Source organism: Neofelis nebulosa, chromosome 12 (genome assembly GCF_028018385.1).
Source record: "Neofelis nebulosa isolate mNeoNeb1 chromosome 12, mNeoNeb1.pri, whole genome shotgun sequence".
Lineage (NCBI taxonomy): Eukaryota > Metazoa > Chordata > Mammalia > Carnivora > Felidae > Neofelis > Neofelis nebulosa.
Genome location: NC_080793.1, coordinates 88,511,232 through 88,646,566, shown reverse-complemented (window position 1 = coordinate 88,646,566; position 135,335 = coordinate 88,511,232). Strand labels below are relative to the sequence as shown.

At 43.7% G+C, this 135,335-nt stretch overlaps 4 protein-coding genes, 1 long non-coding RNA gene and 1 other non-coding gene across 15 annotated transcripts; 3 read left to right on the top strand and 3 right to left on the bottom strand.

Annotated features, from left to right (window-relative positions):
- The first annotated feature begins 30,379 nt into the window (after positions 1-30,379).
- On the top strand, positions 30,380-45,440 carry AK3 (adenylate kinase 3). The gene is made up of 5 exons (XM_058695840.1): positions 30,380-30,631; positions 36,857-36,976; positions 37,980-38,152; positions 38,698-38,816; positions 42,741-45,440. The coding sequence occupies exons 1-5, from the start codon at positions 30,481-30,483 to the stop codon at positions 42,859-42,861; spliced, it is 684 nt and encodes a 227-aa protein (XP_058551823.1). The 5' UTR covers positions 30,380-30,480; the 3' UTR covers positions 42,862-45,440.
- Positions 45,441-48,770: 3,330 nt separating this feature from the next.
- On the bottom strand, positions 48,771-71,674 carry CDC37L1 (cell division cycle 37 like 1, HSP90 cochaperone). The gene is made up of 7 exons (XM_058695839.1): positions 71,378-71,674; positions 67,213-67,494; positions 64,239-64,332; positions 57,485-57,600; positions 57,003-57,125; positions 53,334-53,498; positions 48,771-49,369 (listed from the first exon to the last, which is right to left on the bottom strand). Exons 1-7 carry the CDS (start codon positions 71,507-71,509, stop codon positions 49,268-49,270), a joined length of 1,014 nt encoding a protein of 337 aa, XP_058551822.1. The 5' UTR covers positions 71,510-71,674; the 3' UTR covers positions 48,771-49,267.
- Positions 71,675-72,609: 935 nt separating this feature from the next.
- On the top strand, positions 72,610-76,565 carry LOC131492141 (uncharacterized). The gene is made up of 2 exons (XR_009251890.1): positions 72,610-75,882; positions 76,142-76,565. It is a non-coding gene; the product is annotated as an uncharacterized LOC131492141 (long non-coding RNA).
- Positions 76,566-83,552: 6,987 nt separating this feature from the next.
- Positions 83,553-132,360, top strand: SPATA6L (spermatogenesis associated 6 like). Of its 8 annotated transcripts, XM_058695825.1 has the most exons (14): positions 83,553-83,570; positions 83,763-83,807; positions 88,245-88,382; positions 91,273-91,321; positions 94,688-94,729; positions 106,215-106,339; positions 112,009-112,086; positions 115,145-115,372; positions 118,372-118,474; positions 121,688-121,722; positions 122,476-122,672; positions 126,248-126,341; positions 127,644-127,746; positions 132,099-132,360. In XM_058695825.1, the coding sequence occupies exons 2-13, from the start codon at positions 83,769-83,771 to the stop codon at positions 127,731-127,733; spliced, it is 1,218 nt and encodes a 405-aa protein (XP_058551808.1). In that variant the 5' UTR covers positions 83,553-83,570; positions 83,763-83,768; the 3' UTR covers positions 127,734-127,746; positions 132,099-132,360. The 8 variants fall into 8 exon arrangements, with proteins under 8 accessions (XP_058551808.1, XP_058551810.1, XP_058551806.1 ...); XM_058695823.1 differs by lacking the exon at positions 83,553-83,570 and having other exon boundaries at positions 127,627-127,746; XM_058695827.1 differs by lacking the exons at positions 83,553-83,570; positions 88,245-88,382 and having other exon boundaries at positions 83,598-83,807.
- Positions 84,288-88,001, bottom strand: PLPP6 (phospholipid phosphatase 6). 3 transcript variants are annotated; one of them, XM_058695830.1, is made up of 2 exons: positions 86,104-88,001; positions 84,288-84,798 (listed from the first exon to the last, which is right to left on the bottom strand). In XM_058695830.1, exon 1 carries the CDS (start codon positions 87,920-87,922, stop codon positions 87,029-87,031), a length of 894 nt encoding a protein of 297 aa, XP_058551813.1. In that variant the 5' UTR covers positions 87,923-88,001; the 3' UTR covers positions 84,288-84,798; positions 86,104-87,028. The 3 variants fall into 3 exon arrangements, with proteins under 3 accessions (XP_058551813.1, XP_058551814.1, XP_058551815.1); XM_058695831.1 differs by having other exon boundaries at positions 84,288-86,283; positions 86,688-88,001; XM_058695832.1 differs by having other exon boundaries at positions 84,288-86,283; positions 86,726-88,001.
- Positions 98,710-98,794, bottom strand: TRNAC-GCA (transfer RNA cysteine (anticodon GCA)). The gene has a single exon. It is a non-coding gene; the product is annotated as a tRNA-Cys (tRNA).
- Positions 132,361-135,335: the final 2,975 nt, after the last annotated feature.

Sequence of the window (135,335 nt, the reverse complement as noted above, 5' to 3'; positions counted from 1 at the left end):
CATTGTCAGCACAGAGCCTAATGAGGGGCTCGAACTCACAAAAACTGTGAGATCGTGACCTAAGCTGAAACCAAGAGTCAGACATTTAACCAACTGGGCCACCCAGGCACCCTTTAACTGAAAATCTTTATCCTTCTTTGTTTCTTTCAAATTGTTTCAATATATCATTTCACCTTTAAAAATAATTTAATGTTAGATGAGGCACCTGGATGGCTCAGTTGGTTAGGCGTCTGACTTGGGCCCAGGTCATGATCCCGTGCTTTGTGGGTTCAAGCCCCACATCAGGCTCTGTGCTGACAGCTCAGAGCCTGGAGCCTGCTTCAGATTCTGTGTCTCCCCCTCTCTCTCTGCCTCTCCCCTCTCATTCTCTCTCTCTCTCACACAAAAATAAATAAAACATTAAAAAAATTTAATAATATTTGATGTTATATACTATTAGGGTTCCATTTAGATCGACCCTTTTTTTTTTTTTAATTTTTTTTTTTTAACGTTTATTTTTGAGACAGAGAGAGACAGAGCATGAACGGGGGAGGGGCAGACAGAGAGGGAGACACAGAACCGGAAGCAGGCTCCAGACTCTGAGCCATCAGTCCAGAGCCCGACGCGGGGCTCGAACTCACGGTCTGAGATCGTGACCTGAGCTGAAGTCAGACACTTAACCGACTGAGCCACCCAGGCGCCCCTAGATCGACCCTTTTAATAACAAGTAATGAGGTATCTTAACCTCGTAAAATGTAGGTGTAATCCCTCAATATATTACAGTTGATATATCTTTTTTATATTAGCATAGGTTTTTTAGAGACTAGTGTTTCTGTCACTTTAGGATCTTATAGACCATTGAGAGAGAGAGAGAGAGAGGTAAATTGTGGTGGTTTAGAATGTGTCCACCAATTTTTCATAACTGCCTTCGATGGGTGGATCCGAGTTTCCCTTCCCTTGAGTATGGGTTGGGCTTACTGACTCACTTCTAATGAATAAAATATGGCAGAAGTGACAGTGTGACTTCTAAGACTAGGTCACAAGAGGCACTGCAGCCTCTTGCTTATTCTTTTTCTTGGATTGCTTGCTGTGAGAGAATCTAGCTGCCATGTCATTAGGACACTCCACAGCACTACAGAGAGTCCATGTAACAGGGCACTGAGGCCATCACATAACAGCCATGTGAGGGAGCCATCTTGAAAGGGGACCATCCAGGTGACTGCAGCCCCAGCCACTCTCTTGATTGTAAAAGATGCTGAGACAGAACCATCTGGCTAAGAGGCTCTCAGGTTCCTGTTAACTCAGAAACCGATGAGATAATACTGTTTGAACCTGCTAAGTTTTGGAACAATTTGTTATGCAGCAATAGATAACTAATACACTGATTAAAAAAAGATGCTACTCTTGGGGCTCTTGGCTGGCTCAGTCAGAAGAACATGAGACTCTTGATCTCAGGGTTGTGAGTTTGAGCTCTACATTAGATATAGAGATTACTTAAATAAATAAAACATTTAAAAAAATGATGCTACCTTTAATTTTAAAGTAAATAACACTTTTTTAAAAACTACCATTTGTTATCACCATCATTTTATATAATAAATTATTAAAATCTTTTAACTTTTTATTGTGCACAATCCTAATATGCCAGAGAGTGACCCTCATATACTTACCTATCCAGTTCAACAACTACTAACTTATGGCCAATCTTATTTTATCTAGACCCACATCCATTTTCCCATATCCACTGAAAATTATTTTGAAGGAAATCCCAGACATCATAATGTTTCATCTGTAAATATCTCCATATGTATCTCTGAAAGATAAATACCCTTTTATTTGCTAAAGAAACTATAATAAAACCTTGGCTTGCGAGCATAATTCATTCCAGAAACATGCTTGTAATCCAAAGCACTTGTATATCAAGGCGAATTTCAAGAACCATTGGCTCAGTTGTGATCATGTGACATTGGGCATCACGTATGACTCATATTGCAAGACATCATTCATTGATCAAGTTAAAGTTCATTAGAAATGTTTGCTAGTCAAGGGGCGCCTGGGTGGCTCATTCAGTTAAGTGTCTGACTTCAGCTGAGGTCGTGATCTCGCGGTTTCATGGATTCGAGCCCTGCCTTGGGCTCTGTGCTGACAGCTCAGAGCCTGAAGCCTGTTTCAGATTCTGTGTCTCCTCCTCTCTCTACCCCTCCCCTCCTCAAAAATAAATAAACATTAAAATTTTTTTTAAAAAAAGAAGAAATGTTTGCTGGTCTTGTGGAACACTCACAGAACAAGTTACTCGCAATCCGAGGTTTTATGGTACTGTGATTGTCTTATAGAGTTTCCCTATCTGATTTTGTTGATTGCATCCCTAAGACGTCACTTAACATGCTCTTCTGTCACTGTATATATATTAATTGATTATTTGATCTAAAGCAGATTTCTCAAGCCGGGCACTATTGACATTTTGGGCCAAATGATTCTTCATTGGTGGCAGGGGGGCGGTGACTGTCCCATACAGAAGGTTAAGCAGCACCCCTAGCCTCTAACCATCAGATGTCAGTAGCACACTCTCTCCCAATTGTGACAATCAAAAATATCTCCAGACAATGCCAAATGTTTCCTAGAAGGCAGCATTGAGAGTCCCTGACCTAGAGAATTCCCAAGATTCAGTTTCCGTTTCTCGTTTGTTTTGCAGGAGGTATACTTCATAGGTAGGATGTGCACTTCTGTCATGAGGCATAAATGTCTAGAAGTCTGTTTCTTGCATGCTGGCCGCTACTGATAATCATTGCCTACTGCCATTCATGCATTAGGGGCAGCAAAACAATCCTGTTCTTATTCGCTGATTTCTTCTTCATTAACTGGAAAACTTCCATAAAGAGAAGCTTTCTGTCATCGACTATTTGGTTACCCAAGGTGCAGTTCATAGAGGAAAGAGAAGATCTCTGTTCCTTTTCCTTTATCTGCCAGTTTTCAGAATAACAAGTTCTGCAAAAGTGTCCATTGGGGATTTGCAAGGATATGAGCTCATGAATTCAAGCACATTCCATGTGTTTCAATCCACCTCACTTTGTATTCTTAAAACTGTTCAAGGTATCCCCTCTCTCCAGGAAGAGACTATTCAACTTGGTCGCTGAGCCTTTTTGCATGGCTCAAGTATTCCCTTGATAAATTTCTTGCTTGGGGCGCCTGGGTGGCGCAGTGGGTTAAGCGTCCGACTTCAGCCAGGTCACGATCTCGCGGTCCGTGAGTTCGAGCCCCGCGTCAGGCTCTGGGCTGATGGCTCGGAGCCTGGAGCCTGTTTCCGATTCTGTGTCTCCCTCTCTCTCTGCCCTCCCCCGTTCATGCTCTGTCTCTCTCTGTCCCAAAAATAGATAAATTTCTTGCTTTCGGGGCACCTGAGTGGCTAGTCGGTTAAGCGTCCGACTTCGGCTCAGGTCATGGTCTCACAGTTCGTGGGTTCGTGCCCTGCGTTGGGCTCTGTGCTGACAGCTCGGAGCCTGGAGCCTGCTTCGGATTCTGTGTCTCCCTCTCTGTCTGCCCCTCCCTCGCTCATGCTCTGTCTCTCAAAAATAAATAAATGTTAAAAAAAATTTTTAATTAAAAAAAAATAAATTTCTTGCTTTTTGGATGACACGATGTTCTCGGCTCAACCCGTATATTTCCTGTGCCTCATCTGGAATCAGCCATTTTTCCAAGAAGCTTGATTTCTTTTAGAGGGAAGTGGTTATTAGAGGCCATAACCTGGGCACTCTTACCTATTCTGTTTTTATTTCTAGGCTTTCTCAGTAGACAGAGCTAGAAAATATTTTTTTTCTTTTTTAAGATAAGATATACTGAGTTCATACTGGTACTTCCAATTCAAAATCACGATTCAAGTGAAATTAAGTTAACTGCATTGTTCTTACATTTGTATCTTTCTGATCCCGTGGCAAAAAAAAACCTTGCTTTCCCACATCTCCAACATAATTAATTGCTTTTTCTCACAAAACATGAAAAAGAGTCTAAGAGCAATAATCCTAACAATACCATTGCACAGCTCTGCATTGGAAAACTAACCCTGTCCCTTATACATGAATTCCTGTTAGTTTCTGCTTCAGAAGTTTGCCTTTTCCTAGACATAACCACTGAGAGGGTCCTAACTGAAATAACGGTGAAACTATTTAAGAACACAAAGAACAAGCTGTTGTCAAGCCCAAGGAAAGTTTTCAAAAATCCTATTCACATCTGAGTTTTTAAAACCTGTAAGCTATATGCCATTTACTTATAAACCGTTTCTGTTTGCCGACTATAAGGCACGTGCATTTCACTGCCCACCTGATTTTAGGCGTGACCATGCATTTTGCTCTGGCCAGTGAAATGTGAGTAGAAATTATTACAGGTGTCACTTTCGAACTTAAGCTCCTCTTTCCCTTTTCCACGGCGACTGGCATTTTTCCAGTTAGTAGATGCTCCATTAGCCTGGGTTTTAGAGTGAGGCCAAATAGGAATTCAATAGTCAATCCACCACCGACATGCAGCCTGAGTGAGAAATAAAGTCCAATGCTCTGTCCAACACACAGCCTTCCTGTACCATTCCCGGAGGACGGTCTTCCAGAATCTTCTTGGAAATTTCCATGGGCATACAGCTTATGTCACATGAAGCAGTGTGCTCCATTTCTTGACAACTTTAATTACTTAAAAGTTCCTTAAATATCGGTTGATGTCATTCTTCCTCTTACTGTGATGCATTACTTCTATTACATTTAATCCCTCTTGCTACAAAGTCCCAATGTACTACCTTCTTCTCGTAGTGAAATATTCCCAGGTTTTTGCATTAATCCTCAGTGTCATTATTTCCAGACGACTCTTTCCCAGTCACCTACCTCTGGGCCATTCTTCAGTCTAACAACCAAGAGGACTATGAATTCGGCATGGAATATTCTCCACTCCTCTCTCCCTACCCTTCCCGCCCCACCCACCTCTGCTAGTTCCCCCACGCTGCTTGCGGCTCAAATGGAAGCTTACCACAGTAAAACAAAACCCTGAAAGACACTTTTGATGTGAAAATCCTCCAAGAGATCAAAACCACATCGAGAAGAATAGCTAATAGTTAGGTCTGGGACTCTAATAGCCAAAAGGGGACAAATCCCTGAATTTTGCCGTCAGGGAGAATTATTGGAACAATAGGGTTACTGTATAATTCCAGCCCAGTGATTTTTGAGACTAAGCAGTCTGAAACCAGAGAAGGGAAACCAGCTGCAGAGAATTCCAAGAAACATCAACATGTGTGTACTTCTTGGAGGGAAATTTCCAGTGATTTCTGGGAACATTTAGTAACTTCTGTGCTTACATATGTTTGGTGTGTAAAGGCAAGTGCTTACCCCAAAGCTATTCATTCAGAAATTGACACAGTGAGTCTTTCTATTTTTGTTTAAAAGAGTATCCCATTTTTTCCTGATTTATAAAAATAGAAGCTAAAAAAAAAATACCACATGCTGTCATAAAAAATTTGAAAAACACGGAAAAATATACATGAGTTGCAATTAATTAGTTATGACAGGTACTCATACAATAAAATCATTGCATATTCAATAGATAACGGCATGGCTATTAATGGTCATGGTTTGATGCAACAAAATTGTAGTTCCAAGCGATTTGGGTGTATCCTTAACATGTAACCGGGTTTAGAATTTTGAGGCTTTCACTCTCTTTTTTTTTGGAGTAATAAGGCTTATGACTATTTCATGGACGACCAAATTGTCAAAGAAGTTTAGCTGTTCTCAGTGGCCCCCCGGGAAATATTTAGTCATTTCAAACTCAACATGGCTAAAAACTGAGCTCATTTTCCACTCAAATCTGAGGTTTTCCCAAGTGATGCTATTATTTTTTTCAAAGAAATGAAGTAACACTACTTTTCTGGCTCACGAGACCTACAACATCAATGCCTCTCTCCTTCCCAACTTACTCGGGAAGATACTAATTGCTCCTTTAAACTCTCTCTAGGATTCCATCCCTTCCTCTTGTATTTTGTGACATTACCGTAGGCCCCATCAACTGGGAAGCTGTGAGTAAGGAGGATGCATTAATGTCCATCCAGCTGCCTCCATCATTCCCTCTGAAGCACTAACACGTATTTACATTTCATCAGCCCTTTTTCTAAAATGTGTGAAACTCCTCCTTGCAGATCTAAATTCTTTGGCCTCATGACATCCATCTAACAGCTATTATCTACTCTGTGCAAAGCACTGTGTTGGCAGGAAGGAGACAATGACGCACTGAACAGACAAGCTTCCCTGCCCCATGGTGCCACAGTCTAGTCGAGGGGACAGACGACAAAATGAACAACAAAATAATTGTGTAACTTGTGCCAAGTGCCTGAAGGAAACGACCAGGGTGCTGGGCCCGAGAACCACGGGGGGTGAGCGGTCACCGGTGGCTAGGCGATGGGTAGATTGGCAGGGGGTGGGTGGTGAGAGAGGAAGTGGGGAGATCAGTAAAGATGCCGCTGCCATTGGGCAGCTAATGATGACGGTTTGGATTAAGGTGGTGGCAGTGAAGGGAGATGACACAAAGGGGTAGGGGAAGGGCTGAGTCAAAGATCACGTCCAGCTTTCTGGCTTATTTGTTTTTAATATTTTTAAAATATGTTTAAGTATTAATATTAATTTATAGTAATATGTTAATTCAATATTAATATAATATTAATTGTTTTAATATTAATAATGTGTTTTTAATATTTATTTTGAGAGAAAGAGCAGGGCAGAGCGAGAGAGAGGTAGAGAGAATCCCAAGCTGGCTCCACACTGTCAGTGCAGAGCCTGACACAGGGCTCGATCCCACAAACCGTGAGGTCATGACCCCAGCCAAAATCCAGAGTCAGATACTCGGTCAACTGAGCCACCCAGATGCCCCCAGTTTTCTGGTTTAAACAATTGGGTGCGTGGTAGTGACAGTTCTGAGATGAGGAATATGAGACAACAGTAGATCTGGGAATTGAAAGCAACAGTTCCATACTGGATCTAAACCAATCATCTAAGAAGGAAGAGAAACCAGCCCCAGAAGCGCTACAGAAACATGCACGAGGGAGCAGGCTCCCAAGACCCTCCCTTCAAACCCAGTTCTCCCAGGGAGAACCCAATCCTTTGGACAACCAGTGGCTGAACAATCCTCATCCTAGCTGGGGATCCAGACCAGAATGGCTTTGACTTTGGTCTGTTGACTTATCTTCTATGGCCTGCAGGGGAGAAAGAACCTGGCCACACTTCTTCCCCAGCAGTGCCTGCTTCTCATCCATCCCTGCTGTAAGCAGGAGGAGCAGAGAGAAGGGGTTTTCTTCTGAAACCCCCCCATCTGGCAGTGGCACCCTCTTTCTTTTTAAATTATTTTTATTTATTTTGGGGGGGAAGGGAGAGAGAGAGAGAAGAGAGAGAGAGAGAGAGAAGGAGAGAGAGAATCCCAAGCAGGCTCCACACTGTCAGTGCAGAGCCCGATGCAGGACTCACACTCACAAAATGTGAGATCATGACCTGAGCCAAAATCAAGAGTCAGACGCTCAACTGACTGGGCCACCCAGGCGCCCTGTACCCTCTTTCTTTTTAAGAGAGTGGGAGAGAACACATGCATGTGGGGGAGGGGCAGAGAGAGAGATTGAAAGAGAAAATCCCAAAAGGCCCTGTGCTCAGCGCAGGGCCCAATGTGGGGCTCGACCTCACCACCATGAGATCAAGAGTTGGATGCTAAACCGACAGCCACCCAGGCACCCCCTTATGGCACCTTCTTTAGACTCTCTGCAGAATAGAAAGAAGGGGAACTCCTCCCTCCCATCCTTCCAAGACTGGGATCGCTTCTAAGAGGAAGTATTACCCGCCCCCAAGTTCCTGTCAATCAGCAGAACCTTGATCTGCTTCTCTCTGATCTGGAGGGTACACTCTACCTGCTACAAGCAGAGAGAGGCAGAGTCGGCCTTCCACTGGTCACGGCCATCCTGACACTGAGTCCTGGCATCCTTCTAGTCCAGCACTGTGAGGCAGGGCCTGTCCCCTGGGTGTAGGGCCTCTGGCTGACGGCTCCCTGCCCCTTCCAAGCAGCCCTCCCTGGACAAGCTGAACCAGATCTGTCTCCCGGGCAGTAACATGTACTGTGTGGCCTGTGGAACCTGCTCCTAGCTGGCTACTCTGACCTCAGCCACCAGGGTGAGGCCCTTAACTTCCTGGAGAGAGATATGCCTGCTAGGGCTTCCGGCCTTATCATTTCAGCTTCCCAGAACGTGCACACTGTGTTCTCCGAGGCCCAGTGCTCGGTCTACCTGGAGACCACAGGTGCTGCCTGCAGGTGGGGCAGACTTCTGTTTTCAGGGCACAGCTCCCTCTTGCCCAGAGCAGTCCTTCTGCCCAGGCTTTGTCTCAAAGACAGGAACATTTGCCACCCACATACTCCTGCTTGGTGCTCCCAAGCCTCCTGGCCACTGACTCCATCTAGATGCAACTGTGGGCAGACCCCTCATTATGAGGACTCTCAAATCCATATGGGTGACCCAGAAGGATACCCATGCCTCCTGACCACGTGACCAGGACCAGGCCATGAAGTCCTAACCTTGACTGACCTCCCGCTTTATGACGTTTGAACTTTGAACTTGACTATTCAAGAAATAAAAAAAAAAAAAAAAGGAAAAATATTACATGCTCCTGGATAGGAAGAACAAATATTGGTAAAATGTCAATACTACCCAAAGCAATCTACATATTCAATGCAATCCTTATCAAAATAACACCAGCATTCTTCACAGAGCTAGAACAGTCCTAAAATTTATATGGAACCAGAAAACACCCTGAATAGCAAAAGCAATTTTGAAAAAGAAAACCAAAGCAAGAGGCATCACAACCCTGGACTTCAAGCTGTATTACAAAGCTGTAATCATCAAGAGAGTATGGTACTGGCACAAAAACAGACACTCAGATCAATGGAACAGAATAGAGAACCCAGAAACAGACCCACACACATATGGCCAACTAATCTTCGACAAAACAGGAAAGATTATCCAATAAAATAAAGACAGTCTCTTCAGCAAGTGGTGCTGGGAAAACTGGACAGCGACGTGTAGAAGGAACCTGGACCACTTTCTTACACCATACACAAAAATAAACTCAAAATGGATGAAAGACTTAAATGTAAGACAGGAAGCCATCAAAATCCTCAAGGAGAAAGCAGACAACAACCTCTTTGACCTTGGCCGCAGCAACTTCTTACTCACCATGTCTCTGGAGGCAGGGGAAACAAAAGCAAAAATGAACTATTGGGACCTCATCAAAATAAAAAGCTTCTGCCCAGTGAAGGAAACAATCAGCAAAACTAAAAGGCAATCGACAGAATGGGGGAAGATATTTGCAAACGACATATCAGATAAAGGATTAGTATCCAAAATCTATAAACAGCTTCTCAAACTCAACACCCAAAAAACAAATAATCCAGTGAAGAAATGGGCAAAAGACATGAATAGACACTTCTCCAAAGAAGACATTTAGATGGCCAACCGGCACATGAAAAAATGCTCAACATCACTCATCATCAGGGAAATACAAATCAAAACCACAATGAGATACCCCCTCACCCCTGTCAGAATGGTTAACATTAACAACTCACGCAACAACAAATGTTGGTAAGGATGCGGACAGAGAGGATCTCTTTTGCATTGTTGGTGGGAATGCAAGTTGGTGCAGCCGCTCTGGAAAACAGTAGGTTGGTTCCTCAAAAAATTAAAAATAGAACTACCCTACGACTCAGCAATTGCACTACTAGGTATTTATCCAAGGGATACAGGTATGCTGTTTTGAAGGGACACATGCACCCCCATGTTTATAGCAGCACTATCGACAATGGCCAAAGTATGGAAAGAGCCCAAATGTCCATTGATGGATGAATGGATAAAGAAGATGTGATATATATATACAATAGAGTAGTACGCGGCAATCAAAAAGAATGAAATCTTGTCATTTGCAACTATGTGGATGGAATTAGAGGGTATTATGTTAAGCGAAATTAGTCAGAGAAAGACAAATATCGTATGACTTCATTCATACGAGGACTTTAGGATAACAGATGAACATAAGGAAAGGGAAGAAAAATAATATAAAAACAGGGAGGGAGACAAAACATATAAGAGATTCTTAAATACAGAGAAGAAACAGAGGGTTGCTGCGGGGTTGTGAGGGGGGGGAGGGGCTAAATGGTCAGGGGCATTAAGGAATCTACTCCTGAAATCATTGTTTCACTATATGCTAACTAACTTGGATGTAAATTAAAAAATAAAATAAAATAAAATAAAAAATTCCAAAAAAAAAGGAAAAGGAGAAATGTATTTTCTCTCATTCCTTTGAAGCACTTCCGTCTAGTTTATACTGGATCATTCAGAACTTGGTAGTTATTTCTACTTATTGTCCTTAATTTGTGTGATGCCTTTAAACTGTGCCTTCCCAAAAAGATTGAGACTATGCTCCTGTGTGCACTCTCTCTTCTCTGTTTGCCTAGAGCTGGGAAGGCAGCGAACCCCACCCCTCGTTCCCTTCGGAGGAAAACAGCTCAGCCCCTATCTCTGGCCTTGCCCGATAGCCTCCCGGAGCCCCATGCCAGCTCTATCAGTTTTTTGCACATGGATGCCCCTGGGGGGTGAGAGGGAGGCTGGAAGGGGGAGGAAAGGTCTATGGGGCCCCTGGCCTTTAGGAGAGTAAAGTACTCAGCCCAGGAGGAAGACTCAGGCTTTCAGACTTCGGACTGTGAGGGAAATGATTGTAAAAGGGTAATCATACAGGCATCTGACAGTCCATAAAGAAAACAGCAGATGACTAACAGAAATTACAGGATGGCTCCACCCTCTCGCTGAAATGGCATATTCTTTTGAACGCTCTGGGTAATTTCACAACACTTAGTGCTCTCGCTAGGAGCGGCTTTCCATCACGGAGTCTGGAAATGAGGGTAATTACGTATGTCCTTCCCATCTTCATTGCCCACTCAGATCTCCTGTGTGACCAGCCTCTTTCCCCTTTCCTTGTCCAAGTCTTCATCCCTCCAGAAATCAATTTATTCATGCAAGTGGGACAACAGTAGGCAAAGTGAGCAGGAAATAATAATAATAAATTCAATTACGCAGCATTTGAGGCTCGATTTCCAGTAAAACAAAACTTCCCGGCTTCCTCCGCCAACGCAACGCGAAAGCATTTATGTAGACACAGTGCCCTCTGCTGGCGTCTGGAATCGCAGCAGCTGAGAATTCACCTTCCGCCTCGGGTTGCCTCCAAACCTGAACAGCTCATTTCACTCCTTCATTCAGAACACATTCACTGGTGGTTACTTTGAGCCACGCACAATGCTAGATGATAGAGGCACAAGAAAGCATGGCACTCGCCTGTCTAGTGTGATGGTTACACTTGGCACAGGTGAAAAATCATCTTGGGGAATTTTTTATTTATTTTAAAAAATTTTGGGGGGCGCCTGGGTGGCGCAGTCGGTTAAGCGTCCGACTTCAGCCAGGTCACGATCTCGCGGTCCGTGAGTTCGAGCCCCGCGTCAGGCTCTGGGCTGATGGCCCGGAGCCTGGAGCCTGTTTCCGATTCTGTGTCTCCCTCTCTCTCTGCCCCTCCCCCGTTCATGCTCTGTCTCTCTCTGTCCCAAAAATAAATAAAAAACGTTGAAAAAAAATTAAAAAAAATTTTTTTAATGTTTACTTATCTTTGAGAGAGAGACAGAGTGCAAGCAGGAGAGGGGCAGAGAGAGACACAGAATCCGAAGCAGGCTCCAAGCTGTCAGCACAGAGCCCGGCGTGGGGCTTGAACTCACGAACTCATGAGATCAGGACCTGAGCCAAAGTCAGACGCTTAACCGACTGAGCCACCCAGGCATCTTGGGGAATTTTTTAAATAAAGACCCTTAGGGGGTGCCTGGGCGGCTCAGTCGGTTGTGCGTCTGACTTCGGCTCGGGTCATGATCTCCCGGTCTGTGAGTTCGAGCCCCGCGTCGGGCTCTGTGTTGACAGCTCAGAGCGTGGAGCCTGCTTCGGATTCTGTGTCTCCCCCTCTCTCTGCCCCTCCCTTGCTTGTGCTCTCTCTCTGTCTCAAAAAAAAAAAAATGAGTAAATGTTAAAAAAAAATTTTTTTAAATAAATGAAGACCCTTAGGCTTTGCCCTGCAACAATTCTGAATTGGTGGGTCTAAGCTAGACCCCAGGAGCCTACGTTTTAAACAAGCTTTCCAGGTGATTCTGAAACAGGGAGTCCACAAATCACCTGTTGAGCAAAAGTAATGCTAGAGAAGCAGATAGCGGAATCCATTAGTTTGATGTAATCTGGCAAATGCCACAACGTGTAGACAGAGTCTGCTGGGGACACAGAGAAGGGATATCTAACCAGACTGGAGAATAGAGTGGAGAAGGCTTCCCAGAAGGTAGGACTCCAGACAAATAGAAGTTGACAAGACGGAGAGGGGAGCAGAGGATCCAGACAGAGGGTGTAGCACCATCCACAAAGGCAAGAGGGCACGAAAGTGCACACAGGTTGTGTGGGATGCTGGAGAAAAGTGGGGGGGAGGGTCAGAAAGGAAGGACCTGGAATACTGAAAGCTAACTTTATCCTAAAAGCTCTGGGGAATGTGGAAACTTTCTAAGCAGGAGAATGAAGGGAGCAGATCTGCATTATAGGCAAATCCCTCTGGCAGCAATGCCTTGAGGATGCAGGACTAAAGAGAGGGGTGCCCTGGGGACGAAGTGGCAGGTAGGTCTCTGAGGAGACAGTAGCCCAGGGCCGAGAGGAGGGAGGAGATACGGGAGGAGCTGAGAGGGCCCAAGGGTGACGCTAAGGGTTCTGGACTGGGAGGCCAGATGGCGTCATTTCCAAAGACAAAGCACACACAGAGAGAGGGACGGGGTTGGGGAGGGCCAGAGAAGGCTAGAAGAGGCACGACAGGGACAGAGGCCGTGAACAGCGTTCCTTTCTGGTGTTATTGTCACTGCCCCGCTCTACCCCTTGCCGTGTGATCTGAATTCGTCCTTAACCCCACCGTGCCTTGGCTGTGTTTCCTCTATAAGATACAGATCCTAATAGTATCTACCTCGTAGGGTTGTTGTGATAATTAAATGAATTGACACGTACAAGGCGCTTAACAAAAGTGCCTCACACGTTTAAGACTCGATCGATGTTAGCTATTATTTATGGCCAGATTCCTAACTGGTTGCGGTACATTGGGTCATGGCTCCCAATGCTTCGGTCTCTGTTTTAGAATCAAACATCCGTGTCCTTGGCTAAATGACTTTGCGGCACCTCCCGCTAGCACAGAGTACGTTCGTTCTCCTGTTCGGCATCCGTGACTCGCTCTGACCCGTGCAGTGTTAGCGACACTGTGACACAAGCAGAGGCTCTAAATATGCCGGTGAGATCTGGCTTGCTCTTTTAGGCGTGTGCAATTCACCAGCTACGACCTTGTTTGCCACCGGTTCTGGAATGATGAACACCAGAGAGCAGACCCCTGGCTGGACGCACAGCCTCAGTTGGGGGAGGGGAGGGCACCCAACCCACAGGCTTGTGAGCAACAAAATAAATGAGATACGAATGCTGTCAATTACAGAGCATTATTGCAGCAACTGCTAATTAATCCACTGATACAGGAAAACACTTTCTGGCCAATTTTTTAACACTTACTCAGAGACTATGATGTCTTGACACTAGGCTGCTCAAAGGACACAGCACAAGGTGCCCGGGTACTTTAGGTTTCTGACAATACGCCAGGCCTTCCCAGCCTTTGTTGAAAGCAATCACCGGGAGCCTGGGTGGTTCAGTCGGTTAAGCGTCGGACATCAGCTCAGGTCATGATGTCGCGGTCCTGTGAATTCGAGCCCCATGTCAGGCTCTGTGCTGACAGCTCCGAGCCTGGAGCCTGCTTCGGCTTATGTGTCGCCCTCTCTCTCTCTGTCTCTCAAAAATAAACACTAGAAAACGTTTTTGTTTTTTTTTAAAAAAAGCAATCGTTATAGAGGTTTCCCAACTTGCAGTCACTGAGAGGTTACTTCGGGTGCCTTCACATCCACCAGAAGAGAGGTACTGAGCCGGAAAAGAGGCAGGTGGGCAACCCACTTCTGCTTACACCCTTCCTTCCCCTTGGCCAAGCTCAACTCATGGCCCTGACCACAGAGTGACCCAACAGAAAGCTAAGTTTAATTAGAGGCTTGAAACACAGAAGTGGGCCCAACTTGACCTCCAAACGTCCTAAGAGCAGCAGCGTCTGCAAGGCCATTCGCTGTGTGGAAAGGACCCACAGGAGCCAGCAGATCTTCTTTCCCTTTATCTGCGAGTGTTTGGGTCTTTGTCCGTCCCTCAGGTGTCCCTGACAACCCTGCTTTAGTCTAGACAGCAGAGTGGAGAGAGCACTGGGTCAGGAGTCAAAAGAAAAAAAAAAAAAGTTCTGCTGACTGCTTGTCTGACATTGAGTAAATCACTTAAACTGGCTGCCTCTCTGTTTTCCGTCTGTAAAATGGGGATGATAGGACCTGCCCCCAGGTATCACCTAGTTGTCATAAGGATAAAATGAAAATATGCTTTCAAAACTGTAAAATGAGGGGCCCCTGGCCGGCTCAGTTGGTAAAACATGAGACTCTTGATCTTGAGGTCACGCATTCGAGCCCCGTGTTGAGGGTGGAGATAACTTAAAAATTAAAAAGAATTTTAAAAGGTACATATTTATTTAAAAAACTGTAAAATGGGGCGCCTGGTGGCTCAGTCGGTTAAGCACCAGACTTCGGCTCAGGTCATGATCTCACGGATTGTGAGTCTGAGTCCGGCGTGGGGCTCTGTGCTGACAGCTCGGAGCCTGGAGCCTGCTTCAGATTCCGTGTCTCCCTCCCTCTCTGCCCCTCCCCTCCCCTGCTCTCTCTCTCTCTCTCTCTCTCTCTCTCTCAAAAATACATAAACATTAAACATTTTTTTTTTAACTGTAAAATGAAGTATAAGTAATACGTCCTAGCACCAGGAGCTTCAACGTGGGGGGCTCGGAGAGTTAGGAGCAGAAAGAATACGGAAATGGCGCCCCCTTCTGTGCATCTCAGGAACTGCCCCACACCACCAGGAGCAGGCTTCGTGCCCAGCGGGGAGTCCGAGGCTCAGGCATCGCCAGGTTTCCTCCTACTTCATGTTCTCTTTATCAGTTGCTTTATGAGTTTCCTCCTTGTTTAAATTCGCCACCCCTGTCTCTTCCCTCGGGTTTGACTTCAGTCTGAACACGGGATCGTCACAGCCACTTAGAATTCTCCCCCTGAGCCCTCATCATTTCTTCTCTTTCTTTTAAAGTTTATTTCTCTATTTTGAGAGAGAGAGAGAGAGAGAGAAAATCCCAAGCAGGGGTCGGAGCTGTCAGCACAGAGCCCAGAGAGGGGCTCAAACGCACAAACCGGGAGATCATGACCTCAGGGGAAGTCAGATGCTTTTTTTTTTTTTTCAACGTTTTTTTTTTTTTTTTTTTTTTTTTTATTTTTTTGGGACAGAGAGAGACAGAGCATGAACGGGGGAGGGGCAGAGAGAGAGGGAGACACAGAATCGGAAACAGGCTCCAGGCTCCGAGCCATCAGCCCAGAGCCTGACGCGGGGCTCGAACTCACGGACCGCGAGATCGTGACCTGGCTGAAGTCGGACGCTTAACCGACTGCGCCACCCAGGCGCCCCTAGGGGAAGTCAGATGCTTAACGGACCGAGCCACCCAGGCGCCCCAGCTCCGATCATTTTTTATCCCACTGCGGGGCTCCATTCCTCACTGTGGGCCTCTCCTGTTTAGGACAGATTAAGTTCTAACAGAGTTCGTCTTTTCCTGTTTGGCTCATCAGTTAGTACTTGCTGAGAAATAAATATTTTTCACCTGCTCATCCACATATTCTGTGCTGTTCTCCAGACAGTGAATTACAAGCCCAAGGCGAGACTGCGAAGAGCGTTTGTCTCGAGGGTCCTTTCTGCACAGGGTTTTGTTGGTTTTCTTTTGTTTTTGTATTAAGCACCAGGAGCCAAGGACCGGGTTGTTCCTGAAACCCTTCTTCCCATTATGCAAAGCCTCACGGTGCCCCAAGGCATCACAGTTCCATCTACTGGGACAAATTTGAGTAATTAACTTTTTAAAAGTTATCTGCTACCTGATAGTATCTTAATGTGCTAACACACTTGTCTTTTAATAGCAATCTTTAAAATCTTGAGCCAAAGACTGGGGGTGGAGAGATTAAAAAAAAAAAAAAGAAAGAAAGAAAGAAAGAAAGAAAGAAAGAGAATGTCCACTTCCAATAAAAAGATTTGCCTAAAGAGATTATTACACATTTACACAAAGAGCCTTACATTTACACAATGATAAAGTGTTCCCATTTTACTAAGAGCCTCACCGCCTGCTTGGAGGCCGCGTGATCACCGCTTACTGAGCAGAGGGAGGCCCAGCAAGGTTTCGTATTCGCTCAGGTCTGTAGAACCAGGCCTAGGACTCAACTCTTCTGCTGTGCCCCCCATTCTTCTGAAGAGAATATTTGATGAGGCAGAGGCTGCAAATACTAAAAAGAGATATTGATAATTGAGAAGAATTGTTCACAGATTAAAATTTTCCTTCAATTACTATTATTTGGTATTACTGTTCACAGCAGTCATTACTACCCTCTTCTGCTCTCCAGAAGGAAGACTCCAGAGTGTAGAGGTTTTGCTGTGTTGATCGCTATGTTCCTGAAACCATGGCTGACCTTCCGTAAGTACTAATTGAAACAAGCAAACAAAAAAATGAATCAATATGAATAATAAAAAGGTGATGTTATCAATTATGCCTCAGTAAAGCTGAAAAAAAAAATACACTGAGAAAAATCCACTGCCCTTATTCTATTTTTTTTTAAGTGAAGTTATGGGGGCGCCTGGGTGGCTCAGTAGGTTGAGCATCCGACTCTTGACTTCAGCTCAGGTCATGCTCCTAGGGTCGTGGGGTCAAGCCCCGCATCAGGTTCTGAGCTAAGTGTGGAGCCTGCTTAAGATTCTCTCTCTCTCTCTCTCTCTCTCTCTCTCTCTCTCTCTGCCCCTCTCCCCTGCTCACACACACATTCTCTCTAAAATAAGTAAACAGATAAAATAAAGTGAAGTTATGTTAGATTGGATTTGTTTTATTCTATGACTGGATAAAAAGTATATAGATTCATTACAGCTTTTTCAAATGAAACAGAAAAGTGAAAAAACAAATGAACATGTCACACGCATTAGGACGGCACGCACAGAACAGAGGCCGTGGGAGGACAGGGTGAGAAAGTGGCCCTGTGCAAGCCCAGAGGAGGGCTCTCACCGGACGTCAACCCTGACGACACCTTGATCTGGGACTCCCAGCCTCCAGAGCTGTGAGAAAACAAAAAGTAAAGCCTCTCAGTCTATGGCATTTTGTGGCCACTGGAGCAGACAAATACAGGATACACTTCTCCTGTATAGGTTCTCCTGAAATACAGGTTGCATTTCTGTTGGGTAAACACCTGTGAGAGAGATTCCTTGGTCTTATGGTAGGTGTGTATTTAACTTGACAAGAAATTGCCAAACTGTTTTCCAGAGTCGCTGCATCATTTCGTGTTGACATCAGCTGTAGTTGCCCCACATCCTCGTCAATATTCGGTGTTACCTGGTGAGGCCTTTGCTTTTTTGTTTTTTGTTTGTTTTAATTTTAGCTATCCTGGTGGGATATACTGGTATCTAATTATGGTACTATTTTACATTTTCCTTTTCTTTTTTAATTTTTTTTTTTTTATTTTTGAGAGAGAGAGAGATCAAGTGGGAGAAAGGGGCAGAGGGAGAGAGAGAGAGAGGGAGAGAGAGATCCTCAAGCAGGCTCCATAATGAGCAGGACTCAATCCCACCATCCTGGAATCATGACCTAAGCCAAAATCAAGAGTCCAGTGCTCAGTCAACTGAGCCATCCAGGCACCCCTACATTTTCCTGATGATGTTAAGCATCTTTCCTACATGTGCCTACATGTTAATCGTAGGTCTTCTTTGATGATGTATTTGTTCACATTTGTTTCCCTTTTTGTTATCAGGTTGTGTTTTGTTATTATTGAGGTGTTAAGGGGTCTTTATCTATCCTAGGTATAAGCATTTCATTCAGTATATGTTTTGCAAAGATTTTCTTCCAGTCTGTCTTGCCTTCATATTTTCTGAACATTGTCTTTCAAAGGGCCTAAGTTTTTAGTTTTTATTTATTTATTTATTATTTATTTATTTATTTATTTATTTATTTATGTTTATTTTTGAGAGAGAGAGGGAGAGAGAGAAAGAGAGAGAAAGAGAGATGCGTGCATGCATGAATGGGGAGGGACAGAGAGAGAGGAAGACACAGAATCCGAAGCAGGCTCCAGGCTCTGAGCTGTCAGCACAGAGCCCAATGTGGGGCTCAAACCCATGAACTGTGAGATCATGACCTGAACCAAAGTCGGATGCTTAACCGACTGAGCCACCCAGGCACCCTGCTAAGTTTTTATTTTTAATAAAGTCTAATTTATAAGGTTTTTCTGTTATGGTTCATGCTTTTTGGGTTCTAAGAAATCTTTACCTAAACAAAAATGACAAAGGTTTTCCCCTACATTTCTTTCAGAAGTTTTATAGTTTTTTGAAAGTTTATTTATTTTGAGAGAGACAGGGACAGAGCACACAAGCGGGGGAGGGGCAGAGAGAGAGGGAGACAGAGAGATCCCAAGCGGCCTCTGCACTCCTAGTGCAGAGCCCGATGTGGGACTCGAACCCACGCACTGTGAGGTCATGACCCGAGCTGAAACCAAGAGCCAGATGCTTAACCAACTCAGCCACCTAGGCGCCCCAAAGTTTTATGATTTTTAACTTTTACATTGAGGCGTATGATCCACTTTGAATTAATTACGGCACGTGATGAGAGGTAAGAATTGAGTTCATGTTTTTCCACAAGGATATCCTATTATTCTAGCAACATTATTATTTTTTGTAAGTAATCTCCACACCCAACATAGGGCTTAAACTCACAGCCCCAAGATCAAGAGTTACATGCTCTACTAACCGAACCACCCAGTCGCTCCTCTAGCAATATTGTTTAAAAGACCATCCTTTTCTTCTTTGTCAAAAATGAATTGACATTATTATATGTAAGTCTATTTCTGGACTCCCTATTCTGTCCCATCCATATGCCTATCTTTACATCAACACCACGCTGTCTTAATTACTATAGCCTTACAGTAAATCTTGAAATCTGGTAAAGTTCCCCATTCCTATTCTTTCTTAAGTTTGTTTTGGCTGATCTAGATTCTTTCTATTTCTCCACAAATTTTAGAATAAACCCATCAATTTCTATTAAAAACAAAAACAAAAACAACAAACCCAAACAACCTACTGACATCGTGACCAAGACTATGTTAAATCTATAGATGATTTGGGGGAGAATTGACATAACAATAATGAGTTTCTATGCATAAACATGATACATCTAACCATTTATTTAAGTCTTCTATAATTTTTCTTGGAAATATTTTGTAATGTTCAATATTCGGTCTTTGCATTCAGTTTGTTAGATTTACCCCTAATGTTTATTTTAATGTTACTACAGGGGCACAACGGTGCCTTAGTCTGTTGAGTGTTGGACTTCAGCTCAGGTCACGATCTCATGGTTCATGAGTTCGAGCCCCACATCAGGCTCACTGCCGTCAGCCGGTTAGCACAGAGCCCACTTTGGATCCTCTGTCCCCCTCTCTCTCCCCTCTCCCACTTGTGCTTTCCCCAAAATAAATATTTTTTTAAAATATTACTTCAAATGGCATTTTTTTTTATTGGCATTTATTTATTTTTATTTTACATCTAAGTCAGTTAGCATATAGTGCAACAACGATTTCAGGAGTAGAACGCAGTGATTCAGCCCCTATGTATAACACCCAGTGCTCATCTCAAGTGTCCTCTTTAATGCCCCTTGCCCATTTAGCCCATCCCTCCACCCACAACCCCTCCAGCAACCCTCAGTTTGTTCTCTGTATCTGAGTCTCTTATGTCTTGTCCCCCTCCCTGTTTTTATATTATTTTTGCTTCCCTTCCCTTCTGTTCATCTGTTTTGTGTCTTAAATTCCACATATGAGTGAAATCATATGTTTGTCTTTCTCTGACTAATCTCACTTAGCATAATACCCTCTAGTTCCATCCACGTTGTTGCAAATGGCAAGATTTCATTCTTTTTGATTGCAAAAACTTTTTATTTGAAATGGTCTGTTGCTAGTGTATAGAAATACCATTGTTTCTCTGAATCTTGCAACTAGAACTCATTAGTTCTAGTGGCTTTTTAAATTTTTTTTTAACGTTCATTCATTTTTGGGGGGGGGAGAGAGAGAGAGAGAGAGAGGGAGAGAAACAGAGCGTGAGTGGAGGAAGGGCAGAGAGATCTAGTAGCTTTTTTGTAGATTCCTTAGGATTTTTCACATACAGCCCCATTTGTGAACGAGACAGTTGTGTTTCTTCCTTTCCAGTCTTCCTTGCCTTATTGCACTGACCAGCACCTCCAGAACAATGTAAAAGAGACACGATGAGGGTAGACATCTTTGTCTTGTTCCTTACCTTCGGAAGAATATATTCACCATTAAGTATGATGTTAGCTTTAGGCTTGTTTTCTTTTGTTCTGTATGCTTTGGTATCTTGTTAAATCCTGCTGTGACTCAGAACATGGTCACTGTAAATATCTCACATGTGAATGAAAAGAACATTATCTATCTAGCTACCTATTGAGATCTCCTACATTTTCTCATTTTAACACTTCCCCACATGTCTTATATGCGTATTACATTAACATCTTAGAGTTATATCACCCCAATAGATCATATATATATATATATTTTTTTTAATTAATTAACTTTGTTTACATCTTGGAAAACTTTAGTTATCAGTATAAAAAGGCTTCCTCATTCTGCTTTCTTCCTCCTTCCTTCTGAATGCCATTAGGTGGCATTTCATCATATGGATGGACCACACTTGACTTAACCAGTGTATCCCACTTTGAAGGGTATTTTTTGTTTTGGGAGTTTTGTTTTTTAATCAGGAAGGCAAATTTCTCTCTCTCTTTTTTCCCTTTTCTTCTTCTTTTTAACCTTTTGACCCCTTTCTCTCATTTCTCCCACTCTCCACCCTTGCCTCTGGCAGCTATCAGCAGTCTGTACTCTGTATCCAGGAGCTTGGCTTGTTGTTGATGTTGTGTGAGATTCCACATAGAAAAGAGAAGCACGGTATTTGTCTCTCTCTGACTTATTTCACTTAGCATAATGCCCTCAAAGTCCATCAGTGTTGCAGTAAATGGCAAGGATTTATTTATTTATTTATTTTTTAACATTTATTTTTGAGACAGAGAGAGACAGAGCATGAACGGGGGAGGGGCAGACAGAGAGGGAGACACAGAATCTGAAACAGGCTCTGGGCTCTGAGCTGGCAGCACAGAGCCCGACGCGGGGCTCGAACTCACAGACTGTGAGATCATGACCCGAGCTGAAGTCGGACGCTCAACCGACTGAGCCACCCAGGCGCCCCAGGATTTATTCTTTTTGATGACTAAGTAACATTTCTTGGTATATACCACATTCCATTGCATACACCACAATTTCCTTATCCATTCATCCATCGGTGGACAATTAAGTTGTTTCCATATCCTGGCTATTGTAACTAATGCTGCAATGAACATGAAGGTCCACGTATCCTTTCGAATTAGGGTTTTCGTTTTCTTCTGACCAATACCCAAATGTGGAGTTGCTGGATCGTATGGTAGTTCTATTTTTAATATTTTGAGAAAACTCCATAGTGGTTTTCAGAGTGGCTGAGCCAATTTACATTCCCACCAGTGAGGCACGAGGGTTCCCTTTTCTCCACATCCCCGCCAACATTTACTATTTCTGGTCTTTAGCCATTCACTTTACAGCCATTCTAACAGGTATGGGTGGTATCTCACCATGGTTTTGATTTGCACTCCCCTGACGATTAATGATGTTGAGCATCATTTCATGTACCTGTTGGCCATCTGTATGTCTTCTTTGGGAAAGTGAAATTCCATTGTATGAATATACTACATTCTGTTTATCTATTCATCTGTCGAAGGAGGTTTGAGTTGTTTCCACCTTTTGGGTATTATGAACGATGTTGCTATAAACACTCACGTACAAGTTTTTGTGTAGACCTAAGTTTTCAGTTCCCTTGGGTATATACCTAGCATTGGAACTGGGTTATATGGTAACACTATGTTTCATTGAGAAATCGCCGGATTGTTCTAAAATTACTGCACCATTTTACATTTCCACTGGAAGTGCATGAGAATCCCAATTCCTCCACATCTTCACCAACACTTGTGTGATCTGACTTTATTGTAACCTTCTTACTTTCCAATTTTTCTTTTTCCCTACCTCCTTCACTCACTTCTCTATTTCCTCCCCTCATTTGGACAAATCTTCAGAATTTCTTTTCTTTTTAAATATTTTTTAACACTTATTCATTTTTGAGAGACAGAGAGAGACAGAGCATGAATGGGGAAGGGGCAGAGAGAGAGGGAGACACAGAATCAGAAACAGGCTCCAGCCTCTGAGCTGTCAGCACAGAGCCCCATGTGGGGCTCAAACCCACAAACCACAGGTTCATGACTTGAATTGAAGTCAGACACTTAACCGACTGAGCCACCTTGGCGCTCTTAACTCTTCAGAATTTCTAATATTACTGAGACCCTAAAATAGTTCCACCCAGAAACCCTTTCCCTCGTATTAGATCCTAAACTTCTCTTCAGTTAAAGTCGCTACCGGCCTCTAACTCATTTCTACTATGCGCATTTTTGGATTTCTAATCCTCAACAGCCAAGCCCCCATCTAAATGCACTGCACCCTGTCAGTGTTTCTGATCTCAGGGTTTGAAAAGAATCTTCAAAGTTTCTTAGTCTTGTTCATTTTATGAAAGAAGGATGTGGAGAGAAGACTGAATAAAAAGAAGGTGGGAAATAAGAGGAGGGAAGCAGAGGGAGGAGACAGGAGGGAAGCACCAAGCTTATGCCTGACATTTTACATAATCTTATTCAAATCTCACAACGACCCCAAAAGATTGGTGTTACCTTTCCCCTGTTTCAAAAATAAGGGGACTGAAGCTGAGAGAAGTTAATTATTTTGTTTGAGGTCCCCCAACCTGTGCGAGTCGAACTTAGCTACTTGCAACTACAAATCCTGTGGTCCAGGAAACTCGAATTTCAAGGAGAAGAATGACCCTCATGGGTGTATGATTACCTTATTCCTCGGTCCTGGGACAGACATACCCTGGATGGACCACGGCTCCAGCAGTGAAGGGGGATTATTAGGAGAACAACACAGTGTCTTGTTTCTGAAGGGAAGTCAGTGCTGTGATGGGAGTGGTTTTGTCTCAAAGGACAGGAGATGCCTCTGGGCTAGGAGAAAATAGGCTGGGAAGTATGTCCCTCCAGCAAGGTTATGGTATTTGTCACCTGGAAGGAACTCCAGAGTTAGATATGTGAGACAGTATAGAAAATTCCAGGAGGAAACTTCAGAACATGGGTTACCTCAGAGCAAAGGAAGCTACTCATATTTCTACAAATTATTCAAAGAGCAGTAGCAGGTGCCTGGGTGGCTCAGTTGGTTAAGCGGCTGACTTCAGCTCAGGTCATGATCTCACAATTCGTGAGTTCAAGCCCCGCCTCAGGCTCTGTGCCAACAGCTCGGAGCCTGGAGCCTGCTTTGGATTGTGTGTGTGTGTGTGTGTGTGTGTGTGTGTGTGTGTGTGTGTGTCTCTCTGCCCCTCCCCTGCTTGCACTGTATCTCTCAAAAAATAAATAAACATTAAAAAAAGATAAAACAAGATCAGTAGCAATTTATAAAAATAGAACAAGGTCATTACACAACCAAGTTCATTTGTTTCATTTTTGCCTTTGACTTGTAGGTCTTGCTTTTGAAAATATTTTTGAAAAATTAAATCTTGTTGCATAACTAACAAAGTCAAACCGTTAAACCATAATCAGAGAGAAGTCTGATCTCCGTCTCTATCTCTGTTCCATTCCCTCCCCCTAGAGGTAATCAGCATTTTTTGTTTTTTAATTTGTTCTTTTAACTTTGTTTTTTATTTTATCTTTCTATTTCTTTTCTTTCTTTCTCTCTCTCTCTTTTTTTTTTTTTTTTTTTTTTTAAGTAATCTCTGTGCCCAAGGTGGGGCTCGAACTCATGACCCTGAGTTGCATGCTCTACTTACTAAGCCAGCCAGGGACCCCTTATGTATTTTTAAAAATATATATAAGGTAGGGGCGCCTGCCTGGCTCAGTCAGTGGAGCATACAATTCTTAATCTCAACGTTGTAAATTTGAGTCCCACGTTTGTTGGGTGTAGAGATTATTAAAAGATGAAATCTTAAAATACGGGATATTCATTTCCTCTTCCCCTTTTAGTTAAACGGTAGTATATTACCTTAGTTTGGCAATCCTGCTTTTTTCCACTGGATATCATGTCATAGCAGTACATAGAGGTATTTCTTACTTGTTTTTAGAGCTATGTACTAATTCTAGTATGTGAATGGGTCCTAGTTTATGAAAGCATTCTGTGATGGATGATCGTTGAAGTTGTTTCCACTTTTTTGGTTTTGCAAACAGTGGTCACTGAGTAACCTTATGTATCTTTTTGTATTTTTGTCAGTGGATCTTTAGGCTTGAGGCCTAAAAGTGGGATATTTGGATCGACAGGTTAATATCTATGCAATTTTACTAGATAGTGCCAAATTCCCCTCGCCCTGGATTATACCATTTTTGCGTTCCCACCAGCAAAAAATTAAAGTGCTTGTTCCCTGACTGCTTTGTCAACACGTTTTGCTGTCTAAACTTTCAGATTTCTGCCAATCTGAGAGTTGGGGAATAGTATCTTCGTGCAGTTTTCATTTGCATTTCCTTTAAGTGTGACTGTACATCTTTTCACATATTTAAAGGTCCTTTATTTTCATTATTGTGTGTGTGTGAATTGTGTGTGTGTGAATTGTGTGTGTATATCTCCTATTTTCCACAAAGTGATGGTTTTCCTTTTCTTCTCCAAGTGATGAAGCCCTTCGTCTATTTATGAAGGATACTGATGGTGATGTGCTGAGAGCCCACCTACAAGCGCCGATTGTTAAATCGTCAGGAATTTTGTGACCCAGCTGATGTCACATGGGTACAGGTGAGCGCATTTTGGCAACTTAAAATCTACTGTGGTGGGAGGGTTTACACGATGGCAATTGGCAAAGACTGTGAACCAGGAGTCCTCCTCGCTCTCCAGAACACAATCAGACAACATTAATCCTTTGTAAGTCGGAAATACCTATCGCAGTTTTTAACTTGTCTTTTTATTTTGCTTATGATGTGTTTCGCTAATGCAAAAATTTTATTGTCACTGTTGTTTTGTATAGTCCAAATTTCAGTCTTTTCCTTAATTGCCTCCGGATTTTGAGTTCAGGAAGTTTCCCCAATTCCTTAATTACGGAGGAATCCGCTCTTACTTCCTTCTAGTAATTATACAGCTTTGTTTCTTGAAAAAGTTTTTAAATCTTTGACCCATCCGGAATTCATCTTGTGTAGAGAAACGGATATGACTGTCTGGCTACCTATTTACCCCAATACTGTTTACAAAGAAGGACTTTTTCCTCCATTGATTTCAGATGCGACCTTTATCACATATTAAATTTCCAGATGCAATTATGTTTGGATTTTCTACTCTGTTTCATTGATCTATGTATTCATGTCCCAATACCATCATCTTATTGTACAAGCTTACAATGTTTTTTTTAAATTTTTTTAATGTTTATTTACTTTTGAGAGAGAGACGGAGTATGAGTGGGGGAGGGCAGAGAGAGAGAGAGGGAGACACAGAATCCGAAGCAGGCTCCAGGCTCCGAGCTGTCAGCACAGAGCCTAATGTGGTGCTCGAACCCACAAACCCTGAGATCATGACCTGAGCCCGAGTCAACCGCTTAACCGACTGGGCCACCCAGGAGCCCCAAGTCTTATAATGTTTTAATGACTGGTAGGGCTGGCCTCATTTTTTTCTTTCTCAGAGCTTTCCCAAATATTCTCATTGATTTAATTTTCCAAGGCTGCTTCTTCTGTTGCTTTTGCAAAGTGTTTTAAAAAAAAATATGGGCTTGGGCCGCCTGGGTGGCTCAGTCGGTTAGCGTTCAACTTCGACTCAGGTCATGATCTCACAGTTCACAAGTTCAACCCCGCAACGGGCTCTGTGCTGACAGCTCAGAGCCTGGAGCCTGCTTCGGATTCTGTGTCTCCCCCTCTCTCTACCCCTCCCTCACTCTCGCTCTGTCGCTCTCTCAAAAATAAACAAACATTTTAAAAAAACAACAACATGGCCTTGTGTTTTCTGACTTCTGCCTCCTCTGTAGGGTCCATAACCCTACTTTAGTTGAGACCTTCTCTTTCTTTTTCCCCTGATGTTCTTGTCCTGGATAAGTTGAATTCTACTCACAGACGTTTCCTCGGACAGAAAGCATTATGTAAACTTCATCTAGCATTGTGATGCTGTTCCTGAGTAGCATCTGTTCCTGAGTAGCTATGGGATCTGGGGGCAAAACCATCTCCAGATTTTTTCACAAAATCTGTACATCTAACTGCTTACTTATCAACTCCCACTGGACGTCTCAAAGATATTACCACTTTAATGTATCCCAAAACAACTCTAATATTCTCCCCCAAACCTGTGTCCTTTACGGTCCTCCCAATCATCTCAGTTAATGACAATTCTGTTCTTCTAGCAGCTGGTGGGGGGGGGGGGCACTTTTTGTCCACTCTCTAATCCACCTACCCCTGGGTTCATCCAAGTGGCCACAAGTGGCAGTGATGAGGTCTTGGACTGGTGGGGGTTCGGAGTTAACAGCCAATAAAGAATTCTTGAGACGTCTTCGGTGCAAAAGGGTGATTTTACTGGGGCGCCTGGGTAGCTCAGTCAGTTAAACGTCCGACTTCGGCTCAGGTCATGATCTCACAGTTCATGAGTTTGAGCCCCACATCGGGCTCTGTGCTGACAGCCCAGGGCCTGGAGCCTGCTTCAGATTCTGTGTCTCCCTCTCTCTCTGCCCCTCCCCTACTCATGCTCTGTCTCTCTAAAATGAGCAAATGTCAAAAAAAAATTTTTTTTTAATTTTTTTTTTTTAAATGGCCATTTTATTAAAGCACAGGGATAGGATTCATGGACAGAAAGAGCTGCATGAGGGTTGTGCAGAGTGACCAGTTATATACTATGGAGTTGGGGAGACAGAGTCAAATGGGAGGCCTCCAGAGGGACTGTGATGTGCTAAGGAGGACTCCCAGGACACCTGGGGCCTTGCTGTCTTCAAGCAAAGGTGGTTTTCCCTCTAGTGAGGCATTAACATCAGGACAGCAGGGGGTTTCTGGAGAAACGTTCTATTCTGTATGTGCCTCAAGTATTTGCCAATGGGCTGCAGGTTATAAGGAAGTTTAATCTTACCTGCCATTTCCTTCTTGCCTTTGTTCCCACATCACTGTGGACGGGAGGGTGACGTTGGGGCTCCAGGATATGAGGTTTCTGGAGATTAGGCTGTTGATAAGATTGCCTTTTTCTTGGAATTTACTAAGATATTTGTAAACTGATGGAGACTCCCGTCAGCAGGACTGGGGTCTCCATCAGTTAACTATTTGTTTTCTTTCCTCCCCTTTGTCCTTGGGCAGCCAAGGTGCCTGAGGAATGCCACCAGTGTCCAACCTGGGGCGGGGGAGGGGGAGGGGGGGGGTGCCAGCTTGTGCTTCCCCCTCGGCTCGCCTGATGCTCTCTCATCACCAGCTCAGCTTCTCCAGGCCGGAATGACTGTGACGGCCCGGCGTCCCGCCACAGGGTCTATCTCAGGCTTCTTCAGACCCTGACTTCTGCAGGATTCCTAGAAGGCAAGCCCCAGCACACAAGCCCTTCCTGAATCTCTTGTCCACGTACATCCTCTGAGGTATTACCGTGAACTCAGAGCCCTTACCGCACTAGGCCCCGCGAATGCCTATGTATGGAGAAATGCCCGTGTTAGGCCCAGCCGCCCAGACACCTCCCACAGCTCGGCACTTACTTACTCATTTGTCATCAACGAACTTTAGCAAAGCTGCAATTAGTCGACAGCTTTGTGGGGCCTGTTGATGTGACCACAACACTCAGCTTTTTTTCTCCCCGATGACAGGATGATTGCTCTGCTGTTTTGTTTGTTTGTCTAAACATTTTTTTTTTCTAAGCCAAACTTCCTCAAGATTTTCTTTTCGGGCCCTTTTGCAGCTAAAAGCTCAAATGTTCCCGGCGTTGGAGATTAGAAGTACTTTCTCTACACCTTCAGGTTTTCTAGTGTTTCCCCACGTGGACTTGTGCAGACTTTTCCCTTCTTTTGTCACTTCTGTTTTGTAAGTTTTCCACTCCTTTCGTTTGTGTTCTTTTTCCTTACGTAATCCCTTCCTTAGCTTTCCTTGGGTTATTTTGATGGCCTTTTTCTAACTACATGAACTGAATGTGTAAGTCATTTGTTTTCATTCATTTTTTTTTTTTTTTAATTTTTAAATGTTTATCTTTGAGAGAGAGAGAGAGAGAGAGACACAGAGTGTGAGCAGGAGAGGGGCAGAGAGAGAGGGAGACAGAATCTGAGGCAGGCTCCAGGCTCTGAGCTGTCAGCACAGAGCCTGACGGCAGGGCTTGAACTCACGAGATCATGACCTGAGCCTAAGTTGAACGCTCAACCCACTGAGCCACTCAGGCGCCCCTGTTTTCATTCTTTCTTAATCATGAATAAATATCACAAGCTATTCAATGTCTTTCTTCCTTCCTTCCTTCCTTCCTTCCTTCCTTCCTTCCTTCCTTCCTTCAAATGTTTATTTTTGAGAGTGGGGGAGGGCCGGGGGTGGGGGGGAGATACAGAATCTGAAACAGGCTCCAGGTTCTGAGCTGTCAGCATAGAGCCCAATGAGGGCTCGAACTCATGAACTGTGAGATCATGACCTGAGGCAAAGTAGGATGCTTAAGAGACTGAGCCACCCAGGCGCCCCATCTAAGTGCAGTGCCTCCTACCCATTAAATGCCCCCTCCAGCCCCCCAGCCCCCACCCCGCCATCCAGTCCCCCAGCTCAGATACACTTACCCTGTGGCTGGCATTGTAGTGGACACACGTTATTTTAACAACTCATACCAATCTTCCAGGCCCGTGTTACAGGTGAAATAAGCACTCAGATGTCTGTCTTGCGATGCCTGGCTGACTCAGTCAAAACAGCATGCAACTCTTGATCTCAGAGTCACGAGTTCGAGCCCCACCTTGGGTGTAGAGATTACTAAAAAGAAAAATAAGTAAACTTAAAAAAAAAAAAGTCAGTCAGTCTTGTGTTTCCATTCCTGGAATAGAAATATTTGAACAGTTTTAAGGCTTTGCCCCCTAACCGTGCCTTCCTCCCTCCGTCCTCTAACTCAACACCCAGAGCAAATGCCATCTCTGCAAAGTAAAGGTTCCTAAAGCACTGACCACCTGATCTAACACAGCCTCCCTCCACACTTTCACACGTTCTATTTTGTTCCTAACAGTGATCTCAAATTATCTTCCTCGTTTATTTGTTTCCTTGAGACGACCTGCCTCCACCACTAAACTTAAACTTCCAGGAACAGAAACTTGGTGTTGTTCAACACCGCATTGCCGAGGCTTCACTGAAGAAATCCCCGTGGCATCAATGCGTTGCCGAAAGCAGAGAATGGAGCTTGTGCAGGAGCCGGCACTTCGAGACTCCGCTAAAAGTAACAACAGCTACTCTTGAATCTGAAAGCGTGATCCTGGGAGATCAGAGGCACCCCTCCACGGTTGGGACTCAGGGCACCTCACTGAATTTCGGCTGGGTGTCCCCTCCTGTGGTGGGGGGGAGGAAACGAGCCTAGTCACCCATTGTGATTCTACGCACAACAACGTACCTCAAAACCTGCGCGAAAGCAAGCGGGGAGGAGGAGCGGTCGCCCGGCCGCAGAGGAGCGGGGGAGGTGCGGGCTGGGGGTGGGGGAGGAGGGGACAGTCTGGAGACCCGGGAGAGGGGGCGAGGGGGCGCAGGGGTGGGGAGGGGCGCGAGGGAGGGCCGGGGCGGGACGGGCGCGGAGCTGGGGGAGGCCGAGGGCACGCGGGGGCGCCGACGAGACCTCCCGGGCCCCGGCGGGGGCGGGGGCGGGGGCGGGGGCGGGGGCGGCGGCGGAGGGGGAGGGGCGGAGGCGCGGAGGCGCGCCGGCGGGGGTCGCTGAGGCCGCGGCGAGGGCCGCGCGGGCGGGGCGCGCGGGCGGGGGCGCCGGGGAGCCGCGGGGCGGGCGCTGGGGCCGGCCGGGGGCGGGCGGGGCGGCCGCGGTGGCCGTCGCCTCACTTCCGGGAGCGCCCGGGCGCCGCGCCCGCCTTCTGCCGGCAGGCCCCGCACCGCACACCGCACGCCGCACACCCGGACGAGCGCGCAGCCGGGCCGGACTCCCCAGGGCGCGCGGCCCGGGCCGCTCCCTCCGACCATGGGGGCGTCGGCGCGGCTGCTGCGCGCGGTCATCATGGGGGCGCCGGGCTCGGGCAAGGGCACCGTGTCGTCGCGCATCACCAAGCACTTCGCGCTGAAGCACCTCTCCAGCGGGGACCTGCTCCGAGACAACATGCTTCGGGGCACAGGTGGGAGCCCGGGCCGGAGCGGAGGCGGCGCGGCGTAGCCCGGGATGGGATTTGCTGGCGGGGATGCGGGTCCCGCGGAAGCTAGACCCCCGGAAACGAGACCCCCGGAAGCGAGACCCCCGGATACGGGTCCGCGTATGCGGGTGCAGGGATTACGGGCGCAGGGACGCGGACGCGGCACCCCCTCCCGCTGCCCAGCGGGGCAGATCTTAGCTGCTGAGCAATTGCGCCCCGAAGGCTCCAGCCTCCGGGGGCCGGGGGCCGCTTCCGGCGGGTTATTGGTGAAAGAGATTAGGAATTTAGGACGAGTTCGAAGTTCAAAGATCAAAGTAAACCGCTTGCTTGGTTTGTTAGAGAAGCACGTCCAGTTCCAGTCGCTGCTGCTCCCTCGGGTGCTGTGGCCTGATCTCCACGTGCCCTTTAACCTGGAGGACTGAAGTTTGACCTGAAGGGTTTGATCTTCCTTTTTTTTTTTTTTTTTTTTGTTACACTGGGATTTTCTGGTTCTGACGTTTCTTCCATAATCTGAAGGCCCGAGTATCTTTCTTAGGCTCGTTGTAGTCACAAAAATTGGCTTAGATCTTTGATACCCCAGAGATTTCTTAGACAGGAAAGCTATTCTTGGGCATAGTTATCGGAAGTTTCGTTTCTGGTGCCAGATAAATTCTGATAACTCAGTGCCAAATCCAGTCAAACTCTATACAGTGGATGAGTTTTATGTCAGTGCAAATCATCTCTTAAGAAACCTGCTTTTATGTATTTATGTTTTATTTTTATTTACTTATCTTTTTAAAGTCAGCTCCACACCCAAGGTGGAGCCCAGTACGGGGCTTGGACTCATGACCCTGAGATCAAGACCTGAGCTGAGATCAGGAGTCAGATGCTTAACAGACTGAGTCACCCAGGCGCCCACGAAAGTTGTTTTTAAAAAGTCAGCAGTAGGATGAGTTTTTTTTTCCTCAAAGGTGTTGACCTTTGTTTTCCAAAAAACTCATTTTGAACCCCCTTTTATTTTTTTAAAATGTTTATTTTAAGAGAGAGAGAGAGAGAGAGAGTGCATGCATGCAACGAGAGCAGGGGAGGGGCTGAGAGAGGGGGAGAGAGAATCCCGAGCTGGCTCTGCGCTGTCAGCCCAGAGCCAGTCTTGGGCCTGATCCCATGAACCATGAGATCAAGCTGAAATCAAAAGTCTGAGGCTTAACCACCTGAACCACCCAGGTGCCCCTGAACCTCCTTTTCACATTCATCTTTTTAAAGTTTTATTTATTTTTGGAAGAGAGTGAGCAAGTGCTCAAGAGAGAGGGAGACAGAGAATACCAAGCAGGGGCCACACTGTTAGCAAAGAGCCCAGTTCAGGGCTGGAATTCACAGGCCATGAGATCATGACCTGAGCCCATATCAAGAGTTGGATGCTGGGATGCATGGGTGGCTCAGCGGGTTGAGCGCCCGACTCCAGACTAGGTCATAATCTCGCCGTTCCCGGCTTCAGCCCTGCATCAGGCTCTGTGCTGACAGCTCGGAGCCTGGAGCCTGTTTCGAATTCTGTGTCTCTCCCTCTCTCTGCGCCTTCCCTACTCAAACTGTGTCTCTCTCAAAAATAAGCAGTAACAAAAAAAAGTTTTTAAAGAGTTGGATGCTTAGCCGACTGAGCCACCTAGGCACCCCACATGCCCCTGAACCTGCTTTTAAAAAATTATAGAAGTAATGCCTACAGAGGTAAAAGAAGAATTGGAAAAAGGACAGAAGTACATGAAATGAAAAGTAAAATCTTCTCTCATTTCCTGCCTCAGTCCCATTCTTCACAGGGGAACGGGATCTCGTGTTTCCTTTTAGAAATGTGTGTGTAGGGGTGCCTGGGTGGCTCAGTCGGTTAAGCGTCCGACTTCGGCTCAGGTCATGATCTCACGGTCTGTGAGTTCGAGCCCCGTGTCGGGCTCTGTGCTGACAGCTCAGAGCCTGGAGCCTGTTTCAGATTCTGTGTCTCCCTCTCTCTGTGACCCTCCCCCGTTCATGCTCTGTCTCTCTCTGTCTCAAAAATAAATAAACGTTAAAAAAAAAAAATTAAAAAAAAAAATGTGTGTGTATAACACACACACATACGTGTGTATAGGTATGTGTGTATATAGGTGTGTGTATAACCTACATATCTCTTATTTTATGAAATACGCAATCATACTGTGTATGTATTCTGCACCAGCGTATTTTCACTTTATATCTAGGATGTTTTTCCACATCAAAACATAAAAATCTGTTTCATTCTTGTAATGCTTACTTAGGTATTTATTTGCTGAATATTAAGGTCTGTTTAATCCTCTATTGATGAGCATTTAGCTTATTTTTCGGTGGGATTTTTGTCTGTTTCGAAATGCAGACAAATACGGGAAGAAAAACAACCACCTCAATGTTTTTAGTTCTCTTGGATTTCTCTGTTCAGCACCTAGTCTAGCGAATTGCTGTTTTCATTTTTCTCTTCTAACGTTGATCCTTTAAAACATACAAAATGTTCTGTCATTAGTTAAGGCTTCTAAATAAGGTTAAATTGCTTGGCCTGCTTGCTAAATGTTCTTGATGCAACATACTTCAGTAGTTAGGTAACAATAAACAGCCTCCGGAATGGCACACTAGGAAGGCATAATCCTTAAGGGGCCCTCTGAAAAATAACTCGAGCAGTGAGGTGTAACGATGTGTTTAAAGAACACCTTCAGCAGAGAGTTCAAGTTACCTTAATTTGTGAAAACATAAAAGGTTTTTTAAAGTTAAGTTTAAAGCCTTAATTGGCTTCACCTAATTGTAAACTTTTTTTCAAAATGAAGAAACATTGCTCTTTGTGTATCCTTAACATCCCTTGACGGGCCTGCTGTCCTCTTTCTGGCTCCACAGGGAGAAAGGAGGCTGGAGGGAGGGAAGAGAGCATCATGGGAAAAGGCGTCCAGCTTGCCTCACGCACCTGCTCATTTTTAATAAGTCTTTAAAAAGCACAGTTCTTTACCAAAGACAACAAAGTGGAGCTTAGGGAGGCGTTCAGGAGATTGTTTTTACAGATGTTCAGTATCTCAGGACTAAGAACATATTCTCAATAAAAATGTTTCTCTTCTAATAGTTTTCTCTTTGAATATTTCTCTCCTTCCTCTCCCTCTCTCTCTCTTTCTCTCTTTTGTGTGTGTGATTGGATCTTTCCCACAGGATCAGAGCCAGAAAAGAGGTGTTGTCTTCCATTGAAAAAAACTAGAAGTGAACTATACTTACTGTAAAGGAAGAAAAACACGTCACGAGACTATACAAAAGAAAATTAAAGTCCTCCTAATTACAACACCCAGATACAATTGTAATTAATCCTTTAGTGCCTTATGTGCTTTTTTCTTTCTCTTTTCTCTGTTGCATTTGTATGTCCAGCAAAACCTTGGTTTGCAAGCATAATTTGTTCCAGAAACATGCCTGCGATTCAAAGCACTCATATATCAAAGTGAATTTCAAGAACCATGGGTGCAATTGTGATCATGTGACGTTTGGCATCATATACTACTCGTTTTGCAAGACATCGCTCGTTTATCAAGTTAGGATTCATTAGAAATGTTTGCTCGTCTTGCGGAACACTCGCAGAACAAGTTACGTGCAGTCCAAGGTTCTATTGTATTTGCAAAATTGTTGCATTCTAAATGATTGTTTATGTACCCTTTTTTCTCACTTACTTTGAGCATGCTCACATGCCACGAAGCGGTCTTAACAATGATATATTTAATTTTTTAACATTTCCCTGTTATTTGGACATTTATGTTGTTAACCATTCTCTGCCATAATAAATACCATTATGACTATCCTTGTACATGAATGTTTCGTAGCATCTCTGCCTATACTTATGTCCTTCCAATAGCAAGTCCCTGTTGTGGAGTTTCTATAAATACGGTATTTCATGAGGGTGCTGTGTTTTTGTTTTTGTTTTTTTAAGTTTTTTTTAATGTTTATTTGTTTTTGAGACAGAGAGAGAGAGAGAGACAGAGCATGAGCGGGGGAAGGGCAGGGAGAGAGGGAGACACAGAATCCGAAGCAGGCTCCAGGCTCCGAGCTGTCAGCACAGAAACCCACGAACCACGAGATCACGACCTGAGCCGAAGTCAGCTGCTTAACCGACTGAGCCACCCAGGCGCCCCGAGGGTTCTGTGTTTTATAACCTACGGCTGTCATCTATAGCTAAAGTTCATTTTTATTTTTTAAAGTTTATTTATTTTGAGAGAGACGGAGACAGTGTGAGCAGGGGAGGGGCAGAGAAAAAGGGAGAGAGAATCCTGAGCAGGTTGTGAGCTGTCAGCATGGAGCCCAACGCCGGGCCTGAACTCTGGAACCGTGAGATCATGACCTGAGCCAAAATCAAGAGTTGGACGCTTAACCGACCGAGCCACCCAGGCGCCCCTAGAGCTAAAGTTTAAAAAGTTTAAAATCAGCCCAGAGGATGTGATAAGGACCCTGGAAACACAAGACAACCTGTTGACAGTAGCAAACCTGTAGTAATGGTGGGCCAGCCCTGACCCTGGAGTCAGGAGACTTGAATCTGACCCTTAGACATTAGGCCAGCCTTCTCACGTAAAGATGAGAAACTGAGTTCAGGAGAGGTTTAAGAATTCGCTCACTAATAAACAGTTGCTGGGAGACCAGGATGAACACTCAGGTCTCCTCGAGCGCCAGTTAAACACTTACCCTCATGCGGTATTGACATTCAAGAAATAATTTTAGGTAGACACGATTTTTTAATTTCAAAGTATATTTGAAAAGCAACTAGCACACCAAACCTTTACTTTTATGAACATTATAGTGTGTTCATTTAAAAAGCTGGGTCACTTTAGGGGTGCCTGGGTGGCTCAGTTGGTTAAGCGCCGAGCTCTTGACCTCAGTGCAGGTCGTGAACTCACGGTTCGTGGGACTGAGCCCTGCAGCGGCCTCCGTGATGGCAGTGCAGAGCCTGTTTGGGACTCTCTCTTTCCTTCTCTCTCTGCCCCTCCCCTGCTTACAGTCTCATTCTCTCTCTCTCAAAATAAATGAATAAACTTAAAAAAATAAATAGCGGCACCTGGGTGGCTCAGTGGTTAAGCATCTGACTTCAGCTCAGGTCATGATCTCACGGTTTGTGAGTTTGAGCCCCACGTGGGGCTGTCTGCTATTAAATTTTTTTTATAATGTTTATTTTTGAGACCGAGAGAGACAGAGCATGAATGGGGGAGGGGCAGAGAGAGAGGGAGACACAGAATCTGAAGCAGGCTCCAGGCTCTGAGCTGTCAGCACAGAGCCCGACACGGGGCTCGAACTCACAGACTGTGAGATCATGACCTGAGCGGAAGTCGGGAGCTCAACTGACTGAGCCACCCAGGCACCCCCGGGCTGTATGCTATTAATGTAGAGCCCACTTCAGATCCTCTGTCCCCCCACCCCCCCACTCTCTGCCCCTCCCTTGCTTCTCTCTCTCTCTCTCTCTCAAAAATAAACATTAAAACATTAAAATAAATTAATAAAAGAAAATAAAAAGGAAGTCATTTCTGGGGCACCTGGGTGGCTCTTGATTTCATAGGTGTGAGATTGAGCCCCACATTGGGCTCCACACTGAGTGGGGACCTGCTTGAGATTCTCTCTCCAGCTCTCTCTGCCCCTCCCCTGCTCTCTCTCTCTCTCACAATAAACTTAAAAAAATAATTTCTATTATTCTTATACTTTTTCTGATAGAAAATTTATAAAATACCCAAGTGTCAATATGTACAAAAATCACTTATATCACAAAGAGATGGCTACTATTTTTTGTTTAATATTTATTTTTGAGAGAGAAAGAGAACAAGCAGGGGAGGGGCAGAGAGAGGGACAGAGGATCTGAAGTGCTGCACTGACAGCAGAGAACCCGACTCGAGGCTCAAACTCACAAACTGTGAGGTCGGGAACTGAGCCCAAGTCGGACTCGGACGCTCAGCCAACTGAGCCACCCAGGCGCCAGTGAGGACTACTATTAACGAGTTGCGAGTGGCTTTCCATTTTTTTTTTTTTTCTGTTTATACATTTGCATTTATATATTTTTATATAATAGAGAATTTGAAATAGGTGTAGATTATTTTGCAACTTCTGTTGACAATGCACATTATCATATGAGTGTGCTATCCAGAGGTCCCCTTTAGCAGTTTCCTAGGGGGTCTGGAATGGGATAAAACAAATACACCTGCTAATAGGTTTTGTCTCCCTCCCCTGCTGTAGAAATCGGCGTGTTAGCCAAGACTTTCATCGACCAAGGGAAGCTCATCCCAGATGATGTCATGACTCGGCTGGCTCTACACGAGCTGAAAAACCTCACTCAGTGCAGCTGGCTGTTGGACGGTAAGTGGTGTTGGGAGCGCCTCATCTGTCCAGAGGAGCGTGGGCAGAGAAGGAGCATTTCGTGGCTATGGACGCACGTCTGGTGGGCAGGGGGCCTGAATGCCGCCATCCAGCACCCTGAAGACTTGGGCCACTCGTCTTCTCTGGACCTGCTTGTTCATCTGAAGGGAACGACAGAAGTGGACTACACGATTTCTGTGCTCCTTTTAGATGGGACTCGTTCCTTCCCCCTCCTTCGAGAATATTTTATGGTGAGGGAGGGTCACGACAAAAGGGAGAAGGAACGGTGGAGAGTAATTTACAATCCAGCTGTGAACTTTCCCCAGCCAGAGGTGTGGTGGAATCCTTGAGGGCAGGTTGATACTCAGGTCTGGGGGGTGGGAGAGAGAGAGAGACAGGTATTTATTTTGAGGAATTGGCTCACATGATGATGGAGGCTGAAGAGTCCTAAGATCTTCAGGGTGAGCGTGCAGAGACCCAAGAGAGCCGATGGGCGGTCTGGCTCCAGTCCGAAGGCCAGCAGGCTTGACAGCCAGGAGGAGCTGGCCTCAGTTTGAGTCGAAGGCAGGAAAAAGCCGAGGTCTCAGTCTCAACTCCAGGGCAGGCAAGCAGGCAGGAAGAACTCCCCCTTATTTGGAGGGGAGAGTCAGCTCTTTTGGTTTGTTCAGGCCTTGGGTGGCTTAGGCGAGGCCCACCCACATCAGGGGAACAGTCTGCTTCACTTAGTCCGCTGACTTAAATGTTACTTTTGTCCCAAAACAGCTTCTCAGACACACCCAGGGTAACACTTGACCAAGTATCCGGACACCCCATGGTCCAGGCGAGTTGACTCACAGAATTAACCGTCATCCCAATTGCCCTACAGCTGTGATCAGCCGGCCTGGTATTCTTGCTTTGTTTTCAGACTGTTCAACACTAATGAATCCTCTTCCTTCTCTCCCCTCCTCCCCCACTCCCTTCCTCCCCTTACTCTTTTGTCATTGTTGTTGTTGAATTTGTAAAGGTTTTCCAAGGACACTTCCACAGGCAGAAGCCCTGGACAGAGCTTATCAGATAGACACGGTGATTAATCTGAACGTGCCCTTTGAGGTCATTAAGCAGCGTCTCACTGCTCGCTGGATTCATCCCGCCAGCGGCCGAGTCTACAACATTGAGTTCAACCCTCCCAAAACCGTGGTGAGTGGCTGTGGTGGCACTGGCCTGGCCTCTCACGGAGCAGACGGTCTCGGATTCCTCCTGCCCTCACAGACGGAAGTTCTGTGACGCCTGACCAAAGCTCCAGGGGGATGCTCTGGGGTCACTTGGCGCAGTGGACGAGTCCACTCCACTCAGCTTGTTGGGAAAGGAGTCCCCAGGAGCGACAGGGGGCTTGGTACTCGTTCAGAAGTATTTGCGGATTTCCTACTACGTGCCAGGCGGTGTGTTAGGAGTTGGGGTGATAAGGATTAGTGACCACTTGAGAGGGTTTGCAGTTGAGATTCCCAGTCTATAGCTGATTCATTCTGCGTACGTACGAAATTATTTAGAGGCTGGAGATGATCCTGGGGTCTCGTGGCCCTGTGCTGCAAAATGATCTATGTTTGGATTTGCTTCTATTTACTGGAAAGCACGCTTTTGTGCTTCGTACTTGCATACAGATGTTTAAAAATCACTTAGCTGCTTATAAAACTATGCTTCAAAACTGAGATGTTTGGTACCAGCCTCTCCTAACTCTTCCATAGGGCATTGATGACCTGACTGGAGAGCCTCTCATTCAGCGTGAGGACGATAAGCCAGAGACAGTTGTCAGGAGACTGAAGGCGTACGAAGTCCAAACAGAGCCGGTCCTGGAATATTACCAGTGAGTTTGTCGCTCTTCAGAGCTTCTCTTGCGTGATGAAACACCAAGTCGTTTTTCAGTTATCCCATGCTTTCCAGCTGGAATGCTAACATACCAGAAGATCCGATTCAAACTGGTAAGGGAAATGTAGCGTGTGTGACAGAGAAGTCCCGGAGGTAGGCTGGGCTTCGGTCACCACGAGGTCTGGACAGAATGTTGGCGTTCTCCCAGCTTTCTGTGGGCTTTGTCCTTAGACTCCCCGCGTGCTCACACACAGTAGCCAGGAAACAGGCAGGGCGTCCTCTTTCACGGAGGGCTGAGGGGTCAGCTTTCCCCCCCAGTGGACAAAAGCCCCACACGTCGTGAAGACTGCACCAATTTGAGCAGCCGCTGTGGTCAGGGAGCACCTTGCACCGACTGTTTTAGGCTTAGGTGACCGCTCGTTCTGGAGCCGGCCCCTGCTTGGGAGGAAGGAGACTGGCCGGTCCCCACCTGGAGCTCGGAGTGGACCGACGTCACCCGAACTCTGCTGGCAGGTAAAGGGCGGGCTGCCGTGAGCGCTGGGGCTGCGAGTCCAGGAATGCCCGCCACCTGTGCCACTGGAGGGCGCATGGAAGCTTCAGGCGGCTCCCTCTCCTCCCCTCGTTTGGCTCACAGTCTTCGAAAGCTTATATTCTCACACAGTTCCGTCCGCTCTTCAGGAAGTTCCTATCCCACAACACCTATGGGAACTCTCCTGGATAAATCTGTGACCCAGTCTCCTTAGTCCGGCTTTCCCTCTGCTTATGCAGGAGGGATCCCTCCCATCCCCTTTCCCTTCCCACACGCACTACCTGAACGGTGCTTCAGAGTCAAGACAGCACAGTGTTGTGGTTGGAGCAGACTCTGGAGCCAGACTCCCCAAGTACAAATTCCCGCTCGTTGTTTATTCACCTGGTCTTCACCTCTTGCTTAAAGGGGGGTAAGAATAGAGGGTCGAAAGGGTGAGTTAGTGTGTGTAACTCCTAGGATTCTGTCTGCCCCATAGTAAACCCTGTGTAATCAGTGGTGTTGTTGTAATGGGGCAGGTACGCAGCGAAATCTGAAGCAGCAGTCTCCAGACTATCCTAGTAGTACTTTCTGGAGGGCGAAATTACAAGGGCACTTTCTGGGGTCGCTGTTACCCGTAACTCCGTGGTTCCTAGAATGAGCTTGTCTCTACTGGTTACCAGCTGTGCGTGTGTGGCCCCGGGCAAGGCATTCAACCTTTGTGGCACACATTCTCTGTGTGTGTCAAGTCAGAGCAATAGTAAACAGTACCTACCGTATAGGGTTATTAAGGGAACTGAGAGAATCCACATGAAGACTTCCCGCGGCCCTGGCACTAATAAACCACTCCGTGGTAGCTGCTATTATTATTCCCTCTGCTGACACCGTGCCAAACGTTGGTCCACACGGATCAAGGCCGGGCCCCCAGGAAGTTGTGTATCTGCTATATGTGGGGGAGGCTGAGAGCTGGGTAGATCGTGGTTACCGTACAACGTGCTGTGTGCTGCTATCAGCCAGGAACCTAATTCACACTAACTTTGAGCAAAAGGGGAATGTATTGTAACCACAAGGTCCAACGATAGTTCCTGCGTCCAGTGTTCAGACAGTGTCCTCAGGCCCCGGTCACACTCGGCTCTACTTTTCCATGTTGGCGGCTTCGATCTCAGGCGGGCTGTCCCTCCGTGAGCCTCTCAACACCCCAGCTTATCTCCTACCAGTTGAGCTACTGAGCAGAAAAGAGAGCGTCTCTGGCAGCAAAAGCCCTCTGGTCGGCACTGATTGGCCCTGATCACGTCCATTCTTGAAGTTGGGAAGTGGGGAGAGTCCCACCCAAATCGCGTGGACCTGGTGTGGTGAAGGTGGTGTTTCCCAAAAGGGGTTTTGTTATTCACTCAAAAGCAAGCAGAAGGGAGAAGGCATTGTTGCTGAGCAGATAAGAACCCTGTGAGCCTATTCGTGGAGGTAACCACCGGTTACTTCTCTCCCCATGTGGGGAGAGGGGTCGGGAAAGCTGCAGAGAGGAAACATAGGGATCCAGGTCCCTGTCTTAGGAGATAAACCTGGTCTTTCCAGGCTTCCGGCTTTTGCTACCTCTTGCCATTAACTGAAGATTTTCCTACTGAACGCCTGCATGCAGAATAATGCATTGGTATTTTATTTTATTTATTTTTAATTTTTTTAATGTTTGTTTATTTTTTGAGAGAGAAAAAGAGAGACAGAGCGTGAGCAGGGGGGAGGCAGAGACAGAGGGAGGCACAGAATCTGAAGTAGGCTCCAGGCTCCAAGCTGTCAGCACGGAAGCCCACGAACCATGAGATCACGACCTGAGCCAGTCGGATGCTTCACCGACTGAGCCACCCAGGTGCCCCTGCACTGATATTTTAAATACTGACAGTTGTATTTGTTTTTAAAACTCTTTCAGCAGTGGGACACTTACAGAGTAATTAGGTCTGTGTTAACAAACAGCTTTATGTTCTTACTCTTTAAAGGACCTACAGTTGAAGTAGGTTTTATTACATAGAAATTAAAAGGGCACACGTTCATCCAAGGTACAGCTTTAGGATTGTACACACTTGTATACAATAGGTGCCTGCACTTGTGCCCTCAGTAATTAACTCACTTGTAACACTGGCTTGATTCAGGAGGCCACAGCAGTTAAGAAGCTTGTTCTCTTAAAAGCTTGACAAGATGCCTGTGAATTTAGGAGGGCTTCTAATATGCAGAGACTACACTATTTGCATAGTGTCTTTCCTTAGCAGATGTTTCTTAACCAAGAAAACAGTGGGAATTACTCAAAGTTAGTCTTAACTCTGGCCAATCGTATGAGGTATCGAGAGAGGAATGCTTTTGTCCCCAGGGAAGCCTCTGAAAACCAGGTGAAAGGTTGCAGAGGTACGATGATCCTGTTTTCAGGAAGAAAGCAGGGTTCAGCCTTGAAGACACTGTGTGCGTGTGGGTTGCAGGAGGAGGGTAAGCAAAGAGAGGAATGCCAGCATGTCTGGAGGGAGTCTGTCTTTTGAGGAGCAACCCTGGGATTCTGATCTCACCCCCAGGAGTAAACAGACACTGGCTGCTGGTCTGATGGCAAGCCAGACAAATCTGCCTGGGGAAAAATGGAGAAACACAATAGGAAGCTCAATAAAAACTTTGTATTCCCTTTTCCTCTAAAACGTGAAAGGATAGCATAGAGGAAGAAATAAAAGTAGGCAAAAAGAAGGAAGCACAAGCAAGTATTGGACAGCAGTTTTGCAAGTGGGGAAGTAGAGGCAAGGAAAGGTATCTGACAGGCCCCGTGTTGGGGAGCTACTCCGTGTGTGATCTGGGCTGTTACTTTCTAAACACACAGTTGTATCAGTAACAAAAGGAATCTGAGCTCCAGAAAGGATTAAGTGAGCCAGTATATTTAAAACACTGAGCACATACTCAATAAATAAGTGCTACTATTTTTCAAGTGACTGTTTCCATAAGCCAGAGGGCACAGCTGAAACTAAAGTCTAGGTTTACCAACGCTAAGCCAATGCCTCTTTCTCTGGATCACAGATTACTTACTGAGACCCCTAAACCCACTTTTTTTTTTTTTTTTTTAAAGTAAACTCTACCCCTCAAGGGCTTGAACTCACCACCCTGAGATCAAGAGTTGGATGTTCTACCGACTGAGCCAGCCAGGCGCCCCTCACATCATCATCTTTGAAGAATCACTTTGAGGGGCACCTGGGTGGCTTAGTCATTAAGCGTCTGACTCTTGGTTCCTGCTCCGGTCATGACCTCATGGTTCGTGGGTTTGAGCTCCGTGTCGGACCCTGCTCTCTCTCTCTCAAAATAAATCAACATTTAAAAAAAGAAAACAACAACAACAATCACTTTGAAAAAGCTCATTAGGAAGAGTCAGACCTGTGTTTTTTTGTTTGTCATCTTTAGGAAAAAGGGGGTGTTGGAAACATTCTCCGGAACAGAAACCAACAAGATCTGGCCCTATGTCTACGCTTTCCTACAAACAAGGGTTCCACAAGTAAACCAGAAAGCATCAGTTACTCCATGAGGAAAAGTGCATAAAACCAGTAAGATGAACAGGGGCTCCTCGTCCGGAGCCTGCCATGTATGAGTTTTTTTGAAAATTGTATTAGTTTCAGTTGTACTGATTTTATTCTGGAAATTAAGGATATGTCCAATGACGAAGATTCATGTTTCCGTCCAGTGTGTTTTATCCACTTATCTTCTATGGGCATGCAGTTAAAAAATATCAGATATGTCTTCACTTCTGAAAATTTTTCTAAAGGATAATTAAAAGAGCAATCGGAAATAACGTAAGTTTTGTTCAGAAGAGCAAGTGATACAAATTTTATTTTTCTGGAAAAGCTAATAAAAAAAATTCCACGCCACTCTGAAAAGTATCTCATCAGAGAAATTTGCATAGACTGTTGCCCAAAAAACGGCATCACTAGCATTATGGTACATGGTTTTGTGAGACACTAGGTCTATCAAATTCCAGAAAACAACTGGAAACGCGCATTAGTTTCAGGATGCAAATTCACTGCTGCCTTTATACTAAGAAACTTACAAGCATAGCCATTTTTGCTGTATTTATTTTGTCGTTAAACATACCTTCAGTTTACTCAGAATTTTCAGTCTGCTATACAATTGTATTAAACTAGCATATAGGAAAATACTACCTTCCTATGACATGTTGTCTTTTGAGAATACGTGTCCTGAGGAAAATGTTAGAAAGTGACCCTAGAAGTTCTTGCAGAAGCACCGAAGTTGAATTGTCCACAGAAAATGTCATTACAGTCTTATGTTTTTGGGTGTTACTCAGGTTAAGAAATACGTGCTACTTGCCAGAAATACGACCTACTTGCCAGTTTCTGATCAGTGTGTAACTTCTGCGTTGAAGAGTAACCAGTTAAAGTACAAAAAGAAAAGAAAAGCCATGGCCCGAAGTGAAGGAAGCATACTTGGCCATCAGGAAGTAGGAACAGGTGTGCCTGGGGAGCATTCCCTTGACAGAGGGAACAACCCTAATTAGTAATCAGGTGTAGCAATGAAGAAGGATTTACCTGAAAGGCTGAAAAGGACCGGGAAGGTAACTGAGTTTGCTGAAGTTCTTTGTTCATCAGAGAAGCGGACACCTCGCTTTCCCTGCTGCCCCGTCGTCTGGCAGGAGAACTGTGTTTGCATGCTGGGCAGCCATCTAGGAGTGACAACAGTTTGGTTTCTTAGCGGGGCAGCAAGGATGCACGCTTCCGTCCCGTGGCCTGCTGGGAAGAGCAGGGCGATGAGGCGGAGGGGAAACCCAACCACATGTTCAAGGGCATATTTACTCTTATTTACCTGGTGCTGAGTCAAACGAAACGAGTCCTCGTACAAGCGGTTAACTGCCTGTGAACATTTGGCCCATTTTATTCCAGGCGCTTAAAATACACATGCCAACAAGTTGTTCTTTATTCTGTAGGGAGAAACTCTTCTCTTCCGATTTTTAAAAATTCAATGTTAATCTTTCAGAATGGACCAAGGCTTTTAAAAATAGTAAGCATTTCTTTACAAAAGTTTCTACGATGCTTTATTTGAATGTTAATATTATGTGCTTTCTAAAACGGTTGTGAACTACAAAGCTTAGGAATTATCACTGGGTTAGCAGGTACATGAGTATTAATGTTCTACAATAAAAGTGAATTTTAGAACTGTGGGTATTACTTTGTGTCCAGCATTCCACAGGGCTGACTCCATCCCACCCTTCTGTTCTGCTGCCCTGATGTCTCCCGCACTTCCGAATTAGTGACTACTTTCTAATAATTGTCTTAAAATTAAAACTGTGTCTTAAACCAGTACAGAGGCTGGTTTCATTTTAAGCTAGATCTCCTGCTGTAGTATTGCAGGCATAGTGGACACACTTGGATTTGGAACTCAAAAAGGGGCAGAAGTACATGGCTATCGAAAGTAAGACCTCTTCCTGTAACCACTCCCTCCCCACCTCAGAACACATAACCGGAAGTTTTGCACGTACGTCCATTACTTTGGGAAATGCTCGCGCTATTACTTTTTTGCTTTATTAAAGCAAATAAACTTGTTTTATGCCGAGTTGATGTCATAGACAGTTCTGATGAAGACTGTCATTGTTGAAAAGCTCAGTGACCGTTGTCGTGATTTAAGTGCCACATGGAAGTATGTCCAGAGCTGAATGCCATGGCGAGGAGAAGCTGCCGTGCCTTAGTTAAAAGGCTGGTGAGGACAGTACCTCAGCCCATGACCCTGTGTTCTGGGGTACCCGTCGTTCTGGTTCACCTTTCGTAAGCAGAGTGTGCTGTGGGAAATGCAAATTGGCAACACCATCTGCAAATATTCTCCATTTCTCTTTTGAAATGGGTTAAATACTGGCTCAAACTTTTAAACCCCAGTCCATAGCTATTTTCCAGCCAGGTATTTACAATGGCATTCCAGCAAAATATCTGAGACATTCAATAGTCTGTGACAAAACTTACGTTAACAGCAAATCATGGTGATTACAGACCTGAAATTGCTGTTAGTACCCGCAACCAACATCAAGAATAAATTTGTATTTAAAACATGTTTGTAAGTTGTGTCTTCTCGTTGACAAAATAAATAGCTTTCTTAACTTTGCAATTCAAGATTTTGATTTTGGAAGTTACTAGTTTAAAATGTTTAAAGCACGGTAAAAGCCAATATGCTCAGTAGAGTGCATACCTGACTCCTTGTTTTTGTTTTTTTGTAAACTAACGATCACGTTTTCCCATATACGTAGCACTGGGTAAAGTTAAATTGTCATGCCAAATTGTATTTTGGAAGGATTTTACCCGAGGAAATCAATTTGATGATGTTTCGTATTTTACCAAAAGACTCTTAAGTGTTTGAATAGTAAACCGCAGGAAGAACCATACTGTTTTAAGAAACCAAGTGAACGATCCAATCATTTTATCATTTTCATACTCAGAAAAAAGTTCAAATCTAATTCTTCAAGGCGTATGAGAATGGTTTTGACTTCACTATTAGACGCTAAGCAATTCATAATCAACATTTTATTCATGTTTGTAACCGCCCCCCCCCCCCAACCCCCTGCCACCCCGCCATCAGCTTAAGCAAGCAAGCAAATACCTCTTCGAGGAGTCTGCTTTTCGGAGACCTGTGACGTGGTAACAAATGTCCACTACAGAAATCAACGCAAAGGATTTTCAGGGTTTTAAAACGCGTATCACATTGATGCAAAACCGAAATGAACAGCCTTAAGCTTAAATCTGACAAGTGCATCTCTGTCCAGAATCAATTTAAAAATTGAAATACGTGACTGATTTTTGAGGATAGTAAACGGACATCTTTATTTTTCTCAAAAAATACCCCAAGGTTAACTTCAGGATCACTTTGTCTCAATCTACAGTTTTTTCATCCTATAAAAAAAATCCACTTATTAAACCAGATTCATGTTCTTTGGCCAGGCCGTTATTCAATTTTTTTTTTTAAGTCTATTTATTTTGAAAGAGAGAAAGAGAATCCCTGCAGGCTCTGCACCGTCAGCGCAGACTGATGTGGGGCTTGAACCCAGGAAACAGGAGATCATACCTGAGCAGAAATCAAGAGTCGGATGCTTAACCTACTGAGCCACCCAGGCACCCCATGTTAATTCACTTTTAATGTTTATTTATTTTTGGGAGACAGAGCGTGAGCAGGAAAGGGGCAGAGAGAGAGGGAGACACAGAGTCCGAGCAGGCTCCAGGCTCTGGGCTGTCAGCACAGAGCCCGACGCAGGGCTTGAACTCACAAACTGTAAGATCCTGACCTGAGCCAAAGTCGGATGCTTAACCGACCTAGCCACCCAGGCGCCACGTCATGTTAATTCACTTTTAAAGGGGGAACAGGACTGTTGAAGAACATTCAGTTTTCCTAAAGGTAAGTTATAGGACACTGAGCTTATTACACACAATTTGAAAGAGCCCACTAATGGTGTAACTGGATGAGAATGTTACCCATCTCTATCTCGTAGAGAATAATTTTAAATTCGTATTCTCCCCACTACCATAGATAAAATGACACGGAGTTAACAGGCAGTAAATAGAGTGGTAGCAACCCAATTTAAAAAAATCTTTTGTTAGAAGCTTACTTTTACCAAATAAACAAAAGTCTTTGATGGATCCTTTCAATCATCTGTTGGGACATTTCATCTGTCTGGACAGCCCACCAAAGTTCATTTTGAAATGTGAATTATCCCCTTGCTTAGTACACTCATTATTTCTTAAGGAACAGAGAAGAGGACATTTTTCTTAAAAGTAGTTTGTGGTACTAAAGCAAAATAAAGAAAAATAAAAAGTGTCAATTTACTGTGCTCAGTACTAACCTCTGTACTAACGTACTACTAAATATGTGAAAGTTAAAGTCTTTAAGTGCAAATTATGGCACTCCTCAGTGGTTCCCAGAATAAACCCAGTCACACTTACATTCAAAGCCCAGAACACTTCCCTTGGAATGTAAAAAAAAAAAAAAAACATATACACACACACACACCTGCAAGTTACACCTTAAATAGCTCTTCCAGAATTCCTGTTTCAGAGAACAAAACCGAACAACCCTTCAGGAGTAGCTTATTCAGTGTGCTGATCACTTCTCTCCTACCGATAGTCAGTCCTTAATACCTTTAACTTAAAGGCGGCAAATGAAATCCAAAACAATCTGGGTGCTTCCAGGCAAATCCTGGGGAAAAGTGGAGTTAAGGAATGGAAAGTAACGGCTCAAGAAACATGTCAGTGAAATCAGGGATTTCGCTCCTGTGTCTATTCTCTATTTGACAGGAAGGGAAAACAAGAGCTTGCTCCAGAACAGAAAAAAAGAAAAAACTTCTATAACTAGGTCATTAGTTTAAAAAAAAAAAAATTACAGGCTGATGAATATTACCGTATAAATTAGTCAAACATTTTATTATAGCGTATATATTTATATCAAAAGCACAGGAAGTTTTATTCTGAAAACCAGGAAGATTGTGATGTTCCAGAAGTGTGAGTCAGTAATTCCAGTCCATTTCTACTGGTGCCACGTGCCTTATCACCTCAGCCAAACCAAGGTGCAAACGAGGCTACGGTCACAGGTCTGATCACCGTACGGGTCCCTTAGCATTAGCGGTTTCTCAAACTGAGACACGGACTCCCAATCCCAGTCAGCCGTCTTCCAGATGTGTGCTGCTGCTCTCAGTGGGACTCAGCCACAGCCCACACTCAATACACACGGAAGCCCACATTCCCCTAAGTCCGAAGATTCATCCTCAATAACAAGGACAGCACAAGTAGCACTGTCATCTACTTCCAAATAAAACAAGTCATCACACGCCCTGGCACATCTGAAGTGAATTATATAGGAAGTAGTAAAGCTCAGAAGCATTCTATGGTAACTGACCTAAGGACAGCGAGGACAAATGTGGTAAAAGCCATCATTACCGACAAGGATCACCAAATTCTTAGAAGTAAGTAGTTGGGCAGCTCGAGGCAGTGAGGTCTTCAGGAGTTCTCCTGCCTTTTAAAAAAGTCCTTGGGCTACATAAAGAATGAAACAAACAACCATGATTTTAAAAATCAGAATATTCTTCCTGTTTGTTCTTATAGGCCATTAGTATTCTTTTAAAACTTGCTCCCTGAGAGATCCCAAACTATGTCAAGTAAAGAAATTAAGAGTGAGCTTGAAGTTATCTTATTAAAAAAAAAATCTAGGTTAGCTTTATCACTTTTTATATTACTATAACCCTTAATATTAAAAAGTCAACAGGATAAAATTAACTTCTAAGTAATACAGTCTTGAAGAATACATAGGGGGTAAAGTCAGTATCTATATAAAAATGGTATTATATGCAAAGATTTAACTGATGGTGTCGAAAATACAAATGTAATATTATTTTAAAGGGAAAGACTTTGTTTTAATGTTTACCACCCAGCTTATTTAGTAAAGTAGATTATCCACTACTGATTTATTGCTTTTAATATGATGAAACACCAGATTTGACAGCTAAATTAGCAGGATACAAGTACATTTTATCTTTAATTATTTTTGTAGCGTAGGACATGTACATACCCATATAAAAAGAGACTGTAGCAGATGCCTCCTAGAATCAACCGGTTCTTGTAAACATTGCATTTGTGCAGATTTTCCTACTTTGATTCCAAAATTGAGTACAATAAGATTAAAGGCAAATTTAGTAGCCAAAGAAAACCAAAAAAACCCAAAGTCCAGTTTGACGTCCCACAACATATGGTATCACTCTCCTCTCTTCAGAAAAAAAACAAAAAACCTAGCAGCACATAAAAAAAATTTTACAAAACGTTTCAGTACTCTTTTTTTCCCCTCCCATCAAAACCGAACAAAAATAAAGTGCAGCACCCATAAAAGTGTCAAGAAAATAGCCAAGTTCTTCCTTTCTTGTAACAAAATAGCACTTGGCCTCAGCAGTCTTAACCAAATCATACAGTGTCCATCATTTTGGATTCATCATCTTCTTTATGTACCACTGAGTTTAAACTGCAAAGAGCTGTATTGACAGAATACTGAAGATAATCTGGATTCTGGAAAACATAAATAGAGGGAAGAAACAATGGATGATAACCAGTTTTATGCCAGCATATACAACTACACGTTCAGTTTCACACTGTCTATTTCTCTGCGACGTATGTGGGAAAGAAAATGGACTCAGAAGTCAAACTTGGGTTGAAACCCAAGAAGATAAAGAAAAAAATAGGACCATCCAAAGAGGATGTGGCAAAGACAGATGACATACGTAAAAAACAGAAATGTAATAAACACTTTTTTCCCTTTTAACAAAACGGTGCAAGTTAAATTATTTAGTCATAGAAGGGTACATCTTTCATGTAACTATGTGTACAAAGCTATTGATAATTTAAAAAAGATATGACTTTAAGTCAGCAATGTTTTAAAGATTACTATCTAATTACCACAGTAAATAGTAAAAATGCAAAACACTTGAATAAGGAAAAAAATACAATTACCGAGTAAAAATTAGTTACCTTCAGAGTGTATTTTGGTTTTTCAAAGATTAAAAACAAATTCAAATGAGAAATTATTAATCTTTTGAGAGGTACTTAGATCCATGTATTAAAAATTGAGAATAAAAGAACATTTTAATTTCAATTTTTGTAGTTCCTAAATATTCTATCTGTTCGTTTCTAAAGCTAAGAAGAAAACCTTATTTAATAAATGCAAAAACAAAACCATTATTTGTTAAAGCACCATGACTAGGGACATAAGCCCTTAAAGACCCAGGACTTTAGGAAATTCTTCCCTAAGGAGTCAATTTTGTCTATGCAGTTGTTCTGAATATCTGCCAGCTACTCTGTTTTACTACTGTTACACCCAGTTTCATCTGTTTATTTTTTTTTTAATTTTTTTTTTTAACGTTTATTTTATTTTTGAGACAGAGCATGAACGGGGGAGGGGCAGAGAGAGAGAGGGAGACACAGAATCGGAAGCAGGCTCCAGGCTCGGAGCCATCAGCCCAGAGCCCGACGCGGGGCTCGAACTCACGGACCGTGAGATCGTGACCTGAGCTGAAGTCGGACGCTTAACCGACTGAGCCACCCAGGCGCCCCTCATCTGTTTATTTAATGAACACCAATGAGGAAAACAGCCCAAAGAGAAGATAGATGCCGTAAACTTTCCCATCTCATAAGTAGGCGGGGTTTTCAGAAGATCCTCTTAGTAAATATGTGTAATTCCGTTATTTGTAAAAGTCAAAAAGCTAGCCAGAAGTTGGATTATTCCCAATCAAGTCTTGATGAAGGCAATGGCACAAACAACTGAGTGAGGTCTGGAACACTTACGTGATGTTAGACCTCAGTTCGAGTCCTGCCATCGCCACCTAATGCAATGTAATCCTGGAAGAGAAAACTTAGCACACCGCAGTAGATTAAAAAGCTAGTCTACAGGAAAAACCTAGGGTAACTGTCACAACACCTCTAAGAGGCCTTGATTAGTTCTCTCAAAACTAAGGATGAGGGGATTTGGCTTATTTGACAAGATTGTTGTCAACTGAAAAAAAAAAAAAAAAATGAAAAGCTAAAGTGTTACCCAAATTAAAGTTTTATAAAAAATTATTAAACCCTCATTACATTATCCCATTCTCCAAAGAAACAGAGCTAAGACCTTTACTGACAACACAAGCCCAATTCCAAAGGCCCTGAGAACGGAGCTTACAATTACTCTACCAAGACTGGACAGGAGAGGACCTCCAGAACTCAATATCCATCTCCCCAGGAACTGTAAAATCTACGGAGAGACTTAAAAACAAAAAGCAATGAACACACCTAACCTAATCCACACTTAAACTGAACTGATTACCCCATATTCTCATCTAGTAGCATTCCCAACACATTTCTCGTCCCAGTGACCAGTTCCTCCCAAGGGGACATGACTGCGTATTTCGTCCTGCTCCTAGCGTGCGATTCAGCAACCGTCTGTAGTGCAGGTGAGTGAGCAGTGCAGGGGACAGAGATCCGGGACCGGAGTGATGAGCCGCATCAACTGCTGGACTGACTTGAGGCCGACTGCCTAACCTCCGTGAGCTTCAGTTCACTCATCCATAAAAATGAATGAAAATGAATCACAGGGTTTTGAGAAGATTAAACGAAACAACATATGAAGGTATTTTGCAATCTACAGACTGATGATAATAAAAATGGGATATTATCATTATGGTAAGCTTTTCTTCCAAAAGCTTCCCCTCAACCAGTCAAAAGTCCTTCGGTGCATCCAGCTGAAATTTTACACAGCCCTTCCCTCCCTCAGGGGGACTGGCGCAGAATGCTCAACTTTTCCAACCACGAGGAACAGTCTGTTAGCCCAGAGGAATTAAGTCTGAACAACCCCGATAATACCAGCAATTTCAAAGTGTCAAAATTGTACAATCTCAGCCCCGCACCTCGCAAATGTGACAGCAAGGAACGCCTAGCGGCAGGCCTCAGCTGCTACCGGTATGTGCAATAAGAACTTAGTTCTCTCAGACCAGAAGCAGCTCTTTGGTAACAGAGGCCAGTTCTCTTTTAACGTAGATCTTTTCCCTCTTATGTTCAGAATCAATGACGTCCCTCCAAGTCTCTTTTTTCCTTTGTATTCATTATGGGGTATCTTCATTTTAGGAGATTTATATATTGTATATATTGGATGTGATGGTGTCTTACAGTCATAAAATTCCCTCGGAAAGACTAGTTAGATGTGGGCTATTTCTCAAAGAAGAGGAAATCATTACCCTATTTAAAGACATTAAGAGATACTCTGCAGGACAGATCAAGGGGGAATATTGCTTATCTATCTAAGAGGTAACATTACTAACTATGTAAAAATCAAGATCTTCATTATTTCTATCCTTGAGAATTAATATTTCTGGCTGAGTTATTATCAACTCTTGTCCTTAAATTGTCACTTTGGCCTACAATTTATGTAACGGAAATGGTGAAATTATAGTCATAGGTATAGGTACTGAAAATCTCAATTCCTACTGCTTTATGAGATTTAAAACTACAGGGCTCTCCTCACATTGTCTTCTGAATGAGAATTCCCTTTTCACTATGTAGTCAACAGACTAACCTGACTAAAGTTGGTCTTAGAATCTTGGGGTCTGGAAATGAGAGATGACTGAGCTCAATTACAATGCCACTACAATTAGCACAGGCAGCAATTTTGTTGTGGTAACTTAAAATTGCAATCCACAGTATCAGACCACTGGCCTAACCTCTCCTTCTGACATAAGCGACACAGCTGTATCTTGATCTTGTTGCAGAGGCTTAGACAGTTGATGCATATTACTAGAAAGAGCAGCTTAGCATAAGGTGCACTGACATACTAAGCATGCTACCTCTGCTAAGCGACGCCAACATTTAATAAGACAATGTTAAATAAACTCATGGAACAAATCACCTTGGTTGCCACTGAGATGTATGCTCTGAAGCCAACTCATCCTAAGAAATTCTTCACAGTATAGTTCCACTGAGAATGAGGGGCTACTCAGGAGCCATGCTGAGAAGTTTAGGATTGAGATGATCAATAGGTAACACCTGCCCTTAAGGATGCTTAGGTACAAGGGGCCTGGGTGGCTCAGTCGGTTAAAGCGTCTGACACTCGATTTTGGCTCGAGTCATGATCTCGAAGGTTATGAGATCGAGCCCTAGTGTTGGGCTCTGTGCTCACAGCACGGAGCCTCCTTGGGATATTCTCTCTCTCTTCCCCCCCCCCTCCCCTGCTCGCGCACACATACTCTCTCAAAATCAATAAACGTTAGAAAAAAAATGCTCAGGTACAACTCTCCTATATTTGAAGGAGTGGAATTTGGTGTCTAAATCCCCAAGGGAGGGAAGACATTTATTTAGTGACCAAACATGGCATGAGATGAAAGAGTTATCTTTTGAGGCGAAAATATTTAAAATGACCTCACATATATTACATGTAAGAAGAATAGTCCAAAAGAAGAAAAATTGTGTGAGCTAATAAGTTTATAAAGTATTTGCTTTTCCAACTTACCTGTGATAAGGATTCTAACGAACCTATAGATCCAACACCAGAATGGGGAACATGATTCTGAACTGTCATAGGTTGAAAACTTGGTGATTGAGAATAAAGTCTGACTCTTGACTTGAAAGCTTCAAGTTCATTTTTGAACGCTTCGAAATAACCTTCTTCCTCTGCCTAGAAAACACAAAGAAGCAAAGACTGTTTTTTAAGACTTCCAGACCACACAGTAAATTCTAACAAACATATATTAGATCTGAAGTGAAGGAAGTAAAGATAAGGTGAATAGTTTAAATGTATGTAGAAAACACCAAGATCCTTGTCAGATTTGTGAAAACTACCAGTTTCACAGGAATACGAAGAATTGGCTTCGTCCATTTCCCTCTGCTCCAGCAAAATAAACAGCACGCGCACACGCACACACACACGCGCACGCACACACAAATATAACAAAAGAAAGTAGGTATTCTCCATATTTCTAGATTCTTGACAGGATCCAAAGTAAGTCTCATTTAACCTGTCATATTCATTCTATCCCTTCCCATTGCCAAGCAACAACCAAGGGCTATTCTTAAAACGTTCTAATTCTCCATCGATTACCTGTTTATAATAATTCTCCAACTCTATACTCCCTATTTGTAAAACCATGAAAACTAAATAAAATTCAATATTCACCTCCATTACGGAAGCATCTTAGTGTTTTAGTGAAGCAAATACCTCTTCAACATTATGGAGAGAAGAAAGTATGAATAGTATGCTGCAGGAGGGGAACTCCCTCCAATGATGTACGTAATACAAGCAAGATTCTTGATGTAAAACACCCAACTGGCAGTTGCCTCCACTTAAGTCTCCCCTGCAGGTAAAGAATGACATGGCACATACCCTACACTAACAGGACTTTAGGCTTTAAGTTCAACGATGGAAGAGATTTTGTCAAAATCTCATTCCATGATCTCACTGGGCCCATTTGTGCGGAATGCTGTGTTTTCTTTCATGTAGTCTAGGTCTTGTGGATTAGTTATTAACATTATATCCATACAAATCATGCAGACAACATTCCGTGCTGCCATTTTATCTGTTTATGAATTCAGCAGCCACTTCTTTAATTGCAGCATTTCACTTTAATCAGTGTATGGCACTTGTGTGGACACCCAGGACGTCAGCCTGCATATCCAGAGGTAACCCTTCCCAAACGGTTATGCAACTGCTATTAAAGGAACCAAGCGGCACAAGTGCTGGCGTGCCTAAGGCCTGGGGATTGAGGTCTGGAGAGACTGGACTGATTCTTGCCGGAAGTAACCCACGGGTCACTTGCTTCGTCTCTCTGTGCTACTTTCCCAACTTGTAAAATAGAAAATAATACACCTTATAAAATCTTATGAGGATTTAACGAGCTAATCCATGTAAAGTTGTTAGACTAATACCTGGCACAAGGTAAGCACTCTATGAAAGTTAGTTATTCCTGAACTTAAAAAAAAATTATGAAGAACATAATGTTTACGATTAAAGACTTTTCAGTCCTACTTTGACAAAGTAAATTTCAAAGGATACACACGGTTTGGCCATGTTCCATTATTCTATTAAGCACTAGTCCAAACACAACCAATAATGTAAGGCAAAGAAGAAAGTATGGCTTTTATTATACCTATGTGTCAAGTGAAATTTAGGACAGTCATCATAAGCGTAACTAAAATACCAGCTCCATCATTACCCATTAAAACTCTACTGTTTTGGGGAAATGTCCTACTTAGGCTGCACTTTAGAAGAGTTTACAACATTTAAGGTAGAGCTACTATCACTCTGATACGTTAAAGTTCAATACATTTAATACATTTTCCCCTGTTTATAAAAGAAAATATTTTCACTCTACTATATAAAAAAGAAAATGGAAATCACTTATAATTCTCCCATCCAGATATTATCAAAGTTAAGTTTTTGGTGTATTTCCTTCTAACATCTAATTGTGTATGCTGAAATGTATCAAGTCACTCCTTTGCCTCTTTGGTTTTACTGCTTACACACATATCCTTCAACAGCATATTGTTCAGTTCTGCTTGTTTTGAAACTTCATAAAAAATACAGGATACTCTTTGCTTTTTCATCCACAGTGACGCTGGTTACTATTTTACCAAAGGAACATCCCACAGTTTATTCCTTCTACTGTCAAGAGACACCTGGGTTGCTCTCAGGCTTTTGCGATTATGAACAATTCTCCTCTGAACATTTTGTATCTGCACATGTAGCCTTGCTTCTCAAGGGCAGCAGTTCTCAAACTTTATGCTCTCAGGACCCCCACTCCCTTTACACTGTTGAAAATGACTGAGGAACCTGAAGAGCTCCTGTTTATGTCGGCCATTATTTGTCAATGTTCACTGTGTTAGAAACTAAAACCCAGGCATTTAAAAATTATCTAAAATATAACAAATTCATTACATGTAAACATTTGTAACACTTTTATGAAAAAAAAAAAAAAAAAAAAAAACCAACCCTATTTCTGAAACAAAAATATTTACTGACAAGTCTGGCTTAACAGAAGATAGCTGGATTCCCACATCTGTTTCTGTATCAAATAACATTTTAGTGTCACTATGGAAACGGTTTTGACTCTAGGCCTCCCAAAACCAGGTCTTGAAGACTGTTGGGTGTCCCTGGACCACATGCTGAGAAACCTGTTCTCTAGCATATACACCTAGAATTTCTGGGTTTTAGCACTTGTTAACTCTACTAGGAAGTTTTCCAAAGTGGTTGCACCAATTCATACCTCTACAAGAGTGAATGTGAATTCTTAATTGTTCTTCTTGTACAACTTTTCAATCATTACTAATCTAGTAGAGAGTGTGAAATGGATTTAATCTTTCAAGATTTGTCTATTTTTCTTTAATAGGGCCAATACATGTCACTTCTTTTGATTTACAGCAAAGCATTTCCTCACATCATTAAAAATTCTTAAATTTTAATGTCTGCATAATATTTTATGTACCACAGATTGTTTTTATCCATTCCTCTAGTTGGTGAATTTTTAGGTTGTTTCTTGTTTTTTTCCATTACAAAAGTCATTTCTCTTTAACTGTGAGTTCTTTTATTTTCTTTTTGTTAAACTGTGAGCTCTATACACGGAGGATTACCGTACCTACACTATACTCGCATCATCTTAAGCTGCAGTCCTTGCATTCGTAGGCAGTCAATACTTACTGGCCTCTTATAGAGCTCCCTTAAGTCTAAATTAGCATGAGATCAGCAATGTAATTTTTTCCCCCGGTATAAAATCTATAGGGTTTAGCCTGTGGCATTCTGGTTGGGTGGCTTCCTTTAATGTATATGGACCAAAGAGGTCTCAGCTAAGGCTTAATCTTCCCATTCATTTATTTTTAATATTTGTTTTTGAGGGAAGGAGGGAGTGGGAGAGGGAGAGAGAGAGTTGGGGAGGGGGAGGGAGAGGGAGAGGGAGAGTTGGGGAGGGAGAGGGAGAGGGAGAGAGAGAGTTGGGGAGGGGCAGAGAAAGAGGGAGACAGAATCCAAAGCAGGCTTCAGGCTCTGAGCTGTCAGCACAGAGCCCGACGCGGGGCTCGAACTCACACACCGCGAGATCATGACCTGAGCTGAAGTCGGATGCTCAACTGAATGAGCCACCCAGGCGCGCCCCTTAATCTTCCCATTTAAAAATATTAAATAGCTACTTACTTTGGCTTTCTGGAAAAATAAACGAAAACACCCTCTTGGATCCACATTACAGTTTTTGGCCATTTCCATAATAAACTGCATCACAACAGCTTGATGTGCTATTTGTTCCATTAGAGCCCCTTTCTGAAAACAGACATTAAAATTACCAAGAAATACCTCTGGAAATATATTTGACATTGTGCTTACTATGTGGATTTTAAAACATGATTTTCAAATAGGCTAAAAAAGAAAAAGGTTTAGAGTATACTGGAACAAAGAAATGAGGCAGCAAAAAAAGCCTACTGGCAAAGTTTCCTTATGCTAACTAAAACAACTATAAAAGTTCCCACGGTAAACTCGAGTAGGTCTAAAAACAAAAAATTATAATTCTATTTAATAACCTTCCTGTTTTCATTTAAAGGAAGTAACATAAAAAACAAAAAACCAAAAAAACATATCAGAATTAAATTAAGGGTCCCAGAAACTCAAGGTTGACACAGTACCTGTTCAGCTTCTAGATGAAAACACCATAAAATAAGATATTTAGCAGTTTCTTCACATACAAGGTATGGATGGTCAGACAAAAATCTCTGACTATCATCCCATCGACTCAACATACCTATAAAAAAAGGATTAAATCACAATTGTCAAATACTCTTCTAAACAAAGAAATGGTATTTTAAAATGATTCTCTTTAAAGACAATTCACATTACTACAGCAATAGGTTATGGTAAAAGAGCAAAGAAAGAAGGATAAAACTCTTTTAAAGCAATACCCAATATACTGGAAACAGCTTCCAAAATTCACAGAAAGTTTCATTTCAGATAATTAGGTTAAAATAGGGCGACTGATTTAAAGTAAAAAAAATCCTGCATCTGAGGAATGCCTGAAATTCCAGGCAAACTGGCTGGTCATCCTAGGCGGAAGTACGTACAAATGATTTCAAGACACTCGATATTATTTACTCACAGAATACAAATTTTTCTATTAGAAAGATGGAGAAGAAAACAAAACCTCAAGAAACTATACTTAGCAAAGACGTAATAAAAGTGAAAAACCCCATCATCTCTAATTTATTAAAAAATGTCTAAGCTGATAAAGCCAAATGTTGACAGCAGAGAAAACCAATCAAGTATGATAATAGTAAATGTACTTTTACCATTTAGTCATGTTTATAACACACAGAAAACCTTTTAGAAATTAGTGAAGCATATTTAAAAGCAGATGCCATTTTGCTTCAAAATATCAAGCTAATCCAAATACTACTTAAGGTGTATCTGTATCTTTATCCAAATTAATAAGAAATTTGGCCAAAAAGTCAATACCATCATGGAACCAGCAAAGCGTTCAGCTTTTAACTTTGTCCAGTAAGCTTGACACATGAATAAATTAAGTAGAACAACATTAGCTTTAGACTCTTAAGACTCATCCAAAGAAGTCTGTATGTCACTGAAGCATTCTGGAAATTTTAGAAGGTGGTGTCAATAGTTTGGCAGTGACATCTTTCCTCTAGATACAAATTGAACTTCTATATGTTAAAGTTCCACATTAGAACACAAAGAAGAACAAAACTGAGGACAAATGTCTTTTTGACACACACACGTTTAGCAACACATGGGAATCGACTGAAAAGAAATGACTACTGTTTCTCATTTAAATAAAGGAGGGAGGAAGCATTTTAGCATTTTCTCGTAAAGAGTTTTATTAAGTATTTTCCCAATGCTTCAGATGGAGTGAGTAGGGCATTTTAAATTCTGAGAAACAATGATTTTGAAAGTTACTTAAAACTACTTCTCAAGCTACAGTTAAAGAGTCTAATAACTTCTGAGGGTCAGATCTAAAGAAAGCATAATCCTTATTTCTTATACCTGAAGCCATAAAATAAATCCTATGAAGCAGTTTTGCGTTAGCTTTGTTAGAGTCCTGAAGAGGTATTTCAACTCTATCCACCATCCACACAGAGAGCACTGCTTCTGTTTACTTCTCCATGGCAGCATCATGACTTACTGAGGCACCCAAATCCTATCCATTTTGGTTTCTTTTACATGAAGGATAATACGAAATGGTTAGTGACATTTATAGGATCATGAGGGTGTCATCGAATGTTAAAAATTTTGGGGGCGCCTGGGTGGCGCAGTCGGTGAAGCGTCCGACTTCAGCCAGGTCACGATCTCGCGGTCCGTGAGTTCGAGCCCCGCGTCAGGCTCTGGGCTGACGGCTCGGAGCCTGGAGCCTGTTTCCGATTCTGTGTCTCCCTCTCTCTCTGCCCCTCCCCCGTTCATGCTCTGTCTCTCTCTGTCCCAAAAATAAAATAAAAAAACGTTGAAAAAAAAAAATTTTAAACTATCCATTTAATACCTAAGACAAAATACTTGAGGTTGACCACAGCTTTTCTTTATCTGAGAAATACCTCTCATCAGTTGATTTCAAAAATGCATACCGATTATCATGAGACTGACACGTCAGGTTACAAGAGCCCACACACACCTTCGTGGAAAGAGTGTGGAATTTTATGAACAAAATACTTCAAGAAACTCCAGGGCTTTAGTGGAACAACATACCTGAAATCACTGTGACGTTATTTTACAATTTGTAAACAAACTATGAGCAGCACAATCTCTCGTGGTGACTAAAACAAGCAGACTCAGAAACAAACGGCCTAGGTCCGAATACTGGCCTTACCATCTCCTATGCCTTGGCTAGCTCTATGCCTCCTTTTCCTCTTCTGTAACATAGGGCTAAAAATAGTATCTCATTCAGAGGGTTTCTGTTGAGAATTAAATGAGTTAATACACATGAAGCATTGGGGACAGTGCCTGACAAGAGGGTACATACTAGGCAGTATCAACACAAAAGGGAACAATTCCCTCTTTCAGCGAATATTAGACGCTTTGGAGAAGACTAATATAGTCATTTCAACCGGCCGGCCAATCTCTGAATGCTCGAAAAACCTTATCTTGATGAATTAGAATGCTTTAATTGTGTGCTTCCACGTATGTATTTTCCTGAACATCTAAATCCCAATCCATCCATCAGCTCTCGATATTCCACCGGATTCCTAAAACGGTTGCCCAAGACACACGACCTTACTGATTTCCCTTTCCTCTTGGCGTTATACTTACAGAAAAACAGATCTGAATCCTTCACATCACACTAATGATTTTCCTATCTCTAGCTGCTGAAAACATCCCAACAAGGTTGAGAATTTCTCAATGGAAGTTAAATAACCTCTTTTTCTGTATTTCCCGAGTCCCAGATCACCTATATTTCCAGTCACCTGCCACCAGACAACTGTTTCTACCTACACGTTTGCACATAAACTCCTCTTATTTGGAACCAAACCCATTTTTCTCTCCCTGCCATCTGCAGTGCTTCACAGGCTCCATGTCACCCACTCAAGAATTCTAGAAATTCCTCTAGACATTTCCATTCCTCCCACATCAAATTGATCACCAAGTCTTGTGGTGATACTATTATAAGCTGTTAATATGGTGAATCATGTTAATAAATTTTCCAATGTTAAGCCATCCTTGAATTCTTAGGATAAACCCTTTGAAAATACTTCTTTTTCATGTTATAAAAATGATGTACATTCATTGTGAAGAATCTGAAAAATCCAGAAAATCATCTGCAATCCTACTACAAGAGATGATTAATGTTAATGTTAACACTTTAATGTATTTCTTTCTGGAATTTGTTTTTCAGTAGGCTCCACGCCCAGCGTGCAGGGCCTGAACTCATGACCCTGAGATCAATACCCGAACTGAGATCAAGAGTCAGACACCTGCCTGAGCCACCCAGGGGTCCCAGGGCTTTATTTTTTTTTTTTTTTTTAATTTTTTTTTTTTTTAACGTTTATTTATTTTTGAGACAGAGAGAGACCGAGCATGAATGGGGGAGGGGCAGAGAGAGAGGGAGACACAGAATCTGAAACAGGCTCCAGGCTCCGAGCTATCAGCACAGAGCCCGACGCGGGGCTTGAACTCACCAACCGCGAGATCATGACCTGAGCCGAAGTCGGCCGCCCAACCGACTGAGCCACCCAGGTGCCCCGGGCTTTATTTTTAATTACTTAAATAAAATTAGGTGCCTGGGTGGCTCAGTTGGTTAAATGTCTAACTTTGGCTCAGGTCATGATCCCACGGTTCGTGGGTCTGAGCCCCACAGCAGACTCTGTGCTGACAGCTCATTCTGTCTCCCTCTCTTGCTGTCCCTCCCCCCTCCCCTGCTCCTGTGCTCGCTCTCTCTCTCAAAAATAAACACTGGAAAAATTTAAAAAGAAATTAGAATCATATCATGCATATTAGTTTTCTATTCATTTCACTCCACATTCTATTCAGGAGTTTTTATACTAAATGTTTTTCAAAAAACAGGGTATCAATGTGGTTTTGAAAAGCAATGTGTAAGCGCTTACATTGAGGAAATGGAATATCTACCTTCAATACAAATGAGAAAAATCCCATCAGAGTATTTATGCAAACATTTACATCTTTCAGTAAAAATTCCAGTGACGACATCCCACATAGATTCAAAGATGTTAAATCACAGCTAACTTTGGCTGGAAGTGAAAAGCTGATGTACCATGAAAAACCGTGTTAGATCATCAAAAAGCAGCTCTGATGATCACAAAGAAAATGAGTTCAGAGACGCACAGGACTTGGAATAAAACTTCTGGGAAACTGAAAAGAAAACAGACTTTGCTGCTAAATTGGTATATTTATAAAACACGAGTTAACTAAATTAATAAATTAAATTCAACTGTAGGGAGGGAAATCCAAGATTTCATTGCTTCAAAATACTCCACGATATGGTTGTACCATTTATCATTAGATGGTAAAGTCACATAAGTAAGATGGTCAACAAACAGCACAATGGAAATGTTAATGTGAGGCACACATGAAACCGCAGGGCAGTAACCGGTGTCAGGTCACCGGAGCCCTTCACAGCTCTCTGTGTCTCAGGCTCGTGCCTTCCAAGAGTTGGGAATGCAAGCCAAGTTTGGAAAGCCTCCGCTGGAAACTTTAATTACAGCTGCTATTCCAGATGTGATACACTTTGAAGAAGTGTATCAATGTAGTCATAATCCTGACAAATGCTTTCTTCACTCTCCACCATAATAAGCATAGAACACCAGAAACATCTGCTTGCACCCAGCAGGAACAGCATTACACTTTCACTGAGCTGCCTAAGGTCTCTGGCTGCTCTGTGCCACAATTCAGTCCACAGGGACTTCCATCATCCCACCATCCCGCACGCCTGCAAGCTGGTCCACGTCCAAGTCCACAGAACTTGGTGAGCAGGAAGTGGCAGGTATCCCAGATGTCTTGGTAAGATATATGCAGGCCAGAAAGTAGGAAAAAAACACATGGAAAATTTGGGAGCCTACTACCTTAGTAACATTTCTAGGGATCCAAGGAACTGCGGCAAGTAGGACATCTCCTCCAAAGGAAAAAGGCAGCGTGCATTTCCATCAAAAACCAGGCACAGTGTGAATCTGGGAGTGGCTATGAGGTCTGGTTGACTTTGGAGACAATAAGGCTCTGATCAGTCTTACGGGATGAGACAATGGAAGCCCCAACACGCAATGGCAAAACCTCTCCTTATTAGTCCTCTATGTATGGAGGTCAAGACAGCTTTTTTCCTCAGCCACCTCCCTGTTTGCATAATATTGTATAAATTCAGGACTCTCAGTGGCAGACTTGAGATCATGCAGAGATCCAATGGCACGGGATCTCCCCGTTAAGGATATTCCAGGATAGCCTCTCAATACCTAATTTGCCAGTAGCAGAAACCAGCGCCTGGTGGTGCCATGCTTCCACCACTAATACGTCTGTGGTCCTACTAAATGAGTTATTGCCCACATCACATTACTTCTTGACCCAGAAATTCATTCTGCAACAAAAGACATGAAGACAAGAGGCTCATGAAATTCACTGGTCCTATAAACATCACCACCCAGAAGCAGGTATTATGGAATGGTTAAATGTTTTGCTGAGGACTTAAAAGAGTCGTAGTGCCAGATGGGTTACAATACCCTGTTGAGGCTGGGTTATTCTCCCACACAGAATTGCTTATTAAAGTGCTCTGTCTGCAGCAAAAATGAGGGGACCATGTTGCACCATTAGGCTTCCCATGGCTCCAAAGCTTACAGAAGGCCATCTGGGTGAGAGCACCTTAAAAGATGCTCTTCTAGTACATGGAAGCAAGGACTCCAGGTGGGAGTGGCAAATCACACTGTCACAACCAAGACCCATTTACAAAATTGTAAAAAGTAAACCCTGTTCGCTTCGTGAAGTTCTATTCTTTACTTAATTCGAATACACAGCCTTTCTTTTTTTAAAACAAAGAGAGTGAGAAAAATGAATCCTTTATGAATGAACTACAGAAAAAGGGGAAAAATCCAAAGTAGTAGCAACCGTTTTAACGTAACTGAAGGATGAATGAAATTCTAAACGCTCAGGGGAAAAAAAACACCACTGGAAATATATTTCCAAATGTCACTTAATAAGATTAACATACTATAAATGAAAACTATGTTGACTAAATTAACATGTTACTTGGGATCAAAATACAGACCTTGAACCTTAACCACTAACACTTCCCAAAAGCACTCTCTCCCCGGCAGCACCACACTGCTTACGCAGTGCAACATGTTATTTCCCAACTCTGCACTCGCTGCTGCTCCCTCATCTACACGGGGACCTCCTCCTATGTGTTCTTCAGTCTAGCTCAGATGTCACCTCCTGTGCGAACTCTTCACTACATCACCCCAAGCCCGCTGTCTTTCTTCAATAGAGAAAACTCGTTTTCAGTACCCTGTAGATATATTTCTATTACCGTACTTATCCGAATAGCAGCTGAAGGATCTGCGTGACTTATACAGCACCTATTCCAAAACCTGAAAATAACGAATGCTAATCAGATGCCAATGGAAGCAAAGAGGGAAAAAGAGAAAAGCAAAGACCAGTTGGGAAACAGAAAGATGCTGTGGAGTTAAACAAAGACTAGGTCTTAGAGGGCAGCATTATATAACAGACTGAGTTTTGCTGCTCTTCACAACTTAGTTTGCTGTCAATCTATTTATTATCCAAAAAAAGGGTCTAAAACAAGAGCTGTACAACTGTGCCAGAAGTGGCTATCCAAAAGGAGTTTTGTCATTTACCTTCTTTTTGGTACCCATTATAATACAGACACTTTTTGTACACATATTTATGGTATCACTTTATAAAAGAAGGAAAACTAAGCAGCACACTTACCAAAATGTCTGATTTTTTGTTCATATTTCTGCATAAATGATTTGGATTTATCTTCATCTTCTATTTCTTTTCTCTTATCTTGATTAATAAAACTCTAAGAAAAAAATTCTTTAAGTTAAAATCAGATTTTATATTCTAACTGAATCTTTCTCAGATACTGAATGCCTAGCAATCCTTCCTATAAACACTATAACAAGATGGTACAGTATTATACTGATATTATATCATTAAATTTACCTGTTAAACTCATTTAAAAAGTTAAAATTTTCTGTACTAGTTTCGACAGTTTTAAAAAGTGATGTATGTGTGAAAATTATAAATACTTTAGAAATCATACAAATTCCCTATTAAAGCACAGAGAGATCCTTTACGTGAATTGCATGTAAATTTGCATTATTCATTGCTATTAAATATTTGCAGCTCTAGTCTAATCTTCGGAGTTCTTGCTGGAAATAAACTTAGATTTTCAAAGCATATAGAGAATGAAGTATATCTGATATAACTTCTTGGCTAAGACATAAACCTAAAATATAGACCCTTGGTTTTAAACTTTTCTTAGGAAAGGCCAAACAATTTGATTCTGAAATCAAGTGCAAATTCTACTAAGGAAGTGCTTATTTTCAATTAAATAAGTCATAAAGCAGATCAAGATGAAGTTTTTATCTAGCCAGAAAAACTGGCAGGACAGTTTCTCAGAACATTCTGTGATCACATTTAAACCTTGAGATCATCACTGCCAAAAAAGAAAATTGCAAACCAGCTCTGCCAGTTTATAATCTGAAAGCACACAAATTTACATATTTCAAAATAAAAGCATTTTTTCTTTTACATATCCTGCTATCTAGACCAGCACTGTCCAATAGAAATATAATCCAAGTCACAAATATAAAGTTTTCTATTAGCCACATTAAAAAGCAAAAAGAGACAGATGAAATTAGTAACCCATTATCCATATCCAACCAACATATCCAACATATGATCATTTCAACATGTAAGCAAGGCAAAAAGTATTCATGAAATATTTTACTCGGTTTTGTACTAAGTTATCAGAATCTGGTGTGTATTTTACACTTACAGCACATCTCAATTCGGACTAGCCACATTTCAAGCGCTCAATAGTACATGTGGCTAGCGGCTATCGAGTTGGACAGCGCAGATCTAGACCAGTCCTCTCAAGTCTCAAGCTCCCAGACAAAATCAATGTACGATTTTGAGCAAATGACTGGAACATAAAGATAATCCTAATTAAAATGTGGTATAAATGTAGGCTATGTTATAACCCAAGTTCAAAAACAAACAACAACAACAACAAAAACAATTAAAAGCAGAGACAAATGAAAATATTTTCTTTGTGACCACTGTGTTAGGAGACGTTAACTTTATAAAACAAAGAAACACTGCTTTGACCATTCTCTCTGGAAGAAAAAAATTATTTTAAATAGTTATGGTGTATAAATGCAAACCAGCAATAAAGTAAGTGCTAAGAAGACACACCCCTTGGAACAATATATATAGACAGACACAGTGAATCATTCAGATAAAGAATGATCTTGGTATGTGTTCAGGGGTAAATAAATATATACTGGCATGAGTACATAAAAAGTCTAGAAAGATACAACTTACTGTTAACAGTGGTTATCTCTGGGAAATGAAACTGGAAGTGAAGGAAGCCTTTCAATTCTATTTCACATACTCGTGTGTTGTTTTGTTTTTAAATTTTTTTTTTTTGAGGGGAGAGTAGTGGGGGAGGGGGGAAGGGAGAAGGGGAGGAAGAGAACGAGACGGAAAGAGAGAGAGAAAGACAGAGACAGAGAGAGAGAAGCCCAAGCAGGCTCCATGCCCAGCACAGAGCCCAACGAAGGGCTCCACCTCACAAGCATGAGATCATGACCTGAGCTGCAATCAAGAGTCAGGCACTTAACCCACTGAGCCACTCAGGCGCCCTTGTTTCGTCTTTTGTAATAAACACGTTGCACTCACAATTGTTCTCAACGTGATAAAGCACTGATCGAGCTGGTCGTGTACATTTAGCCCGTGCGTATTACTTGCTGCGGCAGAACTAGCGCTGGTCCAAGGGAAGGAAATTAAAAGCGCTTAAGAGGGTAGGTTGAGAGTGGATGCTAGGACAGAAACCAAGAGTGTTATAGACTGAGAAGTCTACAGAGTAATGATGGTTAAAGATAAAGTGAATATGGACTTACACAAGAAAGAACAGTCTATCCCTGAAGCTGTGAGTTAAGTTTACAAAGAAAAAGAAGTACTACTTTGCACAGTAGTAAAAATGCATTTCATTGCCCATTTCTTCTTCAGACGCGACAAAGGATAAAGCCCACGAAATCGAGGGCGAAACAGAACACTACCCTTAATGACTACTAACTTGGCAAAAGTACCGGTTTTGCCTCTCGGTTATGTTGGTAATGCTAAATCTGGATTACTACCCGAGGTTTACTAAATACACACCAGGAAGTAACAGTGAAACACTCGTTAACAGACTCCGCATCTGCACATCAGCATTATGCAGCGGACAGCAAGCCGACAGAAACAGCAGAGAGCTCTCGTAACATCTGAGCTTTACCACATGCCAGGCCCTGTCCCGTGGGCTTTTGAGACATTACCGTATTTAGTCTTCATACCCACCCTTTATTGCTGAGGAAACTGAGGCTTAGAGAGGTTAAGTGACTTGCCCAAGGTCACAAGCAGCAGCATGTGACAAAGCTGAGGTCTGAGGCGGTCTGATTCCAGTCAACGCTCACATTCGGCGTGCTATGCTTCAGGTCCGCGCCACACAGTCGCGTTCACGACCACCCCCGTTCGACGCTACGGGGATACAGGTTTCCTGTAGCCAACGCTTTTCATAAACTGTCAAAACTGTACACCATTCACAGCAATCTGCCGCTTTGCTACCAAATGTGCACAACTGGTCTGTACAAACACTCAATTTCTTCTTTCATTATGACCCAATCAGACGTCGTACCTTATTAAAAACATCCTTGCTAATGGCATCCATGTTCCACAGACACATTCTCTCTCTCTGTACGAGAGCCTCTTCTTTCTGCCTCCACTCTTCTTCGTGTTGCTTCAGCTCCGATACCGCTGTCTGTGCTTTGGCATGTTCCTGATCCAAGGACTCCGAGTTATGCAGGGCTAGGCTACCAAGTTTCTGCTGAGCTTCTGCGAGATTCCATTTGCACGCCACAGAGCTCTTGACAAACTCTTTCTGCTTCTGGCAAGCCAGTTCAATTCCATGACTATACATCTGGAAACAAAACGATATTGTAAGAAACGAAGACGGCAACGGGTATGTTTGTGCAGCACAGTTTTATTTTCTTGCAGTCAAGGATTTCTGTACAGTCTTTTCTGGCACACAGGTATTCTGCCTTCTGTGTATGCAGAGTTATACTTTTATATTATAGGTCTTCTCTTCATCAACTAGATTCTAAGCTCCTTTATTAATCTATATACCACTTCCTTGACAGCCATCAGGCAAAAAGCCTGATCATCAGCACACTGTTCTACACATAGCTGGTGCTCAAGAAACATTCGATTGACAGCTTCGTAGTACTGAAACAGCACAATAATTGGGAGCCAAAGCTTAAATCTAGTTCCTCACCTTACAATATGCTGAAAACCAGATCTTTAGGGTTTTGTTGTCTATCACACAGATAGTCTTTAACTTAATCCTAGTCAAAACAGGCAGAGCTACCAAAAAGAAAAACAAAAACAAAAAACAAAACTGGTCCACCCTGACGACTGCCTATGTTCCACTCATAAGCAACAGGAATTAGTCACAATGTTTACTGAACCACTACATGTAGGGCACTTTAGTGTTTAATTCCTTATATACCTCGGCTCTATAAAACAAAAGCTGAAGGTGCACTCTTTAAGACTTCTCAGCCAAAACGCAGAACAGTTTCAAACTACGTATTCCGAACAATTTTACTTCGATCTGTTCCCTAACCTGCACCACTACTCAAGTCCTTACAATTTCGTACCTCAATTATATAAATACAGTCTTTCTCACATGAAGCCATTCTCCACTCCACACCAGACTTGGAGTGATCTTGCCAACAACCAAATCTGATCATCTTCCTCATCCTTGGAGTCCTGGGATAAAGCGCAAGCTCTGCAGCATGGCGCAGTCCTTCATGATCTCACTTCCTACCACCTCTCTAGACTCAGTTCCAGTTACTCTCCTCCTCGCTCGCTGCTTCTTTCCACCGCCCACCCCTTTCACCGTGGCAACCCCTCACCCCCCCAACCCCTACCTCCATTCCAGATTCTGGCATCACTTCCTTACATTTTCTCTAATCCTTCCCTCCCCACCCAAGGTCTGCATACTTCTTAGTGATGTTTTCACACAACATTGTGCTTAATTGTCTACTCAACTATCAGCTTCTCGAGGGGCTAGAATTCCGTAAGTCTTAGATGAATAAACGATTCTTCACTTCTTGTAACAGACTAGCGGTGGCAAATACGTTTTGCAAATATTTTTACAAATATTTGAGGCAAATAGCACTCAAGGTCTTTACTTTGGAGCCGAGTCTTAGATTTCTACTGCAGCAAATGTGGATGTTGTTGCTACTCTGGTGTTTTATTTACTCATTTAGTAGGCTTGAAGCCCAGGTATCACAAGGCCCTAACCAACCAAGTAATATATATAGATATACATATTTTGCTATCTGAAAATAGGGGCAAGAATAACTGTAGCCTAGCTATGCTTGAGCAGGAACCAGGAAAAGGAGAAAAATGAAGCTATAAAATTTATCTTATAAGAAAAGACAAAAGTATACTAAGAAAGGCATATGGACAAATGGAAATGCCCTGCATTTTCAAATTGTGTGGGAGCAAATATTCATGTCTCAAATCAAACACAGAAATCTTATTTCCAAATTCTAAAAATGATTCATGTTGAAACTCTTCTCCACAGACTATACAGACAACATCTGGCATTTGAGCAAACTATCCAACATGTATTGAGATGATTAAAAAAAAAACCAAAAAAAACCAAAAAAGGTCATATTTTACCTGTGAACATACTGAGGTTTTAGGGGAACATTAAACATGACTATATTTTCATGAACATAAATTCAAAAAAGGAACTGCTGGCATTAGGTTTACTAACATCACTTTACAATTAAAAATGCTCAAACAGGATCTCTAAATTCCCAATTGCTTTTTACTTTAATTGGATCTCAGAACTGTACATCACATATGACATTAAGATGTCTAGATTCCCCATGTCTGGTAAAATTAAACCGAAGCTGTTTTTTGAAAAGATTATAAAATGCTTATAATTTGAACTTAACATTTTATTCTTTCCAAATATTCCAATCCAAAAACTTAAGTCCTAAAGCCAGCAAGACAAGTAAGTAGGTTATAAACACATGGACAAACTTAGCATTAGTCACTTGGCAAAACGTAACACCAAAGGTAGTTCCAGCCTCGTGGTGTGACATCACAGGATGGGAAGTGCAGCAGGTAGGAAAAAACACTGTAGTAGAAGGCAGAAGTGGGTGCCAGTTTTAATTCTGCCACTAACTGGCTACAGAGTCTCAGAGAAATCACGTTTAATGAAGAAGGTAAGCCTGTTTACTTAGAAAATACCTCCAGCTAAATAAGCTTGTAATTCCAAGTGCCTAAGTAAAGAGTTAATACACAGATATTTTCAAGTTTATCTTTTTAGTAATCTCTACACCCAACATGGGGCTCAAACCCACGACCCAGAGATCAAGAGTCGCATGCTCCTCCGACTGAGCCAGCCAGGCGCCCCTCACACATATTCTTTTAAGTTCAGAGTTTATCTTAGGTTACTTTTGTGATTCAACCACAAGGCGCTGAAATGCTGGAGACCTTTTATTTTCTCTCCATATGCCTTCAAAATTGACAAGAGCAGCTGCTGTTCATTTTTCCCCCTCCATAACACATTCATTATATGCTCACATAACACATTTTGTATATAAAGATGACACTAGCAATCCATAATTAGGGGGTGACTACTAACCTGTCGACTCTCATTCTGTCCTCCTAAAAAATGCCTTGCACTTTCCCAGAGACTGGCTGGCCGAAGTACAGTCTATGGTTATGAAACAGCATTTTTCTCCCTGAAGCCAACTAACCCAGTGTACTGGGCACAGGACCTTACACTTATTAGCAAATGATTTAAATCACTCATCTTTGCTAACAGCAAGATGTGCCTAGAGAAAATCTGTTAATTCAATTAAGCTCTTAGGGACCCTACTCTGCAAGAAGCCCGGAAAGTAGAGACATCCATAACCGTTTCTCCGGACATATTAGTGTTTAGTCTGTGTTCTTAAAATATTCTTCCAAAACACCCAGATTAGGAGAAAAACCGGGATAAGGTGATGAGTAGGTAAGCACTCCCTAAGACAGGACTCAGAAAAATCCCAAAGGGTACCTCATTTGGGTAAGTTTCAGAGGAAAGAAGGCTGGATTGAAACCCACAAGTAGCACCGGGAATCTGAGGAAGAACTCCGAAGAAAAGGACAAACGTGTGCCTATGTGTTTTCACTGGAGACTGATGTGGAGCAAAACTAAAAACCTAACTGGAGGGGAAATGGTCACATTAATGGGACGGGTTTACACCCCCCTCAAAAGCGAGGTTTTACGGAATTTATTCGGATGTCCAAAGTCAATGAAATTGGATCCTAAATTTGTATAAAGTCAGGAGCTCAGTGAATTATTGAAACACAACCAACCCTTCGCTGTTCCTAACTATTAAGTGGGCACAAGTATTAGAGCCTTCAAGAGGATAAAGTGCTCGGGTAAAAACACGCACGAGGAGACAAAGGGTCAACGTTAGAGCGTTAGCCGCCCCAAATCTGGGTGCTGTCGGGGGGGGGGGGGGCGGGGAAGGGGGAAGGAACATCTTTCCAGGATGGGAAGAAATTAGCCAAGGTGAAAAGGTGTGCGTGGAGGTGGAGATTGGGAATATACGGCCAGCCCTTCTCAGAAGCCCTCAGAAGATGCTACAATAGCCGCGGGATGGCATCAAGCCCCCGACCCCCGGGAGTGAGATGGGGACGCAGAACAGGGTACAGGGAGGGTCGCAGGGGCAGGGCCGCGCTGGTCCCCAGGCCGGCACCTCCCCATCCCGCCCCCGAACGCGGGACCCCTCTCACCTGGGCGCCGCCGCCCGGCAGCTGCGGGCAGCGGGGAGAACTGGGGGACACGTCCAAGTCACTCTCTTCCTCGGCCTCACCCTCGGCCCGAGGGAGGCTCCAAGGTCCCGGCGGCGGCCACGGCTGCTCCATGTCCGGCTGCCCCCAGCCCTAGAGCCGCCACTGCCAACGGGCTTGGCGTGAGCGGAACCTGCTGCGCGGGGCCAGCCGCCCCAGCCTGCCGGGGCCGTTACCCAGAATCCCTCTGCTGGCCGCGATGCCGACGCACACCCCGCGCTGGCCTGGGCCGCGGACGGCGGAAGAAGACGGACTGACTTGGCTACGTCACTTCCTGCTTGGGGGTTGGGGTTGGGAGGGCCGGTTCTGGGCGTGCGTGAAGGGGGTGGGTCAGGGCTTCGTGTTTAAGGCTGTGCTCTCTGAAACCTTTGAGCGATGCCAACATCCCCCTAAGGGCGCTGCGGGTGACATAGTGTTTAGTTGTGGCCTAGCGTTCCCTTCGCTCTGCACCGTGGGTCCCGGACGCCGAGAGGTGCCGTGTCCGCTTCGCAAGTTGTTTACCGACGGCAACGCCTACCTCTGCGTTGGTCTGCAAAGTAGCAGTTCTGAAGCGAGGGTGGGCGGAAAATAGGGGAGGATTTTGAAAGGCAGAGCCAAGTTTTCCCTCATTTCGAGTTCCAAGCTACAGGAGTTTGGCGAAACTTGGCTGGGAGGAGGAGCGCGTCGACGATGAAGTAGCCGAGCAAGCGCGGTTGATGAGGACGAATGCAGGTGATAGCGGACGAAGCCTTGTGTTGCTAAGTTAACTCATTTAGTCCTGAAGACGGGGAAACACACCCACGGGGCGCAAGGTCACACATTTGAAGGAGAGAAGCTATGATCACCCCGGGGGTCTAATCTAACTTCAAAGCGTGTAAGGCTAGCAACCGCACACTGCTGCCCTCCCTACCCGCGATTACAGGGACCCAAATAAAAACGAGACGCCATTTTTTCAATCTCCTAGATGCACAGACTTTGAAGTTTGTCAATACCGAGTGTTGGCAAGATGCGAGGAAATGCTTGTTCAAAGAGAATGTGATTTCTGTAACCTTTTTGGAGAGAGTAATTTGACAATGTCAGTGACTAAAGGGCTTTGAATCAGCAACTTCACTACCAGGGAATTCTCCCAACTGTTATTTTTGTACCAATATCCAATGATTTATCTATAAAGATGTTTATTGCAACATTCCGTGTGTGTGTGTGTGTGTGGCAAGAAAAAAAACAGGAAACAATCTAATTGCCCATCAATAGAGGAGCCTAAATAAATTATGGTATATGAATACAATGCAATATTATCAGTCTTTAAAACGTAGATATATACGTGCTGATACAGGAAATCTCCAAAATGTGATGAATTTAAAAAATTGCAGTATTATATATATATATATATATATATATATATATATATATATATGTATATGTGTATATATATGTATGTATATATATTTGTGTGTATATCTACATCTACCTTTCAAGAGAAGGATCCAATTTGTGTGCGTGTGTATAGAAAATTCCTGGAGGGTAGTGCTCGCTTTGGCAGCACATATACTAGAAAATTCCTGAAGGGTAAACAAGAATTGTTAATGGTGGATCAGGCTGGGGAGGAAAGTTTCTGAGTTTCTTCGCTTTTCATTTTTAGCATTCCTGTGTTAAGCTGTTTGAATATTTTTCAGTGCGTATATACCTTAATAATTACAAATAAAATTTGAGAAGCAGTGTGCCTAAACCTTTTGGGTTAGGAAAAGCCACAGGAGAAAACAGAAAGGGAGGAAGAAAGGGAAAACACTTTTTTTTCTCTTTGTTTCCATGAAGGCATAAAGTGCTTTGAGCAGTGCCTGGCTTAAAGTAAGCTCAATATTGGTTTTCCTCTTACCTGTCTCACTACTTCTCAGGCTCTTTGGCAGTCTCTTCCCCTTCTAAATGACCTCTAATTTTAAAGTTCTTCAATTTTTGGCCAGTGGGGAGGACCTTGTCTGTTCCCGTGGCTTTAAATAACATCTGTGTATTGACAACTCACTAATTGAAATTCAAGCCCTGACCTAACCTCAGTATTTCAGACTCATTTGTCTACTTGCTGACTTGACATCTCCCTTTGAATGCACATCTTAAATTTAATATTTCCCCAGAAAACCTCTCTTGATTCCATTCCTTCCCCAAACTTCTTCCTATCTTCTCCATATCAATAAGCAGCAGCACCACCAACTTCAAAAGAGGGTGGCTTTCATTCATCCCCTCTCTTTCACCTCCCATATCTGAACCAACAGCAAATCTTGTTATTTTTACCCTCAAACACATCTGGAATCTGTCTACTCTCCGGCTGTAATGCTTCCTCCCTAGCCCAGGACACCAGGATCCTTCCTCAGAATTACTACACGCTACTAGTACTCTAATCTTTCATGCCTCTGTTCCATTTTTGCTCCTTACAAATCTCTTCACACGGTTGCCGAAGAGATTTAAAAATACGTGTATATAAATCAGATCGTGTCACACCCCCGCTCTATCATTTAAATGCTTTCAACCCCAGAAACAGAAACCCCAGCTAATGGAAACTTAAACCATAAGGAAAGTTATTTTCTCTTTAACGATAGAGGATGGAGATGGGTGTTCTCAGGGTTGGTTTAGCAGTTTGGCGACGTCATCAAGGATCCAGTTCTTTCTATTCTTTTCCACCATCCTAAGTCTGTTGACCCTCATCCCCAGGCCTGTCATGGTGGCAGGATGGCTGCCACAGCTCCGTATGTCACATCGAAACACGACAACAGCCAAAGCAGGAAGAGGGAGGAGGCAAACAGCTTTACTTACTTGTGGCTCTACTATGAGACATAAAAATGTTTCTCAGGAGCGCCTGGGTGGCTCGGTCGGTTAAGCGTCGGACTTCGGCTCAGGTCACGATCTCACGGTCCGTGAGTTCGAGCCCCGCGTCGGGCCCTGTGCTGACCGCTCGGAGCCTGGAGCCGGCTTCGGATTCTGTGTCTCCCTCTCTCTCTGCCCCTCCCCTGCTCGTGCTCTGTCTCTCTCTGTCTCAAAAATAAATACAAACATTAAAATTAAAAAAATATATTTCTCAGAAGCTTCCAGTGACTTCCCCTTATAGCTCATTGTCCCGAACTGGTTAAATAAATGATTCATTCCCCAGAGCTAGATGCATTGCCACCCAAGCAAAACCGGTGCTCCAGTAGCAAGGAAGAGGGCTTATGACTATTAGGTAGCCACATTGTCTGCTATAACTTTGAGTTCCCATGTAATCTAATGCCGGCTACCTCTTCGGTGTCACTTCTTAACCCCCTCTGCCCCCCGCCCAGATCTCTCTTAGTATGTTCATTGGCCTCCTTTCAGTTTCTCAAACATATCCATCCCCTCCCTGACTCACGGCCCTTTACATTTGTTGCTCCCAGCACTGGGATATTTTTCTCTGGTACTTAGAAGTCCGGCTAGTGGTCATGCTTATTTTTTTAGATCGTAGATCAAGTGTCATGCCCTTAGAGAGGCCGATCTGTCCACTGGGTCTAAATTAGGTTCTTATTCCCTCTCTAACCTATGACCTTCTCTTTCACCCCCAACTCCCAAATTCCTTCCTAGTATCTATCACCCCGTTATTATCTTAGGTTCACTTATTTATTATATGTCTTCTCCCACCAGAATATAAAGCCCACAAAGGCATAGATTGTTTCTTGTTCACCCTCGTACCTCCACTGTCCAGAACCGTACCTAGCATACAGTAGGTATTCAATACATATGTGTCGATAGATGCATGAGGAATGAATGAATGGAAACAAGGATAAGAGGAAAGGTGTAGGACTAGATAAAGACAGAAGAGGGAGAAAAGGAATGAAAAGAGGTATATTTTGGTAGGAGAAGAAGGGGTGGATATAATGACATCATCTTAGCCATTGCTGACTTTGGGGCCTAAATCCCGTGCCCAGGTTCAGTGGATACATTTTACAAGTCTTGGAACTAAATCAAACTCTTTTCTACTTTCTTATATTGGATAATAAATATAATTCCTTGGAAACTGCTTTGGGTCATAATTAGCCTACTGCCCCCACGGACATAGAACTAGTCAGCTGAAACTCAGAGGAGCAAATTACTTTTTCTTGAAAAGAAATTACTTTAAAATGGAAGGATATGGACTGTGTAGTCCAGAATGCCCAACGGCAGTCCTTGTGGAAGAGTTTGTGTGGTATTAAATAAGTACTGAGCCTACAAAAGCCAGTGAATCAAAGTAGAAGCCAAAGAGTAACATATGAGTCTGACTCATAAACTCTAATAAAGTTTGTGAAATAGATCCCATGTGTGAGTTCAGATCCCAAATGACTTCAAGATTGTTAAAAGCTGTGCAGTTGCAATTTAATTCCTTCCTTGAAAGCTTTCCTGATACTTGGGGAAATTCTGGAGAAGTATGGGCACTTAAAGAAATACTCAAATTGCCAGTTCCTGTTTTGTATATTTACACAAAGGCCGCTATTCTGGTAATACAGTGCTGCTTTTTTCTTTTTTTTTTTATTTAAAAAAAAAAATTTTTTTTTCAAAGTTTTTTTATTTATTTTTGGGACAGAGAGAGACAGAGCATGAACGGGGGAGGGGCAGAGAGAGAGAGGGAGACACAGAATCGGAAACAGGCTCCAGGCTCCGAGCCATCAGCCCAGAGCCTGACGCGGGGCTCGAACTCATGGACCGCGAGATCGTGACCTGGCTGAAGTCGGACGCTTAACCGACTGCGCCACCCAGGCGCCCCAGTGCTGCTTTTTTCTTTAAGTGGATTTCTCTCTGAATCATTTGGAAAGTATTATACACCTCGATGATTTTCTTATCTGCATTTGAGGGAAATGGATCCACCCTGTTATCTCTTTAAGTGTATGTAAGAGTTCTACTGTAGGGCATTTCATTGTGATGCCGCTAAGAATCCTCTTGACGGGTTATTTTAGGACAGAAGGAAGCTCACATAAGGATGTGATTGCTTTTCTTATTTAAGTGTATATTAAATATTTTTAAATTGTTATTATGAATATTTTTATACACAAAAATATAGAATTATGATAACCACTATATATCCATCACCCAGATTAACAGTTGTGAAAATTTTGCTACATTTGCTGTATCCATTCCTTTTTTTCATTTGCTGGAGTATTTGAAAATAAAATCTTAGACATCAGATCATTTTACTAGTACATACTTTATTAATTTTTTTAATATTTATTTTTGAGAGCGAGAGAGACAGAGCACGAGTGGGGGGAGGGGCAGAGAGAGGGAGGCACAGAATCTGAAACGGGCTCCAGGCTCTGAGCTGTCAGCACAGAGCCTGATGCAGGGCTTGAACTCACGTACCACGAGATCATGACCTCAGCTGAAGTCCAACCCTTAACTGACTGAGCCAACCAGACACCCCTGCTACGACATACTTTAATATGCATCTCTAAACAATGTTGAAATTTGCCTTACATAAACACAAAGATGTTACCATACCTGTCAAAATTAATTGCTTGGTATCATCCGATGCCCACACCATAATCAAATTTTCCTAATAGTCTCAAATATTCTCTTTAAGTTGGTTTGTTTGAATCAAGGCCCCAATGAAGGCCACGTATTACATTTGATTGTCAGATTTCTGGAGTATTTTTTAATCTAGAGCATTTCCCCTGACTCTTTCCTTTTTTTCTTCTTCAATGTCATTGACTTGTTGTAGACTAATTGGATCAGTTGTCCTGTAGAATGTCCTACGTTCCAGATGTATCCACCATATTTCCTTTAATAAGTCAAGTTAGCTCTAGAGCAACACTGTTCAATAGAAGTTTCTGTGATGATGGAAATATCCTACTTGCCTTGTCCAATACAGTAGCCACTAGCCACATGTGGCTATTGGGCACTTTACATGTGACTAGTGTGAGTGAGGAACTGAATTTTAAGTTTTATTTAGTTTTAGTTAATTTAAACATAAATAGCTATATATGGCTATCTTATTAGTGCAGCTCTAGTGGCTTGATGAGATTCAACATCAACTTTCTTGGCATAGGGTGGTTTCTACAATCACATAGGGAGACATGATGTCACTTTCAGTGATGTTAAGATTAATTAGTGCATTCATTAACTTTTTAAAAAATATAAACTTCATCTTTGTGCAGTTGATGAGAAATGAGGAAAGGGCCCAGCACAGTTCATTGAGCTCTGTTACACATTCATAGTAAAAGTTAGAAAGATAAACTTTTCTCGTCTGTATGTCAAACTGTAAGAAAACTAAATTGTTGACATTTCAGAGAAAGATTTTGGAGAAGGCAGATATAAAGCAATTATTTCTTGGGTCTCGAGATTGGGTCTGTGCTTTAAAAAAAAAAAATCGGTGATTTGAAAATGCACCTTTGCTGAAATAATCCAGATTGTTTCATATACTTGGGTGTTTTTTTTTTTCTTCTTCTGCTTTTCAGGCATTTCTCACAAATGCTAATGAACAACTCACTTTGGAAACTCAATCTGCTAGTGTTATTCACATTTGCTAATGAATAACTCACTGTATCAAAAGAATGTAGGCCTAGCAAATGGATCTGAGTCCACATAAACTAATGTCCCAGAACAGGACTTTGGAAGTCTTTTTCACTTGTTATTGAATACAGCTGCCCTTGGAGAGACACTTTGCTCTAATAAGTGGGCATGAATGTTCTGCAGAGAAGAGCCCCCTTTTCCTTACTTGCTGCTTTTGTCAGATAAGCCGGGTGGCCCTTCTTTTTGCTGTGCTAGGAACTGACGGCAGGTTGGAGGGCGGGACAGTAATTCTAAAACCTGGTTTGACTAACTCTATCCCTTCCAGATTGACTCAGAAAAACGACAGCCTGTCTTCCCAGAAAAATGCACATATGCACATGAAGGAAAAGTTGCCTATTATTCCAGGAGTTGTAGGACCCCTGAGACAGCCAGGGATCGCCAGATAAGACATCCTGCACTGGAAGCTGAAGAGCAACCACGCTTGCATGGATGTTTCCATGGCATGCGGTATATATGATACAGCCCAAAGAGCTGAAGAATCCAGTTCCTGATCCTCCTAATTTAGCCACATTTAGCTTTTTTATTATTTTATGTTTTCTACCTGTTTTAATTTGTTTTCTTTTTGGCTTAGATACTGCAAATACTTGGCAAAAATGTTCAAAAAATACCTAAGGATATTCAATGAAAAGGAAGTTCCTTTTCTCTCTCTCTCTCTCTCTCTCTCTCTCTCTCTCTCTCTCTCCTCTAGGTCCCCTCCCTAGAGACATCCACTATTAGGTGTTTCTAGCATATCCTTTTAGGAATATTCTAAGCCTGTATATACATATCATATGCCCTGTCTCTTCCAAAAGGCAGCATAGTCCACACATTTTTTGTTCAATGCTTTTTGCCCCCTTAGTCCTATATTTTCGAGAGGATTTATTGCTGAGATGTGCATCTCAGATTCATACTTTTTCCATGCTGCATAATATTCCAACTTGAGGCTTAAGCATAATTGATTGAACCTGACCCTACTTAATGAACATTTAAGTGGTTTCCAGTATCTTTTTTTATTACTATTTTTTATTTTAGAGAGAGTGTGAGTGGGGGAAAGGGGTACAGGGATCGAGAGAGACAGAGAGAGGCAGAGACAGAGACAGAGACAGAGAGAATCTTAAGCAGGCTTCATGCTCAGCATGGAGCCCCATTCAGGGCTTGATCTCACGACCCTGGGATCATGCCCTGAGCTGAAATCAAGAGTTGGATGCTCAACCAATTGAGCCACCCAGGCACTCCCAGTATCTTTTTTTTTAAACTGCAAATAATGCTGCAGCATGTATTTTTGTGTATGTGTGGAAGTATATCCATACACACCCATTCCTAGCAGTAGAATTGCTGAGTTGAATGAAAAATTTTGATAGACATTAACAAACTGCTCTCCAGAGAGGTTATACATGGTAGGCAGAATAATAGTCCCCAAAGATATCCACATCTTATTTCCTGGAACCTATGAATATGTTACTTTCCATGGCAAATGGGAATTAACATTACAGATGGAATTAAGGTTGCTAATCAAGATCTTAAAATAGGGAAATTATCGGGGCCTCTGGGTGGCTCAGCTGGTTGAGCATCTGGCCCTTGATTTTGGCTCAGGCCATGATCTCATGGTTTGTGGGATTGAGCTGTTCATCAGGCTCTGTGCTAACAGCATGGAGCCTACTTGGGATTCTCTCTCTCTCTCTCTCTCTCTCTCTCTCTCTCCCTCTGCCCCTCCCCTGCTCATGCTCTGTCTCTCTCTCTCTCTCTCAAAATAAATAAATAAACAAGAAAAAAAAGATAGGAAAATTATTCTGGGTTATCTGGATGGGCCCAGAGTCATCACAAAGATCCCTGAAAGTGGAGGAGAGAACCAGAGAGGTGGCAGTGTGAGAAGGATTAGCTCAAATTTGCTGGCTTTGAAGATGGAGGATGGGAGCTAGGAGCCAACGAATGCAGGTGACCCCAGAAGCTGGAAAAACAAGGAAACGAAAAAGGCAAGGAACGCAGCCCTGCTTTTTTAGCTTTGCTTTTAGCCCTGTGAGATCTGTGTTGGATTTCTGACCCACGAAACTAATAATAACAAATAATAAATTTGTCTTGTTTTAAGTCATTAAGTTTGTGGTTATTTGTTACAATAGCTGTAGAAAAGTAATGCATAAAATATATTTACACTCCTACCAACATCCATAAGATTAGAGCCTTCTTTTTTTATACATAGTTCCCTTCTCCATATGAATATTCCTTTCTACGTTATTTGAGGAATGTTTACGATTTAGTGTAAACGATTTAGATTCATGTGTTTAGTCAAATGGAAAATTCGCAACCATAATTGTCTGACTGTTACACCCTTGTTCTTTGCTAATTAACTCTTTGGAAATTTCCCATTTGGGACATGTGCCTGTTTTTTTTTTTGTTTTTTGTTTTTTTGCAGTGGCCAGGATGTGAGCAGGATGTGCTGATGTGTTATTTCTGCAGTGCTGATATCACTGTTGACCAGCCTGCAGTGCAGAAACACTGTGGGAATAGAAGTTGTTCAGTGGGATTTGTTTTCTGCCACCAAGGTGGCAGTCTCGATGATGAACTACTCTGCAAGATGGGCCAAAGGCACTATGTATGATAGAAACTTCTACATCTCCATGGTAGCTCAGGTGACCACGGTGGGGAAAATTAACAGAGTATAAATATTCCTTATCAACTCAGTTGGTAAGCCTCCACGGCAGAGTAGCAGAAGTAGTTAGCATAATAAAAGGGAGGAATCAATCTTTATTGAGAACCTGCAAAGTGCTAGCTTACAAAGGAGGCACTTGGGTGACTCAATCGGTTATGATCTCACGGTTCAACTTTGGTTCAGGACATGATCTCGCAGTTCATGAGTTCGAGCCCCAGGTCGGGTTCTGTACTGGCAGCTCAGAGCCGGGAGCCTGCTTCAGATTCTGTGTCTCCCTCTCTTTCTGCCCCTCCCCTGCTCTCACTGTACCTCTCCATCCATCCCGCTTTCAAAAATAAAGAAAAATTAAAAAAAAAAGTGCTAGCTACAAAGTGCCATTTAGTCTGCCCTGATGTGGTGTTGGTTCCCAAACTCAGAGCTTCCCTGGGTGATATCTGAAATTGGCTCCTAGTTGTGGAGGACAGTGAGAGACTGAAGGAAGAGGCAGGCCACTCAAGATGAGTAGGTGGCAGTTTTAATAAGCAAGGGAACTTACACAGGAGGTTTGTCTTAGGCGGCCACCAGATGAGTAGATATCTGCACCCACCCACCAGAAACTAGAAGTTTATTTAGAAGCTGGAACTGGATTCAGACACATTTATGATCCAGATGGTCTCAACAGCATTTTGCTCTCTCAAGGCCTGTGTTCTTGAAATAACTCCCACTGAGGGAATGGTGGGTAGAATGTACATTCCAAGCACAGTGGAGGGGGGGGGGGGTGCAGAACTTCCAGTTGCCTTGGTCCCGCCTGTGGGTCAACCAGTGATCACGTCCTCTTGATGACCTCCTCCAACAAGTGGGAACCCCCTTTCCCACGTACGTTGAACCCTACAGACTGCCTTGATCAGCTCTGCATTTAACATCGCTTCAAAGCTATTTATTGAGCATCTGCTAAGCTAGGTATTTCGAATACAAACTCTTAGCCAGGCAAAGCGCGTAGTTTATAGAGAAAAATAACAATCACAGGAACAAATGTGAAACTGCTATTGTGGCAGCTGCTACAAAGAGGAGATTAAATATAAATATAAATATAAATATAAATATAAATATAAATATAAAAGTAGTGAGATGCCTCTTCATCAGGAGGCCTGGGTGTGATATGTAAATCTGCATACATGTTTTTATCCATACCTATATTGTATGTCACCCTAGGTAAAAGGCACAGATTATGTAAAGGAAAGGACCTGGAAACACTGCATAGCCAGGTAGAGGAAGATGAACAGAGAGAAAGAGTGGCCAGAGAGTTGAAGGGAAACCAGAAAAGGGCTGTATTCTAGGAGCCAAGCAAGGAGAGTCCGATTAAGACTAGTAAGAACACAGGATGGGGCGGTGTGTCTGTAGAAATCAATAGGATTTCTATGCCACAGGGGCAGTGATGTGGTAGGGCACACCTGGATTCAAGTGTGGCTGTTTCCCTTTAGCCGTGTGACCTTGGGGAAAAGGCTGTTTGGTCTCAGATCCTGCATCTGTCGAACGGAGAATCTCTTCCTCCAAGAGTTAATGTGGAGATGAAATGAATTAGCATATGCAATGTGCCTAGCACTTTGCACATCCTCAAGAAAGATCGATTCCTCCCTTCCATTGTGTCCCTGCCCACTCATTTATTCATCTATTTATTTCATCTCACTTATTCATCTATCCATCTTATTTATTCATCTGTTTTGGTTGTTACTCTCCATGATGACTTAGCATTGGTGGTGGTAACTTACCTGTGAGGGTCAACACAGTTCATGTTCCTGTATATCCCTGCATATGTTCCTGTATATCCTGTATATCCCTGCTCTGGTCTGGGTGCCGGCACGCTGTCGTGAGTCAACAAATCAGTTCTCCGGATGTTGCAGGGGGCCAAGCACGCACCTGTGTTTCTCTCGGTATGCAGACAGACAGAGCAACAAAGATTGGATAAGGACATAATATACCTTCCTTCATCATACTGAGTCTTTCTGTTGCTGGGAAAGGAACTCCGGTTCCCAAAGAATGCCTAATTCTTGTCACAGAACATCTTTGTGCACTTGGATTTCTGCAGTGGCATAAATCTCCAAAAGTTTAGTAATAAATGACTCATCACAATTTAAGATTTCTTTCCAGAGACAGCACTGGCCCTCCCAGATTTTTCAGATTGGCTAGAAGCAGTCACTCCTGCCTCCTTTCCTGTCTTTTTGTCTGTTAAATACAGTGAATGGACAAAAAGCAATTTCCCCTACTGGTGAAAACCTTTTTCTCTGCCTGTCCCCTCTGATGGTTTTTACAGTGTGGCCCTGCCTTTGGCAACCACCGTAACTACCCACTGGGAGTAATGTAACTCCCTGCTTGCTCCCGGTTAAGTAGACGCCAGAAAAGAGAGACTGACAAATATTTCTACTGTGGCTAACGTGGAAACCAAACGTTTAAATCTCTTTCGGAATTATCCTTGTATTTCCAATAAGCAACATGTTAATTTCTTGTTATTGAAGGGGGCCATGTTTTCCAAACCAAACATAAGGACATAACATTTCGTAAGCAAGAGAGTACCTTTAGGGACAGGCTATTATATTAATTGAACTGTTAAAGAAATTCTGGGGCTTGGCGGTCTTACAGCTACTAAAAGCCGGTAGCACTTAAATGATAACGGAGCTCATGATCATATTCCCCTTTCAGAATGGACTCTGTGAACATTTTAACATAGCAATGGGGGCCATAAAGAGAGGTGATGGAGAGGGTTGGGGGAAAGGAAACTGGAGCTTTTTCAGCAGCTCAGGATCCAGCCGCCAAGCCTGCACCTGCTGGGGGCTCTCCCGCCTGCGCACAGCCTGGGAAGCCCACTTCGGGAGCGCACCGCGCTCCCAGTGGGGCAGCCGGGGGCGCGCACGCCTGCGCAGAGCCTCGCTGGCGCGTTCCAGGTAGAAGGTTGCGAGTTTGAGCGTTCATGGCAACGCGACGCTTCCGCCTTCTGGAAGCCTTGGCTCTAGCTCGCGCAGTGTGAGACCCATCCCGGTGGGAGGGACCTGAGCTGGGGCGGAGGGCGGGGGGACGGATGGCGAGACCAGGGGATAAAGGGCCTGGGGAAGCTGCTGGGAACCTTTGCCCTAGGGATTGAGCTAAACCAAGAAAAATTGGCCCAGGGCTGAGCACAAAAGGATCTTTTCATTCCAGTGCTTTTCGCCCACACAGGGGACCATGCCTCTGGAGGTGGTGGTGGAACTCCAGATCCGGGCGGTAAGAGAAGTCGACCGACCTCCATTCCTTGCCCCAAATCACACTCTCTGCCCAGGGTTCCTAAATGGTCTTGATCATTTTCACCACCTCCTACCCACCTCACCACACACATCATTGTCTTTGGGGACAGATCATACCTCTCAGTCCTTAAGATCCTCTACATTGGTCTTTCCTGATTTCTTAACTCTTAATTCAGCCCAACCCCTTCCAACTCCTCCCGCCCCAACGACTTGTTAGCTTTATCCTAAATTTTTCTGTTACTTTAAAATAATGGGGGCGCCTGGGTGGCTCAGTTGGTTGTGTCTGACTTTTGATTTCCACCGAGGTCATGATCCCAGGGTCATGGGATGGAGTCCCTCATAGGCTCTGTGCTCAGCGAGGAGCCTGCTTCAGATTCTCTTTCTCCCTCTACCCCTCTCCCCTACTTGAGTGCACGCTCTGAAATTAAAAAAAAAAAAAAAATTTAATAATAGCCTTGCATTAAGTCCAAGAAGAATTTTATTTTTTCCAGGATAAAGATTTGTGAAAGAATTAAAAGAAAACAACAACACCCTCCTTTAAATAACAAGGGAAGAGTTTAATTCCATAAAGCCCAATGACTTCCTGATAATTTGCCACCTCTATGAACCAATTGAATATATTCTAAGGTATTTCCCCTAGAGATGGCTCTGGCTTGCTAATTCCAAAAGGGAAGTCAATCAACCAACACTTGTTTTATGATTGTCCACTGAATCCTGCTCAAGTGAGGTGCTTGTGGCAGAGTGACTGCATTGTTCCTGTTTGGGATCAGGCATTTCTTTTAATTCAGCTTATATTTTCCAATCCTTCCATCTGTAGTTGGTGACAGACTGTCATACAGCTTTGCCTGTCAGCTGTAGGGGCGTCTCTACTGGCCGTGAGTACAAGCGAAATGCTGACGGGTTACGGCCATGGAAGATCTGTCAGCCTCCGTACAAGTGACAAGTGCTGTGCTTTCATCAGACATGCAGTTCTGAAAGATAAAAATTTCCTGGATTTGTCCCATTTTGCTAACAGCAAATAGGACCAGACTCTATCAGTTGTGCTCCATCAAATGCCAACTCTCAAAATTCTGCAGTAAGAGGAAGGAATTCTTGAGGAGCTGAGTGATAAATCAGTCTTCCTGCTCATCAAGGCAAAGATTAAACCAGTTTGCATCTCGCTCCATTCAAACATTATTGGTTTATTTTATTTTAAGTTTTAAAAAGCATTCCTCAGTGCACGATTACAGTAAAATCAGTTTTCTAGTCTACAGTACTTAGAGTGCTTCAGAAACATCAGCTGAATTGATCTGTGCTTTAAAAGCCTGCTAAGTCAGGTCTGAACAACTAAGATGTGGGATTCCAGGGACCAGAAGAGAAGCCTAGTGTTGAGCCCCCAATATTCAGACTTGTGAACACTGCAAAGGCAATAAATGTCATTGCTTCCAAAAATAGCTGGCCCGAATATTGCTGGATTAAAACAAAGATCTCTCTAAGGTTAAACAATTAAGCAGACCACTTAGAGCTTTATAGTTGGGCTGATTCAGCGAGAGAAGAGGTAGTCCATGTTGGAAGATGTTGTGGGGATGCAAATGACTTTATTTTACTTTGAGGAGTTCCTCTTTCAGTGTGCCTCTCACGCTCAGGAGGTTCACACTTCCACCCAATCAGAACCTACTTGTCACGCTATTCTCCAGATTCTAGTGTTCACCTCTATGTGGCAGATCAAAGGCCATAATCCTTTCTTTTTATAAATGTCAAAATAATTTCTCATTCTCTGAAAACACCAGTTCCACGGGTAATTTAAAGGTTCTCATTTTTCAGGGAGAACTTTCAGGGAGCATTTAAAGCACATCCCGTTTTGTGGTCTTTCCTGGTCAAAGAATAATGAGCAGAGTCCATCCTGCATTTGGTGGTCTTTGGTCTTGTGATTTGGGGAGGCACCATGGATAAACCGATTTAAATGTAAAGGTCACCATAAAGGCAAATTTAGGAGTTAGTTATACCTTGAGCCTGGTATAGCAGTGGGTTCCCCTGATGAGTTTCAAGTTGAATACTGTTACCTAAAGTGTGCTGTGCACAGGGAAATGGGATTCTGTACGAAAAACCGTAGTATACAGGGTCATGCCTGTGGTACATATGAGAAAGCTTATGCCCTTGCACTGCAAAGAATCAAGTCATTTTCCTATTTTATTACCTACGTAGAGAAGCATCATTCTTTGTCAGTAGAGATAGTGGGCAGCACAGTCCCATCTCCTGCCATACTGGCCCCCTGCCATCACATGTGGTAAGCTCACCCCCAGACTCTTAGTTCCTGACGTCCTCAATGGGCATTTCTGCCCTCTGTCATGCCACGCTATTTGTTGTCAATAGAATCACACATTTGGTCATGGTCCCAGTCTTTCTCCACTGGCACTGTAGATATGCCCATATCTACATTAAGTGCTGCTTCTTCAAGGAAGTTCTTGGCTTGTTCTCTGAATGCAAAAAGATAACATGAGAGAGTACTGGGAGATATATATCTATTTAAAGAATTTTTGAGAAGGTAGAGGAAAGGAAAGAAAGATATATACTATAATCTCTCTTCTCGCTACCCAATCCACAAAGAGGGAAGAGACAATAAACAAAATAAGCTTATCAAGAAAATCGGGATTAAGAAGACACTGTGGCAACAGATTTTCAGGGAATCAGCGAGAAAAACCCATGCTTTAGACTCTTAAACTACTGTCTACAGTCTACCTCAGGAGAAGAACCAGGCTTAGTAGGTGGCTCATCTGCATGTACATTTACAGAATGCAGACCATGTTTTGCTTTTTTCCCCCAAGTTTACTTTATAGGTGATACGTTGACTTACAGGATAACTACAAAACACAAAATTTACCGATGTCAACTTTTAAAAAACAGCAGTATTATAATCACCCCAGCTTGTTTTCTTTGCAGTTGTTCTGGAGATACAAACAATTGTTGAATAAATAGAGAGTTGTTGTAATAGAGAGGTTTGTTTTTTGTTTTTTTTTTTTTTTGCTTTCCATAATATGGCTGTGGTCCAATGGCCAGCACATTCTCCGGCCTAGCAAGCCATCAAGATGGAATGACACCTGAAATTTCAAAGGAAGCCTGAAATGTCCTTAGAGGGCCGAGCAGGAGTGCGGCTGGTTTTTGTCAGCATGGTCGCATGTGGAAACCTTCAGATCTCCTGGTGTCATGATGAATGAGATGGTGTCACTGTTGGCTCCACAGTAGGAAGAGGACCGGGGCATTGTGCGGTGAAAGCCAGCAATAGTCCACGATGCTGTACTGCGTGTAGCCCAGAAAAAAGCCAAAAGCCACGTCGGTGACATTGTGCCGCCCCAGCATGACCCTGGAGAGGCCCAAGATGAAGGCCCATAGTACCACGAGCACCCTCAGCGGAATGGCCAGCACCAAGTGGTTCAGGATGAACCGGGACACCAGGGCGGCCCTGGTGGCGTGGCCAGAGGGGAAGGAATATTTGTCTACCGAGAGGGTGACGAACATGTCCATCTGGTTGTGGGCCGGACGGCGCCTGCGGACCAGCCCCTTGATCAGGGCCACCAGCAGCAGGTCCAACAACAGGGCAAAGAGCAGGTTCATGAGCACCTCGCGCCCGGCCCAGCTGTCGCTCCTGGATAGGCAGTAGAGGGTCCCCAGCAGCCAGGGGATGCCGTGGCCCGAGATCTCCAGCAGCTTCATAAGGGGCCGCATGCTACCCCAGGACGAGCTCTCCCCGGCGCACACTCCCAGCTTCTTGGACAGCCACAGGTCGATGGCCAGCAGGGAGCGCAGGGCGATGCCCAGGAACGACGGGTTCAGGTTCATGCGGTCCTCCTCGGGGAGCGGGGCCGGGGGCGCCTGCGAGGGGCCCGCCCCGGCCAGGGGGAAGGAGCCGCGGCGGTGCACCGGGCTCTCGGACGCGCGGAGCCGGGTGCAGGTGGGGTCCAAGCCCGGCGCGCGGCTGCTGAGCAGGGACTGGAACTCGAACCTGCCGCCGCCGCCGCCGCCGCCGCCGCCGTGGGCCGGGCTGCCGGGGCCGCTGCTGCTGCTCGAGGCGGAGGCGGCCAGCGGGCGTGCGTCCACGTTCCTGCGGGGGCTCGGCATCGCGGCGGGGGGCCCGGACCCCAGGACCCGACCGGCCTAGCGAGCGGCTCCCGGCCCTGCAGCCTCTTCCGCTTCCGCATTGCCATCCCCGCGGGGGCGGGGAGAAGGGCCGGCGAGAGGACGATTGTGACACCTGGCGGAGACGTGGGAGGAGACTGGCGTTTCCACTTGGGGAAGGGGGGGACGGGGCAAGGAAGGTGGAGGTGTGGGAGATGGCGGGGCGGCGAATTCCACCGCGTCCGTGCGAGCCTAGGGAACGCAGCTCCACTTCAAACACGAAACAAACCAAGCCCTGTTCTCTACTCTCTTCTTTGTTTTTAAGATTTCTTGTCCAGGGGTGTTCCTTCCCGACAAGCAAGATGTGTACCTTGGGGTGTACCTCCTGAATCAGTACCTGGAGACAGACTGCTTTCCCTCTGTGTTCCCTATTATGATTCAGCAGAGCATGAGGTTTGAAAAGGTGATCTTGACTTTCTCATTGCTAAACGGAGAAATGTAGATGTTGCTGTCTGAAGATCCTCTAATGGTTCTTATAAAGAACGCGGTTCTTAAAAAGTTACTTGGTACATTTTCTTTAAAAAATGACTTGAAGCGGCCTCAGCACACCGTAGTTGGAGGAATAGCTTTTACATTGTAGGTCTGAGCCAAGTGCTGTCAACCTAGTGCTAAATACCCTGGTCGATGTTTTCTATTCTTGGAACTCCCATGGCATTTTTCTAACTGGAGCAGAGAGAGCATTTTCTCAAAGTTCCTGGAGGTGTTAGAGGCAGTTGCGTTACATTCATGACAGGGATTATCAGTGAATTATGGACCTTAGAAACAAACTGATAGACTCAGAGAAATAATGAAAAAAAACAACAAAAAACTAGATTCAAATTAGTAAAACCCTGTACCTGAAATCCTGTAACAAAACAGGCCTCTTCAGATTTACTGAGTATTCTTAGGCCATACCTGGTTTATTTAGCTACAGTGATAAAGACTAGGTTTCATTCCTACGAATAGGAACATGATATTAATAGAACATTTATCAACCTGCTTCCCGCCTCAATTTAGAATATGAAGTTCATTACTGTGACTCATTGGCGGTCCTTTGAAGTTTTTGTTTTGGAATTTGGAGGTGAAATCAGTTTTAACCTTGATGAGTCTAATGATTTCCCTTCAAAATGATATCACTGAGCTGCTTCTTTGGGAGAGGGGACAAATCCAGGAGGGGCTCCAGGGTGTAGCCTATCACTTTTATCTTCAATTTTTTTTTTTTAACGTTTATTTATTTTTGAGACAGAGACAGAGCATGAATGGGGGGAGGGTCAGAGAGAGAGGGAGACACGGAATCGGAAGCATGGAGCCTATCACTTTTAAAGGTCTGGATGGTGCTGCCCAGAAAATGACATGTTTTGAACTGAGAATGGGCGATGAGATGAGGGTTGGTTTTCCAACAGGCTAGGGCTGTAGATAATATTTTTGTACATTACAGCTTGTTTATTTAAACAGAGTCTACCAAACTGGTTAGATAAGAGAAGAGAAGAATAAATGGCTATTACCTTGGGACATACAGTCAGAATCGAAAGCAACCTACTTCTACTAGATATTAGTAGTGGTAGGAAGTGAGTGGTGAAAATCCAGTCTATGTTTTCCCCTAAGAATTTCCTTTTTATCAAGTTTGCTTCTGTAGAAGACTTTAGAAATCTTTTTATAAGAAACCCAAGGGTACAAAATCAAAGAAGCACAGAATGATAATTCTGTAAATGAACTTGGAGGTCATCAAGTCCAACATCCCTGATGTGTAGAAAAGGAAGGAGAGACTCACACATACTCTAGATGCCTCTCCTGCTCTCTTGCAGAACTGTGCATTTAAGGTTGCTGGTCAAACATGTATCATGGGCCATTTTTCTTTTTATAAAATGTGGTTCTTTAAAAATCTGAAATACTACCCTCATGTGTGAGCAGTTTGGGTTCATATTCCAGCTTTCTCCATTCGGCTCTAGTGTTCTTGGATTTGTTCTGTTCTCCAGCTGCAAATGCGTGCAGCAAGTATCAAAATCATTTTCTCATCTCTGGACCTTCTGTGTAACCCAGAATTGAACGCCCTAAAACAATTGGATAAATAAACTGTTCATAACGAACGGATGAGACATTGTGTTTGAACAGTTCATGTTGATCATTTACTCCCCAGAGTCATACTTGAGAAAATCCTTAAACATGGATGAAGTGAAGGGATGCCATTACTGAAATATTTTAGGGGGAAAAAAAATCCTCACCCACATTTGCCCTGATACATCTAGGTCAGGAAGGCAAAAACGGATTGCAGGGGATAGCCTCCACTTTTGTAGTTAAAGCAGACCTGGCTTTAGATCAAGAGCAGATTTTAACCATGCTTACGTTTAAATACCATTTACATCAGAACATTAATGCCTGAAACCAAACTCTGGTGAAAACTTTGGTTTCATGCAGGCTTCCAGAGTTTAGGGAGACGGGCGTGGTGTGCTTTCAATTTCAGTCCTGTCCCAGACCCTTTTAGCTCAAGGACAAAATAAGCAGATTTGGCATTGGCTAGGCAGATATCACAACGTTTGTCTTGTGCTTCATGATATACTTTAAACTTATGAGGCTCTCCCTCTCTCTAGTTATTTTGTTCTGTAGGAGGGTGCGTAGGTTTTCTTTTGTGTTGCACATAGAATTTGTACTGAGGTTCCTGTTTAGCACAACCGATTGTTAGAGTCGTTTATTCAGTTAACATCACTTAATGAGTGTCCGTGGTATGCAGAATGTTTTTCTAGGTATTCAAGCAAGACTCTTTGAGGTTGATGCCAGATGTGCTTTTAGCCACAAACTATAAGACTAGGTCAAGTTGATGACATTTTGAGCATGGGGTAGAGTCAGCTAACTCAGATTTTCCTTGTCCTTGGTATTGTGTTTATTCTCATTCTATAGTCATTTGTTGAACTTTTAGCCGCATACACGTTAAAGATACTTCTGTTGAGGGGCGCCTGGGTGGCTCAGTCGGTTAAGCGTCCGACTTGACTTCGGCTCAGGTCATGATCTCACGGTCCGTGAGTTCAAGCCCCGCGTCGGGCTCTGGGCTGATGGCTCGGAGCCTGGAGCCTGCTTCCGATTCTGTGTCTCCCTCTCTCTCAGCCCCTCCCCCGTTCATGCTCTGCCTCTCTCTGTCTCAAAAATAAACGTTAAAAAAAAAAATTAAAAAAAAAAAAAAAGATACTTCTGTTGAATTTTAAGATACTATATGGCTGGAATTGACATGTGTTAATTGTTTGGAAAGATAAAACCTACAGTTTCTATAAGCATATATTAATCTTTGAAAATTTATTTTCACCATTTTTTTTTTCCTGCAGGTATTTGAAAATGCAATAGATCCTGGGGCTGTAGCAGAAATTTTAGAAAGTAAGTGCTCTTAAAACAAAGCAGAACAACTATTGGGTGTATGTAATTGTGTGTGCAGATATAAAATTCTGTATTCTAATTCTGTACTGTGATATTTCCATTTTGATCCATACTTATATTCAAGACTGTGTCAAATTTGAATCATGGTTTTGATTCTTTTACACACCCTTTTCTAGATAAAGATGGGATTTATTTGATGGTACACTTCTGTTTGTTTATATATTATAATTAAATGGTTTTTGTATCTTCATACAGTTATGTGACCATCATAATTTTTAAAAATTAATTAATTAATTAATATTTAAATTTACATCTAAGTTCGTTAGCATATAGTGCAACAATGATTTCAGGAATAGATTCCTTAGTGCCCCTAACCCATTTAGCCCATCCCCCCCCACAACCCCTCCAGCAACCCTCTGTTTGTTCTCCATATTTAAGAGTTTCTAACGTTTTGTCCCCCTTCCTGTTTTTTATAATATTTTTGCTTCCATTCCCTTATGTTCATCTGTTTTGTATCTTAAAGTACTCATATGATACTTGTCTTTCTCTGACTAATTTCATTTAGCATCATACCCTCCAGTTCCATCCACGTGGTTGCAAATGCAAGATTTCATTCTTTTTGATCCACTCATCCATCAATGGACATTTGGCCTATTTCCATACTTTGGCTATTGTTGATAGCGCTGCTATAAACACGGGGGTGCATGTGCCCCTTCGAAACAGCATACTTGTATCCCTTGGATAAATACCTCGTAGTGCAATTGCTGGGTCGTAGGGTAGTTCTATTTTTAAGTTTTTGAGTAAACTCCATACTCTTTTCCAGAGTGGCTGTACCAGTTTGCAACCATCACCATAATTAATTTTAGGGTATTTTTATCACCATAGAAAGAAACCCTAAACCTATTCTTCCTTATCACTCCTAGCCCTAGGGCACTGCTAACCAATATTTCTGTCTCTATAGATTTGCTTATGCTGGATATTTCATATAAATGGAGTTATATAATATGTGGTCCTTTGTGACTGGCTTCTTTCACTTAGCATGTTTTCAAGATTCATCTTTGCTACAGCATGTGTCAGTATTTCATTTCTTTCTGTGGCGAAGTAGCGTTCCATGGTATGGCTGTGCCACATTTTGTTTATTCATTTAGTGGTTGAGGGACATTTGGGTTTTCTTCATGTTTGGGCTATGATGAACAACGTTGCTGTGAATATTTGTGTACAAGTGTTTTTGTGGACATGTGTTTCCATTTCTCTTGGGTCTATACCTCAGAGTGGAAGTGTTGGGTCGTATGGTAATTCTTTTTAATTTTTGGAGAAACTTCACCAAAGCAACTGTATCATATTACATTCCACCAGCAATGCGTGAGGGATCCATTTCTCCACATCCTGGTCAACACTTGTTACTTGTCCTGTTGATCGGTGGCCATTCTTGTGGGTATGAGTGAAATCTCATTGTGGTTTTGATGATTTTGAGCATTTTTTCATGTGCTTACTGGTTGTTTGTATATGTTATTTGGAGAAATGTGTGTTCAGAGCTTTTGCTTATATTTTAATGGGGTTATTTGACTTTTTATTATTGAGTTGTAATATATTATGAACTTGTAACATATTGAATTCTTTGTATATTATAGATGCAAGTCCCATAGCAGATGTATGATAGATACTTTCTTCCATTCTTTGGATTATCTTTTCATTTTCTTGATGGTGTTCTTTGAAACACAAAAATTTTTAATTTTGATGAATTCTATTTTATTCGTTTTTCTTTTTTTACTTGAGCTTTTGATGTCATACCTAAGAAACCATTACCTAATTTAAGTCACAAAGATTTATGTCTGTGTTTTCTTCTGAGAGTTTTATAGTTTTAGCTTTTACATTTGAGCCTATGACACCTATTAAGTTTATTTTTGTAAATAGCATGAGGTAGGGGTCCACCTTCATTCTTTTGCATCTGGGTATCCAGTTGTCCTGGTCTCATCTGTTGATAAGAGTATTTTCCCCCCATTGAATAGTCCGGATACATTTGTTGAAAATCAACTGACTGTAAATATGAGGGGTTTTTTTGGATTCTCAATTGTATTCTGTGGATCCATATATCTATCATTATGCCTGTAACACACAGTCTTGATTATTGTAACTTTGTGAGTAAGGTTTGAAATCAGGAAATGTGAGTCCTCCACCTTAGTTCTTCATTCCAAGGCAGTTTTTGCTATTTGGATTCTCTTGTATTTCCATGTGAATTTTAGGATCAGCTTGTCTGTTTCTGCAAAGGAGCCAACTAGGATGTTGATAGGGGTTGCCTTGAACCTGTAGATCAATTTGAGGAATGTTTCCATCTGAACAATATCAAGTCTTCCAGTCCATGAACATGGGATATAGTGAGAATTCACTGAACGTAAGGGATTTAGAGCCTGAGACAAATGGAGGGCTTAACATTCCCATTGTCCTACTTGGAAAACCTAAAATTACAAACTGCCTTAACTGTCAGTTTCTTGGCATTTAAAATTCTGTCCTCATACATCCACATGCTTTTCATAAGTCTGCAGAGGGAGAATTTTACTTTTCTTGTATACAGACTTCTAGCTGTTTTGAGACATAATTGACATATCACATTATGTAAGTGTAAGGTATACAACATGTGGATTTGATACACTTAGATATTGCAAAATGATTACCACAGCATGAGCTAACACACTCATCCCATCATGTAACTGACATTTCTTTTTTGTGGTGAGAACATTTAAGACCTACCCTCTTAGCAACTTTCAAATATATAATATGGATTAGTAACTATAATCGTCTATGATTGCCACCATTATTGTCTATTTTAAAATGTATTCACTTCTATAATTTGGGGGAACTATCTTTATTGATTTTTTATTGTTATACCATTTATGTTTAAGTTACTTTCAGATTTGAATTTTACTCTTGTCCTTATAGATTTTGTACATGGGCTCACTATTTGTAAATATACTTTGGGCTCAGGAAGTATAAAAAATGTTGTATATTATGTTTCATTTATATTGTCAGAGAGCATACTGTTTTAAGCAAGATAAACTTGTATAGGTTTATGGACAAGAGTTGGATTTTGAATTTTTAAAATGAGAATCTGATTTTTATGTCAGTGATTTATGGATACGTTTTTAAGACAAAATATTACATCCATGTCATCAATACTTCTTAGGGCACAAAATGTTATTTTTATGACTTAGTTACTCCCATTCTATGCCCTTGGATTACTGGGTCCAGAAATACCTGAATCCTTGTTAATATGGCATTATTATTATTATTATTATTATTACAAATGGAATGTTATGACAGTTTTGAATTTAGCAATTATGAAAAACTCTCTCATTTTTTCTATTTTAGGCTTCCTAACCAGGTTTGAATTAATACAGCTAGTATCTCCAGGTAATGTGCCCATAAATGCATTTCTAAATCAGTTTATTTTAATTTTGAAGGGATTTTGGCACGACAGAATGGGGACTGGTATTTACAAGTTGTGCTTTCTAGAACACTCACTTTCCCCCCGACCAGTCTGTTGAATTTTATCAATTCTCACAGAAGTAACTTTATGGGTCTGGTGGCAGTAAGCATAACTTAAAGGCGCTTTGGCTTTCCAGTTTTTCATAACTTTAATTATCACCAAATAAGAAAAGCTTGGCTCAGTTTTTTTCACGTTTTTGCCTTCGGCTTTGTTGGCGAACCCAAAACTATCTTCTGTGTTAGATGCCAGAATGGGGTTGGTAAACTGTACAGCCCAGCCTGCAGTTTGTTTTGTGTGACTCGTGAGCTAAATTTCTATTTTTTTTAAAAATTGAGATTCATATACTGGATATTTAATTCATATACTATAAACCTCTCCATTGCAAGTGTACAACTCAGTTGTTTAAGTATCTTCACAAATTTCTGCAAACATCACCACCATCTTATTCCAGAACCTTTTTATTATCTGGAAAAAAAACAAAACAAAACCACTGTAGTCCTTAATAGTCACGCTTTATTCCCTCTTCCCACAGCCCTGGCCACCACTAGTCTACTTTCTCTATGGCTGTGCCTCTTCTGGACATTTAGTGTAAATGGAACCAGACAATATGTAGCCTTTGGTGTCTGGCTTCTTCCATTTGGCATGTTTTCAAGATTCACCCAGGTTGTAGCCTGTTATCGTTACTTTGTTCCTTGTCCAGATGCATAATGTGCTTTTATATGGATACGCCTAGTTTGTTTATCCCTTCGTTGGTCGATTGACGTTTGAGTTGTTTCCTGGTTGATGGACGTTTGAGTTGTTTCCACTTTTTGAATATCATGAACGACACTGCTATCAACATTCACGTACAAGTTGTTGTGTGAGTACATGTTTTCAATTCTCTTGGGTTCATACCTAGGAGTAGAGTTTCTGTATCATATGGTACTTCCACGTTTAACTTTTTAAGGAACTGCCAAACTGTCTTCGGTTCTGGCCGTTTTGAAGGGTTGGAAAAAAGTTTTAAAACATGCGTATTTCGTGATGTGAAAATTATATAAAATTATATAAAATCCACATTTCATCGTCCAAAAAGTTTTATTGGAACACGGCCATGCTTCATTTATTGTCTGTGGCTGACTTTGTTTATGCTGGAGTTGAGTAGTTATGACCGCGTGGCTTGCAAAGCCTAAAATATTTACTATCTGACCCTTTTATGGAATCAGTTCTTGCCAGAATCATGGGACTTTAGGAGGAAACCATTCTGTGGTGCCTCTGCTTCCTGTGTGTCTTGAATGGCAGGGCACCTGAGCTAAACTTCTGCATGGTGTCATCAGTTCTCTTACGTGGTTTCTCAGTGTGGCTGGTTACCTGGTGATTTTAGTCGTGTGTGTGTGTGTGTGTGTGTGTGTGTGTGAGAGAGAGAGAGAGAGAGAGAGAGAGAGAGAGAGATAATATTTAAAACTCAGGGGGCACCTGGATGGCTCAGTTGGTTAAGTGTCTGACTACAGCTCAGGTCATGATCTCACGGTTCATGAGTTTGAGCCCTGCGTCAGGCTCCGTGCTGACAGCTTGGTGCCTGGAGCCTTGTTTGGATTCTGTGTCTCCCTCTCTCTTTGCCCCTCCTTCCCTTGTTCACTCTCTCTCTCTCAAAAAGAAATAAACATTAAAACTCAGAAACATTTAGAATTCTTTTTTGATTTTTGCTGTTACTGGTTTTTGCCTTTTCTCTTCCCAAGATGAAAATAGCTTTATGGTTTTTAGTTGCTGCAAAAAGCATTCCCAAATGATGAGAAAACCTCTATTTATAATTTGGTGAACATGTTTCTTGATATTTGTCTGTGGACAGAACACCTAGATATGGCATTTCTACATAATAGTGTCACATACATTTTCTTCTCTTATTGGCTTCCCCCATCAAATATCACTGTTGTGTTGTCATTTCCAAAAGCCTGGAGGTACCTCATTCTTTTTAATGGTAATAAAGAATTCCATTAATTTACTTTTGTGTCCTTAAAAGTCTCTAAACAGTAGGGACATCATATTTGGGGTTTTTTGACTATACGTTGTTGTCTGTAATTTGTCTTTTTTCAATAGCTATGTGTTTTTCCAGAATATTCTAATTATCCTTAAATTGATATTGTTGAACATGTAGGTTTTCCTTGTCTTTCACATATTTATAAAAATTATTTTTTTCTCCGGGCTCCTGGATGGCTTAGTCATTTAAGCCTCTGACTTCGGCTCAGGTCGCAATCTCATGGTTTGTGAGTTCGAGCCCCACATTGGGCTCTCTGTTATCAGCGCAGAGCCTGCTTCGGATCCTCTGTCCCCCTCTCTTTTTGTTCCTCCCCTGATTGCACTCATTCTCTCTCAAAAGTAAAAATAAAAAGTTAATTTTTTCTCTTGGTATATTTGTAAAGAATAGAGTGACGGTGGTCCCCCCATGTCTGTGGTTTTGCTTCCTGTAGTTTCGGTTACCCGCCATAACCATGGTCTGCAAGCAGATGATCCTCCTTCTGACGTTGTCAGAAGGTCAGAAGTAGCCTAACACTGAATCGTGACTACTCGGTCACTCACCTTGCGCCATTTCGTCACGTAGGCAGTTTTTCAAATCCAAATCACATTATCACAAGAAGGCCGAGTACAGGACAATAAGATGTTTTGCAAGAGCCACCTGGGTGGCTCAGTCGGTGAAGTGTCCGACTTCAGCTCAAGTCATGATCTCACGGTTTTTGAGTTCGAGCCCCACATCGGGCTCCGTGCTGACGGCTCAGAGCCCACTTCGGATCCTCTGTCCTCCTTACTCTCTCTCTCTCCCCCTGCACTCTTTCTCCCAAATAAACACTTAAAAAAAGATATTTCGCCAGAGATTACAGTGTGTTGTTCTGATTATTCTATTTTATTACTAGTTATTGTTGTGAATCTCTAACTATGCCTAAATTATACATTCAACTTTATCATAGGTATGTATGTATAGGAAAAAAACGTAGTGTATGTAGGATTCAATGCTGTCTGCTGTGGGGGCCTTGGTATATAATTCCCCATGGATAAGCGGGGACTCGACTAAACCATCCATCCATATCTGTAACCTGAAAGTAAACCGATCGTCAGCAAGCTTCCATTATTACTGTGTTCAGCAGTGTGTATACAGCAGGTCCATTGCCCATATCCTAGCTAATGCTGGATATTAACGTTTGAATTAATCATGTTTGCAAAGTATATAATAATTTCTTTAAAGTATATTGTACTATATTTTCTGGCCTCTTCTTTTTTGCAGATATGATTTGTGACAAACTCAAATTTAAAACTTACTTCTTAAAAAATTTCCATTTTCTCATGATTTGTTTTCTTTCTTTTCCTCTGTACAACGTGATTTTCTATGCCCTGTGGTTACTTGTGGACTGATGTCTGGATGTTAACATTGCACTTGGTATAACTTCCTGATATTTTTACCAAAGTTTTTAATAAGTTATGCTTACTGTGTATGGATTCCCCCTGTTTTGTTGTATGTTCTGATACGTTATTGTTTGAATTTTTCTTCTTTTAAAAAGACTTTTTTTTAATGTTTATTTTTTTTTATTTTTTTTTTTTTTTAAATTTTTTTTTCAACGTTTTTTATTTATTTTTGGGACAGAGAGACAGAGCATGAACGGGGGAGGGGCAGAGAGAGAGGGAGACACAGAATCCGAAACAGGCTCCAGGCTCCGAGCCACCAGCCCAGATGCCTGACGCGGGGCTCGAACTCACGGACCGCGAGATCGTGACCTGGCTGAAGTCGGACGCTTAACCGACTGCGCCACCCAGGCGCCCCTTAATGTTTATTTTTGAAGGAGAGAGAGACAGAGGGTGAGTGGGGGCTGAGGGGAAGCAGAGAGAGAAGGAGACACAGAATCTGAAGCAGTCTCCAGGCTCCGAGCTGTCAGCACAGAGCCCGACGCGGGGCTCGAACCCACAAACCACGAGATCATGACCTGAGCTGCAGTCAGACGCTCAACCGACTGAGCCACCCAGGCGCCCCTTTCTCTTCTTCTTAAGAAAGCATGAGGGAAGGAGAGTGAGCCTGGCAGATTCCTGAGCTAAAGCAGAGGTGGCTGTGGAGGCTTTTAAGAGGATCACAGTTGTGCCTGGTGTGGCCCTGCCTGTGGCGGGTCAAGGCCCCAAGGGATGGAAGGGACCCAGAAATCTGTAGCTCTTCTGCCTCTTGGCTCACTGGCAGAGGAGGCCCCGAAACAGAGAAGTACCCCACTCTCTGTGGATCTAAGGATGGGTACCCTCGTATGTGTTAGGGCTTTCTTAGGTAGACAGAAGAGAAGGAAGGCCAGTGGTGCCTCTTCCTGGCTTTCCAGAAATTCTTACTGAATATTTTTCAGCCTAAAAGTGACAGGCTAAAATCAGGGCATTGAATTTTTTTCCACGTTTTTTTTTTTTTTCCTTATTTGACCTAGTTTTATGTTCAAACATATATCAATGCTAACTGGCAAGTTATACTTCAGTATGTTAATAAAATAGAAGCAGACTCATTTTGGTCTTATTTAATTCTACACGAGTTAAAAAAAAAATAACCCAATACCTACATACTCTCACTGTAAAAATTAAACTAAGACAAAGTTATATAAAATGAAAAGTCAAAAGCCACATTCGTCAACAGCTCCTGACAACAATTACTAATAATTTTCTTTTCAGATGTTTTAAAATGCATTTAGTATATGTAATGCATTTAAAATCTAAAATACATACATGCATATATATACATACATATACATACATGTGCTATATATATCTAGTATTTATCATATGTATGTTTAGTATACATATTGGTTGAATATACATATTCTGCAGCTTGCTTTTTAAAGTTTAATATATCTTAGATTGCCATATGTTCTTTTTTTTTCATTTCGAGAGAGAGAGAGCATGAGCAGGGGAGAGGGGCAGAGAGACAGGGAGAGATCAAGCAGACTCCTCGCTCAGCATGGAGTCTGACATGGGGGTCCACCCCACGACCCCGGGATCATGATCTGAGCCAAAATCAAGAGTCAGATGCTCAGCCGACTGAGCCACCCGGGTGCCCCAACCATGTGTTTTCCACACGACCAGAAATCCATCTGTGAGCGGGTTGCAAGAATAGCTCGAAGCCATGATGATTGGAGAATACTGAGGCTGGGTGCACGCGTACTGTTTATAACTCAGAAGTTACTCAGATACAAAGTGGAGGCCTTATGAGACGTGTTTTCCTTTTGTCTACGGTCCTTCAATTTCAGATTGTAATCTTAGTGGAATGAAGTTAGAATTGCTCAAAATAATTTCACTCAGCTTCAGATGCATTGGAGACGGATCCGTTAGTTCTCCCGAGGTGTTCATTGAGGGTGTGCCCGGAACGTGCCCCACAGTGTGCTTCTGGCATCCCACCAGTGGTGCCAGGCGGAAGGGTGATTGTAAGCCCTTTTGCTCTGCTGGGTCTCGATAGCAGATAATTAAGTAAAAATGATTTGTCTCATTGTAGGCTGCAACGTAGGGTCACATGGGTCACATGTAGGTTCACAGGGACCATCCCTTCACTTGGCTGAATTGTTACCTTTTCATTTTGCTGTAGATGTTATTTTATTGTTTGATTCCTTAAAAAATTTTTTTTAATGTTTGTTTATTTTTGAGAGAGAGAGACAGTGCAGGCAGGGGAGGGGCAGAGAGAGAGGGAGACACAGAATCCGAAGCGGGCTCTGGGCTCCAAGCTGTCAGCACAGCGCCCGACGCAGGGCTTGAGCTCACCGACTGCGACGTCATGAGCTGAGCCACCCAGGCACCCCTCATTGTTTGATATTTATTCACATTCCTTTCAAACACGCTGATAGTCAAAAGACATATTATGACCCTGTGTTAATGATACAAGTAGCTTAGATTTACACACAGCTTTACTGCTAAAGAATGAAGGGGTCCAAAGATTTGGCTTAGAAGCTGTAAAGACGCCTCGGGTTCTTGTTTACCAAGATGGGAAAAAAGCAAGTGGACACAGGGGGGCAGCAGTGTAATCCTGTTGGACTGGGAGCTTGATGCTTTCTTTTTACTGATCTCTTAGAGAAAAAACGTCTACTTGGGGATAAGTCATGAACATTCAGTCCAGCTGTAAATTGCCATTTTTGTGGGCACCTGTTCCCTCAATCAGAGTTTGGTTTTATACTTTGTAGTGTGTTTACCAGGCATCAGCAAGAACAGAACTCCTGCCTCAGAAAATATGGTTTTGAATTTCTGCTTTGCCGTGTGGCATCATGATAAGTGTCTTCTACTCACAAAGCCTCAGTTTCCTTATCGGTAGAGAAGGCATCAAATGAAACTCCATCGTGGGAAGCAAGCTGTCGATTCTGATGTGCTCTATAAATGTTAGATTTTCAATACAATATTGTTATTAAAATGATCGATTTTGGGGGCGCCTGGGTGGTTCAGTGGGATGAGCATCCAACTCTTGATTTCGGCTCAGGTCAAGATCCCAGGGTGATGGGATCGAGCCCCCTCTGCACTGGGCGTGGAGCCTGCTTGAGATTCTCTCTCTCTCTGTCTCTCTCTCTCTCTCTCCCCCTCTCCCCTGCTTGTGCTCTCTCTTAATCTCTCTTTCAAAAAAAAAAATTTTTTTTTTCTTGAAGTCCTCATTCGTTTTCCTTTTTAGGGGAAATGTTTTTCATCAACGGCATCGATGATGTCGTTGTCTGTCTGTGCCATTAGCCTATAAGAACACGGATTTCCTTCAGACATAGCACATGGCCTATGAGTATCGCTCAGCCTGTGTATAACCCAGGCTCTTGCTGTAACATCCTCGTGGGGTGCCAACATTTTTACACTGGGTGGCAGTTAGGACTCTAGAATATGATGGAACCAGAGAGAGAACTGAGGACATAAGCCTTCTATCTATCTCCTCCAAATTCAGTGCCTTCATCCCCGTGATTCCAAAGGTAGTGGATGAGCAGGCCTCCAGTTCTCTGACCTCTGATTATCTTCATTCTTGCTAACGACGGCGATAGTGACTCAGTAGCTGTCATTGTGGATGCAGTGACAAGAGCCAGCCAAAAACCCATGAAAGGAAAAAGGAACAGCCCGGTGTGTGAGGCATCGTCCCATGCACGCAGGTGTTCCCGGTAGGAGCGTGTGACTGAAAACACGTGACGTCCAGAGACCAGGGTGGCCCTGGTACCTCGTACCCCTGCTGGGCTGGTGTCATGGAGCGGGCACGATAATGGCAGGTGAGGTCCGAGTGCTCTACACTTTGTATATGTCACGTGACCTCACAGTAGCCCTAGGGGCAGGTACTACGATGACTTTTACGTTTTCCCGAAGAGGCCCCTGAAGTTAGGAGATCACATAACGTGCTCCTGGTCACACAGCTGGTAAAGGGTGGGGCGGGGATCTGAACCAGCTCTGTGTGCATCTGGACACGGTTCTTCCCCCACTGTACGTGGACCTCAGCAGAAAGCTGCGTTCCATTGCTGGTGACGGATGAGGAGACCGTCGCATCACTTCCCATTTTCAGGTTGTGCTTGTGAGACCTCAGACTGGAGGAAGTCTGTCTGGCCGGCAGAGGTGGGGAGGCCATGCCCCTCCTAGGGAGCACTGATAAAAAAGGTGGCCAGGATAAGACTGGGAAATGGTTGATGCTAAGATTGATTCTGGGATAGCACCCGCCTTCCACTGCCTCTCCACCTTTCTCTTTGTCATCAGTGTACCTTGTATATTTATTTGCATAGTTTTTTTGACATCTGTAGACTGGAAACTCCAGGAGGGCAGGAGTTGGACCCATTTTGTCTGCTAGTATACATGCAGGGTCTAGGACTCCTGGCACACAGTAGGTTCTCTATGCGTATTTCTTGAACGTATGAATGAAAAGAAATTGAAAATATTGGAAAGAAATGATTGAGAAATGAATGAACCGTGAAGGTTGGAAAAAAAATTTTTTTAAGTAGGCTTTATCCCCAGTGCAGAGCCCAACACGGGGCTTGAACTCACGACCCTGAGATCAAGACCCTGATCAGGGTCAGGACCTGAGCTGAGATCAAGAGTTGGCTGCTTACCCAACTGCGCCACCCAGGGACCCCTCAGAGGATTTTTGGTCTGTCTGCCTTGTCTCACGGTGGTGGAAACGGAGTCTCAGAGAGGGTGATTACTGCTAACTGACTCCACGTCGTCTTCACGATTATCCCCTCAAGAGGCACTTAGCAAGTGTCTGCCCTGTACCAGGCACCCGTCTGGGGGCAGCCCCGGGGGGCTGTGTTTTACCACTCGGTTCTGACGGCCACCCAAACACAGGTGTAAAATGTCTATCTTTAATGACATCTCAAGGGCCCTATGGGAAACGCTGACAGAATGGTCCCTCTCCAGGTGAGGCGTCGTGGCTGGGCCACTAACTGCCTGGCATTCACACCTTTCAGGGCACAGCCCTGCCAGGGACAGAGTAAGGAACGTTGACAGACAGGGACTGCTTTCATGGAACGTTGATGGAAACGGATCAGAGATACATATCCGAATGAAGAGCCTGCTGAGTGCTACGTTAAGGGCTGCAAGTTCATTGGGCTGCAAGTTCAAAGGGCATACGCCTTTCTAATGAGATGAAATTTCAACCGAGGCCCATCATGGGATAGGAGGGAGGCAGCCCTGCAATGATCCAGGGAAGGAACGTTACAAGGAGAACCCGGGGCAAACGTCTGAGGTCGAGGCGAGCCTGGCGTGTTGGAGGGACAGCGGGAAGGGTGGCAGGGAGGGCGTGGAATGACCGAGGAGGAAGAGTGGTAACATGAGGGAGGAGAGGCGGTCAGAGGCCTGATTATGTGGAGTCTTGAAGTCCAGAGCAAGATGCTCAGGCTTTATTCGCGAGTGATGGGAAGCCCGCTGGGAGGTTCTCAGGAGAGGAAAGGCCCATTGTGACGTGTTTATAACATCGCGGTGTGTGGAGGACAGGTGTGAGTGCAGGAAGAACGGAAGCAGAGAGAGCAGTGTGGAGGCCGTGGCAGTGGTCTGGGAGGGAGGTGGTGTGGCGGGGACCAGGGTAGTGACCGTCAAGATGGAGAGAGGAGACAGATTGCAGGTTTATTTCGGAGATGGAGTCCACAGGACTGGCTAGCGGGTTAACGTGAGGGGCGGAGGAGTGGAGTCAAGGATAAAGCCTGGACTTTTGGCCCGAGCACATGCTCCCTTCTCTCTGAAGGGAGAATAGGGGAGAGCTTATGTGTGGGAAAAAATCAAGGGTGTTGTTTTGGACCTGTTACTTTGGAGACATGAGGAGACATTGGACGTGAAGCTTGAAGGACGAAGGAGATCTCAACAGGATGGGAAGGAAGAAAGGACATTTTGGAAGGAACAGCACAGGCAGAGGAAGGACGGGGCGGTGGAGGAGGGAGAGATACATCATCAATCCGTTGTGGCCGGAGCACGTCTGAGAGAAGGGTGGGGACACATGATCTGATGACGAAAACCATAGAATTCGTTCTTTTTGCACATGGATCCTTATTAGAACCCAAACATTCATATTTATTTATTTCTTTTAATTTTCAAAAAATGTTTTATATATTTTTGAAAGAGAGAGAGAGAGAGAGATATGAGCAGGGGAGGGGCAGAGAGAGAGGGAGACACAGAATCTGAAACAGGCTCCGGGCTCCGAGCTGTCAGCACAGATCCCGACGGGGGGCTCGAACTCACGGACTGTGAGATCATGACCTGAGCTGAAGTCAGACACTTAACTGACTGAGCCACCCAGGCGCCCCCCGAACATCCATATTAATGAATAAGTAGGAAGAAATTGGTCCATTATACGTGATAATGTCAGGTGTTTTCTGCCATCGATGTGCCAGAAATCCACCCTCGTCAGACTTCTTCTCACAAACAGAATGGTAGTCACCAAACAGTAAAGCTACCTGGTTGACCATAGTCTCTTCTGTGGCAGTGTGCCATACAGAGGCCACTCTTAGTCTGAACCTCTTGTGTTGCACCTGCTGTGTAGACGAGGAGCGTTCAGACGGCAGCTTCTCCGTCCTTCGCTCAGTGATTCTCGGTCCTCGTAGCCCCAAGATCTTTTGGTAATGAGTGTTTGGTAACATCCCTTTCGTCAGACTGAAATAATATTGATGGTTAATATAACCAACTGAAGCAAATCACTGCAAATAGAGAAATAAAAGGAAAATGGTTTCAAATAAAACGATAGCGTATCAATACATAAATGGTGGGCACAAAGAAGTATTTAGATGTGGCATGGTTTTCAAACTGCCAGTAGGGGCTCAGTAAAGACCCAAACACAGTCAAGTACGACGGCCCCTTAATTCACATGGTACCTGCATTCCCGAAAATTCAGTGTATTTTAAAACCATGCAGAGAAAGTGCTTTGTGTTTACATGTAGCCGTGAGGTTCCAGGCTTCGCTAATTATAAGGGAAGAATTAGCTTCTCGCCTAAAAGAATGTTGGTTATGATGTTAGAATGTTGTGCAGGAGTGTCTTGAGTGTTGCAATGTCTTGACCCTGGCACTTTGGCTCCTGCCCATGACATGTCCCCACAAATCTTGGAAGTGTCCCTGAGGCTGGTACCAACCGTGCTAAGAACCACAGCCTCGGCTGTTCTGTGGGCCATCAGGATACGGGTATCTCTGCATCACAGGACACGTCGAGCCCCAGTCTATGCTGTAAGCTTTGTGTGAACAGGGCGCTGTCTGCTTTGTTCCTGTTCTGTCCCTAGGACCTGGCCCAAAGTGTGTCCTTGGAAAACATGTGGAAGGAAAGGATGGGTGGTCGCATGGATCGATGGACAGACAGATGGATGAAAAGAGATTTTTCTCTTTGTTCTGTCTTGTGGAGTAATCCTTTAAATATTTTTGTCTCTCTCTGTTGTGAGTTCGGAAGACTTTTAAATTTTATCCATGAGATAAGAACCAGTAGAGGTGTCTTCTACTCTGCCTCTTAAATAAGAGGTGCTTTAATCAAAATGTTTATTTTTTAATGTTTATTTATTATTTTTGAGCATTTATTTATTATTGTATTATAATAAATACATATTTTTATATAAATAAAAATAAAAATTTTTATTATAATAAATACATATTTTTATATAAATAAAAATAAACATTTTTATTATAATAAATAAATATGATTTATTATTATTTTGAGCTCACCCCGAGAGTGAGCAAGGGAGGGGCAGAGAGAGAGGGAGACATAGAATCTGAAGCAGAGTCCAGGCTCCGAGCTGTCAGCACAGAGCCTGATGCGGGGCTTGAACTCACAAACCGTGAGATCATGACCTGAGCTGAAGTCTGATGCTTAGCCAAATGAGCCACCCAGGCGCCCCAAAATGTCTACTTTTATCTGAGTGCCTTCTCTGCCACCACCTGTCTGAGCTCTTATTTTGTTAAACTCAAGAAGTAGATCATGTTCAGAATGTAAATCTACTTACGGTTTTTCTCCTTGCTTTCTAGCATGGGAAGAATTGGCCTGCTATGAAGAAAACACACGAGATTTTCTTTTCCCTGAGCCCAAGCTGACACCTTCACTCCCTGGCATGTACAGGCAGGTGCTCATGAAGACATTTGCAGGTTTTCCAGTAAGTGATTCATGCCCCGCTGGACTTCTGCTGGGAGAGATTCTTGCGACCTGGACATTTTATTTCCGATAGGGGATGCTCTTGGGCAGATCACTTCCATCTGGGTTAGTTCCCTTGTTCTGTTTAGCAGCCCCGTTTAGATGCCCCATTCAAAATACCAATTATACTGGTCTGAGAGGTGGGGATCTTACCTAGCCAGGTAAATCATTGCCATCGTCACACTGTCACATACTTAGAAGGACGTTTTCTCCACCTTCTCTGAATGCAGACTAACTGAAAGATTTGATACTGGTTTGTTTTTATTAAATGTTTTATTTATTTTTAAGAGAGTTAGAGAGACAGTGCAAGCAGGCGAGGGGCAGAGAGAGAGGGAGACACAGAATCCGAAGCAGGCTCCAGGCTCCGAGCTGTCAGCACAGGGCCCAACATGGGGCTCGAACTCACAGATGATGAGATCACAACCTGGGCCGAAGTCGGACGCTTAACTGACTCAGCCACCCAGGTGCCCCTGTACCAGTTTATTTAATTGTAACTATTGTTTTCGTAGTAATAATGAAAGCAAAATACAGTCGTAATAGTAATAATGACACCTCCCATTTATTTTGAGCTTTCGGTTCTTCATAAGATATGTTATTTTCCTCAGAGTTCTCATGTCATCCAAGGCAGCTATCACAGTCTCCACTTAACGGAAGGGAAAGAGACAGAGGTTCACGGTGATATTATTGAAGGATCTTGAAAGACACAGCAGTGATTCAGATGACAGTCTGTTTTGGGGGCATTGCCTGAACCCAAATTCAAAATATTCATTTTGATGATATCTGTGATAGTTTCTAACCTCACAGCAACTCGGATGGTTTTCTCAACATTTCTGTGGCCTGGATGGCCTCTGTTGTAAGGGCCGCACCTTTATGAATTATAAAAAGCATATTTAATACTCAACTTTTCTGTTACTTGCCCATGAATCTCTGTTACTATCACTTAATAAAATGTCATTGCCTCCCATTTTGTTGAGAGTACTGTGTAGAATATACAACATGCAGGACCCTTACTTCTGTGATGTTTATGACGACAGAACTTCTAGTTCTAATACTTCAAATGGCAAACTTTCATCAAAAGTTGTCCTCCTCAGAATTGCTAATGTCCGTAACTCTAAACCCTCCATAATCTTTGAGGGTTTGGTGAATATCACTGACGCCATTTTTTTTTCCCCTCCGAGATACTCTTTGTATATCACCTGTATCCATCGTACTCATGAGAATGTTTGCCTTCATCATATTGAGTTATTGGCATATTTCTCTTCAGGAGCTAAAAGGATCAAAACTGGCGAGAATCACGTGAAGGATATTCCTTATATTAACTTCGGTTTGTCTGAGTTTTCTATCACAGAAAAGCCATCCACAAACACTGAGCTGGTATCCAGCTGAGTATCGAGACGAGGAGAAACACACGTTCTTATATTTTCTCAAGTGTTGTCTCTGTTTAACTTTATGCGCATAAGTAGGAAGAAGAACATATAGGAAGTTGTGTTTATAGTTTTTTGTAAATGCAGAGAAAGGGCTTTAAAACCGCAGGGAAAGATCGGCAGGCATTAGAGGTAAAGTGTCAGTGAAGTTAATGAAACTATGTTTTAAACAATTTGTAAAAAGATAGCGGAGCTCAATTTCTCCCAAATGTTCTATAAAGCAACATAAAACCAGCTGCCACAGTTTTAATGGTAGCAGACATTCAGTGCCCGCTCGCGAGATGCCAGGTACTGTGCTGAGTTTGTTACGGGTTATCTCGTGCAGTCCTCCTTGACCCTGCAAGGTGGCTATCAGTTTTTTCCTCATTTTACTGATGGGTAAGGTGGCATAGGTAGTTTAAGAAGGTGCTCGAAGAGAGGCACCTGGGTGCTCAGTCGGTTAAGTGTCTGACTCTCGGTTTTGGCTCAGGTCAGGATCTCACAGTTTCATGAGATCGAGCCCCACATCAGGCTCTGTGCTGACGGTACACAGCCTGCTGGGGATTCTCTCTCTCTCTCTGCCCCTCCCCTACTCACGCTATGTCTCTCTCAAAATGAATAAACTTTTAAAATATTGAAAAAAAAAAAAGAATGGGCTTGAAGACACAGGGCTGATGAATGATGGGGCCTGCTTGTCTGTCAGACTTCAAAGTCTGGAATCTTGGTCACTGTGAGATGCTAATTCTCTCGTGTTTATTTCAGCCCATTGTCCACTTTCTCTACATTCATATCATAGAACTTGAGTGTGTACACATGTGGGTCAGGCAAATCATTCACTTGTTTTCTCTAAGTTGTTAATTCATTAAGAAGTAGACTTATTTCCTTCACGAAAATGTGACTTTTCCTTTGTATTTCTGTATTTCATTTCACTTGATACCTTAACTGCTGTTTCTCTCCCCTTTTTCTGCTGAGGTTAAGAATTTTTTTTTTAATTTAATTATTTTTGAGGGGGGGAAGGGCAGTGGAAGAGGGAGAGAGAGAATCCCAAGTAGAGAGCGCAGAGCCCAACTTGGGGCTCAAAGTCATAAACTGGGAGATCATGACCTGAGCTGAAATTAAAGAGTCAGACACTTAACTGACTGAGCCACCCAGGTGCCCCAAGAATTTTTTTTAAATATAATTTGTTTTCTTGTTAGGTGAAGACTAAAGTAAGCAGAAGGAATATTATTATTTCTTCATTGTTAACTTTTAGTTAATAATTTCATTTTTTCTTTAGGGCCATGATTCTAGAAAAGTCGTACTGTTAAATCCATTTCTTGACCTAACCATCATTGCCCTCATCCTGTTGCCAAGGAAATTGGACAAGACAGACCCTGTAAATTTCAGCTCTAAACTTTTAGACTAAAATCAGTGTTCCTGTGAACAAGAAAATACGTTCTTCCTTATTATCTGTCAGTCACTGTCAGGCGTCGAGGTTATATGAGGCGAACAGGAATGTGTTACGGGGTGTGGATTCCTTGCTGGTAGGGCACCTCCCTCCTCCTCTCCAGGCAAAGTGTAACAGCGGTTTGAAGTCCTGCTAGGCAGCCACACGTGCGAAGTATGGACTCGGACTGTCTGGGTTCAGTCCCCGCTATGTCACTCATTACTGTGACTTTGGGTAAATTGCTTTCTCTCTGTTTACCTTAGGTTCCCAGCTGTAAAATGGACTGATAATAGTACTTCCCCTATAGGGTTATTGCGAGGGTTGGATATATGTACAGTGTTTAGCATGCTATCTGGCATATAGTTAGGTTCACGGTAAACGTGACCTGTTGTGGTTTATTAAACTGTCATTCAAATGATGATGCTGTCTCCTTGTGAGGCCATGAAAAACTGCACGAGTCTGTGGCCCACGTGGGGACGTGTTCAGGCTCAGACGGCTGGGCCAGAGGGGACCTGAGGTCTGGCACACACGAGGTCTCATGATTCTAACCAACAGCACTGTGGACCTTGGAGCTTCCCCCAGTCTCCTCTCCGGTGGGCAGTCTCACAGCTGGAGGTGAGGCTGAGCAGGTCACATCACTGTACGCTGTTTGCCAGATGTCTCCACCCCCCACCACCACCCTTCCCCCCCCCGGCCCCCGGATTTTCTAACTTGGCAGCAATTGGGCTCATGTGTTTGTAAACCCAGAAATCTTGAGTCTCTGGCCCAAGCCTACCGTTTGTATGGGCATACCACATTCTAGAGGCAAAAAAAAAAAAAAAAAAAAAGAAAAAAGAAAAAAAGGAGCTGAGGATCTAGGCTGTGCCTGTAAGGACATGTTCTGTGGACAAGGTGAACGCACAAGAATGAACGTGCATAGGAGTGAATAAATGCCCAGGAAACAAGCTGACTCCTGGCTCCACCAATCCCCAGTGGACAGACTTAACCTCTCCAAGCTCGTTGGATAAAATGGGGATAGGACTGTGTGCTACCCAGGTTGTGGGAGGGTTAAATGAGATGGCGTGAAAGTCCCTCACAAACCCTGGCGTGAGTGGTAAAAGATACAGTACTTGTCAGTATCCTCTCCCCCTGGGGCTTCAGCTGATGCAAATCCTTCTTACTGACTATGTCCTGTCATGAGAATGAGCTTTCACAGCCCGGAGGAGTGAGGGGGAGGGCGGGCTTTGAGAGGCAACTGGGGCTTGGACAGGAGATGAAGAAAGGGAAGGCACACCGGGGACAAGGAACACCTGGCCAGGTGATGGTGTCTGGGGGAGGGAAGAGCAGAGGGTCCTGCTGGGCGGGGGAGGGGGGGAGGGAGTGATGGCTGCAGGTGAGTCCATGAGGTCAGTGGGAGATCCTGTAACTCGATCAGATCCAGTTCTGTTCTCGTTTTGCCATCTAGAAGCCACGGGACCTTGGGAAAATTGCTTTCTGTCTCTCTAAAGACTCAGTCTTTTTTAGAAAGATAATGGTATTTTTATTTTATTTATTTATCAATTAAAAGCGTTTATTTTCAAGTAATCCCTACACCCGACATGGGGCTCAAACTCGCAACCCCAACATCAAAAGTCACACGCTCCATTGGCTGAGCCAGCCAGGTGCCCAGATAATTGTATTTTTTGTTTTTTTAACGTTTATTTATTTTTGAGACAGAGAGAGACAGAGCATGAACGGGGGAGGGGCAGAGAGAGAGGGAGACACAGAACCGGAAGCAGGCTCCAGGCTCCGAGCCATCAGCCCAGAGCCCGACGCGGGGCTCGAACTCACAGACCGCGAGATCGTGACCTGAGCCGAAGTTGGCGCTTAACCGACTGAGCCACCCAGACGCCCCGATAACTGTATTTTTTAAATGACCGTGCGGTAAATTGATTTTTCTGATAACACGGTTACACGAATGTTAACACATGTATAGATTTGTGAAACCACCACCGTGATCAGGATGTGGAGCTCTCCCATCAACCCCCAAATCTCCTCCCTTTATCCCTTTACAGGTGCAACCTCTCCCTTACCCCTCACCGCTGGTCTGCTCTCCATCACTGTAGTTCTGTCTTTTTCAGAAGGTCACGTAAAGGGAATTATATGGTCTGCACCCTTTTGAGATTGGCTCCTTTCACTTAGAAAAATGCCTTGGACAGTCACCCATGTGATTGTGTGCACCAGCACTTTGTTCCTTGTTATTACTGAGTGTGCGTGTGTCTGTGTATTATTCAGTATGGCACCGATACCCAGAAAAGTGTCAATGACACGAATTGGGGAGTTTGGAAATAGATCTAATGAGCATAAATATTTGGTATAAGATACGAAGCACGTTTTTCAAAGCAAGTAGGCAAGGAAGGAGAACCTCTATCTATCCCAGATAATCCTAAATAATCTCACTCAATTCTGTGGTTCAGTGTTTTAATTTTTTAATGTATGTTTATTTTTGAGAGAGACAGAGACAGAGTGCGAGCAGGGGGAGGGGCAGAGAGAGAGGGAGACACAGAATCCGAAGCAGGCTCCAGGCTCTGGGCTGTCAGCACAGAGCCCGACCCGGGGCTCGAACTCACGGACCGTGAGATCATGACCTGAGCTGAGATCGTATGTTTAACCAACTGAGCCACCCAGGTGCCCCATATGTATATATTTTAAGCGATATGTGTGGGTTATGCCAACCACACAAAAGAGTAATTAGGTTCTTACAGGCTTTCAAGTTAGAATGGGATGGGCGAAGAATCTGTTTCCAGTAACTTATTTGCTTCCTTTATGCTATTTCATTTTTAGGGCATTGCTCCCAAAATAGAGTTTTCCACACGGACAGCCATCAGAGAACGCGTGTTCCTGCATAGAAACAGGTTTCTTGTAAGTATAATCAAGAAGCCAGTGGTAGATCTGTCAGGAATTTTCTCCGCAGAATTTTCTCAGCTCAAACTCAGTTACTAAGTTTAGATGCAACTGGATGAGTAGAAACCTGGAGACTCCTGGCTGGGTTTGAGTTTCTGTATTCGGACTGTTCAGCCTGCCCCATTAGACTGTGTCTGACATGGGTTCCTTCTGGTCTGTGGTGGGGCGGACAGAAAAGCGATACAAAAGCCAAAGTCACAAGTTTGACATAAGTAGGCTGGTTAGCTTATTTGCTATTGTTTCATGGCTTTTGCTCTTGAGCTTGTGAATATGAGTGTTCCTTCCCTCTTGGCTGAGGCTGCTGCTCCGAGTTGTATTTGGGGCCGTCTTTGGTGATCGGGAAGGGTCTCAGGCATTCTTGTTCAGCCCCGATTTCCCGTCATCCTGAGTACTTTTGGTGTTTCCTTTACCTTGTGGCTTATAATTTTTAACCGTTAAAATCCTTTCTAGAACAATATGGAGCATGGGTGAATGTAACTGGTAAAGCTTCTTCAGGTGCTTTGCTTGTCATCCCAGATCTTGCCTGGTGTCCTGGAAAATCCTTGAAAATGTAGGCTGTGGGTTGAGGGGGTACTGAATGAAAAGGGTCACTAATCTGTGCAAATCCATCAATCCTGTGGGCATCATAACTCATATAATGGGAGGCCAATGATTAATTTTAAGGAAGGCATTAGCTGCTTTTTAGGTTTTCCTTATTTAAAAAAAAGCATTTGTTTATTTTGAAAGACGAAGGGGACAGAAAAGGAGAGAGAGAGAATCCCAAGCCAGCTCCGTGCTGTCAGCGCAAAGCCCCATGCGGGGCTTGAACTCATGAACCATGAGATCATGGCCTGAGCCGAAATCAAGAGTCAGATACTTTACCAACTGAGTCACCCAGGTGCCCCAGTATTTCCTTACTTACCTGCTATTTTTTCCAGGCTGATATGGGTGCATGGTGATTTTTCAGTTTATCTTTCTTTTCCACTCCATCATATTAATCTTGCTTTGATCTCCTAATATAGGTCTTCCTTTAAGTGTTAACTTTTTATTTTTATTTTTTAATTTTTTTTAATGTTTATTTTTGAGAGAGAGAGAGAGACAGAGCACGAGCAGGGGAAGGGCAGAGAGAGGGAGACACAGAATCCGAAGCAGCCTCCAGGCTCCAAGCTGTCAGCCCAGAGCCCGACGTGGGGCTCGAACTCACAGACCACGAGGTCGTGACCTGAGCCGAAGTCGGCCGCTTAACCAACTGAGCCACCCAGGGGCCCCAAGTGTTAACTTTTTAAAGTAACAGATTTATTGTTTTTTCTTATGGCAAAAGTATTCATTTTAGAAAATTAGAAAATACAGATAAGCAAAAAGGACAAAATAAAAATTGCCTGTCATTCTTATTATCTAGAGATGAGCATGACTCATTTTTTTTTGAGCATGTTCTTCTGTATACACATACCCACACCCACACACACATAATTTTAACGTTAAAAGATTGCATATCACTTTGCACCTTTCCCTCTTCACCTAACATACCCTGGGCATGTTTCTCACGTCCTTAAGTATTCTTACACCAGGCAGATTTTCACGGCTTCATTGCAGTCCACCATATGGAAGCACCATAATTTGGTCATTTTCCTGTTGTTGGGCACTTCACTGATACAGTAGTCAGAGTTCAGTCAGGAAAACAGACCGCACATGTTATTTTAGTAAACAGATTTAATCTTGTATTTTTTTGAAGTTTATTTATATTTTGAGAGAGAGAGCGCACGAGAGAGAGCACATGCACCTGTGTAGGTGGGGGCGGGGCAGAGGGAGAGAGAGAATCCCAAGCAGGCTCCATGCTTTCGGCAAAGGGCCCAACCTGGGGCTTGAACTACTGAACCGTGAGATCAAGATCAGAGCCGACATCGAGAGTCAGACGCTCCACCCACTGACACACCCAGCCGCCCCAAAAGATTTAATGTTTTAAAGTAAAGCCAAACGGGTTGAAGGACTTAAGGTAAAAGGGACACGGGACTGACACTGCTCACCGCTGGTGACCCGGGAGCTTGGAGGAAGGGTCCTGTGGGGCAAGTTCCAGAGTTCTGAGCGGGGCCCTCTGGCCAGCTGGTGCTGGAAGGTGTGAGTGGGGCACAGGAGGCTAGCTCTGTGGTTATGGGAGGAACACTATAAACCCGGTACCTCTGTCACTCAGAAGGTGAAGAGCGGTTGCTGGGGTGGCATTGACAGCCGTAGATGGCAGCCCTGGGAGCCGGGCCTGGCCTCCCTTCCCGGCTTGCAGCCGCTCCCCAGCGCCCTCCAGCGGTGGGGCCTGCCCGAGGGGCTGGACAAGCGGCCGGTTTGCCCCAGCATCGCCCGGCTGAGCGTTGGAGCAAGGGGGTTCCCAGCAGAGAGGAAATTGCTTACTCACCGGTATAGCTGACTTCCCAGGTTTGGAACGGTTATGAGAATGTTTGTAACTATACACATTGCCGCAGTTATTTCCTTATAATGAATTCCTTGACGTGAAATTGCCGGGGTGGGGTGTGTGCCAGGTTCCATTTCTCTCTCTTTATCTCTGTCTCTGTCAATCACCTATCTTCTTTTCTAAAGAAGTTGTTCATTTATTTATTTTGAGAGTGGGGGGTGGGGCAGCGCAGAGAGAGAGAGAGAGAGAGAGAGCGTCCCAAGCAGGCTCCGTGCTGTTGGCACAGAGCCCGACCTCGGGGCTCGAACCCACAAACCGCAAGATCATGACCGGAGCCAAAATCTACAGTCAAACGCTCAGCCGACTGAGCCACCCAGGTGCCCCCCACCTTTCTCCTAATACAAATAAATGTCGCTGTTACTGGTGGAAAGATATTACCCTAGCAAGTTATAAATACTAGTGATGTTAAGCTGAACTGAAGAAAAGCTAAGTAGAGAGAACACCCTTTCTAAGTTCATGGTTTGCAAATCTGAGGTGTTCACTCTTCTACAGAGTTCGATTAAATACGGTTATATTCTGATTGAATTTTCTTTTTTCTCCATTTTCATTTTTGAAAACGTTTCTTTTTGGTTTCAGGAAGAAAGAGAGAAGTCAAGAAGGCCTTTATCTACATCAGATGGGCCCAGATCCCCCTTAAATAACGTGAGGATGAGGCCAAAGGACAGTAAGGTCGAAAGCACGCAATCCTGGGCCCCCTCGCCCTGCTCCCCCAGGTGCTTCGTTCAGGACCAGCCCACTCCACCGAGCCTTGGAAATAATTTCAGAATCTCCGGGGAAAGCAAACCTCCATTTGTAGTTAGACACGTGAGCCTAAAATTATTTTTCAGAGTTTGGAAGGGTGAAGGTGCGAATGAGGGCAGAATACGGGAAGGTCAGGCCATGAAGACGAATGGGCAATATTAAAATAAAGAGGGAATTCAAGCTGAATAGTAACTATGATGAAATGATGTTCACTTCCTGGAGTCATTGTCAGGAAAGCCATACGAAGCTGTCTCGTGCACAGGACTTGCTCACTGAATGTCAGTCATCCCTATTTTTAATTTTTGGAAATTATTAATAGAGGGTGATGTCTGCATGTGACAACCTGCCATTACCCAGAAGAATCAGCCAACTGACAGGGGTGGGAGATGCATAACGAAGGCTGACATGTGCTCTGTCCCCATCGCAAACTGAAGCTTCATCAGTTTTAAAGAAGACGGCTTGAGTTTTTAAATGAGGTTGTTTTTACTTTATTTTTATTTAAAAAAAAATTTTTTTTTAATGTTTATTTATTTTTGACAGAGAGAGAGAGAGACAGAGCATGAACAGGGGAGGAGCAGAGAGAGAGAGAGACACAGAATCTGAAACAGGCTCCAGGCTCTGAGCGGTCAGCACAGAGCCCGACGTGGGGCTCGAACTCACGGACCGTGAGATCATGACCTGAGCCGAAGTTGGATGCCTAACTGACCGAGCCACCCAGGCGCCCCATGGTTGTTTTTACTTTAAAGAGCAGGAAAAACTATGTCTGAGTTAGAAGCAATGACGTGCCATACTCAAGGCCCTTAATTAAAGCTTCCTTAGGTTTAGCCCTCAGGAAGTAACGGGGAAATTTAATCGCAGCAGCCCACATCGCCTCCTTACATTTTTTTTGACTACTATAAAAGTAACAGAGGGGTGCCTGGGTGGCTCAGTCGGTTGAGTGTCCGACTTCGGCTCAGGTCATAATCTCATGATTCATGGGTTCGAGCCCCACATCGGGCTCTGTGCTGACAGCTCGGAGCTTGTAGCCTGCTCTGGATTCTTTCTCTCAAAAATAAACATTAAAAAAAAAATTTTTTTTTAAGTAATGGAAAATATAGAGAAATTGAAAAAAGATTACCTATAGGCTCACCAATGTAATATAAATAAACATTTTCTTTAATGGATTTTCTTTCACTTTTTAAATATTCATAAGGCTTTATTTTTTCCACAAACTTATAATTATACTGTATATATAGATTGGTTTCTCAATATATATGGTTACTATTACATTAAAAGCATTTCCTATATTAGTTCATATTCTTTATTCCACATTCTAGTTAATGATTTATTCTCCAGGAGTCCTTATAACTCCCAGTAGTCAACTGTGGATATTACTGTCAAATTGATAACTTGGCTTAAAGAAGTCACTGGTGGTGATGTTTGTGCATGAGATATAAGAAAGGGCATCTGGGTGGCTCAGTTGGTTGAGCTTCTGAATCTTGATTTTGGCTCATGTCATGATCCCAGGGATGTGGGATTGAGCCTTATGTCAAGCCTGCTTGGGATTCTCTCTGTCTCTCTCTCCCCCTCTGCCCCACTCCCCTGCTTGAGTGTGCTCTCTCTCTCTCTCAAAAAAAAAAAAAAAAAAAAGATACGAAGCATTTTCAACCCCGAAGTCAGGGTGCTATTGATTGAGGTGACTGTGTGCAGAGTGGGTTTATAGGTTTAACAGAGATGTTATTTGGCTACAGACCGTAGAGCAGCTGGGGTTACCTCATGGTAACCTGGGCAAAATGGTAAAAACCTAGCGACCAATCTTTAAATATTGTTGAACTGAGTTTATTGGACACTCTGCTTCATTGCATTTCATTTTTGTGAAATACAACTGTAGTCGAGGCCCTTTGGGCTACATAATCTTAAAATCTTGATAGATTTCGTAGGGAATAAAACCTGCTTGGTGTTTATTTTATTTAACAAATTCTTGTACAGCCTCTGCTATGTACCAAGCTCTTTTCTAAGTGCTTTATACGTAGTTACTCTTATGGAGCCAGATTTCCTGATGGCATGTGACATTTCTTCAAGCAGAAGCATTAAAATTTAGAGGACTTAATGTCGTGAAGACAGTAAATTCTAATCAATAAAATTCTGAAAGTAGAATGAAGAGTAACATTATAACCTGCCTTCTTGAAATTAAAAAAAAAATGGCAGAAATGAACAAGATAAAAAAAAATTTAGCGACTCTATGCCATAAGTATTCTGAAGTAGTTAGTTCCCTATTTCAAGTGTTTGGACCTGTTTACAGATTATGTTGCCCAGTCAGGATAATAAGGTCACCTTAATTAAAATCACGCAGCTGCCACTATTCTTTTTTTTTTTTTTTTTTTTTTTAAGGATACAGGCACTCAGATTGGAAGGGAATGGGGAAGGCTGAAATGTCACCTTGTGATAATCCCCTGATTTCAGGGAGGACCCTACCTAGGCCAGCACTGCGTCCTGTTCAGGAACATGAAACTGTCCTGTTTTGAAAGATTTAGAAATAAACTTCACTTACTCGTTTCTGGGCTTGATCCCGAACCTGTGGTTAGAATATAATTTGTGTCCAACTTTATGCTAAGAGTTAGCTCATACCTTCCTGTTTAAGCCTCAGCGAAGGTAAGGACACACAGCTTCCTTTGTTGGGATAACATTTAACATACATGGAGATATGATTCAATTTGTTCCCAACCTTTTCTTCTTTTTTTTAAATTATTTAAAAAAAAATTTTAATGTATGTTTATTTTTGAGAGAGAGGGAGAGACAGAGCGCGAGCAGGGGAGGGGCAGACACAGAATCTGAAGCAGGCTCTAGGCTCCGAGCTGTCAGCACAGACCCCAACGCAGGGCTCGAACTCACGGACCGCGAGATCGTGACCTGAGCCAAAGTCGGACGCTTAACCGACTGAGCCACCCAGGCACCCCCCTGCCCAGCCTTCCCTTTTTACTTGCGTGGCCCGCAGTTGAATGGGAGAAAGGCACTACAGGTAATGAGGAGAGGGTAACATGAGCTATGGTGGGTTCAAATCTTATTTCTTTCCTTTCTTTCAGGTGGACAGTGCGAAGCCTTTTGGTGACAGTATTTCAGAGCTTCAGCCCCGGAAGTCTAGGACAAAACCTAAGTTTTCAAACTTACCTTTTCCAGGGAGAAGAGGTATTGGAGTTTCTTGTTATTCCTACAGATTCCCCAGTGGAATTACTGGGTTCCTCCTACAGATTCCCCATCCTCCTTCTGAATCTTCCTTCATTCTTTTTTTTTTAAATGTTTATTTATTTATTTTGAGAGAGACAGCACGAGTTGGGGGGGATGGATGGGCAGAGAGAGAGAGAGAGAGAGAGAGAGAATCCCAAGCAGGTTCAGCACTGTCAGCACAGAACCCGATGCAGGGCTCGGACCCACGAACCATGAAATCGTGACCTGAGCCGAAACCAAGAGTCAGATGCTCAACTGACCGAGCCACCCAGGTGCTCCCTAAATCTTCTTTCATTCTGAAGCATCCCACGTTTTTTGGGGGAAACTCTTTGGCCTAATTGTCAAGTGCCGTCCAGCTGTGGAGCTTGCAGGGAAGGCGTTCCCACGGAGCAGAGGCCAAGGAGAGCTGTCCCCTTCCTGGTCCCCCTCGCTGTTGAAGGAGAATGCTCCGAGTAGCACCATCACGAGGTGGCTGGGCCGGAAGAGGGGCCAGCTTGTCCTGGTATGACACCCTCAAAGGCACCCCACATAGCTAACAGAGGAGGCTCACCATTTCTCGAGATGGGAAAGAGCCGAGGGTCTGGGAGGGGATTGGTGGAGATCAAAGCTTTGCTTTACAAGAGGCCAGGTCAGCAAAGAGGAGCGCCAGCTCGACCTGAAGCAGTTAGGTTAAGGCAGGGAGTTTCACGTGCAACTGTCAGGACCCTTCTGCATTCTTTTAAAAATTTTTTTTGTGTGTACTTATTTTTGAGAGAGAGAGAGATTGAGACAGAACATGAGCGGGGTAGAGGTGGAGAGAGAGGGAGTCCCAGAATCCGAAGCAGGCTCCAGGCTCTGAGCTGTCAACACAGAGCCCGACGGGAAGCTCGAACCCAGGAGACGTGAGATCATGAGCTGAAGTTGGACGCTTAACGGACTGAGCCGCCCAGGTGCCCCAGGACCCTTTGGCATTAAGGGGTTTTGAATTAAGTATTCTTAAATACTATTGAGGTCCCCAAAGAGCTTTTGTTTAAGTGGATGATACCTCTTAATAGTTAGCACATTAGAAATTGAAACTGAGAAATTTGTAATATACGGGAATTTTACAAGCACACGTTCCATTAGCCACGTAGAGTGGTGATGTCATGACACATCATGTAGCTTCTGGAAAATTCCCTCGTGCGAAAATGAGAGAAAGATAACTCGTGTCTTAGTATTATTAGAACGGTTTTGACTTTGCAGATCTCCTGGAAGTTGTTGGTGAGCCCTGGGGAGGTCCCTGAACCTTATGTTGAGAGTCACTGAGTTAATGCATCCCTTGGTGGCATGTACCTTATGATGTGGCAGCTCCCAAGGTCATGGCAGTGAAGTGCATCCATTCCTGAACCTGATAAAAATTCTTAGGCTTGCAGTGCTGGCCTATTTTCTTGACTCCTGGTGGAACTGGACCGAGGCCAATCCTGACAGCACATTCCCTATTTTAGGCTTAAAGGCTTATGCTTTTAAGGGGCTACACAGATTCTTATAGTAACTCAAACCAGTGTTCCTGGAACACGGTGACTGTTAGCAGCCGACCAAGGACAGAGTACGGGGTTTGAAGCAGAAAGTGCTTTATCACCTCTGACATTTAATTTAAGTCCTTTGGATTGAAAATCACCCACGTAACCTATAAAAGCAGCACTGCCTTCCCTATTACCGTGAGATCAGGCAACGGCAAGTGTCCTTTCCTGGAGAGGACACGTTGGGCTTAATGCTGGCTCAGTTACGACAGGACTCTCATGCCTCACACTGGTCTCGGCCTCTCTGTCTTTTCTTAATCCTGGCAGGTGGAGAACTGAGGTTCCAGAGAAGTTACAGATTGTAGGGCACACCTACCTTTAGAGAAGACGTTCAGACCTCTGGGCTCTCAGATCCTTGGATTCCCTGTGGGTCCCAAGCCAGACCTTTGCTTAGGTCACCCGTCATCCTGGCCTAAAGCAGAATAAAGCAGCGGCTTCTCAAACTTGAATGTGCATTTGAATCACCTGGGGCTCTTGTTAAACTGTAGATTCTGATTCAGTAGGGCTGGGGTGGGGCCTGGGAGCCTTCTTTTCTTACAAGCTTCCCAGTAATAACAACGTGGCTGGTCCAGGGACTGCACTTTGAGAAGCAAGAGAACAGGGCAGGCCCCTTGTGAAAGGCAGTGATCCCAGCCAGTAGCAAGGGGTTTCTATCAACAGGGCAGATTTGTGGCTATAGCCGTAAAGGGACTTAGCATTGCCAGCTCCCGGCTCAGCTAGGAGTTGGGGAGAAGGGAACTTCTGGGACAAGGTAGTCACACACACCTGCATGCCGGGAAGTGGTGGCGATTACCAGTCTTTAAAAAGCCCGTTTCGTATCTTCCTTCTTACTGTCAGTGACAGAGGGACATCAGCAGTCCATAAAAAGCCCTTGTCACTGCCTAAGCCCCAAGCGCAGAGGGGGAAGTCACGGTGTCTTTGGCCTAGCCCTGCAAATACTCATTCCAAAAGCTTTTTTTTTTCTGACTTTGGAAGAATCCAGTTTAGTCTTGAATTTGCCTGTGGGTATTTATTACTTCACTTCCCAGTCATCCTTACGAGTCTGTGGCATGCGGTCTACTTACTTACTCATGATTGTTTAGGGTAATCCTGATGATTTACACTTCGCTGCATTATGTTTTCCCAAGCTCTTGTCTATTCATTGTCTCCATTTAACAGTCGTGTCCACCTTGGACAAGCATGCTGGAGAGTTGTGCATAAATATGATCTCCACGTAAACCAAATATGAAGGGAATGGCAGACGCAGAGTATATGAATTTTATATGAGAGCCACACGGTTTTCTTTCAGGCTCTGGGCAATTGGGCGAATATGAGTTTTGTTTTCCAGGCTGCGTGAGGATTACTGAATTTACTGCTTCACTGTAGACCCTCCTTTGCCCTTTCCACGTCCCTGTGTACTGTCATTAATAATACAACTTCACCGGACCTCAAAAGGACGGAAAAACTCAGAGATAGGATTACTGTGACTCAAGGGACGCATAAAAGTTGACAGTGTAATTTACAAGGGAGCGCTTAGATTCTTTAATAATTCATTCACGTGTCATAGTTTTGTGCTGCTGCGGAGGAGACCTAACAGCAGTTTTAGGGGTTACCGGTAAAAATGAGTCACTGAAACACCTGTTCCTCTCTCTTCTAGCTTCTTCTTTTGACAGCTTTGCTGCTAACATAAAGGTAATTGTAGAAGTACCATTTGTAAATGATTTATTTCCAGCTTCTAATGTCGGTTATTGTGCGTTCCCCAACGAGGGGTGGAAAGGATATTTCTAGCAAGTGCTGCTGGTGGAATTGCGGTAGATGCTCTAGAGTTTCAGAGATGCCCAGGCGCCACTGTCCTCTTGCATTGGTCGCTCTGCTCCCCTCCTACAAGCTCTTTCCATTTGTGGAATGAATCACCAGGGTCGAACGCCCCAATACCTACTTTACCAGTTGGTATTTTTATTGCTTTTTTTCCCCAATCAAATACTTTTTATGACACCAAGAGGTGGTAAGCCACTTACTCTTGAAGTTTGGTTTGTCAAGGTGAAGGCTCACACTTGTACGTTACAACATGAAAATAGATGTAGGCAGAGGGATGGGTTACACTGAGCTTTTGATGCCACGGCCTTTAAATATTTTATTTAAGAAATTGTGTCTTTACCAAACCCGATAATCCCTTATCCTCTCAAATCAAAGTTCGGAGCATGAGTTTATTTTGGCTTGTTCATATGTGCCAAACGTGCAGAATTTTGGTTTTCCTTCCCTTGACCTTGACTCCTCAGCATGTTGTTTCTAGTACCGCCTACTCCTGCCGTTCTTTTACTGCAGGAGCTCCTTGGGGCAGGTACTCAATTAGCTTGCCCCCTTCCTCATCCCACCCACCCCCGGCTCTAATTAAGCAGACCAAAGCAAAATGACAGCTAAAGAATAATGCGCATTGTCACTCAGGTTATCAAAGAGCCAGATGAACGGATTGTTTTAAGGAAAGAATCACCATCACCTTTAGATTCAAGTAAGTTTGGAAAACCGTCGCCCAGTTATGGTAACCAAGGGGACGCCGATTTCCACCGGGAAGCCTCATTTGCCACCGACCAGCCTTCCAGATCTTCTAGCCCTCTTCTGGATCAGCCGCTTCTCCGAGAAAGGTCAGCGGCCAGCACCCGTCTCTTCGTTTGAAGAGCGTGTTGTGGTCTAGTGGGAGTAAAGCCTGGTCGCTTCACCAGTTGGCTTCCTGACGAGTGTTCAGCTGGTGATAGGAAAAGTCACCATTTCTTTTCAAATCTTCCCAGAAGGAAGGATTGAGCCTTTTCTCTTGCCTGTGGAAAGCATATCTCATGTTTGTTGAAAATGGGACAGACAGCTAACTTGGCGTAGATACTATTTATCCGTTTTTTCATCTTTCGTAAGTTTAAACCCTCAAGAGTTTGATTTCTTTCTTCTTTTTTTAAAATAATTTTTAAAAAATGTTTATTTGTTTTTGAGAGAGAGTGAGAGACAGAGTGCAAGCTGGGGAGGGGCAGAGAGAGAGGGAGATGTAAAATCTGAAGCAGGCTCCAGGCTCCAAGCTGTCAGCACAGAGCCCATGGGATCTGTGGGGCTTGAACCCACGAACCGTGAGATTATGATCTGAGCCGAAGTTGGACGCCCAACTGAGCCAGCCAGGCGCCCCAAGAGTTTGATTTCACCAGTAGAAAAGCACCCACTATAGAAAGTTGGGAAATTCCAGAAAAACAGGGGTGAAAAAAAATCATCCATAGTTCTGCCACCCAAAGACAAGAATTACTAACATGTGGGTGTATTTTCTCTCTTTCTAGACATGTTTTCTTGGTTTATTTATATGATTGCCACAAATAACCCCCCCCCCACCCCCCCCCCCCCCCACACACAATTGCACCTATCTGGTAAGCAGGACAAAATTGAGAGAAGAACCCATATTTTCCAAATTGTACTCTCTGGTAAGATGACCAGCCATCCAGTTGGCCTGGGACTTTTCTGACTTTGGCTCTTAAAGTCCTGCATTCTGGGAAACGCCTTACTCCCAGCAAACCATGACATGTGGTCACCTTAATGCTGGGAAGTGGTGAAGATCATATATATATACATATATATATATATATATATATGTATATGTATATATATATATATTTTTTAAGATTTTTAATGTTTATTTATTTTTGAGAGACAGAGATGTGGCACGGGTGGGAGAGGGGCAGAGAGAGAGGGAGACACAGAATCCGAAGCAGGCTCCAGGCTCCGAGCTGTCAGCACAGAGCCCGATGCGGGGCTGGAACCCACGAGCCGTGAGATCATGACCTGAGCCAAAGTAGGATGCTCAGCCAATCGAGCCACCCAGGCGCCCCCTGAAGATAATATTTTTAAGACAGCTTTAAAAAAGGAATAATTGACATTATATTAGTCTCAGGTATACAAGAAACATGATTGGATATCTGTACAGACTACAAAATACTCACCACAGTAAATCCAGTATGCACCTGTCGCCATAGTTACAGATTTTTTTTTTGTTGTGATGGGAATTCTGGACGTTTATTCTTGCAGCAACTTTTAAATATGCAATATGGTAGTAACTCTAGTTGCCATGCTGTCCATTACATCCCGAGGACTTATTTTATTATTTTTAATGTTTATTTTTTATTTTTGAGAGAGAGAGAGAAAAGGAGAGGGACACAGAGGGAGAGAAAGAGAATCCCAAGCAGGCTCCGTGCGGTCAGCACAGAGCCCGATGCAGGGATGACATCATGACCTGAGCTGAAGTTGGACACTTAACCGACTGAGCCACCCAGGTGCCTCTGGAAACGCTAACACTGAAGACGTTTCTCCTGATCTCTGAGAACTTGCAACTTAGCAGAGGATGTAAAAACAAACATGTATACCGAGAGCTTTCTACAAGGCAGGACTTTGAGAATAGTGTAGACCAAACGTTATCAGAGTATGAAGCAGGAAGAAGGAATGCTTCATGGAGCAGGTGGTGTTTCCCAGGTGGGTCTTGAGGGAGGGGATTGGATTCTGATGGAGTTAATGGAGGGGAGGGATTGGAGGTGAGAAGCCACAGGGCTCTGGCACCTTCTAGAAGTTAGAGCAGCTTGAGGGAATAGTGGGTGCCAAGGCTGAGGGTCTGAGGGACTGTGGAAGCCAAGCTAAGGAGTTTAGGCTCTGTTGGAAGGCAGTGGGAGCTTTTTCAAGTTCATTCTCAGGAGTTAGGACATTTGACTGTAGGATGATGGCTCCGGCTGCAGATCAGATTTTTATCCTCTACCTCTGACAAATCAGCAAGTTCTGTGTGCCCCAAATCACTCTAAATGGAGAACTTTGGAACTAATTAGACTATGAGTTTGTAGATAAGGCTATGATCAACTGTGACAAAGGACAACACAGTCATGGAAAGGCCATCTGGCTTGCCCAGGACTGTCCAGTGTGTATCATACATTAATTAAAGAGAATGATTTCAACATATTGCTAAATTTCTTAGGAATTTTTAGAAAACAATGTGTGTTTTTTTAATCCTTGCATAGATTTTTAAAAATATCTATTATTTTTGAGAGAGAGAGAGTGAGCACAAGCAGGGGAGGGGCAGAGAGAGAGGGAGACACAGGATCTGAAGCAGGCTCCAGGCTCTGAGCTGTCAGCGCAGAGCCCGACGTGGGCCTTGAACCCACGAACCGTGAGATCATGACTTGAGCCAAAGTCGGGTGCTTAGCCGGCCGAGCCACTCAGGCGTCCCCCTCCCCCATCCCAATGTCAGACATTAACCAAATAATGACAAAATGTCACTGGGTGAAGTGCTATGAATGGTGTTGAATGGACTCCAAGTGCATGTAGGAGGGGAGCCGGCTCCCTCTACAGGAGGGGGCTCAGGGGGGACTTTGCTGAGAAATCAGTGATTGGACTGAGCTCTGAAGGGGAGTCGGGGTTAGCACGGAGTGGGGATCGGGGTGGGAGTGGCAGCATTCCAGGCCCTAGCGAGCAGTGCTGGCGGGTGTGGAAGGGAGAAAGTGCCTCCTATGTGAGGAACCGAAAGGCACCCTAAGGTGTGTGGTGAAGTTTGGGTCTGCTCAGCCTAAAGTAGGTGAGATAAACAGTAAATTCCTGGGCCCAGTCGGTCAGGTTAAGCGTCTGACTCTTGATTTTGGCTCAGATCATGATCTTGTGGTTCTTGAGATCGAGCCCCGTGTTGGGCTCTGCACTGACAGTGGAGCCTACTTGGGACTCTCTCTCTCTCTCTCTCTCTCTCTCTCTCTCTCTCTCTCTCTCTCCCCCTGTCTCTGTCCCTCCCCCACTCACATGCATGCATGTATGCATGCCGTCTCTTTCAAAATAAATAAATAAACATTAAAAAAAAATCCTTGTGGTGGAAAACAATTGGGATTACGTTTCGTGTTAAACATTGGCGGATTAAATTTTTCAACGTGAACACAGGCTTTATTCTTTAGAGAGCTATCTGAAGCGCGCAGCAAAGAAGAAGAGAATCCCTCGCAGGCAACCACCCCCACACAGGCCATTCTCCACCCTGTGGTTTTTATTCGTCAGTGTGTGTCGTATGCATCGGGGTTAATAAGGACACTGAAACCACACTATGTGTACAGGTTGCCTGTTACTGCTTTTTCTTGCCATCAAGCTGTAAATATCAGCCCACGGCGTTCTGTACTCTAGTATCCTTTTCAGCAGCTGCCTAACACTTTGACCTGTTTCATTTTCTGAGCAGATTCCACCTTTATTCTCAGTCCACTTGGAGGAAGATCCACGAGAGGGTGTGCGGTCTTCTGACATCCCACAGAGCTCAGCAACACCTAAATAAGGTAGGGCTTCTGGGAACACCTAATCGCTGACAAAGTTCCACGGGAACTGGGACTTACAGTCTCCGAGGGGGGTGTGTGCGTGGGGGAGATGGACATTAATCAGGCCACCGTAGAAATAAATGTACGATTGTGACACTTACCAAGGAGGGTGCATGGGGTCCTGAGAGTGTACGAAAGGGGGGTATTGACGTGGTTGGGAATCAGGGTGGGCTTCCCTGAGGAAGAGACACAGGAGCTTCCATCTGACCCATGAGTAGCAGCTACTTTGCAGCTCAGCACGCACGGGGCAGAGGTCCTACATCGTGAGGGAGCACGGTCCTTTCAGGGACTGAGGGAGGACCTCTCACTGGTCCGGAGCACAGTTTCTAACCCGTAGTTAGATCCCAGTACTCTGTCTACTGCAGAGTGCAGCACGAGCTAAGGGACCTGTTGCCATTTCCAGGGAATTCCAATGAGAGGTTAACAGTGCCCCCCATGGATGGATTTAACGACACCATGTAGTAGTTGAAGCAGTCATCTTGAGTTATATAAACACTGGCATATTCTAGATTTATAGGATGACACTCATAAATGAACATTGGGGCACCTGGGTGGCTCACTCGGTTAAGCATCTGACCGGCTCAGGTCATGATCTCGCGGTTCGTGGGTTCGAGCCCCGCATCGGGCTCTGTGCTGACAGCTCGGAGCCTGGAGCCTGCTTCAGATTCTGTGTCTTCCTCTCTAGCTGCCCCTCCCCTGTTCTCTCTCTCTCTCTCTCTCTCTCTCTCTCTCTCAAAAATAAATAAAAGCATTAAAAAATACAAACAAACAAATAAACATTGATTTTCATGGAGAGCGTTGTGAATTACTTTGCTGCTTCTCTGCAAAGTCATTGGCTTTGCTTTGTTAATTTCTAGTCTTTTTAAGGAAGGGCATCCTTTCAGAATGTAAAAAGAAGGAAAGGAAAGGAGGAAAGGAGAGAGAAGAAAAAGAAGGAAAAAAGAAGAAAGTATCTGCATGTATTTACATATATAGTAAACCCCACGTATGGGGCATGCATGGGTCATAGACCTCTTTTTGTTTGTTTGTTTCAAGTAGGCTTCATGCCCAGTGCGGGGGGGGGGGGGGGGTTTGAACTCATGACCCTGAGATCAAGACCTGAGCTGAGATCGGGAGTCATTTGCTTAACTGTCTGAGTCACCTAAGCACCCTCCCCCACCCCCCCCACCCCCCGGCCTCTTACATGTAGAAGCACACATCTGGGTATCGTTGATCTATATGACACTATGAGTAATGCAATTGCCAGGTTTGTTTTTGTTACAGGAATATACTATCTCTGAAACAAAGTATATCCTTGAAAGACCAAGTTACCCGCTGAAGAAATACCCAGTGCAGGAACAGAGATACTTTTAAGCGGCTGTCTTAGGTAAGTGAGCAGCTTAAGTGCTGTTTCCTATTTTGATTTGCTTAATTTCCTGTCAACATGAAATAACTAGGAAATGTGGTGGACAGGGGCGCCTGGGTGGCTCAGTCGGTTGAGCGTCCGACCTCGGCTCAGGTCATGATCTCACAGCGTGAGTTCGAGCCCCGCATCGGGCTCTGTGCTGACAGCTCAGAGCCTGGAGCCTGCTTCGGATTCTGTGTCTCCCTCTCTCTCTGCCCTTCCCCCTGCTCATGCTCTGCTCTCTCTCTCTCTCTGTTAAAAATAAACATTAAAATTAAAAAAAAAAAGGAAAAAGAAAATGTGGTGGACAGGAGACGGGGTGGAGACCTAAGAGCCACATTCTTCTTCCATGCGGTAGAACCACAGCACGTGTGTCTGTGGTCGGCTAGCCCGGTCTCTGTCTCTGTCTCTGTCTCTGTCTCTCTTTCTCTCCCCTCCTTCCCACCCTCTTATTTAATGGTACCTCTTTGAGCTCTAGGCTCTCTTTCCTGCTGTGGGGTATTTACACATGCTGCCCTCCATCTAGAATACTGCTTCCAGACCCTGCTTGGGTCACTTCTATTTATCCTTTGGTCTCGTGACCAAAAAAAGGTATCAAAGGATACCTTTTTAGCGCTCTGCACTTTTCTTGGGAAAAGTATCCTTGTATCAGATCACCTTCCACTGTGGTTGGTGCTCGGTAGGTATCCCTTTATGAGTGAGTGTCGAACGAGGGGATGAGGCCAACTCTAGGATTCAGGTGTATGGTAAGTAGTTGGCCATATGATGCAGTGAATTCTGTTCTTTTCCTCTCCTGCCTGGGCCTAGAATTAGAATAGCTCTTTCTAACAAAGTGCTTCCTGAGTGCCAGAAACTGGTCTGAACACTTTGCATGCATTAGATGAGTGAATGTCGGGGCTCCCGGGTGGCTCAGTCGGTTAAGCGTCCGACTTCGGCTCAGGTCACGATCTCGCGGTCTGTGAGTTCAAGCCCTGCGTCGGGCCCTGGGCTGATGGCTCAGAGCCTGGAGCCTGCTTCCAATTCTGTGTCTCCCTCTCTCTCTGCCCCTCCCCCGTTCATGCTCTGTCTCTCTCTGTCTCAAAAATAAATAAAGGTTAAAAAAAATTAAAAAAAAAAGATGAGTGAATGTCTAATTCTCATAACAACCCTATGAAGTAGGTTCTGTCATTAGTCCCATTTCACAGATAGAGAAACTGAGGCACAGGGAGGTTAGGTGCCGTGCTCAAGGTCACATGGCCAGTGGATGGCGTGGCCAGGAATACGAACATTCTGTGGCCTCCCGAAACCTAGATTGTGTGATAGGGGAGCCCTGGGGAGAAAGAGCAGAGCCCTTGGGACTCTGAGCAAAGTCCGTGGACAGTGCCCTTGAACATCTCCCTCGGGGATCCTGTGTTGCTGTATTATGTAGTCCCTAGCATCCTAGCAACATCAAAATGATTATGAGTCTTTTTAAACCATAAAGGAGTGTGAGATGATATGCTAGGTTTTCACAGTAGTTGGGCTCCAGAAAATCTGGCTCGAGGGTCACTCATGCTTCAGGGCACAAGTTGCTTGCCCACCCCCTCCCCCCCACCTCCAGGGCTGGCCAGGACTCGCTGCCTTTAGCACCGAGGTGTGGGGAGGACAGCTCAGTAATAGCCCATTCTCCAAGCTTCTACCCCCGAACGTTCTGCTTGGTAGATTAAAGGATAGATTCTGGGCCACTGAATCTCCAGTTGCCAAAATAGTCATCTCGGCATTTATTAGGCAGTTATACGGAACAGGGCCCACATAATTACCACCATGGGAACCGGGCCCACATAATTACTGAATGCCAAGTTGTATTGGCATCAAGTTCCAAAACCAGCTGATACGTGGATGCTGATGGGAGGGGAGAGAGTGAAGGGAAGAAAAAAAAATGAGTAACTTCTTAGAAAGTGGGTTTCCTTTGGGGCATCTGGCTGGCCCAGTCCGGTAGAGCATGTGACTCTTAATCTCGGGGTCATGAGTTTGAGCCTCATGTTGGGGGATGAGTTTACTTAAAAAAAAAAGAAAGATGGGCGTTTGGGTGTGTCAGTCAGTTGAGCGTCTGACTTAGGCTCAGGTCATGATCTCGTTGTCCGTGAGTTCGAGCCCCGCGTCTGGCTCTGTGCTGACAGCTCGGAGCCCGGAGCCTGTTTCAGATTCTGTGCCTCCCGCTCTCTCTGCCCCTCCCCCACTCGTGCTCTGTCTCTGTCTCTGTCAAAAATAAACATCAAAAAAAATTAAAAAAAGAAAGAAAGAAAATAGGTTTCCTTCCAAACACAAGTTCCCACCCACTAGGCCTTCTCTGGAAGTGCTCCATGCCACTCCCCGATCACCCCCCACTGTTTGGGTCATGCATTCCTGGGGAGGCAGGAGTTCTGGAGGGCTGTGTCCGTGAAAGTGTTCATGTGTGCAAAGAAACACGGGTGACCTTGGCTCATCTTAAGCAAACAGGGCACTTATTACAAGGATGCTGAGTATCTCAGTGAATCTAGGGAGGATCCAAACAAGCAAGATCAGGCCACTAAAATGGGACGGCTAGAGTCCCCCCTCTGGGTCAGGAAGACAGTCCCAGAGAGGAGCATCCACAGAAGACCCCGTGGGCTTCCACTACCTGTCCCCAACCTTGATTTTCTCAAGGACCGTCTCCCGCTTGGAGACTCCAATTCTTGTCGCTTGCCTTTGCCACTTCGGCTCTCTTGCTGTTGACCAGCTGTCCCCCTCCTGGGTGCCTAGTGATCTCAAGACTGAGGGAAATGAAACAGTCGACTCTTACCACAAAAGGACCAGCAATTCCTGACCCAGAAACAGTGAATCCAGTTGTCTGACAAGGGAACGGGCGGAAGAATCGGGTAGTGGGGGTGGGAATACATCTCTTTCTCCTTATTCTGGATGATTTGGGACTTGGCACTTTTGGTATAAAACAGGTTATCCCTTGTATACTTCAAAATGGTTAAAATTTTATAAACCATGAACATAAAATTTTGTGTTATGTGAATTTTGCCACCAAAAAAAAAAAAAAAAATCCCGTATACCACTCCCCACCCCCTAGTTCTCTTGGAATGCGTGGTTGTCTCTGTGTTTCGGTCCTTACCAAGTGTGTGAGCTGACTGTGTGTGTCTGGCAGGTGCTCACTGAGACTCCGCTTTCAAGGGCGAGCTTCCAGGGCTGTCCTCTGCGACGCCTGGTCCCTCAGGCAGACTGAGGCCTGCTGCCCTCTGCTCCCAAACGAACCTCCACTTAGCACCTCATTCCCGCAGCCATGTATTATAGTTGGTTTTCCTTGTGAAAACCCTCCGAGGAAGAGGACAGAGACTGACCAAACGGCACCAGCTCCGGCCCGCTGAGTTCCAGCACCATGGCTGGTCTGGAGCAGGGGCCAGCCCGCTAGGAATGCTTCCAGCCAGAGGGTGGGCAGGGAACCCAGGCCTCGTGTCCTCAGACACAGACGAGAACCGTAGCACAAAAACCTCTCTGAAATTAAAGAATAGCGGGGTGTCTGAGTGGCTCAGTAGGTTAAGCATCTGACTCTTGATTTCGGGTCAGGTCACGATCTCACAGTTCATGAGCTCGAGCCTCATGTCTGGCTCTGTGCTGACAGCCTGCTTGGGGTTCTCTCTCTCCCTCTGTCTCTGCCTCCCCCCATGTGCCTTCTCTCCTCTCTCAAAAATAGACATTAAGAAATATTAAAGTGGGGCACCTGGGTGGCTCAGTCGGTTAAGCGTCCGACTTCAGCTCAGGTCACTATCTCGCAGTCCATGGGTTCGTGCCCCGCGTCGGGCTCTGGGCTGATGGCTCAGAGCCTGGAGCCTGCTTCCGATTCTGTGTCTCCCTCTCTCTCTGCCCCTCCCCCGTTCATGCTCTGTCTCTCTCTGTTTCAAAAATAAATGAACGTTAAAAAAAATTTTTTAAAAAAAGAAAAATTAAAGAGTAGCAAAATGGAAAAAAAATCAAGAAAGAAACCAAAAAAGGACAAAAGTTAATTAAAATGGTGATTTTTGGTCTGTCTCAGCTCATTAGGCCTCCAGGTCCTAAGACAGTGGTTGGTACAGCTCCCAGCCTCACTCTGTCTACACTGGGCGGGCAGGAATCTGTTTACTCCCTGTCACAGGGGCTTATCCTCAAACTGATGTGACGCAGAGAAGTCAGGTAACCTGCCCAAGGTCACACAGCTGCTCGGTCAGGTTTCCCTAACGTCGCCTCCCCCTGCACTGGAAATGTAGAAGGGGCTCAGACACCAAGGGATCTTCGGGAAGAGCTACTTGCCTAGATTAGGATTGAGCGAAATCACCATCTCCTCCTTGGCGCTGATCCTTTGCCTTTTTCCTCAGGACCACGTGCCGTGCGCGTCGTTGCCGGCTTCACAGCGGAAACTGGAGGAGCATCGCGAAGAACTCACTCATCGAGTCAACTGACACATCCTTCGAGAAATGAACAAGTTTTTGTTATGTGTGTGGAATCACCAGTGTCTCACCCCCTTTACACCAAACCCTGTACTTACTCAGTCTTCTGTACCTAGGTCAGAGTCGTTGATTAAAGTGTTTCCAGTGCGGGGCTCGTATTTCCTTGTCAAGCTGGAAACTTTTTGATACACTTTGTGTGTGCTTGTGTTTTGAGCTTGAATGAGAAAGTAGCGGAGGGTGGGTGGCCGGTGCTTTTATTGGGAGGGCACCTGTAGAAATCGAACAGCTCAGGACGCCTTTGGAGGTGCTCCTCATTTGTGGCAGCCGATGTGTTCTTGAACAGTTTTTTGGTTTTTTTTTAATTTTTTTTAATGTTTATTTATTTTTGAGACAGAGACAGAGCATGAACGAGGGAGGGTCAGAGAGAGAGGGAGACACAGAATCTGAAGCAGGCTCCAGGCTCTGGGCTGTCAGCACAGAGCCCGACGTGGGGCTCGAACTCACAGACCGTGAGATCATGACCTGAGCTGAAGTCGGATGCTTAACCAACTGAGTCACCCAGGTGCCCCAGTTTTTTTTTTTTTTTTCAAGTTTATTTATTTTGGAAGAGAGAGAGAGAATCCCAAGCAGGCTCTGTACCAACAGCACGGAGCCCCATGCGGGGCTCGAACTCACAAGCTATGAGATCATGTCCTGAGCCAAAACCAAGAGTTGCACGCTTACCAAACTGAGCCACTCAGGTGCCCCTCTTGAAATTTTTCAAAGTTTTTCCTTCCTTCCCCCTTCTTCTGCCCCTCCCTCCCCTTCTCCTGCCCTCTCTCTCTCCTTCCCTCCTTCCATCCTCCTCTTCTCAGCTTACATTTTACTTGACCTAGAGGAAGCTGCTATTTACAGGAATAACCCCATAAATCCTCCAGGGAAAAATGGTCAACTTGATTTTCTCTTTTTGGTAAACCTGGGTTTTGTTGTGTGTTTTAAAAAAAAATTTTTTTTCAATGTTTGTTCATTTTTGAGAGACAGAGAGCAAGCGGGGGAGGGGCACAGAGAGAGAGGGAGACACAGAATCCGAAGCAGGCTCCAGGCTCCGAGCTGTCACCACAGAGCCTGACACGGGGCTGGAACCCATGAGCCTTGAGATCATGACCTGAGCCAAAATTGGATGCTTAAGCAACTGACCCACACAGGCACCCCTGTTTGTTTGTTTGTTTGTTAATGTTAGGCTTGATTTACATGAAGTCCACCCAAAACTTGGGAAGAGGGAGCTTTATGTCAGGAGAATTCAGATCTGGCTCTAGGACACATTTGTAAGAGGAGGCTAATTTCTTTGGATTATAGTTTAAACCATCCTCTCACCTTACCTCCCTCCTCTGTTTCCAGCAGTGCTTAATAAATTTCTATGAGGAACGAAATCTTCCTCAAATATTTCTCTGAAAGAGCTACTTTAAGTAAATACATTCTGCAAATATGACCGCCAAAACCACATTTAAAATCAGCTAGAAGGGCGCCCCGATGAAATGCTCACACAGTGTTAAGGAGCACCAAGAGAACACGGCCGGGATGATGTGGGACTGGAGGCTCATTGTCTTCATGGGGACAAGCCCAGAGCCGAGGGGCCTGGAAATGGGAACCTCAATCTTTCCTTCACATTATAACCTGGCATTTTCCTCTACCACACCCTAAATCTCTTTTAGTTTTTCCAGGATTTGGCGAGGGTCAAATTTCCTTTTCTTGTTATGACCACAGGAATTGGTTTGTGTTAGGTAACTTAGGAAAACAGCCTTAATAATTAAAGGAAAAAAAGGCCTACAGAGACAATAAAACAAAGCTCATTTATTCTCTTCGACTTTCAGCCAAGTCAAGGTGTATATGTTACAACAAGCATTTCATTGACCTTTGGAAAACAGCCAACGTACTTAAAATTACACCTGCTTCTGTATTCTGGGTGTGTCTGAGACTTAGAGCTGTCAGTTTGTTACTTTGATGTCTCAGGAGTCATCAAAAATAAAAAAATATTGTGTTACACAAAGGCTGTGGCAGAATCCTCGGAAAAGGATCACTTACAAAGTGTGTAAGCAGCTAGAGGAAATCAGTTCTAGAGAATTGGTATCTCATGGCGGTTCCCTCTCAGACACACACGGTGACATTCAGCGTTCAGTTTCTCTGAAGTGGTTTGAGCATGACTCCTTGATCCCATTTAGGGACAAGATTTTTCAGGGCGCCTCGGTGGCTCAGTTGGTTAAGCGTCCGACTTCGGCTCAGGTCATGATCTTGCAGTCCGTGAGTTCGAGCCCCGCATCGGGCTCTGTGCTGATGGCTCAGAGCCCGGAGCCTGCCTCAGCTTCTGGGTCTCCCTCTCTCTCTGCCCCTTCCCTGGTTGCATTCTGTCTCTCTCTCTCCGTCTCTCTCAAAAATAAAATAAACATTAAAGAAAAAAACTTCATTGCCCATTCTTAAAGTTTGTTTTGTTTTGTTTTCAAATCAATCTTTTTTCTCAGCTAATTCTATTGTTTAAATTATTCTTATTTTACCTTTTTATTTCTCAAGGAATTATTCCCATTTTGAGGAATCATATTGGGGCCAGGATTGCACTTGAGGTGTTTTGCTTTTGGAGGATGTAATAATGTGAATAGTTTTGTGATGGATTGAGATTTCTTTGGGAAGACCTACGTCATCAAACATGATACAGATTCCCACCTGTCTTGCTTCAAGTTCTTATTCCTATTTTGACTTTCACAAAAAGTCAAAGCCTGGACTGTAGTTTACAAGCAGGTTTGATGGGGTCTGGGTTTGCAGAGGCTCCTGGGAAAATCTCCTTGGGGGAGCCTGGGCCACCCCACGCAAAAGCCACCGCACGAAGAGGTATTTCCCTAAGGTCACCTGGCTGACCCAAAGTTAGCTGAAACGTACAGACCCTGCATTATAAATACTATTTTTTTATTAAAAAAATGTTTTTTTAATGTTTATTTATTTTTGAGACAGAGAGAGACAGAGCATGAATGGGGGACGGTCAGAGAGAGGGAGACACAGAATCTGAAACAGGCTCCGGGCTCTGAGCTGTCAGTACAGAGCCCGACGCGGGGCCGAACTCACGGACCGCGAGATCATGCCCTGAGCCGAAGTCGGCCGCCTAACCGACTGAGCCCCCCAGGCGCCCCTATAAATACT

Bases quoted from the DNA above. Each gene is read 5' to 3' on its own strand.
- AK3 (XM_058695840.1), top strand. From the start codon at position 30,481: ATGGGGGCGTCGGCGCGGCTGCTGCGCGCGGTCATCATGGGGGCGCCG. The intron at 36,977-37,979 runs GTAAGTGGTGTT...GAATTTGTAAAG, and splicing joins GTGCAGCTGGCTGTTGGACG to GTTTTCCAAGGACACTTCCA. The intron at 38,817-42,740 runs GTGAGTTTGTCG...TGTCATCTTTAG, and splicing joins CCGGTCCTGGAATATTACCA to GAAAAAGGGGGTGTTGGAAA.
- SPATA6L (XM_058695825.1), top strand. From the start codon at position 83,769: ATGCCTCTGGAGGTGGTGGTGGAACTCCAGATCCGGGCG. The intron at 83,808-88,244 runs GTAAGAGAAGTC...TTTGTTTTTAAG, and splicing joins TGGAACTCCAGATCCGGGCG to ATTTCTTGTCCAGGGGTGTT. The intron at 94,730-106,214 runs GTAATGTGCCCA...CTTGCTTTCTAG, and splicing joins AATACAGCTAGTATCTCCAG to CATGGGAAGAATTGGCCTGC.
- CDC37L1 (XM_058695839.1), bottom strand. From the start codon at position 71,509: ATGGAGCAGCCGTGGCCGCCGCCGGGACCTTGGAGCCTCCCTCGGGCC. The intron at 67,495-71,377 runs GTGAGAGGGGTC...TTTTGTTTCCAG, and splicing joins TGCCGGGCGGCGGCGCCCAG to ATGTATAGTCATGGAATTGA. The intron at 53,499-57,002 runs GTAAGTAGCTAT...TGTGTTTTCTAG, and splicing joins TATTTTTCCAGAAAGCCAAA to GCAGAGGAAGAAGGTTATTT.
- PLPP6 (XM_058695830.1), bottom strand. From the start codon at position 87,922: ATGCCGAGCCCCCGCAGGAACGTGGACGCACGCCCGCTGGCCGCCTCC.